Below are 139,342 nucleotides of genomic sequence, written 5' to 3'. Positions count from 1 at the left end.
GCAAATAGCTAATAAAGAAGATGAAATCCTCCTCAAAATCCGAATCGAATTTGCGAATGCTGAAACACAAATATGCGGGGATTCACTGTGCACCAAAATTGGCATGAGAAAATAAATTGATCGCTTGCGACAAACTTAATTCAGTCCTCAAATCTTTTTATACTGAGGAAATGAATTGAAAAGCCGTTGATCTGCGCCGTTCTCCAGAAAATCACCTACAAAAAACTCTATTCATTTCATTTGATTTTTTTGCATGTGAAAATGATTATGATAATGAACTTTTTGATTTTTAATAACCTGTGATATAACAGGATGGTTGCAATAATAATATAAATAATGTAGCATATTTTTAATTTTTTTATGAAAGAATGATAGTCTTGCACTGTCCGAAAAAACAAACAATTTCTATTGCGCAATTGCCGTTACGACTTTAATATTCATGTGTTGGATGCGAGCCCTTAAGGGGCATGGCCTAGTGAGCGACATCACGAGCAGACGTCGGCTTGCTCACTTCGTGTGCCTGTGAGTGCCGGCCGCCTCTCGTGTTGTGATCAAGAGCAGCTCCTCAAATTGCATTTGTATGTTTGACCGTTGGTCGTCTTTACTGCACAGCTGAAATTGCATCGGCAACTGTGGCTCTCCTTGCACACATCTCCGGGCATTCGTGCTGTATTTGCACTTGCCCGCCCCCCATATCGCTTAAGCAGCTGCGTATCAGAAGCTCATTAAAAACTTAAAAAAAACAAAAAACGTTTTCAATCACTAAACAAACAAACGAAAGAAGCAAGGCTCATGTATGTACTCAATGTATTTCAGTTTTCTTCGGTAATGGTTAAAACGTAGGACTTAGATAACAAACCGTTTCTCTTCTTTCTACTCCTTTTTGGATGGTCAGAATATGACGTTTCAGTGTGGAATATCCACTGAAAAGTCTTGTTGTGTCTTTGTTTTTGTGCTGCATGCTTGGAACGCAATTGAAAGGAGATGGCCCGCAAACACAGCTACATCGCGAGCTTCTTCACGGACGACGGCCTCTACAACGCCGGCGTGCTCTCCCACAGTCTATGGGACGCCAACGGACGGCGTAGCCTGTTCCAAAGCGGGGAGAAGGCGGCGGGCGAGCTGTCCGACATCGGCCGCAAGTGGCTCGCCGGGCTCCTGACGCACTCGGCCGCCCTCAGCTGCCTCATGTCGCCGGGTCTCGGGTGCCGCAGTCACATGGCCAAGGCCGTCAAGGACCCCAAGCGGATGCTGTACGCAACCTACGGCTGCAACGACAACAGCAGCTCCTTCAACGTCAAGTCCCACGGCGGACGCGAGACCCACATCGACAACAAGCTGGGCTCGGCCATGGCGAACCCGTACGTGGTTCTGGCCGCCACCGCCGCCGCCGGATTGGATGGCATCCGGCGCAACCTGAGCATCGAGGGCGGCATACACAAGGCGCCCAGTCAGCAGAAGGAATTTGCCATTCCCGTCAAGCTGGACGATGCCCTGGAGGCGCTGGGCGAGGACCACGTCATCCGCAGTGCTCTGGGCGAGCCCTTTGTCCAGTACTTCATCGCCATGAAGAAGTTTGAGATTGAGACCCAGGAACTGGATGACGAGAGGAACAAGTGCTTGGAATACTTTATCTAAAATGTTGCCACCGTTTTCCACAATCAAATCAAAGCACAAAATGTTTTCCAACGGATACATCATTGCTAGCATGTAACATGTAACAAATAAAGGTGACGTGATACACTGATGTGGAAAACGCCTCCCTTGATGTGTTCTATTGACAGAAGAAAAGCAAGAAGCAGAAATGACGTCTATTTGCGCCACAATGGTGTCCATGCGTCAATTCCGGCCTCGACAAGTCAAGATGGCGGTAAACAAACTCGGCGCTCATTGAAATTCGGGTGGTTGTCTTTTGATTTCTTTTGGATTTCAAAATGAGATGAAATGTTGTTTGACTACTCTAACAATCTGCCTGCAGACGCAAAAGTGACAGAAATCGGACGTAATTAGTCTAATGTTGGACGAATGTCCTTACTAACAGCCAAGCGGCATTTGGGGGAACGATGCAACGAAATTAGTGAGATGTGGAGTATGGGAGCCCGCAAATATATCATTGACACACCCAAGTCATTTTTTTTACGCCATCAACATCAGCGATAGGCAGTTACGCCTTCTCGGATGACCGAACATAATCAAGATTTATTTTGATTATATTTATGGTAATAATTATACAATTTTATGATCTACTGTGAGGACCTGCTACAGAAAAGGCTTCGCCTAGTCCTCCGCTCCTCCAGCAGAATTTGGTCCACATCCATCCATACATACATGGGACTGTAGCAAAAGTCACTGGTAAGAACGCAGCCAATCAAGAGGCCCAGTGCGCATACAAGTCAATGTACACCTTTGGAGATTCTCGCCACACATTTGACACATTTGTTACATTATTACAAGAGGGCCTTGCTTATTTATTTTAAAAAAATGGTCGGAAAACAAAAAGATGGACTTGGTTGTTTAATTTCACACTTAATGGGCGGGCAGGGACACAAATACAAGATGTTAAAAAGTCACTTTTAAAGCATCTGTCCCTTTTAAGCGACAAAATTCTCCTTCTTCGGGTGTTCTACTTGTTCTTCCCAATGAGATTCCCAACACGCTGCATGAATCGTCCCAGTCTGTTGTCGGCGCCGCTTTGTGTTCGATGCGTCGGATTATCTGAGGGCTGCCCTCCATCTCTTCGCTTGGCTTTGTGCAGAGGGACACTAGAATGGAGCAAGTACTCGTAGCGACTGTAGGCCTTTTCCCGCCGGCTCTCGTGTTCTTCCCGATTTTCACCCGAGCCTTGCTCCGGACCTGCCGCAGCCAGGTTCGGTTTTCGTTTGCTGGAGCGCTGAGACGATAATCGGTGGAAGGCGAATGAAGACTTTGGCTTTTCTTTCTCGACCGCGGACCTGTTGATGGAGTTCTGACTGGTTTTGTGCTCGCTGGCAGAGGTTTTTCCAACGGGAGACGCCCGGGAGTTAGAGCCGACGGAGTTCTGCGATCTCAGTGAGGCCCTCCTCTGGAGAGATTTCTCCTCCTTCTTGAAAGCCTTCTTTTCCTCTGAGCTTTTCACCCTGGTGGAATTCTTCCGCTGAAGCGGCAAATCCTCCCGATGATGATTTTTCACCTCGGAGGCAGTTAAGATCTTTGGAAGAGTTTCCTTGTCATGACAAGGCGACTTCTTGACTTCTTGAGATCCTGAATTTTTCCCAGTCAAGTGCATTTTGGAAGTTTTGTCTTCATTTCTGTTGTTTCTGCCTTTGAGAATCGAATCAGCACCATTGACAGGATGACTGCAACCTTCTTTCTCCTCGGGGATTTCAATTAGAGACTCCATGGTTCTGGGGCGCTGGAGCCCACCGTTGTATTTGAGGGATGAGTCTTTGAGCTTGTCTTCCAGTTGGGCGGCCGAAGTGTTCCTGGCAAGCGGCTCATACCATTCATACGCAGGGGTGGCCTTTTGCTCGGGACCTGTTTGGATGTCAAAGTATGAGGCGGAGTGGTTGCTGTCATCTGCCTGATTTGAATCAACGTCTTTGTGGTTGAAGTCTTGCGGCCGGCCGGCCTCCTCCGCAACATGCTGCCTCACATCAAGGCCTCTCAACGAAGACTTGAACTTGGGCCGGTCCAGACTTTGGTACATGGAACGCAGAGACTCTTGGCTCTGCCTGAGATTGTTGTACTCCTGGAAACTGAGTCTTTTCTGTCGGATCTCGTCCAAGCGGGATTTGATGTCCCTGGATCTGTTGCCGATCCCCTGCGGCTGCTGGTCGTTCAGGCCTGTGCGGCTGCTGTATGGCGACGTCAGTGGGGACAAGGCGTCGCAAGAGCCTTCAAAGTGCACCTGGCTGTTCAGGTAGGTGTCCATCTTCCACTTGTGGAGGGAGGTCTCAGAGTTGAAAGGGATCAGATTCTGGTCAGGACCATAGCGACTTTGGTGTCGGACATGCTGGTAAGTCATCCTGTTGGGCATCAGCAGGCTCGAAGCGGCCCTGTCCGGAACGACAGGCACTCCTATGTCTTTTGTCCCCATCCTCAGCCGAGTCATGGGGTTTAACTTCTGCAGGTCGCCACCAAAACTGTGGCCCCGTGTCATGATGTCGGAAAAGTGGGACAGATGCAGGCGGTCCTGCATGCTGAGGCCCCTGTTCATCATGGCGGCTGCGTCCACGAGCTCGTCCTGAGCCAAACCCCTCATGCCGCGAGTCCGTCGCGATCTCCCGTGAAGTTGATGCAGTGAAAGTTGGCTGGGGTTTGGACTGCGCAAGAACGCCGCGTCTCTCAGGTAGTCCACGCGCGACCGCTCTTTGTACAGCGCTTCGGGGATGCTCGAGCGAGCGTAAAGGCGGCGGAACTCTTCGTCGTAGGAGCTCACAAGCTGACCGGTGACCACGAGGACCATGCTCACGTTAATCTTCTCAAAGGACCACGTGTAGCTGGAAGAAAGGAATGCACTGGTTACCATGTTTTGCTTGCTTGCAACTGCAACTGTTATCAAACGCGCTAAACAAATAAAGTTATATTGGATTGAGCAACGTTGAACCCCCACCAATTGACCATTTTTTTTCCTGTGGAATTGACCGTTGCTATATGCGAAGGCTGCCGTTTTATTGTTGTTGTTGTTAACCTACAAAACTATTAGCATGTTAGTAATTGAGCCATTCTCATGCGAAAGGGTGATCAGCCGTCCACCTTTTTCGACTCTGTCCTCGACGTGTGGGGGTGTTTCATAAATTGATGAAAATGTGCAGTTTTCATTGTTCTTCACCGGACCAGTTGGCATGTGTTGGACATGAATGCCGCTTTGCACAGAAAATGATGGTAGCTGACAGTGTTTCTTGAGACGGAATTCCAGAGAACCTGTCTAGTGGCTGCCTGTGCTGTGCTCAGCAACAGAGGGTGCCAAAATGCCAAAGCACGAGTGCACAAGTGTTGCTTTACTCCCTCAGAAAACATTAAAATTGACATTTTACCAGCACATCCTGAAAAGTTGGGAGCATTTGCTAGCATAATGGTCGCAGTGCCGAACTCTAACTTGATAATCGCGCTCTCGCCTGCTCTCATGAATTTTTTTTATCCAGTCCCGTCCCAATCAGTGATAAAAAGTTAATTTGACGGCCATCCCACGGGATTCCCCAAAAATGTCAGCCTCTATTCTTCAGCACAGGGCAAAATCAATCCTCCTCAGCCGTTTTCAGGTTCCCATCTCGACACGTGTCAGCATTAAAAAACATGTTCTTTTTCAAAAAGTGACATTCTTATCTTGCTGCCTTTGTGTTTGGTTGCTGTGATGCTCAATGTTTGCAAATCGACTGTTGCGTTGGATCAATTCTCACCTGTAGGTTCCGTATAAAACACTGCAGCAATCCACCAGGATGAAGCGTTGCTCCAAACCGCCATGAAACTTGACGCCGGACTGGCAGCGATACTGCTGACCTCTCACCGTCCGGACGCGAATATTCTGATGGCGACAATGACGATAGATGAATATCTCAATTTGAATTTTTTATTTTATTGAACTTTTTTTTAATCACGAGGACCGTGAAGACACAGCGGGTCACATTTATTGATGCGTGACTACTTTTAGCTCCAGCACGTTCGATGCTGTTGACTTTTTTTCAAGTGCAATTCTCGATGAAGAGAGAACGAGTGTAAAAGAGGACATTGAGGGGAGGCGTGTCTCCATGACGGTGGAGCTTGTTGGATCTTGGTGGCGGTCGTTCCACCAAGACTAAACATGCTGCCTGATGTTTTACTGAAGTCGTGTTTGTTCTGCCGTAGTCGATGCTGCTTGACAGGAAAATCCAGACGTGCCGCAAAGAACGCGGAGCGTTCGTCGTCACCTTTTTCACTGTCAAACCCAAACGGCTGTGTTGTGGTATGGAAGAGATGCGATCGCATGAGCAATGGCGTCACATTCGCTGCATTTGGAGACTAAATGGAATTCACAATGTGCCACGACTTGTGCTTTGGGGCGTATTTGTCTGCTGTATGTTTTTAAGATGGACATTTTGACCATTTTCCAAACAGGCAAACTAGTCCTCAAGATTTTTTGCAACGACTACTAAATAGCAAGGCTCAATTATGAAGAATTACATTTTGGAGATCAACTGCAAAAATCTTGAGTTCAGGTCATTGTGTGTGGGTCGAGCCCGGCGGTGAAGTTTTTGCATCTGAAAATGTCCTTTTGATCCGGTTGCAATTAGCGTCTATCGTGAGTAGAGCCACAAAAAAGTCTCAAGAACCCATGCCAGAAAAGAGATGAGAAATCTTCAATTTTGGTTCCATTTGAAGGGTTTGGCAAACGTCTCATAACTCACCTTGCAATCTTTTTAAAGATGTCGCCTCAGAAATCATTTTCACTTGGCAACGAGAACATTTTTACACGTCTATTGTGAGTAGATCCTCAAAACCTCACAATGGATTCAGCCAAGTATTACTCAAGTCGGCTACGGAACGCACATGTGTGTCAGGATGCCGCCTGTCAATCAAGTTGGATTTGAGTTGTCACCTTGAGCTCCTGAATGTTGATGCCTGCCCTGTGCGACATGGCGTGGAAGCTGCCAAAGTGGCCCTCGTCCAGCAGGATGTAGACCACCACCCCCCGCAGCGTGGCGCTCAGAACCTCCTTGAAAATGTCCACGTCCGTGAAGATGTCCATCGCTATGGCAACCATCTTCAAGCACAGTGTGAACACGTGGAAAACAAACAAAAATAAATAAAGCCAAAGCATTGAATTCACAATATCTGTGGATCATTAAAAAAATCCAATACATATATCAGTGGCGGGCGGTCAAGGCCTTCAAGGCCTTCTCTGCTGGCCTCACATAATCAAGAAAAAAAAGGATCCTATTCTTCACATTGATGTCATATTATATCCTAGTGTTGAATTTTTAGGTTAGAGTTTTAATCCAATCAGAATTCCGCTAGCTCGTGTTGCCGGGCAGATTTCACAAGACCAGTAGCACGCACTATTATTTCCAAGGCGTGTCTTCCGTCAAAGTCAATCGGCTTTCAGATTTGATAGACATTTGCGATAGCCAATCAGATCACGAGTAGATGACGGTAAGGCCTTCTCGCTGGCCTTCCGTTGAAAGTGATGAACGCGTCTTGTGATTGGATACGCACTCACAAGGGGGCAGCGCTATGCGAAATCAACACACCCGAAAGACGTAACTGGCGACCGTTCGAAAATCGAAAATATATTCTTGCTTTTTTTTTTTTTTTTTAAACCACAATGGCCGAATGATGGAAAAGCGGGGATTTAATTGCTGATACACTTGAGATGCCATTTTCAAGTCGGACCTTTCAAGAGAAGCTAGGTCGTCCAACACTCACTCAGTACGGTGTAAGTGTGTTTCTGGATATTATTTGTCCAGCCGTAGTGTCATACATGATGCTAATATGAGGGGGACTGATTCAAGTCGGACTAAGTAGGACTTCACTGAAGGCCGACGTGTGAAATGCACGGCCACAGCATATAATGTATAAAAACAATTTCATGTTGAATCAACAGTTTATTTATTTGCACTTAGAGTACCCAAGGTAGAAAAGCGCTATACAAGCGACAGCCCAAATGGTGAATATTGTTAAAAAGTGGAAATGTACGTTTGACAAACTATTGCAATTGAAATGCTCCTAGTTCAAATTGAACTTTGTTTTCTGAACTGCTGTATTTATTACACACGACCATGCGAATTTTGTCACGGTGAGATGAAACCACAGAAAGAGCTCACCTGCTTGGCGTCCTGGATCTGCTTGCGAACCACCTCCTTGATGGTGGGCGTGTTGGCCCGGGGCGGGTGGAAGAGTAAGCTGATGCTCGTGTCCTGGTCCTCCAGAGCCACCTCGGGCCAGCCCAGGTCCAGGTCGGGCACTTCCTCGTCCGATTCCAGCGGGAAGTAGGTGGACGGGCCCAGCTCGCCCCGGGGGCGCCGACCCTCCGGGTCGTCGTCATCCTCTACCAAGGGGGCCTCGGCGTTCTCCAAGATGAAGCGGATCTCCTTCTCGGACAGGAAGTGGTTGATCTGCTCGGCCTGGAGGAAGTCGAGGTAGGCATCCTTGCCTCCGCAGAGCAAAGCGTAGATGGCCAGACGGTAGGACTCCTTGTAGTGAGGATGGATGTAAGGAGGCGGTTCGGCATCCTTCAGAGCTGACAAGCTCGACGCCACAGACTCCTTGGACGCCATCGCATTTGAAAGGCCGCTCTACCAAGTCTCCAACTTTCTCAGTCTCAAAGGCTACTCCTCTGCGTCCAAAAGTTTACTTGACCAAATCTGAAAGTCCACTCTACTCAAGCTACGATTTTCCAAGTCGACAAAGCCAAGATAAAAAGTGCACTTCAGAACGACTACATTTGTCAATGTCCATCTTGCAACACTTCAAGTTCCGTCTACTAAGACCACATGTCCACTGTAGCAAGTCCATTTTACCACATCCATCAAGACTTAAAGCCCACTCTACCAAGTCGACAATCTTTCTGTCTGCTCCACCAGGTCTATAATCTTCAAAGTCTCCTCCTCCAAGCGCAGTAGTCCACTCAACTTGAGTTTGCAAGTCTATTCTACCGCGTCCATAATGTTAGAAGTCCAAAAGTCTACTCTGCAAAGTCTATCAGGTTTGCAAGTCCACTCGAGCAGGTCGACAATGTAGCAGGTCCGCGAGAGCACTCTACAAAGTCTGCAAATCCAATCTATGAAGTCTATGAGTCTAGTCGACCAAGTCTATAAGTCCACTCTACCAAGTCTGATTGTGCACTCTTAAAGTCATATCGAGTCTGTAAGTCCACTCTACACTCTAGCAGGTGTACATGGTTACTCCCCCTCGTTCGGAAGTCGGCAAGATCACTCTTCTTAGTGTCCAGGTCAACAAGTCTTCCATGCCAAAATCCATAAGTCCACTCGACAAGTTCTAGGATCTACCAAGTGTACCCCTCGAGTCTATCATATAAACTTGAAGTCTGCAAGACTACAATGTCCATCGTGTCTGCAAGTTTACCCCCGAAAAAGTTTGAATTGTTGCTGTCGACAAGTTCCGGATATCAAGATGAAAAGTCAACTCCTTAAGTCCTGACTTCTAGCAAGTCTGCTTGTGCACGCTATAAAGTATGCAGGTCTACTCAACCAGGTTTACATCCATCGTCCGTGTGGATACAAGTTTACTCATGCCAAGACAAAAGTCGCCTGACGACAATAAAATGTAGTCTTATTTTTCAATGGAAACGCTATTTCTAAAAAAAAAAAAAAAGCATTTATCAGACACTTATAGTTTGTGAAGTTACAAGTTTCAAGATTTGTTTCATTCTAACTTCCATTTTTCAAGACAACAGGTCTATAAGTCCACTTTAGCAAATCTACACCACCAAATCTATTGCTCTTAAAATTCACTTTTTGAAGAGAAGTCCAATCTACAAAGTCACGTCATCCAAAGACACAAGTCCACTCGACCAAGTCCACAAGTCCACTCCTCCAAGTCGAGGCGTCGACACTCCCAATTGGACTCTCCAAGTCCCTCGTTTGAAGTTGAAGATGATGAAGTTGCATTCGCATGCATGTCACCCACATGAACGGCTTCCGCGATGGCGGCACCCAAGTAGTTTCCCCTTCATTTTTCGTCTTTTCTCCTCGTCTCTTGAATTTTTTTCCCCTTTCAACGTCAGCTTAAAACAGCAGCTAATACGTTGAGCAAAGACGCAAGAACCGGTCGATCCAGTGTGAGTAAACAACGCGGGGCGAGTCTTTTCCTGGAGCACAAACACACACTACTACTTGCCAGAACTTACCGACGGGGCTCTTCAGAGCTGGGGGGGGGGGGGGGGGGACTGGTAGAGTGCTGATGTCAAGTCCTGCAAGGCTTCTTGCAAGTAAGGTTTTGGATCACAACCTGTTGTACCTGCTATCCCCCGAACACCCCCCCCCCCCACACACACACACAGTAACAAGCCTCGCCCACGGCTTTACCGGGAGCAGGTTTGTTCAGATGGCCTGCGGGCCTTACAGACGACACCACAAAACAAAAACCAAGACCAGGTCCATAGATCACAGCCATGGTTTATTGAGGGAGGAAAGCAGAAAGGGAATATTTCTCTCCACTCAACCCCAAAATTGAAAAGCAGCAGGACACTACAAAGTGCCACACATGACATGGGAACATTTTTTTTAAATTGGAGCCATAACGTCGACAGTGTATTTTGCTCATTTGTGTAGACAAAAGGCAAAATTGCGGCCATAAAAATGCAACCCTGCGACCACAATTTAGTAATGTATGAGCAAGATAGCTGTAACGTGTGCAAAATACACTTATCCGTGGCTAGGAAATACTACATGGTGTCTTCAAAATACTCAATTGTGGCCCCTAAATTCCTAAAACATACACAAAATATCTATTTGTGGCCCCTAACTTCTACATTATGCCAACAAAATAATCTATTGTGGCCACAAAATGGGGGTTAATGTGTGCAGAAAATTTGCAAATCAGTGGCCACAACAAAGTATATTGTGCAGACAAAAGGATAAATTGTGGCTGCAAAATAAAAGAATTGTCACCATAAAATACTAAAATGTAGGCGGTCTGCAATTTGCCAAGTTCACTCTACCGGGGCTCCAATCCAATAAGTCCGCTAGTCCAGTCATCGAGTCTACAATCTTCCAAGTCCAAAAGAGTCCACTCTACCAAGTCTACAACATTGCAAGTTGACTACGCTGAGTCTACAATCCACTGTAGAAGAGCTCGAATTGTCCAAGTCTAGTCCTCAAAGCACTCCCGGGGAAATTTCATGCCATCAAAAAAGTATTATGTGCACACAAAATACTAATTTGTGCTCACAAAGTAGTATAATGGCCGGACAAAATGTGAAATTGTGGCCTCAAAATATTACACTGCGACCACAAAAATGTACGTTCAGCCACTAGGCATCTCAGCCAACACCACAAAAACCAAGACCAAGACCATAAATCAGCGCCATTGTTCATTGAGGGAATATATTGCTTCAAATAAAAAAGAAAAACAGCCGGAAACTGTGGAGGCCAAGACATGACGACAGAAGTTTTTGTCCACAACATACTGTTGATGAAAATTTGTGGCTATGTAGCTAGGCTTGGTTGGTTAATTTGAAACTTGATGGGTGAGGAGACACTCCAGAAACAAGAACAAAAAGATCATTCGTATACCTGAGCTGCGTTTAATGCTGACGACACCAGATGATCTTAAAAAAAAATTGGCTTGTCATATTCCGTTCCAAAACAAGAAGCGACAATAGCCACGCTTAGACCACCCCACCTGAGCATTCTGCAAGTGCGCAACACAGCGGAAGGTGCAGATTTTCAATGTATCAAGTCGAAATTCCAAATATATTGCAGACACCATAAAAGTGAATTTTTTTTCCTCTTTATTTTTCACGGTGACCAATTTCATGCGCATGCTAAGAAAAAAACCTCACCACCAGAGACTTCCAGAATCAGGGCGGGGTTGGGGGGCGCACCTTGATGCTGGAGGTCAGGGAACCTTGGGGGCCAGATACAGGGATATTTCTATTTCCAAGGGCGGTGGAGAATTGAAGCCTCGCGATTTGCGCAGTGTGGTTGGGAATTTTGCCGTGAGTGGGAGATTTGAAAAGTGGAGTGGGGGGGCATATGGGCCAGTTTGGGCCTGGAATGGGACATGTTCAGGATGGCTGACTTCATGAGAGGGGTAAGGAACTTTTGGTGTCAGGGTACGTTTTGGGAATTTGGGGGGGGGGGCAGACTTGGGAGCATTCCCAAGGAAGTCAGAAACTTGAATCCAAGATTTGAGGGTGGAGTGGGAGATTACAGGGCCAAGGGAAGAACTTCAGGGCGGTGTTGGGCCACAACCGACCGCCTGAGAGTGACCAGAAACTTGATGAATCTGAGCAGAGTGGGTGGTTTGACGCTTGGGAGTTGAATACTTGATTATTTAGTCAGGCTATGCGTCACGGACTTTGGGGCTGCTGTTGGAGACATTCCTATGGAAGTTAGAAGCTTCAAACCTGGATATTTGGCGGTTGAGAGATTTCAAGCCAGGAGCAGGGAGATTTTAGGGTCGAGGTGGGCCACCAACTACTTCCTGGGTGGGGTCGGAGACTTCATAAATCTGGGCGGAGTGGGCGACTTGACACTCGGGGTCGGGGACTTAGGTCTCGGGGTAGGAGTGGGGGACTTTCCAAATGGGGTTGGAGACTTAAAGGCCGGAGATTTTGGGGTCGGAGGGGGAGACTTCGGAGCTGGGGTGGGAGACTTTGGGGCCGGGGTTGGAGATTTGGGGGCAGGGGTGGGAGATTTTGGGCCGGAGGTGGGAGATTTGGGAGCAGGGGTGGGAGACTTGGGGACTGGGGTTGGAGATTTGGGAGCCGGTGTTGAGGCTTTGGGGGCTGGGGTCGGGGATTTGGGGGTGGAGGCGGGTGTGGGGCTCTTCATGGACATGGATGGGGTCTGAGCCTTAGACGAGGCGGGGGTGGGTGTCTTGGAAGGCGGTATGACAGCGGGCGTGGCCATCTTGGTCTGGCTCATCTTAGATTCTGGGATTTTCGCTCCGTGCCGATACACGCTGACGGTGATTTCTACAAACTCGCCGCCGTACTTGTTGCGCACGTTGATGCTATACTTGCCGGAGTCTTCGGGTGTGACCTGGTTGATGACCAGACTGGAGAACTTTCCACCATCAAAAGTGATCTTGGTGTGCTCGTTGGAGGCCACCTCCTGCTCATTTTTAAACCAGGTGACCTCAGGGGTGGGATCGCCCCACACAGTGCAAGTCAGGCTCAGGGACTGGAGGAGGCAAAAGGGGAAAGCAATGAATGTTTGTCTAAATGCGGAGACCAACGCACGCTTGGAATCAAAGACGAGGTGCACGTTGACAAAAGCTGACGATTATAAAGTCCTGTCCATGTTATACACTCTAGACAGTAGTCGCATACTATTCATGGTTTATACTGGTGTACATTTGTATTGGCTGTACATGATGCAATGGCATTTGTTTTCTTTAAACCCGATCCCCAATTTAGTCACATTTTTTTAAGCGGTGGGCGGTCAAGGCCTTCTTTGCTGGCCTAACATAATCAAGAAATGATGATCATATTCTTCTCATTGATGTCATTCTTATAACCTCGTGTTGTATTTTTAGGTGGTAGTTTTTATCCAATCAGAATTCAGCTAGCTTTCAAAATACAAGTAGCACCCACTATTCGTCCAATCGTCTTGTGATTGGACACTCGCTCGTGAGGGAGCAGCGCTGTGCGGAATCGACACACCCAAAAGTCGTAACTGGCGACCGTTCGAAAATCTAAAATATATTCTTTGCTTTTTTTTTAAACCACAATGGCCGATGGAGGGTAAAGTGTGGATTTAATTGCAAATACACTTGCGAGGCCACGGACATTTCAAGAGAAGCTCGGTCGTCCAACACTCACTGAGTACTGTGTCTTTCTGTATATTATTTGTCCAGCCGTGGTGTCATAAACGATCGTAGTATGAGGGGGATTTATCCAAGTCAGACTAAGTACAACTTCACTGAAGGCCGAGGTGCGTGAAAAGTGCACGGCCCGACACTGATTTTTTTTTATTTATTCATGGCAACAATAAGGGAGTGTTGATTATTTCAATTTTCACTTTTCACGGCATACATTTAGGGTGTTTACTGTACACAATGTACAAGGTATATACCGCTCAAAGTATTCAATGTTTATGGTATACTGTTAACCAGGGCCGAATGCTTTTAGGAAAAAAAATTGTATTGCGATTTCGATTTGATTGGCAATTTTCTTCACAATGTACAACGACTTTGACAAACATGACAGATTACGCCATTAAAAGACTATCATAACCAACGTGTAGTTTGGGAGTGTGTGAACGTGCCTATTTGATTCCAAGCGCAGTGTTTTCAGTGTACCTTATCCTCCATGATGGTGACCACGTCGGGCAGGCCGCCCAGCACTCGGCCGCGGTCTGAGGAGACAAACAAACCAAAGGGTCGCGCTTACGTTGAATGACTGGACGCCAGCGCAGACATCAGGCCCGAAAAAAACTCACTTTTCTCCGCATAGGCAGCAGCCCTGTGAGAAAAGAACGAGTCAAGTTTGATGAAGAAGTCGAAGCAGCGAGAACAAAGCGTCAATATTGACGTTGACAAACGACTCACTTTAGTCTCAGGTACTCCTCGTAGGCGTCCGTGTAAGCTGCCGAACGACAAACAACATTTCAACGTCTTGTTCAAAGCTTCCATGAAGTCGCGAGACACACAAGTTGCTGCATCGAAACAAAATGGCTAACTTGCAGTTCTTTTTCAGGTTTAGGTCCTTCAGACATTTTCATGCATCTGATGATAGACAAGCCGAGCCAATTTCGGGGTCATCTGTGAAACTCATTTCAGAGGCTGATTTTTTTTCTAACGGGTTGTGACCAAGAAAAAAAATAGCTTATTGAAACCAAAATAGCCGCTTCCTATTCAATGTCAGGCATGAGTAATTGAGACAATTTTGTGTTTTGCTCAACACAAAAATCCAGTTTTGTGCTGATCATCAATTGCTTTACCCTAACCCTAAACGCTAACCATAACCCTAACCCTATGCAAATTTTCGGTGCTTCGCTCTGCTTCCCATCGCTCCAGACACATCATCCGCGACGCCACGCACGCAATTGCGCCTGCTCGTGCACTCCAGTGAGTTCAATTCAATTGCGCCACCAGAAACGCTCGCAATGAATTTGGTCTCACGGCTCAGCAGGACCTTATCCCAGCTGACTTGGGCTGTGATGCTGTGCACACCCTTTACTGGTTACCAGTCAATCGCAGGTCGCACAAAAACACCATTCACAAACCCTAAACTCGTGTGCATTGAGAAAATAAACTCAAGCATGCAAACTCAACACACAGAAGTGACGCTGTGAGTTAAACGTATTTTCCATGACTCCACCGCTCTGACGGCTCTTGTTATCAATCCGTTTTACAATTTTACAGAGGGTGACTCGTTGTTAAATAGCTGCTGCACGATTCTTATTTTCGGCATTTTTCTCCAAACCTATGACATCATAAGGACACATTCAAATGTGGTCACCAAAGACGTTACCTTGTCCGGAAAGGTCGAAGGTCCTGGCGTAGGTCTTGACGCCGTCCGAGATCTCGATGGTGTACAGACCCTTGTCCTTGTCTAATGGGTCGCAGATCTGCATCCAGGCCATTTCGGCCGTGCCGCCGATCCTCATCTTCTCCGATGAGGCGATCTTGCTCTCCCTGCAGGGAGCGACAACGCACAAGAAAATTGTCAAGCATCATTCGCGTCTTTGGTGCTTGGCCAATTGGCAGGTTGAGCCGCTAACGTGGCTAACGCTAAAGTATCCGGTACACAAAAACAATTGACGAGCAACGTCAACGACAAAAAGATGTGACACAGTGAACAAATTCATAAATGAAAGAGCAAATATCATCAACTATCAATTTTTTTTTTTTTAAAAGACAAAGTACAAAAATGACAAGAACAAGCCAAACACCGTGACGAACTACCAAAAAAAAACGTGACAAACACCAGAGGTGGGGGGGGGGCGACTGACGTTTACAATTCATTTCACCACAAAAATTGACGAACGACGGACGGGTACTCTGGGTGCTCACGGATGCCGAAAGATGGATGACAAAATTTAAGTAAAATGCCAACCTCTGACAAACACAAAATCAAGAAACAAACATCGTGAACAGCGACAAAAATATCACAAACAACTACAAAACAAGTCACCGGCACCTTTAACAACAAAACAAAACAAGGGACCAACACCATGAACAACGACATAACAAGTGACCGGCACCTTTAACAGCTACATATGAAAAAAAAAAAAATAACACAACGAACAAAACGCATTAAACAATTTCCTAAACAAGTGGCCGACACGTTGAAAAACGACTTTCAGAAGTGACAAGCACCGTCCGTGTCCAACTACAAAAACAACGCTAACATCACAAACTACAAAAATAATTGACACACGTGAACAACTAAATCAATAAGTGATTAACACCTTCACCAACGACACAATCAATTGACAATCACAAAAAGTCGTTCATCATCAAATCATGACAGGAACACTCTGGAGACAATGTGGCGTGTTTGCGTTCACATCAGCCAACTTTTCAAAGTCAGTCAATATTTGAGAACACAAAAAACAGTACTTGTGTTTCCACACGGTCTTCATCTCCTCCGTGTAGTAGTTCATGTAGCACTGCAGACGGATGCCCTCTGGAGTACACTGGAGCACCAGCTCGGAGGCCGATTCGCCTGAAAAGCAAAATCAGGCGTCCTGGATAGTGTACACGCCACGCGCGCGATAATATACTGCCGCTACACCTCGCTGATGGCAGCAATGCACGACGGCAAATTTCAAATTTGGCCGTCAGACCCGAGCGACAAACGAGCTAAGTGCAAGCTAAGATGAAGAATTTCAAACCGGACCAAAGGCAAAAAAAGAGAGATGAAACGCGATATAACTGCACACATTGGATTTTTACATTTTTTTTTTATTTGCTGGACTGTGATGGGTTTTCCATCCAGCCGAGATGGCCCGTTTTTCACTAACAAGCCCAGTTTATATTTTTTTGATCAGGAAACTGAAATGAGTTTTCATTTTCTATTTTATCATTTTGCAGAAATTGTGAAATAAGTGACGACTTAAAAAACGGCGACTTTTAAAGAGGAAGATGGCCACGCCCCCCTCCCATGTCTGGGTCGCAGTCACAAAAGGGAGCGGGGACAAACTTTCCATTGGAAATCGCTGTACTCTCATTGCTTATAATGTCTAAAAACGTCATCCGTCGTCGCATTGTTGGCCGGTGAGGGAAGGAGATAAAGATCCAAGCCCGCCTCGTGTCCGCTTCCATCGAGTTGACGCGACTTTAGCTTAGCTAAATGTCCGAAATATAACCCGTCGGGGTTGGTGTGTGCATTCTTGCTCTTGTCCGCTTCAACCTGAGTAAGTGGAGAATCGATCGATTTTGTGAGCTCGCGTTTGACGTCAATAAATGCAAACTATTGTGCAGAACGCTTTACTACTTTCACAGGTTGAAGTGGACAAGAGCAGTCATGAGCATTTCGCATTTCCGTTCAGGTTTATTTGCACAATTCAAATGAGGATGGTGGAGGCAAACCCACCTTATAACGTGTTTTTCAGGAAATCCAATCGAGTTCATTCAGAATTCGTTGATAGCAACACAAGAAGCAAACGCGGGTCCCTGCTACGGGAAATACTGGACACGCCGGTGCTTAACAGTGTTAATTCTTTTATCAATGATCTAGACGGTGTGGACCCACCAGCGATCCTGGCGAGGGCATTGATGATGTCATCAAAGACTGCAAGGGAAGAAGGCAAATTTGTGTCATACGCCAAGCAGGAACAGGAACAAGAACAATGTGCCGAAGTGGAACACAAACAGGAAGTACCTTGTCCCGAGATGTCATAAGTGGACGTGTCCTTTCCGCGCTCGTCTCCAATCACAGCCTTGTACACGCCCTGATCCTTCCTGGAGAACTGCAACAATCAATCCATCAATCTGTCAGTTTGTCAGTCTGTCAAGACACAGCAGACGTGATTGACGTGGCAAGCAGTCGCTCACCAGCGGAATGGGAATAGCACAGGCTCCCGACATGACGTTGGGCGGAGTTTCCGGAACCATCTCCACGTCTTCTTTGTAGCAGTGGAAGCTGCTCTCCTTTTTCACGTTGGCCACCTGGCAAGAGACACGCCCACACATGTGTTGACCACAACGCCAGTCAAAGCCACAAACGCAACAAAGGCAAGCGGGACCTTGCAGGCCAGCATCACGGTGCAGTCCTCCGTCACGGTGAAAGCCAGATACTCGGAGAAATGTGCTCCTAGAAGTGGGGAAACAACAAAAAGTGACCGATTACCCAACATCAAACTGAAGACAGTGAGGAACGGCAAACACGATGAGATGAGAAGCATCATGAACAACAGCAGGACAAAGTGAAAAACAGAACCAACAAGCAAACAGGGAAAAAAAACACGACAAACGAGAAAAATAAGTGAAAAATACCACAAATCAATACAAACAAATACAACAAACACCACGCTACAAAAGTGACATCATAAACTACAAAAACAAGTGACAACCACGGCCTGACCGATTCATTGGTCGGCCCATTTCATCGAACATTATTTGCAATTTCTAAAGGCAGAAAAAATTGGTCACGTTTTGGCAGATTGTTTTGGTTGTTTTAAACCTTACAGCTTTATACTATGATAATGGCAATGGCAAAAAAAATAAATGACTAAAAACGGTTCATTTATGCAGATTTTCCTCTCTGTTTTTCAACAAAAAGAAATATATTCAAGGACAAAGTCAGCCAAATATTTTTATAGTTTTAAGCATTAAGGGACCAAAAAAAAAAAAAAGTCCTTTTATTCATTATATATTTTTAAAAATAAGAATCTAATAAATGCGAGTCATCTGTTAAAAATAAATACAAATAATAATACAATACTAAAAAAGTGGGAGACTCCAACCCAAATCCTACACCACCAACAGCAAGAAAACAAAGTGACAAACTCTCCGAACAACAACAAAGCAAAGAGCGCTACTCTAGGAGTTTACCTTGCTTCCTGACGTGCTCTCGCCTCTGGAACTCGGCTTCCTTCAGCACAGTCAGGAAGACTGGACGCACAAAGACAAAAAACAAGTGTCGCGCTAACCTTAGCATCTGTGCTAACACTACCACGCCGAGCGTTTACGGCTTGAAGTTTACCATCTCCGACCAGGACCAGGGAACTCTGCGTTTTGGCCTTGCCGTCGTGGATTTGCACCGTGTAGGTGCCCTCGCTATCTCGGGTGAAATTTTCCACCATCATCTGGATGATGCCCGTGGACACGTCGTGGCTTATTTTGTGGCCCTGTGACAAATGCAGACAGATGCTTGCGCTTTACAATTTGTCTGCTGTCGATTCACTTGCCTTTTGAGGGTCTGAACGTGCCAGAAAACTATCCTGGTCTCAGTTTATCTATTTTAGGGGCCCCTGACAAGAAAAAAATCAAATAAAATAATTGGAATTTTGGTTTAAAGAAGCTACTTTGGATTCAATTGTACACTCAAGGAACGTTCGAATAAAAAAATTTAAAAATGTAGCGCCCAGCACCAATTGATTTCACAGCTCGATGCAAAATTGGGTGCAAAAATGTGAAATTCAACAGTCACACATTTTGATTTGAAGCATTTGGAAAGTCAAAAAAAAAATCTTTTTTTTTTTTTGTTCAACGCATAATTGAGTGGATATTTCTTTCATTTAAAGTTTCAAAAGCTCTCAAGGACCGATCGATGCCCGTAATGGAACAGGAAGTCAGCCATTTTGGGAGAATTCCATGACCCTTCAAAAAATAATTCCCCCCACAAATTTGGTCTGATTGAATTTGAAAAATTCATTTTCCTCATCAACATGAATGATTCCCATCATCCTTATTTGCGTCCCACTTACGTCACCGCTGGTCACCTGCTGGTCGTTGACGACGAACCTGTACGTCACGGCGGGCGAAAGCTTGATGGCCTGCACCCAGAAGCGCACTTGGCCTTTCTCCAAGACTTCGTAGTTGAGGCCGTACTTGAGTGGGACGACTGCATGGAGAAGGCAAAGTTGTGTAATAGACACGTCTTAACTGCCAAGTTTCAAGTGACACCCAAGTTAACCGAAACTAGTGAAATAACTCAAGTTAAAATTGAAAAAATATTTCCTAAAATAAAAAACGAAAATGCTTTTAAAACAATGAAAACTAACTGAAACTACATTTTAATCATCCAATCTGGCTCAACCACAACATTTATTGGCACTGACACTCAACATCTGTACTTGCAAGTCAAACCGTGCACAAGTTTTAGTCCTAAAAATGGATCGTCTCCATCAAGCGGTGGGACTGGCGTGCCCCAGCTCCGGTGAGCGGAGGAAACGTGATACTCACCGGGGTTCCTGATGGCATGGCTGAGCTCTAGCATGGAGTTGAGCGCTGCGGAGCAAAGACAACCCACGTGAAGGGAAAGACTTTTGATTGGTCAGCGGATGACGGCCGTGCCATCTATGGCGTACCGTCCTCGGTGAGCGTGTGGCTGGCAGAAACGCCGCCAGTGTCGGTGACCAGCACGGAGTAACGGCCCAGATCGTCTTTGTCGGGGTTCAGGAAACTCAGTCTGGAACTAAAACACGCCAACAGGACATTCAATTTCACCCTTGTAACACTCACTCATCACTCTCAGACACAATGCCCATGCGTCATATTCTTGGCACATATACTGTATATGATCAGTGGTAAACAATTTAAATGCATAGACTGGAGAATATTCCTCGCATAGTTCACATACGGGCGGCATGGTGGATGACTGCTTAGCACGATGGCCTCACAGTGCAGAAGTCGTGGGTTCGATCCCGACTACAACCTTCCTGTGTGGAGTTTGCATGTCCTCCCCGTGCCCGCGTGGGTTTCCTTCGGGTACCCCGGTTTCCTCCCACGTTCCAAAAACATGCACGGCAGGTCGATTGGACACTCTAAATTGTCCCTAGGTATGAGTGTGAGTGCGGATGGTTGTTTGTCTTTGTATGCCCTGCAATTGGCTGGCAACCAGTTCAGGGTGTCCCCCGCCTACTGCCCAAAGACAGCTGGGGTATACCCAGAAAAAACCCACGCACGTACAGGTAGACCATGCAAACCCCACACAGGAAGGCCGGAGCCAGAATCGAACCTCTGCACGGTGAGGCCATCGCGTTAACTGGTCGGCCACCGTGACGCCCATGGTGCATAATGTTCAAGGTATGAAAAGTTGACTATATACTGTGTGATCAGCGCAATCCTTCATGCTCTCAAATGCAGCAGGAATGAAGTCCATTTGGAAAAATGACGAGCTTACGTGCGTCCTTTGGTGGTGACGGTGACGCGAGGGCATTCGCCAATGGGCTTGTAGTTTTTGGACCACACGAAGGCTGAGGTCTGGCTGATGTCGCTGGCTTCCAGAGACAGGAAGATGTCACCCGTTTCCTCATCCACACCGGCCACGATCTCCTTAGTGTCTGGTGACATCAGAAAGCTCCGTAAAGGAAGAACTGCTCAGCAGACCCCCCCCAAAAATGGTCTACATTACCTGGAGGAGGTCTGGCACAGACAGCCTCAGTCACCAAGGAGGGTGTCCCGATGCCGTGAGCGTTGACAGTGCGAACCCGGAACACGTACCACTCGCCCTCCTCCAGACCGCTTATCTGCAGGACAAAGGGCAGCTGGTTGGTCTCATTTGTCCAACATTTTTGAACAGTTTGATTCAGATAAGTATCCCACACTATGGCAGGTGGCATCCCAACGGTAGGGTACATAAAAGAATCAGAATCAGAATCAGAAATCCCTTTATTGTCATTGTACTCAAGTGTGCAACGAGATTAGAGAGCTTCCCTCTCCAGTGCAATACAACAATAATTCAGATAGATATATAAATTAGATAAATAAGAGAATAGTTAGTGCAATGGCAACTTCACCAGGAAGACTCAGATTTGTTTCCCAGCCATCTGTGAGACCAATCTCCTTTTACGTGTCCTCGGTCTTATCTAAGGCCTTTTCCTGGTTGGAGGTTCCCAGAGTCGCTTCTCAGGGAGGCATCTGCAAATGATAGCTGAACCATCTCAGCTCCTCATTACGTCCTGTCTTGAGCAAAGTCCTCAACTTAGCTTTGAGACACCCTATACCTCTCGGAGATGCCAGAACCACCTCAGTGAGTTCCTCACCTATTTGCCCTTTTGGTCACGACCAAAAGCTGAGGGTCATGGTGGTAATGTTGACTGACCAGTAAATCGCTGTATCCCAAGGGCACATGACCCCCGAGGCAATTGTATTTCTTTTGATCACTAGCCAGAGCTTGTGAGTCTAGGAATATAGACTGAAATAGAAATGGACTGGTAAATCACTGCATCTCTGAGGCACTAGACAGATACCCAAAAGGAACTTGTTCCTTTCAGTTACTGCCCAAAGCTTGTGAGGGTTGAACTGGAGACTGACTTGTCAATCACGGTATATCTGATCCATGGAATTTTCTTGTCTTCACCTTTCATCTTGTCATTATGGCAAGCTCCCACGGATGAGGATAGGAACAGACTGACGGGTAAACCCAGGGATGAGACACAAAAGTCTGATACAGCGACGACATCATTCTTCTCGTGCTTTATCAAGAGACGCCACCTCAATGGCTCAGGCCTCAGATTTTGAGGCTTCTTCACACTGAGGTTCAAACCTTCCTGGCAGATGTTGACGATCCAATTTGGATGAATCTCAGAGACCCTCCCCATCATCCGCAGCCAAAAACAATCAGATCTTCAGGTGACCAGACTGGACTGAGACCTCCACACTCTGGCTGGTCTCTCTCACCTGCATGTAGCGTTGAGTGACGGCGTTTTCATTCAGGGCGACAAAATCACAGGAGCCCTTCTTGGCCATGTCCACAAAGTACCCAGAGACAGCGCTTGCCCCTGTGTAGACCGGAGCTTTCCAAACCAGGACTAGGGAATGACTACGGACCTCGCTAAAGGTCAGGTCATAGGCTGGACCTGCGGCAGAGGAAAAGAAACAGCGTGATGACGAGCAAACCACATTACAAATTTGCATTAGCGCTAGCAATCGCATGAGAGGCGATGGAAACAACAACGTTTAGACTTCCCCAAAATCGACTTACCTGGCTGCTCCATGGTCCAAGCTTCACACTTCATCGGCAGACTGGGAGCCGAGGGCACGCCCACGCCTGCCATGTTGGCTGCTTGAACTTTGAACTCATAGAAGGTCCCTTCAGTCAGATTATCCACCTAGCAAATGACAAAATTTATATACGGTCGTCGTTTGAACAGAAGATCGCTGACGCCATATGTAGGTATGCAATTTCACCAATTGCACATGGTAAATTCTTGCTCAATATTTTTGAGGACCCATCAAGCTCAAGCTCGGAGACCCCAGCTTGAAAACTAAAGGCACAAACGCCTCATCTGTTGCAAAAAAAAACGCAGGACATCCGATACTACCCGTGGGTTCCAGACACTCACCGTGCACACTGGGTCCACGATGCCGCCCACATTGACCTCTTTCCAGACCAGAGTGTCGACGTCCCTTCTGTCCACGTAGTAGGCACTGATCTTGGAGCCGCCGCAGCTCTTGGGGCTGCTCCAGGACACCGTCATGGACGAGCCGTCAGAGTTCAGCAGGCTGATACCGTACGGCGCGCTGGGGGTGGCTGCCAGAAAGGTGACGGTCAGTGGTGGGAAGCGGCAACACACGACGCCTTCAGTGCGGACTTGTCTTAATCCAGCTGATTATAGCACGACTATCATCTCGCATTTATAGAAAAAACAAAGCACCGGTACTATACGAAAATACAGCGGAACACCACGCAACTGTTCCACGAACATTGTCAAGAGAAGCCTGATGTCCATATTGATCAAAAACGCAACAAAAAAAGGAAATAATACGTGAAATTGTATCGCGATATAACCTAAGTATCCATTTTGGCCAACTTTTCTATTCCCTAAATTTGAAAAGAGATCTGTAGTTTCTACCCATTATTTTTTCAAAATAAGATTACTTTTTAAGGCTGCAAAGATGATGAGACAAAACAACATGAAAAAAGAGGTAGGAATAAAGTACCGTATTTTCCAGACGATAAGCCGCTATTTCTTTCCTCGATTTTGAACCATGCGGCTAATACGTGGGTGCAGCTTTTCTGTGGATTTTTCTTTCACCAGTAGGGGCGCTTATAGTTCAGAAAATACGCTAAAAGAATCGCGATTTTTTTTTCTTCTCTTGGGTCTGTTCTGTTTTAATTAGCAAAGTTGTTGCCGTGTTAAAAGTTGTTCCCTAACCACGCTTGTGTCTCAAAGCACTTGAATCTCAAATTGCCTTCCCAATGCAAAAGGATAAAATTGCCTTCATTCCTTCAAGCCTCCGCCCCACAAAAAACGGTGGGTGAGTAGTGCATCAGTGTTGTATTAAAACTAGACAAGTCTTCAAGTGTGACTTGTGAGGACAACAATAAATCACGTGAAGCAGTAGGTCACGTGCAAATGAAGGTGAGGGTGGGGTGGCGGTGAGGCACAACCATTTAATACATACCGTACTCAAACCCCCCACCTGGCAGAACAATAGAATAGCAGATAACGTGAAAGTAGCAAACGACAAGCAAGCAGTTTGTTGTCAAAGCTTGTGGTCGATGCTCACCCAGCGCCGGCTCCACCGCGATGGGTCCAGATTCTTGAGACTCTTCGCTCAGGCCGAAGACGTTGACGGCTTGCACCCGAAAAACGTAGGTCTCCCCTGGCGTTAGCCCATGCACCGCAAACCTGGAACGATGCAAAACGTCGCGTGTAAAAGAAGCTCAAAGTGACCCGAGACTAGACTGAAGAAAGCTGAAGAGTTCCAAGGGAGAGGTTTGCTAACCGGCTAACTTCACACGGGTCGTTGCACAGACGTGTTTGTCGCGTTGCAGTTTTCCATGATTAAAAAAGTAGCATGAGCAGAGTTGCTAGTGGAGAGGCTTGCTCATCGGCTAATTTAGCATAAATGACGATGCCGTGTTTATTTTGGTCACCGGAGAGACAAACTGCCAACACTGCAGCTAATTCGGTATCCAAGTAAATATGATTTGTCGTAGGGACGTATTCTAGGGACGAGGAACTCGGGATCCTCGGGCAGTGCTTCTCAAGTTGTAGGGCAGGCCCTCCTGGGGGGGTGGGGAGGCACATTGCGATGCTGAGCGAGGCAAATGTCTTTTTTCTGCCGAACTACAATAAAGCGTAATTGCACATCCACTCCAGCAGTTGGCGGTGGCGCTCTCCTTGCTCATTGTGCGCAGCGAGTATTAACTCAAATGTGGAGGTTTGTTTTGCAACTAAAATGCAATTATTGATAGTATAGGCGGAGAGTGGGTGGTGGTGGGGGCGTGAGAATTGTTTTCTTCTTGCTAAGGGGGCGCAAAAGAAAATAATTGAGAAGCACTGAGCAAAGGGACATACAACCACAATGTGGAAGAGCGTTTGAGCCAAGAAAACAGCCACAATAATAAAGGACCTGTTGAGTTTGAATGGTTTGTGGTTGCAGGCGAACCAGTCCTTGCAGCCCACCGCACGAGCGTCAATGTAGTATCCCATCAGGCCTTGCTGTCCGTGCTTGGGCGCGTCCCACTGGACGAAGACGGACGACTTGGTGTTCCTGGAAGCGACCGGTTGCCCAGGAGCGGAGGCCACGCCTGTTTGTTGGGAGAGACGGGCAGAAGCCATTAGCAACGGCGCGGCTAACAAGGCATAGATGTTAAACGTTGCGTCCTGTCGGCCGTTTTCAGTGAAGCGTGCTTCATTCGCACTGCGTGAGTTGACTTTCACCACCAACAATAACGACAACACTTTTCTCGCCTCTTGTTGACTTCAAACGAAATCAACACCAAATTAAGACATATTTGGGTCCTTGACACTGATTCTTGCTGTGTGTTATGAGAGATATAGCTGACCAATTCTGTATAAATCTGTAGCTTTGTCCTAATTTGTAGGCCGCATGACGTAACTTCTTGTGCACCTCGTCGGCCCGCTGGGGCCCAAATTCCTTCAAATCTGGTCTTTGTTTCCCCGGAGACGGGCAACGAGTGAAGAAGGCTGCCTGGAAGCAACTTTTGTCTGACTTCACTACTCCGCTCTTCTTCTACGCTCGGCATGACCAAACTGGCGTCGCAAGCTACATGAGGAGGAGGTTTTGAAGGCCACAGCGGCAAGGGAGAACGCGGCACATGAATTTTGGACACAGCAAGTGACACTGATGTTGGGGGCTGATTTTTCTCATTTTTTTTTTTATTTAAACTTTTCAGGGCTTAGGGGGCGGTACTGAGTGACTTTTAGGGGTGTTGTGTTGTGGGACGCATACAACGCAGTACATTTTCATCAGGAACCCAAAAAAAATAAGAAAAATCTGGGTCCAAATTTGTTTCTGGTACGAAAATTCCCAACTTGGGCAAACGAGTATAATCAACAGCGATAATCAACATAGATAGACAAGAAAATATGAACGTGAATCGTAACATTCTTTGTACACTTGGGGTGGTTAAACATGTGCCAGGACAGATTGACCCATACTAAATAAAAATTCAAACTGAATATTTTGATAAGAGTCACCGGCTCTGGTGACTTCAACATGACCCGGGTCAAACAATCAAACAACCCAAATCCCCGTTGTCATCGCTTAGATCGCATCATTAACCTCAGCAGTGAGCTTTTAACTCCTTGTGGGTCAATTTGAGCCGCACTTGAAGATTCTTAACGTGCAGGGTGCTCAGAGGAGGACACACGTGAAACGTGTAGCAAACGTGTCCTGGTACGTACCAACAGGCGGCGAGCAACCTGCAACACAGCGTTTCACATCGTCACGTACATAAACGAGGATAATAGAGCGCGTACGGGCCACGGCTGCATTGCCTTACCGTCCCGGTCAGCCTTCCTCACCGGTCGGGAGGGCGCCGAGGCCCGGCTGACGCCGCACGCGTTGAACGCAAACACTCGGAAGAGGTAAGCGGCCCCGTCGGGCAAATGGAAGACAGCCAAATGGGGCGAGCGAAGCTCCACGCCCGTAGTGACGCGCTGCCACGCCTCACCGGCAGCGGCAGCAGCTAAACACTGAAGGACACCACACACACGAGCGACACGGCGACCGTGCCTTCAGAAGAAGACTTTTGACTTTTTTTAAATTTTGGATGGAATTTCAATTTGATTTTGGCTGACCAACTTTTTGTGAACAAAGCGCTTTTCATTTCATTCCTTTGTTTGCACTTGACTGATCTTTTTGTGAACAAAAGACTTGGCTCTTGTGCTTGGAACTGATTGACACTTGGAACTCAAATTTCCCCATTGTGGGACGAATAAAGGACATCTTTATCTTTATCTTTGACGAAGGACCGAGCTTTGCATTTTCGATGTACTTGAGCCACTTTTGTAAACAAAAGCATGATTTTGGATTTGTGACTGAGTGAATTTGTTAACTCAAGATTTTGTCTTGGGTCGTTCGTTTGTGACGGACTGACTTTTTCTGAGGAAAATATTTGAATTTGAATCTTGTGTATTTTGGCTCAACTGACTTTTTGTAAACAAAACACTTTGATTTGTATCGTCCCCGTGCCAGACTGACTTTTTGTGAACACGGCACCGTAATTTGGATCTTCTGTTTGTGCCGTTTTGCAAAGCGTTTTATTTGGATCTTCTGTTTTTGACCGACCAACTTCTTGTGAGCAACGGACAGAATCACAGCATCAGAATAGCACGAGAGAAGCAAGACGTACCGCTGTATCTTGAATGCAACCACGTGTCACACACGCAAAGAAGCTGATGCTTGACACACACACACACACACACCCCCACACACACACACACCTTCTCCACGGCGTAGCAGAGTGGCGCTGGTCCGCGCCGGCTGGGCGGCGTCCAGCTGAGCACCACGTGCGTTTCGTAAATCTCGGATGCGTGCACGTCGCTGGGCGGGCCAGGAATGGTCGCCTGGCCTAAGAACGTTCGGCGGATTCATTAGGATTTGGGATGGTGCGCTCAGTGTGGGAGGACTTTGAGTCAGGTTTAAGGTGGCTTCAGGAGGACTTAAGATTGTTACAAGTGGTCTTAGGGTGCAGGATGTAATCTTGTCTTTCAGTTTGTTTTCAGGTGGGTTAGAAGGGTTTTAAGTCTGAATCAAGAAAAGATCAAGGCTTGTTTTAGGGTGTTTCAAGGTGCGTTTAAGGTTGGTTTTGTCTGGGGGGGGTTAAGAGGGTGGGTTTGAGGTCAGCTAGAAGGTTGTTTGAAGGTGGACTCATAGAGCTTTGAGACTTGGATGAAGGCAGTGCTTCTCAAATAGTGGTGAGGGAAAGTAGATTTGGTGGCTTCATTTTTCAAACCTTTCCACATGACTAGGTTGTTCATTTCTAAACGGTAGAAATTCACACACTTAACCGAAAAAATATGTTTGCATTTTTTTAATTCCCGGTAACCAATTTAGTAGGCAATATTGACGATTTGGCGTTTAAATCGTAAAACTGTGGCTAATTTCTAACGGGAATGAGTGAAGTATTTCTTTACAAGTTGCGAGCGTAGGGCTAGCGTGCTAACTCTTAGCGCGCCTCCACGATAACAAGCACAAACACATTTCTTAATAAATGTTATTTCAAATGAATGAATACAATCCAAAACATCGAATCACTTTTGAAAGTGAGCGCGCTAAAACCGACATGTCGTGCGCACTCGATGATGTCGCAAAATGTCCCACCGACAAGACGGTGCCCACCGCGGACCATGGTGGGCACGACGGACGCACTCTGCAACTAGAGAGCGTCGGTCCTGATGACAAGTTTGTTTCAAAGTGGTTTAGAGTTAGTTTTGGGTGGGTTCAAGCGAGATTTAAAGTGGCTTTAAATTCGGTTTCAGTGGCCTAAAATCACGTTAATGTTGTTGTCAGGTTGTTTTAGGGTCAATAATAAGGTGGTCGAAGGTTGCATTTTTTTTTCAGAGCTCCACACAGCCAGTAGCTACCAGAATTCTGTCGTACCTTGCAGCTCATGATTCCTGGTGACAACATGGTACTTGCCCTGCCTCTCAATTACTAAGGCAAGGGAAAAAAAGACAAAAAGAAACAGAAATGCGTGAAGCGGACCCTGGATTTCCTTTTTACCTTCAGCGCTACCTTCCAGCCCGGCGCTCTCGGCGGCGTCCAGAGCCGCGACTCGGTCGGAGGGCCGCGAGGCCCTGCTGACGCCCGCGCTGTTCACGGCGCGCACCCGGAAGCGGTACGAGTGGCCCGCCTTCAGGTTGTGGACCGGGTACTTGCACACGTTCACTGGGGCGTCGTTGCACTGCACCCACGAGTCGCTGCCGGCCTCACACCTGAAAATAAATCAATCAAATCTAATTGATAGATAAATGAGCACCGCAGAAGGGCCAAATTTGTCGATTCAAAGAGGGGGTTAAAAATGTGGTTTAACTACCAATACCATATGCTCCAATTTGTCTCATTTTATTATTGGGAATGAATTTAAGCGTTATTAACCAATTGTTTTGTTGAACTTTAAAAATATCTTTTATTCTAGCAATAAAATAGTAATGTGTCGTTTCAACGTATTTTATTTTAATATTAAAATGATCACTACATGTTTTTGTTTCATCAATTAAAATCAATTTCATTATAGTTAATTGACCTGCTGCTGATTAAATAAAAACATTTTATTATAATAGTGGTATTTTGTGAAATGATTTTAATACTATTTTAATTACAAGTAAAACTAATTATCTAACATGTATTTCAAATCGTTTTTTACAAATATTGTGGTATTTTATGTCAAACTCTTTATTAAATAATAACCCAAACAATGATTGTAATCTTTCAAAAGTATTGTTTATTATTTGTCTAACTTTAAATGATCAACTATTTATCAATTATTTAATTAAATTGAAAATAAATATTCCACTAATATTGCGAATTGCATGATAGAAAAAAGGAATACAAAATAAATTTTTGAATGTTATCTTCAAATGAATTTAATACTAGTTCAGTAATTTTCTTAAAGGAAAAAATTTATTTTAACAAGTAAATAATTCATGCTAACATTTCAACTGAATTATTTCAAATCAATTTAATTTTAAGTAATCATTATTAAAGATATAAATACGTATAAAAGTGTATATTTCTCAAATATTGAAGTTTTTGCGTTATTAACAATAAAACCAAAAAACCGCAACAAGATTAATTGAAAAAAACGACAAAAATGAGGAAACACATCTCAACGGTCTCAACTGTCTAAATACTGCAGTGACTGTTGACAATGTGTGCAAACAACGCTCGATGGGCCCGCCGCGCGACATGCGCCACACGCTAACGAGCCGCGTCACGTGAACAAACCCACCTGTCCACAAAGTAGCCCTTGATGGCCGCCTCGTTAACGGTGTTGGGTGGTTTCCAGGCAACCAGGATGTAGTCCGAGTTGATGTCGTAAGCCTTGACGCTCATGGGGGCTCCGGGGGCCCCGGCCACTGGGGGGGTGGCGTCTGGGGGCGGGTGGTGTGGAATTTCAATTGCGATTTATCATTTGATTTGTAATTTTATTCACAACGTACAGTGTCATTTCCAAACCTCATTTACCTGAGACGAAGAGGTAGGCGCAGTGCTCAGAGGTGCCGTCTTTGGTGTAGACGCGGATGGTGTAGAGGCCCTCGTCGTCTTTAGCCAACTGGGGCAACACCAGGCGGGCCACACTGCCCACCACTGACATGCCCACCAGGGGGCCGGGCTGTAAAAGTTTATCTGGAACACAAGTGTAATTGCAGGCTAAAATGTAATCACGTCACCTGAAATGATGTGTCGCCGTCGTATAGCACCGTTTCCGATTATTGTGGAACAATTGGAGCAGAAGGTGCCTCACCATCTCTGTACCACTCGATGAAGGGTGGCAGGTTGGGCAGGTCGGGGACGACCACCAGTGAGCACAGCAGGCCGGCCGACTCGCCCTCCACGCCGAAGGTGACCGGGAAACAATGCACCAGGCTCACCTCCAGTTTACTGAAGTGGCTCCCACTCAGACGGGGGACTGCAATTTTGGAAAAAAACACTGTGGAATCATCAGAGCTGGGCACCTGACCCTTTTTTGCCGGTCAGTTCCCTGGAATAATCGTCCATTGTTCCGATGTACTCGTCGAGCAATGTGAAATGATGGGAGCGGAATAAATTGAGGACTATTTATAAGACATCATTTTAGAACTTTGTGGAATAATTGTAAAAATGACCGCAGATTGTTGCAGATTCATCTGAGAACATGATGGACTCATTGGAGAAGCTTGTCAATCATTATTTATTTGTGTGTCCTCTCACCTAGACCGATCTGGCTGGACCATCCTCCTCCACTTGCGCCTGCGTAGACACAAAAGTTGTCACCACGCCGTCGCTACACAGCTAAGGAGATTCATTTGGGGGACACAAAATGCGGAAGGCGGACTTACTCCTAACAGCCACCGTGGCCGCGCTGGTGGCTGTGCCGTGCGGGTTGGTGGCCACGGCGCTGTAATCCGCAGTGTCACTCACTGCACACCTGAAAATCAGATCAGCGTCAAACAACGTGAGCCACCGTGCAAGAATCGTAAGCATCGTGTCATGGCCGCAGGCCACGGTCATCGCCAGACAAAATGACGGTCGACGGTTGCGGAATAATGGCACAACATTGTGGGATAATGGAGGAATAAAGTTTGTGGAATAAATGCAAGAGTAACAAGGTAGTGCAGTGAGGCAGCAACACATGAACAAAAAATACTTTCATCGACGGGGGGTGCGGAAGGACCTTTCTTGAAACGTGCGCCGCCTCTATGCCAGCAGGATGCACGAGCATGAATCTTTTATTGATCGATTTCATTGGTTCAACCGAGATGGCGGCCCCGTGGGCCCTTGCACACCCCTGCGTGGCAATTTTGTAATCTTATTGACGCTTTTGAGATGAGAGAGGAATTATGAAGCCATAGAATCTCTCAAAAAGGATAATAAAAAAAAAAAAACGCACAAGTGATCCATTTCCTCCACTTTTACTATTGGATGGATGTTGAACTGTCGAGACTACGGGAGTTCCACAAAACATATTGGTGTGTTTCTACATGTTTGCGTTTTTGCTGTTGTACCTGCTAATGATCAAACTGTGGACTCCGTACTTGCTCTCAATCTTGTACTTTCCCGGAGCACTCAAAGGGTCCACCGGGACGCCTCCCTTGTACCTGCACACAAGCACAACACTTTTGAGGTACAACCTGCCGTACTGTGGTATATTAGTAGTACATTGTGCAATAATAGTTGAATGCTTTGGACTAATTGTAGGGCACTCTGGAATGATTATCACACATTTCAGAAGAGTAAAATTGCGGGGTCATTGTAAAACTAGCAATGGAACACGTCGCAGAAAGTTGCGTCACTAATAATGTTTTTGTCATTGTCATAATCGAGCACTGGGAATTATGGAACAACGTTGTGTAATTGTAACTGTAGAATGTCGCAAAATCAGAGGTGGGTGCTCAAGGCCTTCTCTGCTGGCCTAACAAAATCAAGAAATCATGATCATATTCTTCTTAGTGATGTTGTTAGGTTGAATTTATATTTGATCCCATATTTTACTCTATTAGTATTGCAAAAGAATTGTTCCACAGCGTGACCATATGGATGAGAAGACTTTAAGAGAAGCGGATGCCTGAAGACTGGATTCAATAGCTGCAACATTAAAGGAGGTGTGCCCGAGACACACCTCTGAAACAAAAGGACTGTGACTGGTGACTGCCTTGTCAATCAGTTAACGACTGCCAGTGATGTCTGTTTTGCCTCTCGTGTCTGAAATGTTTACATGTTCCTGCTGGTGCTCCCCGCTTCATTCTTTAGTGCAAATACGTTGTATTGTTAGGGACTTCCCTAATAAAATAGAGGGCTCGGCAGAGTGTGCTCCAGAACAAAGTTGGAGATGTAACTGAGCACACCTCCGTTCGTTCTCCTCGCGAGTAAAAGATCAACTCTTGTCTTCCTTCCATTCATTTTGCCTATGTTCAGTGATTGAACCTGACAGATGTCATATTATATCTTAGTGTTGATTTTTTTTTTAGGGTTTTCATCCAATCAGAATTCAGGTAGCTCATGTTGCTAGGCAGATTTCATAATACCAGTAGCACACGCTATCCTTTCCGAGGCCTTCCGATACAATCGTGTGGGCGTCTCCTCGGTGTGTCAATGGGCTTTCACAGTTGATAGACAGTTGCGATAGCCAATCATATTGCGAGTTGGTTGCAGTGAGCCTTCTCGCTGGCCTTACGTTGAAGGGGACGAACACGGCTTCTGATTGGATCCTCACTCGTGAGGGGAAAGCGCTATGCCGGAATCAACGCACCAGAAAGTCGTCACTGGCGACCGTTGGAAAATCCAAAATACATTCTTTGCTTTTTTAAACCACAATGGCCGAAAGAGGGAAAAGTGTGGATTTCATTGCAGATACGCTTGCGAGGCCATTTTCAAGACGGACCTCTCAACACTCATTTAGTACTGCGTCAGTGTGTTTCTGTATATTATTTGTCCAGACGTGGTGTCATAAATGATGGTATTATGAGGAGGATTCATTTCAAGTAGGGCAAAGAAGGACTTCACTGAAGGCCCAGGTGTGAAATGCACAACACGCCACTCCGCAATACTCGAAGATCGCCGTGGCATTATGGGCAACACGGAAATAATTGTACAAATTGTGGCAGAAGCATAACCTTTGGGAATCATCATAGAACACTGGAATAAAATGTGGAATAATTGTTGAAGGATGTGGAATAATTGTTCCACATGGTGGAATAAGCATAGAGAATGATGGTAGACTTGTAGAAGGAAGTGGAATACTAGAATAATGATGAATTTTGTGGCAACTTAGCAGGATAATTGTTGGGCATTGTGAACTAACGGTAGAAAGTTGTGTGAAGGCAGTGCAAAGACAGACGTGAAGAGGATCAAAGATTTTTAGTGACCATTTGACGACGGGCATGGGGGTCCCCAGCACGGTGCAGAAGAGTTTGACGGGCATCTTCTCCCACACGGTGTGAGGCCGCAGGGCCACGATGAAATCGGGCATGCGCGGGATTTCCTCCAGCAAATCCACTTTCCTGTACATCTTCTCTTTCACCTGACGGCACAAGACGGACGTTTTGACAAAACAAGATCATGATCTTGCTTTGCTTTTCGGACACGATGGGACTCTCCTTGCCTCTTTCTCGACGGCCAGACGATCGACTTGAACCTTGGTGGCGATCCTCATCCTTTGGAGTTCCTCCTGGATGGCAGCCAAGCCCTTTTCCACTTTTTTGCTTACTCGCTGGTACTCCTCAGTCTCTCCTGTCTCCTCGCTGGTCCTGCGGCACGCAACGACATTTTTACAGACAATAATGTACACAAAATTCCCGTCATATCCCATCATCATTGGGAGGGAATTATTATGTTTGTGGGGGACTCCAGTCACATGACGTGACTCCAGTCAGACCAAAGTTGCCAGTTTGAGGACTTGGAACTTCCTTGACTGACTTGGTGTTCATGAGGATGCGACTTAACAAGACTTGCCTGTTTACATTTGAAAAAGTGCCAGATGGCACATCTTGACTTGGGACTCGCTTAACGCCAGTCATGACTTGATTTGCTTGAAACGTGAAGGTTAAGTTTTGAGACTCTGCAGCATACGGTAGCAAACGAGCAGAACGCCGGGATCGTGAATTTGGGTCAGCGCCGCTTGGCGTTCTATTTCGCCTCAGAAAGCACGACTTGACATGTCTCATCCTCACCTCTGCCGGAACACCGGGATGGTGTACGCTAGTTCCGCCATCGCCTCTGCGGCCGCAGCCTGCACCTGCCTCGCCGACTTGAAACTCGACTTCCTGCTGATCAAGGAAATTAAAAAAAAAAAAAAAAAGTCAGCCAGAGTCTTTTTGTCTCGCAACTTGGAAACCTCTGTGATTTTGTTCCTTTCAAGCAACTTTCCACCAACCAAACAAATTGTCAACTGCTTTAACATGTTCATCATTTTTGGTGAGTGGCAAGTCAAGATGCGCTTGACATTTGGTGCTCAAGTTGCTGGCAGTCACATGATGGTCATCTTCTAGTGGGGGGTCACGCAGATGTGTAGATTTCCTCTCAGACCTCTTCCCGAGTGGATCCAGTCAAAAAAAAAAAAAAAAAAAGAAAAATAGCCGAGACACAGAATCCACTGCGCATCGTAGAGCATTGCAGAATAATAATGCCGTCGCTGTTTTGGGGAACGACTGGAGACCACTGACTTATGATTACAGCTGGTTGCAAATAACTACGCTTTTCTGTAGTACGTGCAGAACATTAGGGAAGCATTGTTGCAAAATAAATTTGGCACACAAAAATAATGGCACAACTTTGTGGTCGTTCGATAGAATATTTGTTGAACATTACAGGGCAGCCAGAGAATGCTGTGGCATTATCGTTGAATGTTGTGGTGAAAAGATATTATAGACTCAGGTAGAGTGACGATAAAACATTGCGGATTAGGTGCAGAACGCAGCAGAATGTATCTAAAACATTGCGGAATGAGAGCAGATTGTTGTCGAACAGAAGGTGCTGCGCATCAGTGGGTGTGAGCACATTGGAAAGGCCCCGTTTTGCATCGCTGTCTCTGCGGCGTGTCATGCAAAGCCGCCGCTGCGAGTTGGCTGGCATCAAAACGACAACTAAAAACTTCAGCCGGCAGCTTTTTGGCAACAATTCACGTCAAAGCCGGCCTGCCCGAGCGCCACACCACGATGAGCAAGAGCGGCACGGAGCGCTTAAGCGAAGGCAGAATGCTCAGCATGAAGGTTCATGCCCTGAGACGTTGTGGAACCTCCAAATTTGTTTCGCCGCAGGAAAAGTACGACTCTGAGAAAAAAAAGAGCGCGCATCCAGAAAGGAAAAGCCAAATTGAAAGAAACTCATTTTGATCTTGCCTTAGTTGTCCCTGATTAGAATCAAAGAAGAACGAGTTAAAAGTGTTCTCCGCAATAATACGTGTCCCCAAATGTTTAAACACGGCGTTCTGAGATTATTAGTCCATTCGTGGGATAAGAATTGAGCGTACGAATCCTCGCAATATCAATTTTGCCGTCGACTGAACTTGAAAAACGTCACGTGAGAAAACAAGTGAGCCAGAAATTCAAATGAGAATGTTTTCCGAATATGAGCTTCAACCAAAATGTTGAGACGATCTTCCTTTTGGATGTTTTGATTGTAGAGCGCTTTGAGCTGCATTTTAAGTCCAAAAATTGGTTATGACCGATTTTCCGGGTGCGCAAAGAGCAGCTGTGATGGCGTTTTCCGCTGTCAGCCAGAGACAAAATGGCCGCCCCCGCGGATCTTTGCGCTTAATTCATATTCCAGAAGTGCAATATTGATCAGAAAAGCCATGTTTAGACGAGTGGAGGCACATGCAAAATATTATTGTGAAGAAAATATTCAAATTAACATCCCGGTTAGAGAAAGGTTGGCGATCGGATTGGCACGATATTTTTATTTCGTATTGATTTGCTGGATTCATTTCAATATAGAGAAAAACGGAATTGTAGCTGTCAATTTCCTTTTTCCATCACTCCAACAGATTGCGTTTGACCTTGGAGGTTCTACAATGTGAGAAGCATGTGAACGCGCGAGCCAAGCAGCAAGAGGCAGCGTCCTGGCGTACCTTTGCATCGTCTGCCGAGAGACGACGCGCTTGGTGCTGTACTGATAAGCGAGATCACTTTTCACTTGGTTGTGGCGCTTCCGCTTATACCAGGGAATGACATTGGAAGCCATGACGGGAACGCTGGAAGGGAGGAGGAAACCTTGAGTGTGTGTGTGTGTGTGAGACCAAGGAGGAAGGGACGGAAGGGACATTCCTGACAGATTTAGAAGATGACCATGGTTTATGCTCCAAGTATCGGTGGCAGGTATCGGCATTCTTTGAAATTAGGCGAGCGTCTTGCGTATCTTTCGCTTTTACAGGACAGCTGCAAGACTTCAGGTCATGCCGGGCAGCACGGAGCTCGACTGGAAGAGTCGTTGCGGTAGGCTGAAAAGGTAACTTCCTGGGCCGCTGCTGGTATACTTGCAGTTAAAACCAATATTTGCAGACAATATTCATTTGCAAGAAAAGGCGAAAATACATTTTAAACTCTAAAACTTTCTTTAAATGGCATAATGTTTAGTAAACAACTTTTCAGATTTGCAGCTTGTTGACGTTTTCTTTTTTTTTTTCCTTTAACAACTTTGTTTTAGAAAGCGCATGGAGCTCCCGAGCTCGGAAAGTTCAATGAAAACTTAAAATCTTTTTCTTTCTTTAATTAAAATGCTGCCAAAGATGTTTTAGTTCATAACATTTTGCCGACATTACTACCGAACTGAAATGTTTTTGTTTTTGACACTTTTACTTAGCAATGTGAAATTTGGTAGACCCACAAAAAAATCTCCCGCTATGATTTGAAGAGGCCATTTTAGGGTCGTTGTTGCAAACGTTTCATAGCTTCACTTCAATTTCCCCACAAGTTTAATAGCAACTTAATATTTTGGACATTTTCACTGAGCAACTTGAAATTTGGTAGACATGTATTACACGAGTAGACCGGCAAAAAAAAAGAAAAAAATCCTCAAGGAACCATGCCTGAAAAGACACAAAGTCTCCCACTTTGATTTGAAGAGGCCATTTTGGAGAAATATTCCTCATTTTTCAAAGGCTTTTCCAAAACAAATCCCGTCAAGAGATTGTCGAACCACTCATCCTCGCCATCGCTCCATTTTCTACTTCCACGCAAGGTCAAAACATGACCGAGCGCTTCACTGAAATATGGTTGCCATATCTATCATTAGGAGATCCCAAAAATGCCGATGACCGTATTCTGGAGAGCACACTTGACAACCCTTGAAATGTTTGGCCTGAGGACCTCACAGCGCTCTGCTATGAATAGCTTGCAGCCGTCAGCCGTGATTGGATAAGAGGAAGAGGGACTAAAAATGAGTCATGAGCACGGCAAAGTCCTTCAATGCAACGCCATGAAACACTCTAATCCTTATTGTTATCCTGTGGATTGAATTTATCATCGAGTGGCAAGCAGACACGCTTCTGTTATGTTAAGCGGAGATGAAATACTTGCCACTGATCCCGGCTTTGCGGAGGACTGTTAAATTGGGCTTAAAATAAGGGGTGTGTGCATGTGTGGACGACAAATGAAAGAGTGGAGAATATTTTGAAAAAAAAAAAATGGAATGGTTTGTCAATGTGATCAGCGATGTTTTCAAACAATAATTCTATGACAAAAAAATGCAAATACCAAAAATTCTTTCAAATGTAAGTGTGAAAAAAAAGAGGGGGGGGGGGGCTCCATTTGACCCAAGGCAGTTTTAGCTTTATGAAACATACAAGAACTATGGTTAGGGCTATTTAAGGAGTCAACAAAAACGAAATGAAGTGACACGTACATTTCTATTTCTAATCATATCAATTGCTGGGGGTGGAGGATTCGAAAAGGTTTTTGGGGAGGTGTCGAAAAAGATGTTTTGGCTGCGTGAATTGTAGAAGAAATACGTTTAAGGCTATTTAGTCAAAATCATAAACATGTTTTTTGGGGCGGGGGTCAATTTGACTTAAGGCTGTTTTAGTGGTTTGAAACATAACAGATTGGGGACCAAGGGTTATTTCTCCACCCCCCCCCCCCCCCCCTCAAAAAAAAAAAGTAACTGAAACATGGACTTCTATTTGGAATAATTTTGGAGTAGTTTAAATGGCTGGCGTTTAGGATAGGAAACTGACGTCAATTGTGGGGGGGTCAATGTGACCCGAGGCTGTCTTAGGTGTAAAAAAAAAAAAACAGAGAATACATCTCTATTTAAGCAGTGCAAAACAAATTAAGCGACACACAGACTTGCATTGAAAATCATATTTTGGAGAGTATTTTTTTTTTTTTCAAAGATTAGAAATTGTGAGTACATTTCAAGTTAAAAGGAAGATTGACCCGAGGCTGTTTTAGCTTTCCAAACTATCCAATCCGTCACCAAGAGGACATGAACTTGTATTTCTAATCCTTTTGCGGGTTGTTGGAATTGCAATGTCAAGAGGAGGGTTAGCGGTCCATTTGGACAATCCCAAGCTGACACAAAAGTGAGCACTTACCCCCAAGAGATTAAAGAGAGCAAAGCAACGGTGGCGTTGGCGGCGCTGGAGCGGGCGGACGTGGCTTGCGAAGCACTTTGCTGATGGGAAGAAAAACATTAGCCACATTAGCCCCTCGCCGGCCGGCCGGGGGCATGCCGATCCCCTTCCACCCCATGTATGGACGCGCCTGCGACTATATTTAGCATTTAACTACAAATTGGGCACAATTTCCAATTGGACCAGCTTCTCATCATCGACATCATCTGCTAACGCTTCTATTCATCCATTTCCCCCCAATATGACATTTTTTGCTTTGTTTTTATGTTCTTCTCATAATTTGACTTTCTAGTAATTGTTACCTTACTGTTAATGGCACATGTTGTAAGCAATCCGTTTGGACAGTTGACTGACGTTTATGTTTATTGACCTACAAATGAAAAGATTATTTATTTGCAAGAAGGTAGCAAAAGTTGGAGGAAATCTTTTTAGGTTGCGGGAGGGAAGGGGGGGGGGGGCGTCTGTCCTCCTTGGCTGCACACTTGTGGACAGCAGTCAGTTATTTTTAAACTCCTGAATCACACGGACACTCCTCAAGTCTTACTGTACAAGCACCAAGGAGAAACTTAGCTCTCAAGTTCAAACAGCAAAGTGGGAGAAAAAAAATGGCCACTTTATATAATTTCGTTTGGGCATTTTTCCAAAGGTTGAGCTTGTGACAACAATTTTTGAAAATTCAGCCAGTTTCACTTCGCAATGTGAAACTTGTTAGGCATGTCTGTCATGAGGAGTCCCACAGAAAAGTCAAAGGGGGCCCCATTTTCAGATCCAGTGCAAGTAACTGTGCGCATGGCTGGAGTTTTGGTAGCTCGTGCAGGTAGAGGAGGGCGTTTGCGCCATTGTGGGAGGGAACGCAGCTGACCTGGATGCCATCCTAGGGAAGTGGCTCCCCTCATTTCCTTGAAATTCAATGCAGAGTGGTGTGATGAATTAAATAATACGGCATGTATAAACACGAGATGGGCAAGGTGAAAAAAAATCGCAAAAAAGGAACTGCAAGAAGACGTCCGATGACGTTAATTTGACCACTGTGGATTGGGAACTTGGAGACCACCGGTGACTGCCAATTGTACGTCCATGTGTGACAACTCGAAAGCCCACCCACAGCTGTCTCACGGGCGCTTTTAAAAATATTTTGGAGATAATCATCATAATTTGTTCAAGTAATTGATTTGGACAATGATTCAAAGGCATTATCCTACGCTCTTGTCATACGACGACGTCCACCACACACGTCCGTGGAACTCAGCCACCGAAATTGTGTTTTACCACCTGCGCCACAACTTAGAACTGCTTTTAGCTGGTCTAAATTCTAGTCTACTTTCTGCCACCAAATGACGAGGTACAACAGGGACTTGTTTTAAAAAATAACAAATAAAAAAAAAACATCAGTCTGCCAATTTTTGGGCAATTTTGCAAGTCTAATTATTCATCTTAAAGAAATGAGTGAAAATTGAACCCCGGAAGCCGGTTTTACTTAACAGCGTGAGATTTGGTATAGGCATGTTGATAATACAATGCAACACAACTTTATTTACATAGAGCATTTTGCAAGAGCGGCAGCTATAAATAAACACTTGATAGATCATTATGCATCGATCAACAACAACAAAAAAAAAGTCTCAATAGGCCATCCCCTAAATATAGACATGAAATCTGATATTTTGGGTCATTTTGGCCATCTTGGCAGCCCATGAAGCCAATTTTACTTTGCAAAGATGAAATTTGGTAGGCATGTCTATCATTAGAAGACCCACAAAAAAAAGACTCAAAAAGCTGTGCGCACAAAGGCAACCTAGGTCATGATTTTTACTTTTGGTGGCCATATAGGGTCATTATGGTAGTTTATTATTTTTTACAAATGTACAAAAAGTCTCAGGATGCTATTTTTCAACATTTTCGACCAATTCTATGATGTCCTTTGCTATCACTCCAGTCCACTCATAAACATCAGCCGTTTTAGCTCAAGTTGCAGCGTAGCAGTACAAGTTGAATAAACTCTGTAGTGCAACACTCCCCCCTGGTGGCCAACCTCTGGACACGAAACTTTGCGAGGAGAGAAGAATGGAGCGCCTGCATTGCCAAGTGAGGAGAACAGTAAATACCAAAACAAGAAGATTTTTCTTTGGATTATTTTGTTAAACGTACTAGAAATGGCAAAGAGACACAAAACATCACAAAAACCTTTCCGCTCCTGTTATTCAACAAGTGAGCAGTTTGACTTGATTTTAATTGCAATCATAAATTCGGTTGCACTGAAAGTGTGACTTACTAAAATTGACCGAAAGTTGCTGTTTGAGAGTTGAGGGAGTTCCTGTGCGTGTGCGTGTGCGTGTGCGGGGTCAGTCGGTGGTGAGAATGAAAGCGATTACTGGAGCATGTTAATGTGCCGAGCAGTGAGTCGCAAAAGCTCAAATATGCTCTTTTAGACAGCGTGAAGCAAGTTTTACACGGGCACTCAATGAATGCATACGGCACGTTTTAAATTGATGAATGCGCCAGCGATCAATGGCGAGACATCTGCGGCCTGCTAACTGTAAAAACGGAAATACGGACTTTATAAAGTCAAATCGTTTTACTTGACGAGGTTGACCTTCCATCAGAGGTTGTGATCTTCCAGGATGTAGCGGTGCAAATTCCAAAAAGAAAAGTGCCATATGTGCCCACAGGGTGACTAGCACCACAGACCACTGTGAGTTAACTCATTTATTGCCATCAACAACTTTTTTTTTTCACAAAGGTTGCATTACGCCATCTCGGTCTCCCCTACTCATCACCTGTAGTGAGCGTCCAAAAAAGATGGAACCCTTCGTCTTGTCATTGCTCTTCACATTCACTTCAACATATACAGGCAAACATCTATTTGTAGAAATAAGGATGGAGATATTCTGGACGCTGATACCATGGACTTTGCTGCTGCAAAACTGGAATTTTCCCATTGGAGGACCAACAAAGGCTGCTTTTATCGATTCTATTCACAGATGAGTCTAAAGAGGTCTTTGGGGGAAGGTCACCCTCAAGCAGCCATGACAGCCGACAGCAGCGTGGAGGCTCGCTGACAGCCATCACCCCCCCCCCCCCCCCCCCTCTTCCTCTATCACTTTGAAGCAGGTCGTGTCGATGATGCCAAGCTACCAGCAGGCAGTGGCGTGGAACTCGCTAAAAGTGAATCCGTGTCCTTCCTTTACGATGCAGGTTGGGATCAGAGAGCGTGCAGCTGGGTGTGTTTGCACTTTTCTTTCTTTATTTGAAGGAGTGGCGTGTTTGCTCACCATATCAAGTTGACACATTGCTCATTGTCTGCAGCGTTTTCCATTCATGACTAGAGGCCACATTTTACAGAAAAAAAGGAGGATAAAAAATATGATGTCCTGCCCGCTTTCCATCTCTCCCTGCTGCAACACATTTGATTCAAATGATCTGATAATCAGCAAGGTGTGCAGAAGCTAGGTGACCATCCTGATCATTTGAATCAGTTGTATTGTAGCACGAAGAGATGGAAAACAGGCAGGACAGCGGCCCTCGAGGAATAGGAATGAAGACCCCTGTGTTAAACTGTTCCGGGTTTCTACACAGTCCATCAACCTGTCACAATCTACCCTGTGGCAGGAAGCGTGATGATGACATCACATGACACGACACGGCGGCGACCCTGCTCATCTGCACGTCCGCCCCTGGTTGTCGTGGCAACGTGAGGGACGTGCCGACTATGAAGGGATGGGGGTAGGGATATGAGCTTATCATTGAGATACAGCTTCCTGCTTCAGTGGGAGAGGGGCCCTGCTCAAACCCCTCCTTTACTACTCATTGGTTTCTTCCTTTCCTGCTTCCCCGTCCTTCTTTGCTGCTCAGCCAATCAGGATGCCGCAAGGGGGCAGGACACCATTACACGGCTGAGCTGCTGCTGCGTGGGGGTTATGGGGCATTTTCTAAATAAAATAAATAATAATGTTTAAATAAAAATATGCAAAGAAATAACTACTTTTTAGATGAAAATGAGGTTTTATATATATATATATATATATATATATTTGAAGTCATTTAAAAAATGTTTCTACTTTGGAATAAAATCCATATATCCAAGAATTCCTCTGTTTGAAAAAAAATCTAGAAAACAAATTATTCGCAAATTTGGCAAAAACAAATCCCAAAACAATATTTCTTCTGATTGAATATTTGGGATTTTTACAAGAAGAAAATACGTTTTAAAACTAATATTTTTCCCAGAAAACTACTGCGTTAGTTTACATAAAATAAATATATCTCCAAAAATAAGACATCTTAATATTAGGGAATTTCAAAATGTTTTTGTTGAGAAAAAAAGTGTTTTGACCAACAGTAAGTAAATTAAAAAAAAATATTCTCAATATGGATGAATCTAACCCCCCCAAAAATCTCATAAATCTATTTTAGAAAAAACTCAGTAAAATTTTGATTTTTACTATTTAGAATAAAAGATTCCAGGAAACTTTCTAGAAAAATACTGCATTATTCCACAAGACAAACATATTTTTCTAAAAAATGAGCCTATTTCTAGAATAGATTTATTGACTATAAAACCATTCCCACCCCCCAAGAAAAAAAACCTCTTCGCCCTTTATTTACACTTACCCCGATAATCTAGAAAACGACCTTTCGTCGGGGGCAAAAAAAAAACCAACAAAAAAAACAACTAAAAACCCATTTTATTTCCCTGGCTCTTCTTCCTCCTCGCCAGCATGTCCTTGTTGCTCAGCCAATCAGAACAGCGGATGGGGGCAGGGCAAGGCGGCCGATCTGCTCCACGTCCGGGGTAGGGTCGGTGGGGGCAGACGCACACTCCAACACCTCCCTCCCCGCGCTAGTCGCAGACTTGCAGTCACCCGCGCTGCTGCTCACTTTTTCCTTTTCCCTTGTCAGCCTCGCCCACCAGTGGGAACGAAAACAAAAAACAAAACAAAAAAACGGGACGCCAGGACACGAGGGTGGACAAGCAAGCAGGCGGCCGAGCAGCTTCTTCTCGACAACTCCGGCAGGATGATCGCGGCTCAGCTCCTGGCCTACTACTTCACCGAGTTGAAGGATGATCAACTCAAAAAGGTAAAAGCAACTTAGGGGTGACTGCAAAACGCCCAGTTGTCTTCACTATGGCGGCCATGTTTCTTGGCGGGTGGGAGGATGCACAGGAAGAAGAGGAGAAGGAGAAAGAGGAGGATGGATGGATGGACACGGTTGAGACGGTGGGAGGTTAGCGGCGTGCCCTTGACACGGTCGCCTCCATGATGGCTTACACTTAGAAAGGTGTCAAGCCTGCGAGGCTTCACAATTGTTGCACGCGAGCGCGCTCAAACCTTGCGGTGATGTGACCTTGCTCAAATTAGCTGCCGGGCGCTAGCTGCTGTGCTAGTGAGCGATGACAGACCGGCGTCGTAGATGGAGGGGGGAGGTGTGACGTCACAGTGCAGTAGACGCACGTGCGCGGAAGGCCACTGGGAAGACAATACAACTGTATTTCTATCGCGCAGTTCGCAACAGCTGGAGCTGTAACAAACACTTCACATGTGGTGAAATATTAATTAGCAGGAAATTAGGAAACACATATACAATAGATACCAGAAGAACAGCGACAGTCTCATGTTGAGTCAAAAGCCAAAGAATAAAAATGTGTCTTCAAACGACTTTGCTAACATTCAATGGGAGGTCATTCCATAGAGAAGGACCGGCAACAGACATGGGTAGTGGGTTCGCTTACGCTTCCTTCAAACCAGCGGTCCTCCATATCCAGAATTTACATGTCGTTTTCCTCGAAGGAATGTCCCATCTTCTTGAGATTGAATGATTCAATGGATTTTGTTTGTATCTCGGTTTCGTTGTCACCATTTCCGGTTTGGTTCTGAACACTTGGAAAAATCAATTATGCCTTGAATAGTGTTGTACAAAGTGCTACGATGAACACAAAATATTCTCACAGAGGTATTAATTAAGACCCGAGCAGCCATCGCTGCTCTCGTTATCTTACTATTATTTTTTATTAATCGGAAATATATATATTTTGTCTATCCATGCCAGTGGCATATAGTGAATGCTCTTCCACTGGATGGCGCAAGGTACAATAAACCTGTGTCAACACCAGAGTTGGGAGTAAGTTACATAGTATAGTACGTGCAAGTCTCATGTCGTAGCCTTCAAGTTTCAGGCAAGTCAAAATTATTGTGATAAACTACAAAAACACTAATACATTAAGCCAGTCAACATCACCACATATTTCATTACTTTGTTCAAGCAAGTCAAAAGTCAAGTAAAAATGTTTTTTTAAAAGTACACTTTGTGTTTAGGAATGACTTTAATCGCAACGTCCTCTGCTAATGGGATAGGTCACGCTGTCATGTGACTTTATCAACTGGCAGGCGTGCAATGATAATGAGCGTTTAATAATAGCAGCACCCGCAAAAGTTCACTGAATCCAGAATTCATCTCTTGATGTTAATGTGTGACTAATTAAGAGGCTCAGTCGCTCTGCTCATGAGCCCACTCAACATATGGAATTGTTTTATAATTTAACAATGCAGAACAAGTATTAGTGGAGGTCCTCTTTCTTGTTAAGATTGCCATTTTTTCCTGGGTGTGTGTGTGCGGGGGGTGATTGTTGGGGTTAACGAAAAATTTTATTGTTGTGAAATTATAACCCCCAATTTACATTATTTCTCCAAATGTATTTTTACAATTTCATTCATTAAAATTTTCCAGAAAGTCATTTAAAAATCTGATTTCATTTTAATAAGATGAGCAATAACCCCCCACTTAATGTGGCCTTAAAATGCTGTCATTTACACACGTAATTATTTTGTCCAATTGTTGTTGCAAGTTGTACCCAGGTTTACGTTACATTAAGAGGAACACCTTGTCAGTGCTGCCCCCGTGTGGTCACGATCGGTAAGTGACCAAGTTCCGGCATTGGTTTTGTATCTGCAGATCGACAAGTACCTCTACTCGATGCGTTTCTCAGACGAGACACTCAAAGACATCATGAACCGCTTCCGCCGGGAGATGGAGGACGGCCTCGGCCATGGCACAAACCCCACCGCCACAGTCAAGATGTTGCCCACCTTCGTCAGGTCCATCCCAGACGGTTCAGGTATCATGGAAAAACAAATTGTCAGTTCATTTAGTCATGGCCAGGAGGTTTAGATTCTGTGGTCAAGATTAGATGCCACAGAATTCATTGCTTCCAATCAAAATGGCTGACTTCCATCTCAAATTTGAACATGCGTCAGTCACAGAGACGTTTCTCTGCGTGCTGTTAAGATCGACATGCTGACAACCTTTTTTTGTTTTTTGGCTACATTCCATTCCACCGAAAATATTGAACACATTTAATAGTTGGGGTTGTTGGCCTTGATGTATTTCAGACCCAGAAAACAGAATATTGAGCCAAATGCAATATGAACACACCTCTCAACAGATGATGCCCAAGTCTAGACCTCAAGAGCCCCTATCCAGCCTGTCGATATCTCGCTACTTCAACAACACACCTGACTGAAACCATCAGCTCATCATCCATTTTTGTAGAAGCCTGATAGCGAACCTGATCATTTAAATCAGGTGTGTTGGAGGAGAGGAACATGTAAAACAGGTTGGAGAGGAGGGCACATATTTTCTTCTGCAAACACACGACTTCGTGCATGTGTCATTCAACGTTGCGTTATGGGCATTTATTTCACGGTTGCATTCCGTTCACATTTAAGCGCCTTTTCTTTCTTCCTTCTTTTGTAATGTGAACGACGAGCCGCGAGGGCTGCCACAAACGATTATTTTGCTCGTCGACTCATCACCAACAGTTGTCGTGATTAGTCGACTAACCTTGGCAGCGCTAACGACAACATAATCAAGTTAGCTTAGCGTCGAGCATACCCGAGTAGCGAAAGCACTAAAGTATGTGCGACTGCTTGATGGGGCTGCGCCGTTGATGCGATTGGTCGTTAGACCCCAAACCAATATCGTGCGCGGCTTCTATACTGTCTACCGCATGTACGGTGCACACTTGACAGAGTTGAGTGCTTTGCAATGAGTCGGGCTGGCCAAAGAACAAAATATGTTAAGTTATCGGCACATTCCCGCAAGCAGATGGGACGCCGGCTATCGCAAACGTGACTCTGCACCTGCACTGTGTTGAAACAAACGGTCTCCATGAGGTCTCAAGGTCAATTTGGGCAATTATTAGGAATTTAGATAGAAAACCCCAATTTAAAGGGACACTTGATTGGGCTGAACATTGGCACTTCTATAATAGGTTTGCATATCAAAATTACATCAGAACTAAAATGCCCCCCTAAAAGTGGAGTGATTTAAGGGCCTTTATTGTGTTGAGATTTACGCCGCCTTTTGGAGCTCGGCTTGTTATTTGTACAGCAGGGAAGCAAGTGAGGTAACATTGCTCACTTTGTCAGTTTTGTTGCCTAAAACGGCGACCAATCGCCACCAAAATGCAAATGCACATGACTACTCTTGTCCACTTCAACCTGTGAAAGTAGAAAAGAAAGGAGAAAAAAAAAATCTCAGATTTAAACTCTGTGCTTCTTGTATTGATCGATCCTGTTGTAGTAGCTTTTGATTTTTCACTGGTTCCCAATGAATGCAAAGCTATGACAAGACCTAGTTTAAAGTTAATGCACGATAACCCGGAAATATTTATCTTGTCATAAACACATCTACATGTATACATAGCTTTCATATCAGACAAAATGTTTGCAGGCAGACGGCAAACAAACGCACCACCGGTACTCGTTTCCTCGTACTGGCAAGCCTGATGCCGATGTTTAAAAATAGTCTCAAGTCAGGTCGCGGTGGCTTGAGGGGACACGCAAAGGGCAGAGTTGACAAACATTTAACAGACACCACGGCTGACCAAAGCAAGTCAGGAAAGAAGGGAACGTCGTTTGACTTGCTCTCTTGGTCTCCTGCAATGGACAGACTTTGATTGCTTGTTTTAGTTGACGAGATGTTTCAAAAGTGTGTATTAAAACTTCAGCAGATCTTAAAAAAAAGTTGACTTTGAAATTTGAAATGTGTTTTGTCGTTTTGACAGAAAAGGGGGATTTCATTGCTCTGGACCTTGGGGGATCAAATTTTCGGATCCTGCGGGTCAAGGTGACACAGGATAAAAAGCAACCGGTTCAAATGGAGAGCCAGGTCTACGAGACCCCCGATGACATCATTCACGGGAGTGGGACTCAGGTAAACCCAAAGGTTGAGTCACAACAGAACTGACAGAACTTTGCCTTGGTTGCGCTGAATCCCGCACTGCTCCACTGTTCTGTGGTGTTCCACAGGGTTCAATTCTGGGGCCTCTGCTATTTTCATTGTACTTTGCATAGAGCGGTGGTTGTCCTCAAGTGCTTTATAAATACAGTTGAGTTGAGATGGAACACAAAGCCGGTCGTGCCGACCACCAAACCAACAGGGAGGCAGACACTGAGGTACTCAACAGAAAGAAACGCGAGCCGAATCCTCATCCAAAGAAGAAAACGAGTTCTGAGTCAGGTGATGTCAGATGCCGCGATGGCCTGGTGAACTCGTGGGCAACAGCTGGCAGTTGCATCGTAACACGATCGCAAAATAATGGGCGGCAGCCGGGGGCTCGTGCGATTGGCCAGGCGGCAACCAGCAGCGACAGATGCACGTTCATAAAATGGCAGCTGTGCCTAAAATGTAACGCGATATGCAAGCCGGTTAACAAACAACACGCTTTGTCTCACAGCAGAGTCACATATCGTAACTTTAGGTAAAGATTTCAGCGCCCGTTTGCTGTTGAAGTTACGCTAAATAGGGTAGGAAGGAGTTCAGAAGACTTTGTGACAAGACGCTAGGACCAGCTGAATGTTTACGAAATAAGAAAAGTGGCAAAAACAATGAACCAGTCATGTTTCGGTGTTTTCCCCATGTTGTGTCTGCAGCTTTTCGACCACGTGGCAGAATGTCTCGGCGACTTCATGGAGAAACAAAAGATTAAGGATAAAAAGCTTCCCGTCGGATTCACCTTCTCATTTCCCTGCGCCCAAAGCAAACTGGATGAGGTAAATGTTATTGCCAGACAACACTGCATAACCCGGTTGTAAAAAAAAAAAAAAAGGAAAAAAAAATCAAATTTGTAAGGATTTTTTTGGGGAGCCAAAAATTGAGCTGCCATTAAGCTACAGATAGTCCCAAATAATAATAATAACAAAGTGCGAGGTAGCATTACACAAACAACTGAGCCATGTCAAACCTCATTCACAGGCCGTCTTAGTGACATGGACAAAGAAGTTTAAGGCCAGTGGCGTGGAAGGCATGGACGTTGTAAAACTCCTCAATAAGGCCATCAAGAAACGGGGGGTAGGTTCCGCTGAGCCAAAACCGGCGAGAGGCCGACAAGTTTTTAATCAGCTCAACTTTTTTGTCCATTTGTCAGGACTATGAGGCAGACATCATGGCGGTGGTGAACGATACGGTGGGAACCATGATGACGTGCGGCTTTGACGATCAGCGCTGCGAAGTGGGCATCATCATCGGTAAGTCGGGGGTGGTGTTCACCTGACTAAATCTAGCGAAGAAATGACCTCAAAGAGTAGCTTGCACTACAATATCACAACATTTTGTCAACAATAACAATGCAGCCATTATGTGATTAAAAAAAACCTCTTAAAACTATTATTTTAAAAAAATTCTAAGTAACAATTAGCTTCCTTAATAATGTAGTAGTGCATAGTAGCGGAGAAGCCAAATATTAATGACATGAAATGTTGTTTCAATACATGATGATGAAAGCTGCTTTAAATTGTTTAAAAAAAAAATATAAAAAAGTTTCACTCAAGTTACCACAAATTAACAAATAATAAACTAAAAATGGTAATAAACTGCAAAGTCTGTTTGTTATTGTCACAAATTAGCTGACAAAATAGTTTGCAAAAGCTGCAATCAATGTTGGTAGCTTGCTGTTAGCTGGCTTAGTTGTTAGTTGTTAATTAACATTGTCGACGTTCATAGTTTCTGCACATTTTTTGTGGGGGGGCGGGGTGGGCTTTAGCTTTTGGATTAGGATTTTCACTTAAGGAATCATTTTTTTTAAAAAATGCACATTTTTCAGGGTTTTCCAAATGTAAGTTTGTCTGTCTGTCCGAATGGGTTCAGAATGAATAATTACAGGTTTGAGGGAAGTGTTTTAATTAAAAAGATCAACTCATGACGTGTACTACTGCACAGTCGGACGGAATCAATATCGTACGTTGGCATATCACTACCGCTAAAAAGTACTTTGACCACAACCTGACATCATGAGCACAACAGTTCTGTCGCTCGACTGACCACGCCCACAACTTGCCCAACGCCAGGAACAGGAACCAATGCCTGCTACATGGAGGAAATGCGTCACATCGACCAGGTGGAGGGCGACGAGGGTCGGATGTGCATCAACACCGAGTGGGGCGCCTTTGGGGACGACGGCTCCTTGGAGGACCTCCGCACGGAGTTTGACCGCGAGATCGACAGGGGGTCCATCAACCCAGGAAAGCAGCTGTGAGTGTCGACATTTCCTTTCTCTGGAAAGACGCTTTTTATGTTGATGTCTTATCACTTCCACAATTCGGGAAGTATATAAGGCAACAATGTGCAAAAGGAGGCAACTGGACTTTCTCCTTGAATCCAAGAGACTTTGTGAAGTTCCCTTATTCATATCGCCACTGGATGTTGGGGAGCTCCACACCTACGATTTAGGGCTGAACAAGCCTTTTGGATTTGTAAAAGGTGAAACATCTTGAGAGTCCAGAAGTCTCCATTCCATCTTTCACAAAAATGCCTCGTTTGAAATGCCAGCTGTGTTTTGTTTGTTTCCACTCAGTTTTGAGAAGATGGCCAGTGGCATGTACATGGGGGAGCTGGTACGACTCATTCTGGTCAAGATGGCCAAAGAAGGTCTCCTATTTGAAGGACGCATCACACCCGAGCTCCTGACCAAAGGAAAGATTGAGACCAAGCATGTTTCTGCCATTGAAAAGTGAGTGGTGCGCGGTTTGACACAAAAACAAACGCAAAGCTGACGAGAATTTTGCATTAACCTCCAAGATTTTCTTCACACTTTGAGGAACTGCTGGAAATGCAAGAAAAAGACCAAAACACAAAACACATTTTGTTTGAAACCTCCGAATGAGAGAGAGATATAGCCAAGCAAACGTTCATCTAATTCAACATGCAGCAAATCTCAATTTAAGACGTTTACATGGAATGATCCCGTGCCTGATACCTCTTCCACCAGGACTAAAGAAGGGCTGAAAAAGTGCATGGAAATCTTAACAAGGCTGGGGGTGGAGCCCTCCGATGAAGACTGCCTTGCCGTGCAGCACGTGTGCACCATAGTGTCCTTCCGCTCGGCCAATCTGATCGCCGCCACCCTGGGGGGCATCCTCTCTCGCTTGAAAGAGAACAAGGGCGTGGCTCGCCTTCGCACCACCGTCGGCATCGACGGCTCTCTCTACAAGATGCATCCTCAGTAAGCACATGAGCTCTCGCCAAATGTCGGTATCAGAATAATGTTAAGTAGGGCTGCTCGAATACCAAAAGAAAAATTCATCACGATTATTTCAGTAAGAATTGATATCACCATTCGCGAGCAGGTTTGATTTCCAAATCTTTACGTCGCAGCACCCAACCTGGCAGTGATTGATGAACCACAATGCCGACTTCTTTGTAGACGTGCTCAACAGCTCCTTGCGGCCTTCCAAAAAAGACAAACAAAACTAAGAGTCTGTATCTGTGGCCAGGTATGCCCGCCGTCTGCACAAGATGGTGCGCCGTTTGGTGCCAGACTCGGATGTTCGCTTCTTGCTGTCGGAGAGCGGGAGTGGCAAGGGCGCCGCCATGGTGACGGCGGTTGCCTACCGCCTGACGGAGCAGGCGCGGCAGATCCAGCAGACCTTGGCCGAGTTCCGGCTGGGCAAAGCTCAACTGCTGGAGGTGAAGAAGCGCATGCGAGTGGAGATTGAAAGGGGCCTCAAGAAGGACACGCACCAGGAGGCAACAGTCAAAATGTTGCCCACATACGTCCGAAGTACACCGGATGGAACAGGTAAATAATGTCCAAGAAAATGCCTATTTAGTTCTTGAAGGAGACGTTGAGCATTTTCAAAGAATACAATCCAACTTTAATTCCATAGCGCATTTCACAACAGCTGAAGCCGTAACAAAGCGCTTTCCATATGGTGGAATATAAATTAGCAGGAAATTAGAACATAAATTTGAAATTAGATCGGCAAATCAGTCTTTCATCTTAGGCAGCTGGCCAAAGTGAAGCCCTTTCTTTCTCAACATTTAGAAAACGGTAATCCATGCCTTTGTTACATCTCGGCTAGATTACTGTCAGGCACTTTACTTTGGAGTCAGCCAGTCCTCCCTCAAGCATCTCCAGTTGGTCCAAAATGCTGCTGCTCGTCTTTTAACTGGAGCTCGGAAGAAGGAACACATAAGCCCAATCGTGGGCTTCTCTTCACGGGCTCCCAGTGCACGTTAGAGTTCACTTTAAGATACTTCTGTTTGTCTTCAAATCTTTCAATGGCCTCGCTCACTGTGCCGGGGGGGGGGGGCATCGTCAACAGGCTTGAAAGTAGAAGGGCTACCGGGACCGAACACCATAACTTCTGTCTTCTTTTTGTTGAAATTAAGTGACATCCAGATTTTGATTTCCTCGAGACAGGACAGAAGTGCTTTCGGTCAGTGGCTTGAAAATGGCTCTGGATAGTCATCTAGCCAAGCCTTGAGTGGAGAAGCTCCATGTGAGGGGGCGGGATTGTAAAGAATTTGAATTGTGATGATAATTTGGCAATTCAGGAGGCTCCCTCACAGATTTTTTTAGAAATGGACTAAGTTGCTCAATTTCCAAACTTGACGGGCTGGTTGGCACTCCAGAGACAAGATACGAGACATTCAGAAGTCATAATGTATCCTCTTGAAATTCCAAGCGGCCTCAGTGAAAATGTCCTGCGTGATGATGGAAACATTTCTTTTCCTTCCAGAAAACGGAGACTTTCTCGCTCTGGACCTTGGTGGGACAAACTTCCGTGTGCTTCTGGTAAAGATTCGCAGTGGGAAGAGGCGGTCGGTGGAGATGCACAACAAAATCTACGCCATTCCTATCGAGGTTATGCAGGGAACAGGAGAGGAGGTAACATTAAGCACCGTCTCTGTGCACCAGGAATTGGAATTATTCCAAAACGTTTCTCATTTGACAGCTCTTTTTCTGATCGTTTCCTAGCTCTTTGACCACATTGTGCACTGCATCTCCGACTTCCTGGACTATATGGGGATGAAGAGTGCTCGTTTGCCTCTGGGCTTCACATTCTCCTTCCCTTGTCATCAGACCAGCCTGGATGCAGTGAGTTTGCCACAAAACACTGAGCGAAATCAACAAGTTCACCAAATTAGTTGAACCGATTTGTTTGCGTTGAGCTAATAATGCTTTGCGTTTGGCAGGGGATACTTGTGACCTGGACCAAAGGTTTCAAAGCCACCGACTGTGAGGGTGAGGATGTGGTGGAGCTTCTGAGAGAGGCCATCAAGAGGAAAGAGGTAATTAAAAAAAAAAACATTCCGTCTCCTTCATTCAGTAGGATCAAATAAGGATTATTGTATGCTCGAACCGAGCTCTCTAACCGGACGTTAGCCCCTCTCGCACTGCCTGCCAAAGCCAGCTTCAACTCACGTCAAATGGTACCACCACCAATTCTATGTGTGCAATGTTCTTTTAAATGGCCACCTGAAATCAAAACCCGACAGTCCAGTATGTGTATGTCACGTCTTCATTCCCAGAATTCCTTGGACTGAACTAAGACGAGCCACTTCCTGTTCACTCTTTGTTAACGTATGTCATCACTTGTCGTGCTCTAATAGGACTTTTACCCTTTTAGATGGAGGAACCAGTAAGTATTCAGTGACTGTTAGTGCTTAAGTGCCAGGTAACACAGAACCAGGGCAGCGATGATTGTGGCTACTGTTATGCAAGCATGCCTTAACACTGACACGTCGTCCGATGTACGAGTCTGCAGCGTGGGGGCCTTTCAAACGGGAAATCAAATGAGTTGGCCCCTCTCATGGGGTATTTGGTGCTTTGTGTGGTGTGCAAGCATTGCGCTGTGTCCAGATGGTCTTATCTGGTTGAAAGTGTGATCTGTGGAACCGCCAGCTAAAACTTTGGGAAGACGTTTTTGATCAGCAGATTTTTATTGTCCTGTAACGAAGACCCACAAACACTAAAGCTAACGCATGCTTGTTAGGTTGATGTTTAAAGAAACAATGATCGTGGTGGTTCACATGTCCAACCAGCATATTTTACTTTGATCTATGTCCTCTCTCAGGAGTTTGAGTTGGATGTGGTCGCAATCGTCAACGACACCGTGGGCACCATGATGACCTGTGCATATGAGGAACCCACCTGTGAGGTGGGCCTGATTGCCGGTAAGATTCACCTGATTGGGGAAAAATGTCGTGAAACATTGAACATTGCATTTTAGGATCATCCTGAGTGCAATTTCCCAAACTTATTGTGAGGAGTGTATCTGATTTCAAATGTCAGGACTTAAAGTTTAAGATCCTCAGGAAAAAAGTCATAAAAAAATCCACTTAAGTACAATAATAAATGACTTCCCTTTCCACACTGCACTCGCCCAGCGCGAAAAGGGCCGCGCTGCCCAACAAACAAACGACGGCCCCGGATTGGCCTGCACGTCCATATTTGAAAGTGCTGAAGTAGCTGCCTGCTAGAAAGTAAACGCCCGAATGCCGAGACGTGTCACTGGTTTAGAAGTAAACCGCATCTCCAAGATGTAGCTTCACTCTTGAGAAAAGAAATCCACATCAATGCTCATTACAAGAAGTCAAGAGATCAACAGAGAGCATAATGAGGACAACCTTTAGCGAGTGGCTCGGTTGGAATTTGCCGTGTTGAAACTCACCGCATTGTCGACGTGACGTCAGATAAGCGCCTCCAATAGGAGAGAGGGGCTGGCGGACTCATCTAGCGCCATGTTCGCTGACTCACACAGGTAATTAAAACAAATACAATAGAGGAAACATTGCTAAATGCCGTGGCTCAATTTCCAATCGTACCGTGACATATTTTCAAAGACGCGGCAATTATTAGAAATCTACCAGGTTGCTTGAAAATGGAGCCAACATGTGACTCAAGACCACATACCCAATGAATGGATTTGACAACGGTGCGCCGCATCTTGCTCAATGCGGTGTGAAAAGGGTTTATGAAGAGGTTTGGTCTCCCCTCAGGGACAGGCAGCAACGCTTGTTATATGGAGGAGATGAGGAACATCGAGATTGTGGAAGGGAATGAAGGTCGGATGTGTGTCAACATGGAATGGGGAGCGTTTGGAGACAACGGCTGCCTGGATGATATCAGAACCCAGTATGACCAGGCGGTGGATGAGAACTCCCTTAACGAAGGAAAACAAAGGTCATGATACTTTTTGGCATCCTTGAGTATGTTGAAGTCAACGATTCCTAACAAATGTTGTTCTTCAGATACGAGAAGATGTGCAGTGGCATGTACCTGGGAGAAATCGTCAGGCAGATTCTGATTGATCTCACCAAACGTGGATTCCTTTTCCGGGGACAAATCTCTGAAACACTAAAGACTAGAGGCATCTTCGAGACAAAGTTCCTGTCTCAGATCGAAAGGTGAGTCATTTGTCAGAGTTTGCAATGCTTTCAGTCTTTAAAGGCAATTACTTTTACTCAGACATTGTGGATTTGGGATTTATCCTCAAGACCAGACAAGACCAAATCTTCACATCATCATAGAAGCCTCATCCTGATCTTGGTCGCTGCTCTTTAATGTCTCGGTATAGACTTGGTACAGGTTCCCTAATGTCCTGGGTCTTACTTGGTATCAGCTGCTAAAGGTTTTATCTACTGTGTCTTTAATACCATGGTCTTGACTTGAGTTTAACTGCACACAGACTTGGACAATTTGGTACTGGCTCCTGAATGTTTGGGTCTTGACTTGGTCTCAGCTCCACAAAGTTTTGTTCTGAATTTGGTCTCTCTCAACTGCAAAGTTTTGCTCTTGATTTATGTCGTAACCCCTCATAGTCTTGGTTCCTTAATGCTTGGTCTCGGCTTTGTGTCAATTCCTTAAAGCAAGGGTCCTCAATCTTGTTACTCGAGGGAGGGTGCCCTGTCTGTTTTCCATCTTTTGGTCCTGCTCATTTGAATCAGGACTGTTGCTGCAAGGAGAGATGGAAATCAGGCAGGAGACCGCCCCCCCCCCGAGGAACAGGTTTAAAGGCCCCTGCCTCAAAGTTTTGGCTTGTACTGTTTTTCAGTTACTTAAAGTCTTACAGTCAACGCAACTGTATTTATAAAGCACTTTAAGACAACCACCGCTGTATGCAAAATGCTGTACATGGAGCAAAAGTAAGTCATACAATAAAAAAAAATTATAATGAAGTCAGTAAAAAGCGCAAAAGTAGTAAAACCAAAAACCAAGTTTCATGCTGAGTCAAAAGCGAAACAATAAAATTTAGTTTCGCAGACCTAAGGCACCGCACAGGTGCGTATGGGTGGAGGAGCTCAGAGAGGTAGGTGGAGCGGGTCCATTTAAAGATTTGAAAACAAATAATAGAACCTTAAAAACAACTATAAAATGTACAGGAAGCCAGTGAAGGGACACCAGAGTCGGATTTATATGCTCCCTCTTACGAGTGCCGGTCAAGAGGCGAGCAGCAGCATTTTGGACCAACTGGAGATGCTTGATGGAGGATTGGTTGACTCCAAAATAAAGTGTATTGGAGGAATCCAGCCGAAATGTGATGAATGCATGAATTAAAGTCTAGATATTGACTTGGTCTTAATCCCTGAAAGTATAGTTCTTGCCTTGGGCCCAGCCCCTTAAAGCCATGACAGTTCCATGGATAATTAAAGCCTTTTTTGCGTTTCAATCTGGGGATCAAAGATGGTACCTTTGAGTCTCCAACTGGTACGGATGGAAGAAAAAGAGTTTAGGTTACTGCAACATCAGACTAAGCCTTAAACCGTCACCTCTGGCAACAGCTGTGAGGGGTCCGGTGACTCCCTTGACTTGTCGACCCCCTTTCTCCACAGCGATCGTCTGGCTCTGCTGCAGGTCAGGGCCATCCTGCAGCAACTGGGTCTGGACAGCACCTGTGACGACAGTATCATCGTCAAGGAGGTTTGTGGTACCGTTTCCCGCCGCGCTGCCCAGATCTGCGGGGCTGGCATGGCAGCAGTTGTGGACAAGATCCGCGAGAACCGGAGACTGGACCACCTGAATGTGACCGTGGGCGTGGACGGAACGCTCTACAAGCTGCACCCACAGTAAGGCCACCTCATAGCTGTACTATGGTTGACTCTTTTTGCCACCAGAAAATTTGCACCCTGGGCGACCGCAGCTGGCTTTTTCCCAGCTGTGTGAATGATACCGATCCGAAATTAGGGTTTAAAGTGGGCCCACAAATTGGCGGGATTAAAAACATAGTTTCAGAGCATCCGTCCAATTGTCCGCGGCACAGGGCAGCTCTTGGCGTAAAGGCAGTGTGAAAGTTTCTATACAGATGCTCCTTTTCAGAAGTTGTCAAATTCAGTGATGGCTTCAACCCCACTTTATGGATCAGGGCCTTTTACACTGAACATTGATGACGTTGGCGCCATTGTATGGTGTGACGTATTCAATTGCCACAAGTGCCGGAGAAGTGAGTTCACGCCCCTTTTCACACTGGGAAAAAACCTGGGTCACACAAGAAACGCGCTGATTTTACAAATCCTCCTGGTTTCCCAAAAGAGATTTGGTGTAAACTGTATATTTGCTGGTCAACTCGCGATTCCGTATCAATAACTTTCACACAGGACATCGACCTCAGCTTCAGACCAGGACCTTAGCTTTGCAAGATAAGAGTTTGTAAAAATCAATATTCCAGCCCAGCTGCTTACCCCGAACAACAGTTCTACGTGCCACCTCTGCTCATCTCTCACCTCCTCACCCTGTTTGTCTTTCCCTCTGCTCTTTGCAGCTTTTCGCGGATCTTCCAGCAAACAGTGAAAGAGCTCTCCCCCAAATGCGACGTTAACTTCCTGCTGTCTGAGGACGGCAGCGGAAAGGGGGCTGCTCTCATCACGGCTGTGGGCTGCCGTCAGAGGGAGCAGGAAGCTCAGCAACACTGAGGCCCTTCCAGAAAATACGACACAAACTTGCCGCTGCTCCATGGTCACCGTTCACCCCGTAAGCCACCCCCCCGACAGCCGTGACTCCCGCTTTGGGGGCCTACCCATCCGCCACCCGACCACCACCACCCCACAGCCAAGGCAGCACACAACAAGCAGGCTAAGCTCTGCATATTTATTGTTCTGCTCCAGCAGCTTTCTTGTATTTGTCTGTTCTCCTCAGTAGCTCGTCATTGTCTTAACTCCGTAGGTGTGTAATATTTGTGTATTGCTCATTTTATTTTTATATGGAGGCAAATCTATTACTATTTATATAGCTGAGGCCACTTTGGGATCCGGTAGGATTTTACACCACAGAGACAAGAAAATGCCTGCACTTTTTATAAATACACACACACACTCACACATGAGCCTGACGAGCCAAGGCGTTGCCAATGTACCTTCCGAAACGCCGGGCAACAAGGGCTCGCTGCCGAGTCATGGCTGCCCCATTCCTTCCCATGACATTTCATGCTAAGTTGCTGACCAGAGATTGGGGACTCAAGTCACTGCGACTTGGACCTGAATTGACTTTCGTCTCCGTTTTGACTTGGGGCGAGGGACACATAATACTCGACTTGGACTTGTGAGGTCAAAACCCGGGACAAGACGCGGCATGAGCTGTGTTGGGTATCATTCACTCGTTCCCTACTTCCTTATCACTACAGTATATAGGAGGCTGTCTAGGGCGGGTATTTTTAAACTGAACAACGTCAGCCAATCGTAGATAAGGTTCGCCGAGAACCACATGAAACTAAAGGGTTCAAAATTCGTGGTGTGTTATACGTAGGTTGACGTGGCCATTCTAACCAGACTGGGCATTTGAACAAAATGGCATTTTTGAGAACTCTTGTCATGTGAGCACCACCACGCCAGATTTGATCTCTTACTGGCACAATGCATCGCAGGATGTATTGATTTTCTAGTGAGCATCCGTTGTACACTACTTTTGAGTTTGTACCATGGAAATTTCCTAGGACGTCCACTTGTATGCCTTCTTGGTCTCATGATATCAAAAATCTATTGAAATACCAATTGCAATTGAACCAGGAAATTAATGAACTGAATCAATCACCTGTTGTAAATTCAGCACCTTGTTAGACAACAGCAAGTTGTGCCAAAAGCACTGAAACGTTCAAGAGCTGGATGTTTGTTCACAAGTTTTTAAAAGGATAAATAAAGGCCACCATCGTTTTCGATTCATCCAAGAAGGTCAACGAACGCTAAATAATCCCTAATTTTTAAGATAAGATAAGATAAGATGTCCTTTATTAGTCCCACAATGGGGAAATTTGAGAATTTAAGGCAAGACTACATTGATGAAGTCACTTTCCTTGGACTTGACTTGAGAAAAATTGTAAATTGACTTGCCCAAGACAGAATGACTTAGGACTGATTGGTTAAGACTTGCACATGTGTGACTTGAGCCAGTCTCTGCTCTTGACTGCTGATGTGCGCCTGTCTGTGTCGGTCACATGTCCATGTAGCAGGCGGCAGCAAATGTTAGCCTTAGTTTAGAACTTCTTTGTGAACTACTATGCTTTGTAGTCGTGATGAATTCCACATCAACTCTGACCAGAAGGGGTGGAGAGCTACTACTACTGCTGCTGCTGCTGCTGTGAGCGCTTTATTGTGTATATTGTGTCAAGAGCGTGTATGTGTGTGTCCGGACTGTACGCTTTCAATGTCTAAAAGCTGTGTGGAGACTGCATGCCTTTCACGCAGACAAAAGGGGGAAGCACGAGATGTGATGTGTTTTGTTTCACGCTGGAAAAGAAGACTGTGACAAACCAGTTCATGAGTAAATTCTATTTTGTTGTGAAACGACGTCTGCGGTCTCTTTCTTAAAGCCTTAAGTCCAGGTAGCAATGTTTTGGTTACAGACGGAGTAAGTTCACATGTCATGCAAATATGGTACATAATGAGTACTGAGAGCAGCAAACTTTTAATGCTGAGCAGGGCATTTCACCCTTTTTTGACGGTCTGTCCGCTGCCTTCCGGCCGCGATCTTGCGGCCTCGTTAATAAAAATTGTCAGACTAGTGGTCCCCAACTGTGGGGTTGAGGACCAGGCCACTTAGGACCGTGCCTCGGCGGGCAAATATTTTGTTTTGAAAAGTGACCGTCTTCTCTCGAGACGCATGTCAAGATGCTAATGGTCTCAGTCGCATTACGCTAATATTAAACCCACAAGCTAGCAAAATGAGTAAAAGAAAATATATAAAAAACAGGCCACGTACGAAGCTGACTCGGCTCAATATGCAGCGAGCGGCTCTTCATGAAGCATTATGGTGATTTATACATGTTCACACACTTGTGCTTTGAGACACATTTCAGTGGGAAGTTGCGCTAATTACATAAAAATGTGTCTACATGTCCTCAGAATACCTCAATTTTTGTGTTTCTCGTTCAGGAAAATTATAGTTTTGTGGTGTTCGTTGCGTTGCATGACATACAATGTAAATATGGTACATTTAACACTAAATTTGAGGTAAATAAGGTACATAGCCTACCTTGAATATGATAGACAGATAGATAGATGAGTTGATATTCATGTCATAATGCAAAGAGAGTACAGGTGGTAATATGATGTAAATATGCTAAATTAGAGGTGTATAAAAAGTAAATATGTAAATCCATCACTCACTCAAGCTATTCCAGTTGTGTGCTGAGTGTCATTCCTTGCTGGTTTGTTTATGGACTCCCGAACCACCTGTTAAGGCAAAAAATAATAATGAGATATTTTCTGCGCTTTGTTGTCTGACAGTTCAAATCCAGTAGTAAATCTGTTCTTGACCAGTCATACCCGTTCAACTCATTTCGATTAGAATATATCGAAACAATAGCCTTTGTCTTTACGTTGCCGCGTGAGACTGCGTGGGCGTTTGAAGGCGCTCCTGAACGCAACGCACTCTAGAAGGTAGCGCAGTCCTACTTCTTCCAGACGTCTTTTTTTCTTCTTCCCCCTTACTGTAGTTTAAACATCACGTCCTCGCTGTGCCGTGCGTGTGGGCGTGCACGTGTTTGTTTCCAGCCCTCGCCACCACCATCAAGCAGGCAGGCAGCACTCAACTGCGGGCTTTTTTTTTTTTGCTGCATCCATCCCGCTGAAGCAACAAAAAGAAAATAAAGCCACAGGAGTTCCGAAGTATCAGCGCAAGTCTTGGTATGAAATCGACATTGAACATCGTGCGTGCATGCTAATCGCGTGTGTACTTGGCAATGACGTTAACTAAACCTTGCACAAAATAGGAAAGAGCTCGTTAGCTCGACATGCTAAGGTGGCTAGCTAGACGCTTAGCATGTAGCTAGGTTAAGGGTGGGTGGGGGGTTCGAATGAGATCGGGTAGCCGCTTAAATGATCACATTTATCAGACACCCGCGTATATTTATCGAAACTTGTTGGTCTAGTCAACTGGAAATGGCCATTTTCGCGCGGTTTCCGTGCGGCTAACGTTAACAGCTAACGCTGAGCTAACCTGGGCGACGTCACTCGGGTTTTGACTTCACATTCACGCTACCTGCTCCATGACGTCACTCTTACGGTCAAACTGCTGCCATCGTTTTCAAGTGGGACATTTTGTACCGACTGAGTTGCCATTCTTCTGGCTACAACGTGCCGTTCCGTTTCTTCTTGTTGCGCCTCGGCTCCCCCACGCCAGCCACACTTGTTTAGCCAACGCGGGATTGCCTTGTTGACCATTAAAACGAGCCGAGCTGTCATCGCTGAATGCTCACAGGTGCTCGCGCACGTGAGCATTAGTTGCCCACTTAGCTCGCTCGAGTTTGAGTGTATTGCACTAGTTAACGAGTTTGTAGCGTCTCAATTGTGTATTGTTGGTCCCCAAAGCAAAAAAATTTAATATCTTTAATCCGAGAGGGAACATATCGAGTCTAAGTACGTTAAACAATGTACCAGTGTTATGCCAAAATTGTTGACAGCCAACGTACTACCGTGAACTTTCAGATTGGTTTGTTTACATTCATACAGGTAGAACTTAAAAAACGGACGTGCTGACAATTGAAATAACCTAAGAATATATGCATAGATATAGGGAGTATGTATATGCATAGCTATAAGCAGGGAGGGCCACTACCACTACCCCTTCCCCTTTGGGTGCCCTAAACTGAAAAGTCAGATGGTGCCCCCCACATCAACCCGATATGGCAATTTTTCGGAGGCCAAAATTTTGTGTACGTGTGCGTGTGTGTGGGTGTGGGTGTGTGTGTGTGTGACTGCTGCGCTGAGTTGTCCAGAAATGTCTTGGCCTATTTTTTTGTGGAATTGTTCACTATTTGCTAAACTTCTCTTGTCATCCTGCTGCCATTGCTTGCATTACAAGTAAAAATCATCATATATATTTTTAAGGGAAACATCAATTACTGATGGCTTCTCACTATTTGTGGGGCATAACAATAGTCTCCTAATATCCTGCTTACAAAAAATGAAAGGTGATTTTTGTCTTCACATACAGTAAAAAGCAGCAGTTCTGACCACTTCGCTTCAGAGGGCAGCAAGAGCAGCAGCCCGCCTCACTCAGCGGCATCCGCCCTCATGAGTCCTTGAGTTGGGACCCAGCCCCACCGTGGCCCATGCACTGTACTCGTTTCCCTCCCCGTGCTCCTCGTCCCTCAAGCTGACGCAGAACCCCAGGCATCTACCTCCCATCCCCCTGCCCCACCCCCACCCGGTCCCCAGCGACTCGCCGCCGCCCACCATGGCGCCCGGCACCGAGACGGTCCACTACATCCACCTGCACAACTCAAGCCAGTCAGTGCTGGAGGCCCTGCGCACCCAACGGCGCGAGGGCCTCTTCTGCGACGTGACGGTGCGCATCCATGACGCCTCATTGCGGGCACACGCCTGCGTCCTGGCGGCTGGCAGCCCCTTCTTCCAGGACAAACTGCTCTTGGGCCACTCGGAGATCTCCGTGCCGCCTCTGGTGCCTGCCGAAACAGTCAAGCAGTTGGTGGACTTCATGTACAGCGGCTCGCTGGTGGTGCTCCAGTCGCAGGCGCTCTGCATCCTCACCGCCGCCAGCATCCTGCAAATCAAGACGGTCATTGACGAGTGCACTCAGATTATCTCGCAGAGGAAGGCGGCCAGTGCAGCCGCTGCGGCGGCAGCTGCGGCCGCGGCAGCCGGTGGAGGAATGCTGGGCGGCGTCCTCCCCAAACAAGAGGAACGCGGCGGGGGGAAAGGAAGGGAGAGCGGTGGTAGCTGTTCCGGCGGCGGCAGCGGAGGATACCCCAACTTCCCCAACTTCATGGTGGAGTGCGGCGCCAGTAACATGGGCGGTGAGAGCGGGCCCGGCCCTAGGGTTCCTACGCAAGTATGGAAAGTATGGAATTCATTTTGTTTTTTGTTTTGTTTTGTTTTATTTCCAATTCTGCAAAACATAAACAATTGCATGGTCCAATTTAACGCGCAATGTGAGTCGGTCACAAGTGAGACAGTGCGGTGAGAGGTATGTGCAGCTCCCATTAGGTCAGTTCTACCAATATCTGTTAACAGAAAGCTAACAGTGTAGGAATTAAGATGATAAGTGCTGGCTTTTCTCTTAACCTTGTAACCATGGGCATACTGAATTTCGTTTTATATTTCTTTTGTAACTATTGCATGTTCGTGTTTTATTTACATACATACCCATTTATTTCATATACTTTAAGAAAACGGGCATCCAGTAGCTCAAAAACCTGACAAGATAGGGAAGAACTGACTGTGTGTGTCTGTCCAGTAAATTTCAATGATGCACAAATTTTCCCTATCGCCCGCGAATGGCCGGTTGTCCACTCTACTTTTTTAAAAAATAAGCAAGGCCAAGTGTTCAAAAGACAAACGACTACCTAGTGAGGACTCTGACCTGAACCGAAAGCGCTTCGTTTCGTTTTGCTCTATTCTGATTTCAAGCTTTTTAACGTTCTCACTGAGAACTTTAAACCCGTCAAAGGTTCTTATCTTTTTAAAATGTTACATTTATTGCATTAAGATAACAAATACATGTATTTATTTTAAATGGTATGGCAGCAACATGTACGGATTTTTGATTATTCTTCCAAATGTGTAGGAACCCTGCGGCCCCATGGAGCAGGCCAACAATCTGATGGCGCTGGGGGACATGGGAACGGCGAGCCTGTGCGGAGGCGGCGAGGCTCTGGGCGGTGGCCTCATGAAGCAGAGCCCCAGCTGCACGCAGGACGTTCGCTACAAGCTGCGCGATTTGCTGGCACAGACGGCGGACAACGGGGGTGCCGTTCAAGCCGGCAGCCTGTCGGTGAGCTGCAGCTCGGGCGTTGGCAGCGTGGACAGCGTGGGCAGGGATAGTCTGCGTGGCAACGCCACTGACCTGTCCGACGACCTGGTGGGCATGGAGCACTTCAGTGAGGAGGAGGACTTGGACGGCAGGGAGCGCGGCAGAGACGGAGACCGAGACAGGGGGGCCAGCCACAGCCGCAAGCAGAGGCAGCCGCTCAGACTGCAGGTAAGTGCCGGTCAGTGGCCACACACAATAACATTTACAGCACTTCAGTTTTTTACGAAATCTTTTAACAACAATCTAAATACATCCAAACCCAAGTTGAGAATGCGAGCAAGAGCAATGGATAGGCACAAATATATGTAATACCATGTCTTAAAATCAGCAATAAAGTGGCACCACAAAATTCAATAGTGACATAGTGAGGGTTTACTGTAATGCCATAATGGAATAGAATGTGAAGAATTTTAGCCAGCCGGGCGTCATGATGTCATGCTTTGATGCCCTTTGACATTGTGCTACACCTGGTATGCCCGCTTTGGCCACCAGTGGGCAGTATGATATATACTTCCATCCATCCATAATCCAATTATCCACTATACATGTATATAAAAAAAAAAGACAGCCTCAATGTCAGTAGGCTTCAGTAAGATTGGTCGCTTTTTAAGCTGCATGAAAAATATCTGCCTGAGATTGTTGTGATGTGGTCTCTGCATGTGTTGCTTCGCCATCCTAGAGGTTCATAACAACCACAATATCAATGCTCTTTTCCTTAGCCTGTCTGTGGCATTTTCATTTGTGATTTAGCATTTAACTAGCTCAAGTTCAAACACAAATCTGAAATGACCAATGCCACGAGGGGATGTTGTAGGCCTCACAAACCAACTGCCCGAGTTCCTGATGACACAAGGCCGTGACGTGATCATGAAGTTTTAATTTTGTACTTACTTACTTAATAATATTTTAGAGTTTGAGTGCCAGAGTTGAATCATTAACTCTACTGTTACTAATCTTGTTTGAGCTTTTTTTTAACCACACAACTCTCTGTACTTAAGTACATAGTGTGAGTTGTGTGGGTGTGAGTGTAGGGATGGTACGGGGTTTACGGGGAAGGGTTGCCATGGTTACAGCTTTCAGGCATGCAGAGCTGCATCGCTTGGCTTTTCTTTGCTTTTGCCTCCTCGCACTGCATTGGCGCACATGACTGACATGTTGGTGCATAGTGCGCCTCTCTCACTGAAAGCTATGGACGTCTCCATGCTCACTGTAGGTTATTAATAGACGCTGCTGCTTTTTTTTTTTTCTTTTTTGTAATGTCATTTACATGTTCTGTTCCAGGTTCTGGGAGGCGGAGGTGAGGGCGTGGTGGTCAAAGACGAAGGTGTGCAGGACGCCGACGGGACGGCCTTCGCCCTGGAGGACGGTCGGCGGGATGGAGAGCAGGGCGGACCACAGGGAGCCATGGCGGGCTTTGGACAGGTGAGATTAAACGGGGAAAGTATCGAATGGATGCCGGCAGCTTAGTAGGGTTCATTTTGATTGTGAGGCGTGTTCATGCAACAGACTGCATGAGGAGAATGCAGCTTGTGCAAACAATACAGTGCATTATGGAAAAGCTGGAATAGACAGTGACTCACACCGTGCTTAAGCTTCCATGCCTCCACCCCAAATCCAAACAAATGTTAGTTGGCTTCCTTCATATGACCAGTGGCCATGCACTGCTCTTGTGGTGTGGAATTGAAATAAATGCATTTATGCAATAAAACCACTGTCGTGAGGATACGCAGTGAAGAAATGGATGGAGAGATAGAGATGCTTCAAAAAAAATCAAAGAGCAAAAGTTCCAGCGAGGAGGCCGAGTGGCCGCATTGGACGTATCATTTTTGGACAAGTGGTGTACGCGTAGCCCAGAACGGCCTTGGTGGAAAAAGGGAAGTCAAGCGAACGCTTATGGCTGCAATTGTAATATGTCGTCGGACAAATCGGAATACAAAATCTCAGAAATACAGTCAGAGCTATTGCGTTTCAAAGAAGACGATGTGTTGTCGGTGTTAACGTCGCTTACAGTCAAAAACTGATGCCAATCCTCATCCAAATAAGTTTGCGCATCTACTCGTTCCCATTTCAGTCTCTGTAAATATCCCGCTTGGTGCTTTTATTCCTGTGCATCCTCACCATGATCAGCAAAGAAGCCATATGCTGCGTCCGAACTGCCTACATCTACATCATCAGCTGCACTGCTCCTTCTGATGAGCAGACGCAGCACAAAAATGACCCGCTGATCCTCCCGAGACCGCCGCTAAGCAGGGCCGCCTTTTACCGACACGCTTACCCGGGCTTGAGCCCCGGGGCCTATGAAAGTCTCGGATGTATGGGGAATTAAAAAAAATATATATTGATTTTTCTGTCCATCATGTTATATTTTTGCCATGAGTTGACCAACCTGCAGGCGATTCGGTGCTGCAGCCGAAGCAGCCAGGGCCGATTGAATTATTTCATATTATTCTGCCACTTGTTCACTTGCTGCTGCAGTATTTGAAGAAGACCTATTGGACAGCATTAAATTTGTCTATTTGTCAGTCAGCTGTGTCATTAGGGCATCCTCAAACCTTCACACACCCGTACGATATACTATGACAATTTTCTGCCAATCCCGAAGTGAACGCGCGTTCTCCTACCTTCGCCAATAGTCGGGAATGTTCGCCCAAAAGCGGCATCTTGGCTTTAAGGTTAGGGAGGAGGGCTAGCCCCCGGGGCCAATAAGTAGGTAAAGGCGACCCTGCCGCTAAGGCTTTTGGAGGAGTCGTTACACGCTGGTTGAATCTGGAACATGTGTCGCGTGGTCCACATGAGAAGACGTGTCATAGGCTGCAGCTGCAGCAAACGCCATCATTAGTGGCAGGTTCCAACCAATGAAATCCGTCAAGTCCAACCCCCGCCCGGCTCCTGCCCCATGAGCCGTAAAACAAGAATACCTTTAAAAGCTCACGAAGCCGCCGGGAGGCAAACACTTTGACGCTTTGAAAGAAGAACCCGTGTGACCAGGAGGCCTTCGCCCTCTCGTCAAACACTCCTTCATCTCCATCTTCACACGCTTTGTACCTGCGATGCCAAGGTCAGGCAAAGTTTGGCGCTTGGGGCACAGATGGCTCGCTCCCTTCCTTAATCCGACCCTCTAATAAGCGAACTGAAAATGAGAGCTACAACTCAAACAGCTACAAGTTTGACACTGTTTCACAATACTAATATGGACTTTGGCTTCTCTCCAACCCAGAAAAGCTGTCCGGTATATGAACCAGTTTATTGATAGTTCCACTTTTTTTTTTTTTAACTAGCCTCACGGGCCATGTCAAATATCATTTGTAGTTCACGCCATGGGCCACTAAAAAAATAGTGGCTGCAGTTTGGACATCCCTTGGTTAAAAGTATCAAATATATGGTATAATTGAGAAATAACTTCTCCAAGGCTTCGGGGTGGATTATTATTATTTTTTTTTTGTCTTAAGTTGTGAAAATTTGACTCATTCTGGAGCAGATGAAAAAGTCCTTGCATGTGCTGGAAATATCTTGGAAAATATTGTCAAGAAAAGATCGGGAGCCCTCGTCAGGAATCCTGAAATTTTTGCTATTCGCCGGTGGGCACATGTTTTGTCCGTATTTAGGATGACACTTTTGTCATTGCTCTGGTTATGATGTGCGTGGTCCAGTGGTTTTGCCTCAATAAAAATTGACTTGTTCTACAGTTCCCACATCTCTGCACATCGCTTTTGTTCTTAAATTTGGGCTCCAGTACACTCTTCTTGTATTCCTCAGACGTCTTCTCACTCTCTACAATTCCTATTATTGAATAACCTGACAAAAAACTCCACAGCCACAGCTCCCAGATCACACTGTGCGACTCCTTTAAAACGAGCGCGACAGTTGCATGAATTTATTGTGCTCGTTTTGAAGGCGCCGTGCGTGATTGTTTAAAGCAGAGGGGGACTCATTGGACCGCAGGGAGTAGCCACGACTGACAAGTTAATTGCTGCCGGCATTAAAAGCAGCCTCAGATCCTAAAAAGTGCACAGGAAGGCACCCGGCGATGTGGCCCGACCAGTCCGACGGCGGCGTTCTTTCCGCCGAATGCGCGCAACTTTTTGTGGCTTTCGTAAGAGACGTTCAAAACAAATAGCAACATTCCCGAGTGATGTGCAGTGAAAAGCAAAAGCAGTTCTTGAGATTTAAGGACGTAACGCCACGACTCAGATGAGGGCTGCACTCATGGAGGTAAGTGTCCAACGATTCTCAGGCTCGCTTCCCATCCGGGATGGCTAAAAGGTTACAAATATGCTCCGTGTTTCATTCCGACCGTCTGCGTGGCGTCTTCCAGGACTTCTATGATGAGCAGGGGGTCTTCACCGAGAGTTTCTGGCCGCAGAGCGAGCCTCCTCAAGCCATGGCCTTTAATCCCAGCAGAGGACGGGTCAACAAGCCTCTGACTCCGCCCCCAACCTCGCAGTCCATTAACAACCAGGTATGTGTGTGTTTTCTCACTTTCGGGACTTTGGACTAATGTGTTGTGCTTGAGGAAATCAACTGACTTTAAACACCGTGCCACTTAGCGCTCTCAGAAAAAAATTGCATTTTTTTTTTCTGATTTATCTTTGTTTAACGATAAACAATTTAGGGTTGCACAAGAACATCGGTATTGCAATAATTTATCATTTTCTCATGGAACTGTATTCTTTTATTTGAATATGACCAGTCAGATGCTCACTTAAATGCACATTACCACCCAAATAGCTGGACAATATCATTATTATTATTCTTTTGCTCCATGGAAAAAAAATAGAATACTTTCATGAGAAAATAAAAAACTTAACTTCTTTCGATACATGTTACCCTCTCGCAATAATGTCAAATTTTGCAATTATAATCATCCATATTGCATATCCCTTGCACTGTCATATTGCATGTTATAAAAACATACAGATATGACCTGATTATAAATAAACATTATTTGACACTTTTTGCTTCAGTTCATTGGACTTTGCGCCGCTTCTTCTGGTCTACTCATCTCAGCCACCTGGGGGCAAAACACATTGAAATACGGCGCCTACAACCGGTCTAAATTCCTTAGTAAGCCGCGTGCAATTAGTCTTCCTTCTACGAGGATAAATAACATCCTTCATTTTTTTCGATTGACAATAGTCGTTGAATGGTTTAGAAAGAAATATTTTGAGCGGATGCGCAACTCTAAATTTCATCAGATGCTCCGTGTGCAGCTTCTTTTCCAATACCCAGTGAGCCAATCGCAGCCGCCGCCGTTTTACATGGGAGGGATGGACACCATGGCGGGGACAGACGGCAGCCAACAGGCTCCGCCCCCGGCCCCCATGACTCCGGTGCCGCCCCCCACACCCAACACGGCCGCCGCCGCCGCCGCCGCCTGCTCTTCGGGCCCCTCGCCTTCCTCCCAAGGATCCGAGACCTCCTTCGACTGCACGCACTGTGGCAAATCGTTACGTTCCAGGAAGAACTACAGCAAGCACATGTTCATCCACTCCGGTAAGTTGACATCAACGCGATGTGCAGAAGCAATTTTTTTGTTTTTCATGTAATACTGTTTGCAAGAAGAATAGAACTCTTTTTAAACTTGGAAATAGCGCAATTTCTATTTAACCTATGTGCGATACATTTGAATTGAAACAAACTACAGTTATTTATCTTTGTGTGTTTAAGGGTGGTGTTGATTTTCAAACTTTTTTCATCGAGTTACTTGACTTTATTTCTGTAAAATGATCTCTCTCAAAATAATACAACTTTATTACCCTCAGAATTTGACATCATTTTGAGTTTTTTACTCTTAATGATATGACGTTATCATCTTGGAATTTATAGGTTCCCTGTAACGTTGCAGCTGTATTTGTGTAATACTCATAAATGTTTGCATATAGTATATTTTCTCTCTTATACTGCAAAAAAATACATTTTTGGCTTTATTCTCAAATTGTAATGATGAAGACAAATTTCTTTCCCTGATTTTGGGGATTTTTTTATAACCACTACTGCTGTAAAAGTTAAGCTTCAATTTCAGTTTCAATTTATTATTATTATTATTTGTTTTAACCGTATATATTTTTTGGCTTTCATTTGAGTTTTTTTTTGTTTGTTTGTTTGTTGTTGTTGGGGGTTGCTTTATTATTGGGAGACTTTTTGTGCCTTTGTAATATTACAACTTAACGAATATATTCTTTCTCAGTTTTTATAAACCTTTAGGCCTTTATTTTAATGTTTGTCAGCATAGAACGTGGAGAGACAAGATTTTTTCATGGGGCGAGGCACTTGGTTTAAAAAGTTTGAGAACTGCCGTTAGCGTCTGTCGTGTACATACGCGATGTTCCCATCATGATTGTGCACTTGTCGTGACATGGCGTTCCTGCCGCGTTCCGGCCTGATGTCTACTAAGCCAAGCGTCTCAGTCACTAAAATGATTCCCTGGGCACATACCTGCCCGCAGGTCAGAAACCTCATCAGTGCTCCATCTGCTGGCGCTCCTTCTCCCTGCGCGACTACCTCCTCAAGCACATGGTGGTGCACACGGGCGTGCGGGCCTTCCAGTGCTCCATGTGCGGCAAGCGTTTCACGCAGAAGAGCTCGCTCAATGTGCACATGCGCACGCACCGCGCCGAGCGCACTTTCCAGTGCAACGTGTGCCACCGGGCCTTCACCCACCGCACCTTGCTGGAGCGCCACGCTCTGCAGCACGCCCCCCAGGCCACGCCGGGGCGCGGCGCCGACATGACCTCGCCCGCCAAGCACAGCCCCCCCGCCATGGGGGGGCCCTCAGGTATGGCCGGGCCGGCGGGCATGGTGGGCAGCATGGCCAACATGCCGGGACACGGCGCCGTGTCCAACTAGGTCGCGCCACGCCGGGCCCTCCCTCGAGCCGGCTGACAGCAGAGGTGGGAGTCGCGGGTCACAATACTTGACTCTTGACGGGCTGGAGACTTGGGAATCATGAAACATGACTTCAACTTGTTTGTTTAAACACTCATCAACTATTTCCCACCTTACATATTTTAAAAATTCTAAAGACACGCCGCTAATCAACGATGCCACAAATACTGGATACATTGTTGACAGTGCACTTCCATTTTTCATCAGCTCACGCATGTTTGACTGTTAAATTTTCATTTTTTTTTCTCCTTTTGAATATCTTTAATTGCTGGCAAACGATTTTTCAGTAACAGTAAAAATGAGTGAACTTGCAAATTAGTTCACTGTGTCCGCCCCTTAATGTTCTACTTGAATATGGGATTACTCGATCAGTAACAGACCATACGGAGACTGTTTCTGGACCGTGATACAAAAATTGTGAATTCTAAACAGCGGCTACCTGGTCCAAGCACAGCTTCTGATTGCAAAGTGGCTCATGTTGCCGCGCGCCGCTCGATGGTACGACTCGACTTGACTCCAATTCAGCGGCGACTCGCCTGATTCTTACCACAGTAATTTGGGACGTGAGACTGACTCATAGTACGACTCGCACATCTGTGACTGACTCCCACCTCCGCCCAACAGTCTGAAAACTTCCAACGGGGCTCCAGCAGCGGCTCTTTTGGAAACCAATGCACAACTCGCAGAACCGTATTTCCTCATCCTCACGCTATTGAGCCCACGCGGCCACCAACCTCACAGTATTAACCTACACTTGAACGGTTCCAAAAAAAAAAAAAGGCCTCTGCGGGAATGCCGTCTGGGGCCAGCTTGGGGGGGGCATTGAGGGTGGGCGTGTGTTATCGGGTTGGCCTGGGGGTACGTGGTGCTTCCTTGGGATTCATGAGAAAGCTCCTGAGAAGATTTTTAGACGAGATTTGAAAGGTTTCATTCACAATCACCTCATTTGTTCTCAAAACGTGACAGTTGGTTCAGCGCCACCACTGCTTCCGACTTGTTGGAATGACCCAAAACCTGAAGTGAGGGGTCCCTTTCAGCTGCTCAAAACTGAAATGACTCGATAGTAGCTGAAAAAGTAGCTGCGTCACTTTTTGCTTGACTTGAATGTCCCTAAGTTAGCTGGCTGAATGTTATCTTAGCGTTGTTCGTTTCTGAGAAGGACTTTTCCCCCCCGGGTTGCTACTAAATTGGAAGCACTTACACAAGACGGATTGTTGTTTTTTGACTTTCGCCACAGCGAGTAACTCGCATAAAATGTTTGGCACAATTTTTACGCCGGATGCTCTTCCTGACGCAATCCACCCACAGGGTGAAAAACATGAAGGGTCTTGCCAAGGGACCCGACTGGATGCGACCTTTCACCCTGACCGGGGCCCAGAGTCTCCCGTGTCTGAAGTCAGCTGTGCTTCCCACTGAGCCACCGAAGACTCGATGGATGGATGGCACGAAATTGTAAAACATTTCACGTTATTGTCAATGACGGCAAAGCTTGATGAGCTGTTTATGTTTGATTTGGTTGAATTTTTTTGAAAAATCAGCCCTCAAAGGCACTTTCAGTTAATACCATGAAAGTTGCTAGATATGTCGACCATGACCAGACCCACAAAAACGTATCAAGAAGCCACGCCTAGAAAGAAAGTGCCATTTTAGGATTCCTAATAAACAGTGGACGCACTTCCCGGAATTTTCTTTTTTTTCTACTTGACTGCTACCAAATTTAAAGCACTTAGACGACGCGAAATCAGAAACAATTAGACTTTTCATTTTTTGCGTGTTGGCAGAGCATAGCAGTGAATTTTGAATCGCTTTCATCCTGTTGACAATGTCAATTAGGTATTTATTTTTTCAGCGCCTGAAGCCAGTTTGACACAACGACATGAAATCTGGTAGACTTGTCTTTCATGACGGCACCCACCAAAAGCTCAAAAAAAGCTCTTTCCACTGGTCCTTCCAAGCCAGACTCTTCCTGGAGATTTTGTGTCATGACGACCAAGTCTAAAGCTCTGATTGGAGACAAATGGAAAGATGCGAAACGGCCACATTTTGGAGTTTTTGTCACTGCGTGTTAGCAGAGTGTGCCACCCAAGTTTGAGGCAAGTTCATTGTGTTGAAAATGTACATTTGGTTTTGGTTTGCATTTTTGGAAAATTCAGCCCCAAGACCATTTTGACTTTTAGTTTCTTTTCTGTTTATAGTTGTCCTGTTTTTTTAGGGGTCTTCTTGAGCAGGTAAACGACAGCAAATTTTGCTTGAACTCCGTTAAAAAAGAGTGTTCTCTTTAGTTGTAAAATCATCCATTTTGTGGACATTTCAGGACCCCAAATTCTCCCGAGACTCAAAAGAGTTGACTGTGAATGAAACCCAGCGTGGAGAAAGAAAGTCGGAGGCGTGAAATGAAATTCACCTTCATCCATCAAGACACTTTGGTCACAGTTCCTACGGGCATCTACCGGCTGCCCCCCATGATCAAATACCTCGAAATAGAATGGACTCCAAATAAGAAATGTTTGGGAAACATTTCAAGCTTATATTACACATGCACACTCACCCCCACACACGCACGCACGCACACACAAACACACACAAGGCGACAATTACCTCGGCGGTCCAAAGACGGGCTTTTTTCGTGTCATATTTGAAGCTACAACAGTTAAAGCTTAAAAGATGGACCCGTTTACATTTAAAATGTTTCATACTTCAGTGTAAAAAAAAAAAAAAATGCGGTAAAAGCGCTGATCTTTGTTGCTCCTGTGATCCAGAAGTTTAGAAAAATGCTTTTAAAGTGAAAGAGCCATTGAGAGGAAGTGAAAGTCTGTGGGAAAACATTGACAAATCAATGATTTCTATCAGGATTTTTAATATATATATATATATGTATGTATGTATATATTAAAAAACCTGATAGAAATCATTGATTTGTCAATGTTTTCCCACAGACTTTCACTTCCTCTCAATGGCTCTTTCACTTTTTGTATATATATATACGTATATATGTATATATATATATATATATATATATATGTGTGTATGTATATATATATGTATGTATATATATATGTATATATATATATATATATATATATATATATACACGTGTGTATAAATGAATGAATGTTTGGTTGGTTGGTTGTGTTTCGAGGCTGGTCAGTGTTTATTGCTCTTCTCGTGGCACAATTTTTTTTTTAAGTCAAACTAAAAATGAATCATGAAATAGTACAATCACCCCTCAAAGAGTTTTTGACAAAGTCAAAAAAATGGTGATAACGTGAAGTTATCACATTAATATTTATTGCAATTTGATCTCTATGCACACTTAAGTTTGCACATCCTGTTTCTTAGAGCTAGATGTTGTCGTCCCCCTTTAAGCATTTGGACTCTTTTTGTTGCCCCCCACCCCTACAGCGAACCTCCTCACCCGACTTGAATTCCAAAATTGTTTTCGGAAACCAAGAGCTTGTGGAGACTTTACTCAAAAGATTAGACATGAGATGTCCCCGTGGTGAAATGTGGCAAAGACACAGCAGTGTGCACGTGCTGTCAAGTAATAAGCTAAAATGTCCTCTTTGAACGCCAAACCTCTTGTGCTTTGTTTTAATTTTTTTCGGGGTTGTTGTTGTTGTTATTGTTGTTGTTGTTGTTGTTGCTATTGTTGTTTGTGTTCTCTCTCTGGACATATTTACCTCATTTTTCCTGCTGCCAACAAAACACGCAGGCGGCGTTCTGCTCAGTTGACTTAACAGTGTTTTGAATTTTTTTCTGTTTTGTTCAAATTTAATTTTTCCTCTGCAGCAGAAGTGGTTGTGGTGCATTCAAGGACGCGTGTACAGTACTGTAACATGTTGGCGCTTTGTGACGTACTGTGTGATGCCTTTTCATTTCTCTTTTGGGATGTTTTCTACAAGAAATCCTCTCTGAGCAGTGGCGGTTTTATAAACTTGTCATCCAAAAAAAAAAAAAAAAACAAGCAAGCTGATCTTTTCTGTACGACAAAGGCTAAGAGGCATGATTTTAACCTTTTTCTGACAACTTGTAGATGTTGTAGTCGATGACTTTAATTGAATTTGAAAACTGATTGAGTGATTCTGAGGATTTTTTTTCTCCAATTAAACGTCTTCTATGACTGATTTTCATCTCCATTATTTTGTGTTTGTGTGTGACTTGAACCAAAACGACATCGTTGCTCAAAAACCTACTGAAGCGTATCGCTTCCTCAACTCACTTTGTATATAAAAAACTCCAAATCCTGGATCCGCAAACCCGGACCTCTGGTGGTGGTTTTACTGAACTCTGTTCGGGTGTCAGGTGCCAAGATGTGTTCGACATCCAATATGTTGGCATTTCCTCATTTTGACAATCTGAAATTCACCCCCTAATCTTTATCTTTTACTGAAAAGCTGTGCTGATCTCAAATTCAAAGCGGCAGGGATCTGTTAGTCAGCACAAATACTTTACAAAGTGGAGTTTTACAGACATGCTGTTGAAAAACATATGTGGCGTATATCGACATTAGTCTTTTGTGAGATAAAAAGTTTGTTCATTTGGGGGATTTTTATTTATTTATTTTTTCAAAACACAGAGGGCAATTGTCACACTGTAACACTACTATTGTCAAAATTTATGCTGGAATGTCTGTATTATTTTTAGACTATTGAAGACCTTAAAAAATTGAAGTGGCGTAAATGCGCTAGATACATACCGAGGGGCCTTTTTGCTGCCTCGCACATGCTCCACTTGAGTGAAGCGAGCAATCACTGACTAGAATTCCGTGGTAACAGCAATTTCTGGCAACTTTTTCCTGAAGTCCCTCCACAGATACGGCGGAAGTATTCAAACCCAGGACGATTCAGTTCCGTTATGCTTTTCATCGTTTGATTTCAACTCCATGCGACACAAATGCAAAGCACTTCTCGGAGACAGATGGTGTAAAAGTAAGAAATGACGTTTTTCTTGTATATGTCATTTTCAGACATTTGAGGCTCTTCCGAGCACTTTGCGAGCCAAAAAAATGACTACAATCCCCCTCAACTTTCTCTTTTTTTTGTTGTTTTGCCCAACTTGAGAGGCTGGACCATTGTTGGTGTCAAATGGCGTGGCGGGAGGCACATTGTCTTGCAATGAATAGACACCCCCGCCCCCCCAAATAGTCAACCAACCCCCCGCAACACACACACACACACACACAGTTTTCTGTTGCCAGGGAGACACTTTCAAGTCGAGGTGGCGGCCAACAGAGCGTCCATTCAAATGGCCACCACAGGGCTGTGTGGGCGCCAAGACAACAGATGGAGGCCACACCAGCGAGGACGTTCAGCATCTTTTTATTATTTGGAAAAATAGTCTTGGCTAATTCCTTCATTGACAAAGAGCAGAATATAATGTACAGCACCGTCCCTCTTAAATAACTTCTTTCCCCCCCATTGACCTGAAGTGCCTTGCAAATATCATCCATCGAAAGGAAGCAACTTAAATAATCCTGACAAACGAGCATAGATATACAATACAAAATAAGAATAACACAAAATGCTTAAATTAACTTAAATTAAATCATAACTTTTTCAAAAATGTTATTTTACAAAAAAGACAATCTGTGTGAGAAAGCATTCAGAGGACAAATAGGACAACAAAATGTTTGATCATGGGCGGATTAGAGGGCAAAAAACTTCAAAGTTCAGAGAGCAACCACTTTTTTAAATGTATTCATTATTATTATTATTATTCTTTTTTTTTTTTTTTTACGAAGGAGGCCAGTATGGCCAAACATCCGCCATTTGATGCGGTTCCTGGGTTTGAGAAAAAGGCCTGGGTGCAAACATTGCAAAACAAAAATAAACAAAAAAAAAAAACAAACACTATCTTGGCACCTTTTTTTTTTTCCAAATCATTTCTCATACCGTCCATTTACTATTTCTCTTTATTTGTACCCTCCCGATGCCTGACAAAGAGGCAGAACAGAAAGCTAAGCGGCCGTTTACGTTTAACCGTAAACTTGACATTTTTTTGTTCCCCTTACACGACCCCGCCAGTTCCTATTTCCAGTCGAGAACCAGCTCAGTCTGAATATCAGTCAAAGGTCTCAGCAGCAGCAAGCGAAGAGCAGCATCTCATCCAGGAGCATAAAAACTCTCCCATACAGCAAAATGAGCGAGCCCGTCGCCGGCCCCTTTACACCTGCAACACATACCACTGTTAGAAAACGGAGTTTTGACTCCAGGCAACACAGATGTAAAGCAGTTGTCAGAAGCATCTGGGATGGGATGGCAGTTAACAGCTGTCGGTGGGCTCCGTGCAACACATATGAAGCAAATGTACTGAAAAATAGTTTGCAACTTATATGTTTATTTATAGATCAAATTTCATTCACTACCACCCCAGTGGGGGAAAAAAATTGGATCTTTGACGTCTTTTGCCGTCAATGGTAGTAAATGAGTTAAAAGTGGTTTCTTAAGATGGAACCCAGAAAAAACAAAGAAACAAATACTATGAAAACAGCCGGGGCACCGAAAATGAACCCTGCGGAGCGCCATACGACGGTGGCGCAGAGCCAACTCAAAAAGTTCTGCCGGGCAAATAGGATCTAAATCACTCAAGAGCGCCACCACTAATGTCCACCTGATGTTGCAAACGAGCCAACACAATACTGCGGTGCACCGTTTTGAACTCTGCTGTCAAATCCGGCAAAACAAGACACACATGGAGACATTTTCCCTTCCTTTCAACCTTTGAAAGCACGCACTTTGTTGCATAAGCACTGTTTCTGACCGCTGTTTCATATTTGTGTTGCACGGAGTTCAATCACACCTGCGAACCGCAATACCAGGCCAGGACCAGAATCGTCCTGATCTTGAACGAGTTGTCGTGTTCAGCCGTATAAGCACTGTAGCTTCACGTCAGCGTTACATTGAGTTCACCTTCACTGTGAACGACTGTACCAGTCCGGGAGCGCTGGACTGCGTGCCACAATTCTTCTTATCGCTTAGTTTCAACTCCATGCATCACAGATGGAAAGCCGTTCTCAGAAACGGCCTTACATACAGTATGTATATATAAAAAAAAAAAAGTGTTACAATTTAGCTGTCCTGTCAATTACTGTACTAGTCTCTAGTTTCCCACAACCGCTTCACGTGTGTGTCGCATGGAGCCAAAGCTAAAGCTCCTTCAAGAGGGTCACAACTACTCACCTCAGTTGCAATTATACATTCGTCCTTCTCCTCCGACATGACAAACACAGATTTGTACTTGTTGTCCGCACATGCGGACGTTTCTGGGCTATTTGATTCCGACACATCGCTGTGGGGAAAGAGAAAAGGAAAAAGTTTAGCTTTAGCCGGGACTCTGTCAACGTCAACTTCATTCAGTCCCTACACAAGTACCGAATTTGAAATGAGAACTTTCCGTGCCAAAATCGTACGTACGATATTACCTGGCTAGGGTCGCCTGGAAATTACGTGCTTACATAATGGCATATGAATTCTAATAATCTGTCCGTAATCTCTTTTCCAATTGAGAATTCTCGTAATTATAGTCTGGAAAAGGTAGAGAATTTTAGCACTTCAAATGATTAGGAACCTCCAGGAACATGGTTAAGATTGACTGTTCCTACATAGGGTTGGAAAAGTACTACATTTGATTTTTTATTATTGTGATTTCCAGATCTGGAAAACCTTTGACAAATCGAAACTGGTATGTGGAATTGTTTTTTTTCAAGAGCCATAAAAGTCGAATGCAGGCAATTGGACGCTTGCCGGTGCTGACAGAAATGTCATCTTTCATCGAAAAGGCTTCTTTAAAGGCCTCTACACACCAATCCGCCGTCGGATTGTTTGGCGTAGCACGCCAAGTCGTAAAGTCGGAGTCCTTGTTGGGACGGACGACGGTGAAGTTCAAGCTATTCCTCAACAACTAAATCAACTTCTCTTGTATGGACGTTATGTCTGACTGGACCGAAAAGCGCAAAGACGAAGTAATTGCTCTCGTTCACGAAAGACCGCCGTTATTCAACATCACCGTGAAAGGCTATGCATTGACTAGCGCCCCCGATGGCATGGACGGGTACTACAGCTCACGCATGCCCAGAAGCTCCGCAGCAATTGGCATCTCCGCTTGCTTTTGCTGTGTATTCTTCTGTCATTTTCATGGCCAACGTGCCAACTTTGAGGACGACGCGGCAGTCAGTCACAACGGCAGACGTCGGTTGGTGTGTGGAGGCCTTAAGGCTTCTTTATTCTCGTATAATGCCGCTCGCAGTTTGCCTTGATACTCGTGTGCAAAGCACACGCGTCGGTTTGAAAATATGTTTCACTCCAAGTCGGAGGCTGCCGCTACGGCTGATATTTGTGAGGACACCACAGAGTGGAATTTCCTCAGTCCTTTCTGGCTAATTCCGGTCGGCATTCTTACTCTGCCAAACAAACTCAGCGTTTGGGATTGGTGGCTGTCCTACCATTTTAAGCGTTTGCTGTGTTTCTCCTCAATCTCAAGGGAGTCCAGGTATTGGCACTTGTCCTCACAGGCTGCCTCCGACACGGCGTCTTTGGCCGCCTGCTCGTAGTTGACCTCGCGCACCAGGTTGTAATCTGCGGGCGGTGGTCTGCTCTTGTAGCTCTGCCGTCCCGGCGACGCCCCCTCGTCAGGGTTTCCCCCGCTGCACAAGTCCATCTTTTTGTTGATGTTTTTCACGCCCGTCGTCGGCACGACCACGCTGTCCCGCTCGCCGCGTGTGCAGTTATTGGTCAGATTGTTAATAGTTTCGCCCTCGCCGCCCACGTCCCCCGGACCATCACGTTGGACTTTGGAGCGGAAGAATCCAACGAGCACAGCGCACCCCGCCAGAAGGAGGAGCACCAGAGACACCCCGGATCCAACTGCCATCCAGGGCACCTCGGAGCCTCGGATGGCGGCATGCTCAGGTAGCAAGAACTGGCAGTTGCGTCCGCCGTAACCCGGCACACAGGCGCAGACGTAGCGATTGTTCCTTTCGTGGCAGGTGGCGCCGTTGTGGCACGGGTTGTGTTCACAGCGGCTGATGGGCGAGCTGCAGTTGCGCCCCGTGTAACCTGGCGGGCACGTGCAAATGTAGCCGTGCGGGCCATCCTGGCACGTGCCGCCGTTCTGGCAGGGGGACGAGGAGCACTCGTTACCGGTGTGGTCGCAGTTCATGCCCGTGAAGCCGTCCGGGCACTGGCACAGGTACGAGTTGACCAGATCCACGCAACGAGCACCTGAGAACACAAACAGAAGGGTCAAGGCCAGTTCCGAAAAGGGAGCCCAAGTCTTGAGTCTTAAGGGCCCATCTCACTGGTGGGGACACTGCCGCGATTGATGAGTCGCAGCGACTTTGGAGAGCAGCTCTTAATAAGGAGACAGCTTGCAGAAACCAATTTTCCCAGAAGTCACCCACCACATCTCCGTCATGTGAGAGACGTTGCGGCCAGTGTTGGCTCGGTCACATGGTCTCTCCGTTATTTACTCTACGTCTGCCCAAAATCTCCTTGGCGTCCTTGGTCTTCAGCAGGTCTGAGAGACCTTCTGGACACATTCCTCTCGTCGAGGAGAGAATTAGCCTCTCGTTCATTGAAAATTTGCTCGCGAGTTGAAGCATACTCGATAAAAATCAAATGTTTGAATTTTCAGCGACTCCGTGGTAACTCAGCAGGTCTCCGAGACGTCTCCAAAAGGTCTCGTAGATGTCACAGAGACTTTGCGGGGATGTGTCCCTCGTCGTGGACGTCCTTAGTCTCTGTGACGTCTTTGAAACCCGCTGGAGATGTGAAAATGGGGGGAGGACGTGTGAGTGGGATGCCCTCACCGTTGGAGCAGGGTGCGGAGGTGCAGTGGTCAATCTTCTTCTCGCAGGTGAAGCCGGCGTACCCGGTGGGGCACTGGCAGAAGTAGCCGCCGTCGGGGTTGTCGCTGCAGCGGCCGCCGTTGGAGCACGGCGCGTCGGCGCACGTCATGGCGCTCAGCTCGCAATTGTTGCCATAGAAACCGTGAGGGCAGTCGCACCTGTAGGTGTTCTCCAAGTCCTGACAGGGACGGCAAGGAGGCCGTGTCATGAGTGGCTGGCGACACTCCGGTGTGTGTGTGTCCGTGTCCAAATCTGCTTCTTTCTGTTTGTTTGTGTGCGTGTTTTTTTGCCCGCTTGTTTGGATTAGGGTTTTTTGAATGCGTGTGTGCATGCACGTGTATTGGATGTGTTTTTGTGCGCTTGTGTCTGTGTGTCTTTCTTTTTGCCTGTTGTGTTTGAGTATGCATGCGTGTGTTTGCTTGTGCATGTATTTTTGTACGTGCATGTTTAATTTCAACATGTTTGTCGCTTGGTGTGTGTTTCTTTGCACGTGTGTTTTATGTTATTTCTGTGTGTCTTTAAGTGTGTTTTTGTTTCTGTTTTTCTGTGTGTTTGTTTGCATGTGTGTTTTTCATGCTCATTAGATTCATTGGTTTTGATTTTTTTTCTGCAAAATATCCGCAAAAAAAAAAAAAATCCTATTGGGTGGGCGTACATTATTACAAGCATTGCATTTCTTTGTGTGCAAATATGTCTGTGCGTGTGTGTTTCTCTTGCGAACGTGACTTACGGTGCAGCTCCCCCCGTTGCGGCAGGGGTTCCCGGCACATTCGTTGACTTGGATCTCGCAGCTGGCGCCGGTGAAGCCGGGCCTGCAGGAACAGGTGTAGCTGCCCTGGCCCGTGTTGCTACAAGTGGCCCCATTCATGCACGGCTTGTGGTGCGTGCAGTAGTTCAGGTCTGGACACATGACACGCACACATGTGGATTAGCCCCATGGAATACTTGCGCACACTGCTCCCACTGGACTGCAGTTTTCAATTATTTGCGGCCCTGACAACTGGCTTGCCCACCCCCTCAAAGACCACAGCTGTAACATGAGCAAGCAAGCGTCAAGTTGATCTTTCAGGGGCATGAGAGTTTTGTTTCATGACTTTCTTCCAGCTGTTAAACAGGCGTGACAGATTGCAGATACACCCTGTAGGTTGCAGTACCAACAGCAAACTGTGGGGGCAGCTTAGCACTACTTTAGGCAGGGGGCTCCAACTCAAATACGCAGTGGGTCGAAAAGTAAAACTTTTATAATAGGGGGTTTTCATTAATGTAATACAATGTTTGGTTTTTAAATGAATGTTACTATTATCATAATGAATGCAAAATGGTACGGTAGTCATTTGGTATGGCCTCGTGGGCCAAATATAATTACACTGTGGGCACACCTATGACTGTGCTTAAACAACTCGCAGAAACTGACTTTGTGGTGCAGTACCTAAAGAAAACCGGGGCGGGTTCAGTTTGAAAAGGTTTCATCAAGTTTTTGAGCAGAAGCCAAAACAAGCTGTGAGTCAATTTGATCATTTTTGATTCCCTGCTCAATAACGGCTCCGCCGCGTTCAGATACAAATGCTGCAGTACCACCAGGAAACTTTGTGGGGCAGTATTGACATTCAAAGTTACTCACTGATTCTATTTCATTTCATGTATTTTTTCGTAGGTAGTAGGAGCCTAAACGAGCTTTGGACGATCTCTGTGTGAGTCTCTTTTATACTTGGCAGTATCGACACTTTAAGCTAATTCCTGTTTACGTTTCATCTGTTTTTTTGTTTTTTTTTTATCGTGAGGATATGCAGTACAGATGACAGATGGATTGTTGTTACAAAACACCTCAACAATCCTACATGTATAGATGCAGTACCACTAAAAATCCATAGGGAGAAGTGTTGATACTCAAAACTCAAAAAAGACATTTTTTTAAATTTTTCATGGTTACTCTCGTTGAGTTTTGTTTCGCTTTGCGACTTTTTTTAAGGCTTTCAAAATGGCCTTTCTTCTTCCTAATATTGCAAATCTCATTTGTAGGATGTCAGCCTTTCCACAGGTATGTCGCCCACCTTGATTGCAGAAGAGGCCCCCCCAGCCCTCCTGACAGTTGCACTGCCACGGCTGCTGGCACGTGCCATGGAGGCAGCCCGGGTATCGGATGCACTCATCGCAGTAGCGACCCTTGAAGCCCACCCGGCACCTGTGGACCAATCAGAGGACGCCGATGGTAAGTTTGCGTGACGCTACCTGTTAGCCCGGCCCCACTGAGGCAGAACCTACTTGCACTCGCCGGGCTTCTCGCAAAAGCCGTGCTCGTCGTCGCAGCCCGGCAGGCAGATCGCTAAGAAAAAAAAAGGAAAAGCCATTATTAAAACTAAGTTAACCTTCTTTAAAGAATGGGAGGCATTGGGGATGAGGAGGGGCAAGGGGCAAAGTCCCCACATGCAAATAGCGACAAGCCAACTTTTTTCTGCTTCTCTCTTTGCGTGTGTCTTTGTGTTATTTGTTAGTGAGTGTTTATGTTTGTGTGTGCTTTTATTCTCTTGTGTCTGTTAACACGTGTGTGTATTTGTGTATGTTTGAGTGAGTTTCTATTTTTTTGTGGCATTATTTGAGTGTTTTTGTGTTTGTTTGTGCATGTCAAGGTACGTGTATTTGCGTGTAGTTTTATTTGTTTGGGAGTGTGTGTTTGTGCACACGCTTTAATTTCGTGTGAGCGTGTTTGTGGTGTGTTACTGTTAAACATGCGAGCGTGTTTGTGCGTGCATTTGTTTCTCTTCGTGTCAATGTATTTGTGTGAGTCTGTTTTTGTCTTGTTCCTTCCTTGTTTTTGTACGTGTGAGCACACGGTGCCCCCACCCCTCGCCCTCCTTGACCCCCACTCACCCAGCCACTCTCTTTATTTCTTCTTAGCTGCAGTTCCAAACTCTTTTATTCACCCCCCCCCCCCCCCACACACACACGCACACGCGCGCTGGTGGTCCGAGATAGATAAGAGTGGACAGCTGGCGAGTGTGTTGCCAGCGTGCGACAGCTGCCCCATTGTCTGAGGGCTGCCGGCAGCTGCCCACTTCAAACAATGACGACACCCCCGCCCCTCCGATTTCTAACCAACCCTCCCAAACCAGCCAATCACGAGGCATGCATGTCAATTTATGGCACACGTGACATTATTCACCCGAAAACTTTCCTTGGAATAAATCAAGTGTGCGCACGCCTGTCACATTGGAGGGGGGGGGGGGGGTCGAAGGCGCTGTTTACTCCCACAAAAGTTCCCTTCTAATGGCACATCCGGCTACCAATAATAACTTTTGAAGCCCTTTTTCATCATTTAAAATGGCCACTCATTTGTGATAATAGGTCTTTGGCAACTTTCCTAATCTGATTTTTGGGGATATTTCAATTTGTCACCATGTTATGATTTAATAGAAACACAAATTTCTTACAATCAACTTTTGCAGACGACCATGTCCGCTGTCAGCAATATGAAACTCCAACATTGAAGTCTCGACAGTAAAAAAAAAAAAAAATAATAAAAAAATTGGTCAACTCAAAATTTCAAGGCAACAAACCAATACATGAAAATATCTTGTATTGTCCCCCAACTTAAAAGTTTAAGTAAAAACAACTCAGCAAATTGTTTTGAAGCGAACAACTTGCTTGATTTTTTTGTGCTAAATAATATTGTTGCCATAAACACCAGGAATGTAGATTTCCAACTTCCATTGTTGTCTTAGGTCAAAAATACAAGTTTTGATTTGAAAATATCTCAGATGCATTCTGACGCAACAGCCTTTTAGGGGACTTTTTTTTTTTTAGGGTGAGTGCGTGTATGGATGTATATGTACTCACGCTCGGTGCAGTATTGTCCCTTCCACCCGGCGTCGCACACAATCTCGCCGCGCTCTCCGCACGTAAAATGTCCGAAGGCGTCGTCCCGAGGCCGGCAGAAGACGGAGCAACCGTCGCCGTAGTAGTGCTCGTCGCATACGAAGCGGTACGCGTACTTAAGCTCCGTGCGGCCCGCCGAGTGCAGGTCCTGCGACCAGTCCTCGCCCACCGTCAAGTGGCGCTGGGTGCTCATGGTGCTGATCACACGCTCCGGGTTCTCTGGGGGAGCGGAAAGTGGGAAACGGCTTTTGCGATTTCATTTGTGGATGTTTAGTCATTCTTAAACAGCAAGCAATGGTGGTACGTGGGCTCCCTCTAGGGGTACATGAAAAAATCACTGCCCAAGCAGTTGCTTCACCTTTTTTGTTTTGTTTTGTTTTGTTTTTTTTTTTTTATATTATTTTGGTACCATTTTCATATCTTTAAGTCAAACAGAAATAAAAAGTAAACATCCTGATCACCTTAATGTGAGGGCGGGGGTGGATCTTACCTGTGGACAAGTCGTCTTTGGAGTCGGTGTGCAGTGCCTCAATGATAAGCGAGAAGGTCCCCTATAGGAAGACAAGCGGCTCGGTGAGTGAAGTGGCCCCCACGCAGAATCGGACAGCAAGACCTAGAGGGGCAACATGCAAAGAACCCCAGCAAGCAACCCATCCCCCCACCAGCTCCTTCCACCCACTTGCCAGCCAAGTTCAGCTGGATAAGAAGGACATTTGGAACGAAATAAGGGGAAAAGTGGGAATTCAGATTGTTTCCGAAGGCAACACTAGACCGACCACCAGATGGATGGATTCATCAATTATTTAAGGGCATTTAGGACAAATGAAGCTGTTGTTTTCTTGTCAATACAACAATTTTGGACTGTTTACGAAGAACAAATCGGTCTGTTTGATGGCTGGATGATAAAGTGGTCATTTCAGGACATTTGGAGCCTTTTTTTGGGGGGGGGATTTCTTAATGTTTGCAAAGGCAACAACAAGAGAGGAAAAGAAAAGAGAGAGGGGGTGTGAGCGAGAGAAGAGAGAAAAGGAGGGAAATGAGATAGAGGAGAGAAAATAGAGAGAGGGAAAAGAAAGAAAGCAAAGACTGGGTGAGAGAACGAGAGAGAGGAGAAATGCAAGGAGAAAAAAGCCTGAATGAGAAGAGAGAAAAGACAAAAGAAAGAGAGAGAATATATAAGTAGAATAAGAAAATGCATTTGAGGGAGTTGGAACGAAATCAATTGATCAGGTGTTTTGTAGGTAAAACGATGATTTCCGATTGTTTCTGAAGGCAACACCAGACTACGCTATGGATGGATGGATGGGTCGGTAGGTTTACCTCCCAAGGAGCTTGGCGACATTGGACGGGTGAGCGCCCCTTCCACCTACGTGTTTACGTCACGCCACACATGTGCCCAACAAGCTTTCCTTGCACCCCCCCCCCCCTCCTACCTCCCCTCCTCCCGCTTACCGGCCAAGTGAAGCCGAAGTTGATCCTGATCGGGTTGCTGAAGGAGCTCTCGGGGATGGCGTCGGGTACCTGGAAGGAGTTGGCGCCCAGTACGGGCGTGACGGCGCCACCGTACGTGCACGGCGGCTCGGGCGACACGTTGGGCTGGTAGTGCTTCAGGCACACCCGGAAGAAAGTCTGACAGGCGCACTGCTGCGCGGACGACGACGAGAGGGACACCCCGCCGCCCCCTCCTCCTCGGCCGCAGCAATTCCTGTTGCCCTGCGCGCCCTTCTTGTTGAGGAACTCCTGCAGGCGCAACTCGAAAACGCCCGAGGAGAAGCCCTGTGGCGCCACCGAAAAAAAGCGCAGCCACTTTACCCAACTGCCAAGTTTACGTTGGAGCAAATCCAAGTGCGACTTACCTGACACAGCAACATGGACAGCACCGCGACGCCCAGCAGGATCTTCAATAAATACATGATAAATAAATACAAATAAATAAAGAGGGATCTTAAACGGGCCCGTCTGGAAGACGCATGGAGCGGCTCATAAAGCGCCACCGCGCATGCGCGTCACCAAGGAGGAGGAGGGGGGTGGGGTCGTACAGCGAGACGGTTAATCCGCAAACTTTCCGAGATGAAAGATTGAAAACTGTAAGATTTTTTTTTTTTTTTCAAAATCCTGAATATTTAGTTTAAAGAAAAAAAAAGTTCCAGTGGTGTTATAATCCCAGACAAAGGTGGCCTTCTCCTTCCCGAATTGTGGACAAGTCCAACATGTTTCCCTTTCTTGTCTGTCCTCGTCTCCTTCTTCGTCTTCTTTTCTTCGCGGCTGTCCGGCGCAGGCCGCCTGCAGCCGGTTATATACATGCTATGCTAATAACATGCAAATGAGACCTCCTGCCGTATCTCACCCCCCAAAAACTCACCCCCGCCTAACTGGCCCCCGTGCGCGCGCCCCTCCACACCAAGAAGCCTCGTCGCACCAGAGGAAATCTGAAACTTTACTCTCTCCCTTCCTCTCTCGCATTTGGTCGTTTCCAGATAGTTGGCACGTGATGCATTTGTTTCATTTTGCTACCTTCAAACTTCTCATCTTATTCGGTCGCTGCATGATCAAAGTGTCAAAATAGGAAACTTTCAATATTTTTTTCGTTGAGTGTTAATGAGATCTACCGTGACCATTGATTTATATTTTCTTTTTCTTTTGTTGCCTTCAAAGTTTTCCTCATCCCCCAGCGGCAACATGACGATAAATGATTATCGGGGCGCTTTTGAGGGGCTTGTGGTGTTTATGAGCGCTTCCAAACTTAATGAAAAATGTGGAACTTTTTAAGCACTTGTGGTGTTGATGAGATCTTTCAAACTTCCCACGGAGGCGGCATATCGTTTCCTTTTGTTGCCTTCAAAATTTACTTTGCCCCCCTTCAACAGAAGCATGGCTATATGATGAAAGATGAAGAATTCCAAACCATGTGGCATGCTTGAGAAGCTTATGGTGTTGGTGAGAGCTTCCCAATTTACCAGACAGCCGACAGATGATCTTTTGTTTCATTTTGTTGCCTTTAAACTTCTCTTTGTCCTCCGACAGCTGCAACGTGGCGAAATGCTGAAAAAGCTCAAATAATGGTGGGAAAATGTTTTTTTTTCTACTTTTGAGGGCGCTTGTGGTGTTGACGCTTGCTTCCAAACTTTTTGGGGACGTTGTCTTGTTCAGATCATTCCAATGTCCTAAATTGTTGAAACATGACTATTTTTTCCCTGTTTCCTTTTGTTGCCTTCAAAGCTCTTATTTCTCCAGCAACAGCATGGCTGCATAATGACATTAATAGAATATGGAACTTTTTTTTTTGGGGGGGGGGGGGTAATTTATTAGGAGTTTGTGTGTTGACGAGCTCTTCCAAAATTACAAATAGTGGTCCCACAATCCTTTTTTGTTTCATTTTGAACCCTTCAAACTTCTCCTCATCCCTTTTCCAGCAACAACATGGCCGCAAGATGAATGATGAAATAATACTAATAGCTTCTTTCTTAAGTTTGAGCTTTGAGTTTCCTTTTGTTACCTTCTTCTTCCTCCAACAACGGCATGGATGCATGTTGGATGAAATAATAATTATTATTTATTTTTTTTGACGGGGTCAGGAGCGGATTGGGGTGGACCTTAAGTCTACTTGAAAAGGACTGGTTGACATGTGACTCTGTTTTATTGGTTTCCTTCTGTTGCCTTCAAACTTCCCAAAAGAGTAAGTTTATTCCACATGATCTTGACATATTTGCCTACTTGTTTTTTCACCCCATTCATCTTCTTCTCACTCCTCCGCATCTTCCTCATCTTCCTCTTCTTCTTGGTCTTCTTCCTATTTGGTCCAAAATAGTCGTGAGCTAAACCAACATGCATGCGCGTATACTGTGTGTGTGAGAGTGTGCGTGTGTGTGTGCGCGCGCGTGTGGCTCGCGTGGCCAACATGAGGGGAACTTGTGCCATTGTGTGTGCGCAAGCCAGGGAGGAGACACCCCCGGTCCCCTACTTCGACCCCCCCAACCACCCCTCACCCCTCAGCTGTATGCAAATTCAGCTCGCACCTGCTCTTCTCTCAACAACAGCATGCGCGGGCCCGACGCAGGCTGGCTGGCGCGCGTGAGCCAACCCCTCGCCCCCCAAACTATCCCGTAACACACACACACACGTGCCCGCCCTCCACTGCCCCCCCCCCCCACACACACACACAGTCCTCGCACATGCACACATCTGGCGCGTGCACGTGGGGGAGGGAACAGGGACGCTTATTACGGCCCGGCCGGCTGGGTTTTTAGCGTCACTCGTGACGTCGGACCCCAGCTTGTTTGTATGTTTTTGGTGACGTCAAGAAGTTGGATCGTCCTCATTCGGGTAGTGGATCGGAGAAAACGGCCCAAGTTGGCTTGTTTATATTTCTATTCTTCAACCCGTGTGCGTGTTTGCGTGTGCGTGCGTGTGAGCGAGAGCGAGACAGAGAGACTCAATGCGAGTGTCTCTTTGTGTGCGAGTGTGTGCGTGCGTGTGCGTGTCTATTTGGCGTGGGTGTGTGCGCGCGTGTCCGCATGTCGTGAAAGTGTGCGTGTTTGTGTGCGCGTGAGTGAGTGACCGATCGCGTGCGCGTATAATAGTGTGTTTTTGAGAATGTTTGTGCACGCGTGGAATAGCGAGCGCGTGAAAACGCGTGAGTTCGTGTGAAAGTGTTGAGTTCGTGTACGTGTGAGCGTGGAAGTGTAGGCGCGTGCATGTTTTAGTTTGTTTATCCATACGTGTACGTTAGTGTGCGCGCGTGCGCGAGCAACCATTCATGTGCTTTCATTGGCATTGATTGAGCATGCAGCACGCGCGTGTGTGTGTTTGAGGAGCGGGGGGGGGGGCACTAAAGGGTGTGTAGTGAAGGACCACGACACGCCTTCAGACGCGGACAGACTTGCACGGCATCTGCCACTAACCCCCCAAACACATCGACCCCCACCCAAACCCAAACCCGCGCTTCCTCCAACTACATTTATGCCCCCCCCCACACCGCTCCCACCAGCTCCTACTGGGTGCCCTAATGTGGTCTCTATGCCCCAATGTCCGACGGGCTCCCGCGACTGCAAGCATGTTAAGGAGCTGTAACGGTATGGGCCCTCAGGGCCCATATGGTGAGGGAGTTTTTGGGGGGGTCGGGTGGAGGGGGTGCCAGAGGGGTACCAGAAGAGGAGACACCACATGGTCACTCGTGGGAACGTAAACACTGCTCCCATCACACGATATCGATCATATGATGTCAGATGAGGAGGGGATGGGCTAAGTGTGCGTGTCTGTGCGTGCGCGCGCTCGTGCACGTGCGCGGCTGATTCATTTGCAGGGAATGTCAATTCACGTGCGTGATGATGCCACGCTGGTTGTGTTTGACAAGTAATGCCACGCTTCGTACTGACGCCCATGATTAGATTTTTTTCCCCGTGGGCCAACACATCCGGGACATCCTCGAGAGTCCCGCTCATTTGCATATTCATGAAGGAGCTTCAGGACGAGGTGGGGTGGGGGCATTTGGAATGGGGGTACGTGGTCTGTGCTAATATTTTGCAGATGACAGCCTGACATCGTAAAGATGTCAGTCATGTGATTTCGTTCATTTTTTGTTTTGTTCCGAGTTCTTGAATGTTTTTCTGTCGTTTGTTCACTTGTTGGGCTTTCATCTCCACCTGTTCTCATCAGCCGTGTTCCTTGTGTCAACCAATCAGCTCACTCCATCCACTCACGTCTTGTCCAGGAGCGCCTCGTGGTCTCGTCATTTTGCTTGTATTTCATTTGGAATGGATTTCATGAAACGGATTTCATAAAACAAACGTACGATCAAAGTGGCTGCGAATCATATTTGAAGGAAGACTTCTGGCTCACTTAATTGATGACGTTGTGAATTGAGGAAGTCCCGCCCCCCCCCTTGTCTGTGTTTACTCTCCGTCTCTATCCTAACCACGAGCATCTGCCTTGCCTTGAACAGATGCACACACCTGCCCCCCTCCCACTAGACCCCCCCCCTCACCTCCCCAAAAGCCTTTCAAGCTTCCATGGGAGCCTGGCGCGCCCACAATAGGGGGGATGCAGTAACCAAATACGGCCTATCCCCTCAGGACAGGACAGGCGGGCGCTGTGTGGAGGGTGGTCATGCCCCAAACAATCTGCTGTAGCGCTGCTCATTTTAGATGTGGTGGGGTGGGCGGTGCCAGGTGGGACGGCGTTGAGGCGGGCGGGCGTGCTGAGGTGCCCTCCGCATTGAAGTGCAGCCTGTTTTAAACAAACGTGTTTGCTCGCGTTTTTCTTGCCTGCGCTGCTTCCAGGACGCTGATGCGGAGCTTCCATTTCTTTATTTTTGTCCAATTCGATTTTTGTCTCTCGGTGTTGCCACGTCAATTTAATTTGATCACGGCCTTCATCGTGACTCAAGCGGGTTTATGGAAGGCAAGATTTTTCTCTGGAAAAACATGGAGAACATCATCTCCAAACAAACGCTACTTTGATGTTTTTTTTCCTTTTCTGCAAACAAATACTCAATCAAGTGACCATGTTTGCATTTGAAATCGGGCAGTTATGGTTTTTGGTTTAATGATCTTGTCCGGTGTGCATTTCCCCCCCATAATGCCATGCGGTATGCCCATGTGCAAGTCCATTCTTAGTGGGATTTTGCTAAACAAATGTTACGACTTTAGTATTTCGCCTTTGCGTACTTGCAAGCAGATTTGCCGGTCCAAAATGTTGACGCCACATCAGCTCCATGCTTCCGTAACAAAACCAAAAAGCTTTCTGCATATTTAGAGAAAGTCGTCTCTTTATTATTTCCAGAGCAAGCAATGAGATTGTTTTTTTTATTTAACTAATCAGATTTCCAGTTGATTTTAGCAAGCCGGCCCATGATGACATCCGCATATGTCCGGTTTCGGATAGCTTAGCTTGATGAGCAAAACGGAAAAAAGTTGAGTTTGCTTCATTGCGACGTGATCGTGTTCGCCCAGGTAACAAAAGCTCTGCCCGCCACTGGAAACAAGTGGCTATTAGGAGGCCGATCGGGGGCGGCAGGTGCTCCCTGGACCGGCTGGATGAACGGGAGGGGGTTGGCGTTGCTCGGGGTTGGGGTGTGGGGGGTATCGTCGGAAGACCAGGTTACACATGAAAAGCCGTCTTTTTGTTTCCCAAAAGAGGTGCGACAGCCCATCGCTGGGGCAGCGGTGCTTCATGGTGCCATAATAGCCCTCTGTTCCTATCTCTCAGCTGCCACTGCGGGACAGAGGATCCACACGCACCTGTTGTGCCCCCCCCTTCACACACCGCCACCCCCCCGCCTCATTGTGTCCAGCCCGTCTTAGCGTTCTACACCTCAGGAATGCTCCTCGTCCCCCGAGAGAGCTTATCCACAGTGGCAAGGGGGGGGGGGGGTGCACATAGGAAGGAGCTTGGGGGTGTCGCTTCAAAGTGTGTGTGTGTGTGTGTTGTTGGTCTCTCCGGGGGCCGGTCCATCCAGATCCAGAGAGCCCTGTCCTAAATCACTGGCCCCTGGGGGAAGGCTCTCCATTGTGGCGAGATGGCCCCCGCAAGCTGGGCCGCCAGCTGCCACTGATGCAGCGTCATGTGAACACCCACCACCCCCTCACACACGCACACACACACCACCTTGAGCCCCACCACAATGTTCCACAGCATTAAAGTCTCTACACACCAATTTGGACAATTCTCACGTCGGCACGTCGGACCGGAAAATGTCAATTCAAAAAAAAAAAAAAAAAATGTCAATACTGAATACTGCTATCATTTTTACCCGGTGTCCACCCTTGTGATGTACGCATGAGTGAAAATAGCTTCAATTTTCACCACTTATCCGCTTTAGTCACTTCCGGTTCTCGTTGGCTGCACCGATTCGCTATCTTACAGCCAATCACAGTGATCATTTGTCCCGCTCGCTCGACCCGATTGTACATCGGTCGAACACGTTTGATGATGGCAAACTCTGATGAAGGTTACCATGGCGACCCCACGCCAAGGGGGGGGGAGCTCACGTTCTCATGGTGGCGGTGGCTCGGACAGCGGGCGCGGGCGCTGGGAGGGGGGCGGGGCGGCGGATATCAATGGGGGCGAGCGAGACGACACCCGTGGCACACGCCTGTTGACCGAGCCACAAAGCAAAAGTGTGTGACACCCCCAAAAGACCCCAACCCGCGCACACACACTGCTGCTGCCATTGTCCTCCCAAGACACAAGGCCAATCCCCCCCAACACACACACACACACACACACACGCACAAAATCGGCTTTCCCAATCAGCTTATCCCGCACGGCTTTCCCACCCGCCACCACGAAGGCAAATTTCTTTGGATTGTGCCATTTATACGTGAGCAAAATCGGGAGTGTTTTACAGAACACGATTATATTATTGAGATAGAGGATTCAAGGACCAAAATGGGAAAATAAATCTTGTAAAAATAAAGAGCATATTCTCTCAGGACTAGAATCTTCTTTCTAGACAAGAATCTTCACTCTGTCTTAGAATCCTTTACTTTGGACTCGAACCGTCTCTCTAAACGTGAACCTTCTCTGGACTAGAACTTTCCCTTGGGACTAGAAGAAGGACTAAAACTTCTCTCGGGACTAGATCCTTATCTGGAGGACGGACACCTTGCTTCATAACTGGAAACCTTCACTCGGGACGAGACATCTGACTTTTTTACTATAATTGTCGGTCAGGACTATAATTTTCTCCCCGAACTGGAATTATTTTCTCAGGACTCCAGGATTCTTCTCTTGGGCCGAGAGTGTTCTCTTCTTTGAAATCTGTTCTTTGATTAACTTGGGAGCTGCCGTAGAGATTTCCAGACTGATTTTGAAGTTTTTGGATCTGTGCAAATCCAAAGCCAGCATCGGGCCCACACGATGTGGCAAACTGGAAATGTTGTAAGGCGGAGCAGGTGGGCGGAGCACGACAGGGGGTCGCGCTCCCAGTTGTGGTTGGTGGGGGCGGCGAGCGGACTTTGGGTTCTTTCGGGACGGATGGCTGGCTGGCTGGCTGGTGCGGGGGTACGGCGGCTGGCGGGGTCAGGCCCGCGTGTCCTGGGAAAGTTGCGCTCTCCATTTGAATGCGCACATGTTGCGGCCTTCTGGAGGCTGCGTCAATGCACACGCTGACAGATGGCCGCGGGGCCATAACTATGGAGGACCACCACCGCCACATCCCCCCAGAGAGAGAGAGGGAAGCGTCGCTCAGCTGATCCCATCAAAAAGAGACGTGAGGAAGAGGGAGGAGGATAGTGTGTGTGTGTGTGTGTGTGTTGCACGTGTGTGTGTGTATACCTCTAAATTGAGTTCATGTATTTGCCTAATCTTCACACATTCAGTCGAGGCGAGCAAGGAGGGCGTGCACATGACTTTTGAGAGCGTGAGTGTCCACGTGTGTTTTTCATGTGTGCGAAAGTGAGAGAGAATATGTGTGTGTGTGTGTGTGCATTTCTTGTTTGTGTGTTTTTGTGCACATGAGCGTGCGTTTGTGTGTGCAGGAGTGCAAATGTGTGTGGCTGTGTATGTGCTTGAGTGTTTGATTGACAGATTGCAAGTGTGTTTGTGCCTGAGCGAGCCTCCAAAGGTGACTTTTTTTTTTTTTTACACGCACACACAAACACACATTTACATCGGCAAGTGTTTTGTTTTGTGCATATTTGGTCTTATTTAGCCTTTTTGTGCAATCCTTTTTAATTGCGTCATTATTTGTATCTCTTGGAAATATGCCATTATTCTTGCAGGGAGAAAAAAACGTACTCAGATCACAGGTACATTTAATAAAAATGATTTTTTTTTTTTTTGCTGCGGGTCAGAGTGATCGCATAGTGGAGTCTTCGCCGCTCTCGAAATTTGCTGGCCAAACAAGATTTCGCTGCGTTAAAATAACACTTTTCTGATCTTTACACGGGCACTTATATAATAAATGTGCATGTATACATGACATCAGTTCTAAATGTTCCCCCTTAAAAGACTCTGTCGTGATTTAAGAGCTTTTTTTGTGATGAGATTTACAACAACGCCCCCTTTTGGAGCTCAGCTTGTTATTTTTTTCGTCTGAGCTCTCTACGTCTCAGCAGGGAGGCAAGCGAGGTAATATTGCTCGAATCGTCATTTCTGTTGTCTAAAACGGCGACCCATCGCCACCAAAATATGAATGCACATTACTATTCTTGTCTCGTGGCGTCTTGAAGTGTCCACACACTGACACACTGTTGATCCTGTGTCACTGACTACTGACACCTAGTGGACGTAAAAAATCCCTGCAGGCAACCCTTTCCCTTGAACAGTCAACTGCGGCCCGCACGTGTTGGAACCTCGTTATTATTGATGACTTTCAGAGTTGACTGTCCCATCTCCACCATGTGCAAATGATTCCCTCATAGTCTTAGAAGTCAATCATGGAAAGGCCAATTGTTACTTTATTTATTTGTTTTCAGCGGTTGAAGTGGGCCAAAGTAGAGATGTTCACATATATTTAGGGGCCGGTTGCCCCCGTTATTTTGACATTCGTGACGTGGATACAATAACTTTGAATATACAAATTGTGATCGATCCCTCCGTGACTCACTCCAAGACATGATGGGAGGGGAGGGGGCGTGGCCACATTGCTCATGACCAGAGGGCAATTTCAACTCCTTTGTTTTTGTATTGATCCCCCCCCCCCAAAAAAAATGATAAAATAGAAAATACAAGCTAATATTTTCCCACAAATTAAAAAAAGGATCCATAAATTGAGCTTGTTCTTGAAAAATGGACCATTCCGGCTAGATGATCCCTTTAACAGTCAGATACATTCCGCACACATGCGCACAAAAAATGTCAAGCCTCGTAAAATCGGGTTTGGGTCGGGGGGAATGCAACAGCCAAAGTTGCTCGCACGGGCCTTGGTTATACCGCCTGTGCAGATGCATATGCACGGTCATCTTTCATCTTTCATCTTTCTCAGCAAATGTTGAATGGACACTTGTTAACCGCAAGAGGGCGCCACATCCTTGCTACAACAATTGACCCATTGACTTGAGCGTGGACGCACGCCGACAGGAACAACCACATCGATAGTTTTGTGGATAATTGACAATCCAGATTTCTTGATATAACATCTACCTATATGGGATACATTTTTGATACCTATAGCAAAGAGATAGATAGCAACTGATAGATGCTGATATATTTAGGCAATCGCAACGATGTACACAGAAACATAAAAAAACACAACATAAAGCCAGCTGATAAAATATGTTGTGTTTTTTTCCGACCCAAAGATTGAATGATGATCTTGGTGTCTTCGAGGCGGGAGGGCCCCCCAAGGTGGGCAGATCGGCTCCAGACGGCAGTGTATGTAATATTTACATTGCTGACCTTTGTTGTAAATAACAAAAGTGATTCTGAAAGTTTTGTGCCAAGAGTGGTGCGCCAGTGCGCCAGCTCCCTCTCGTGATATGCAAATAAAACTGTTCATCTAGCTTCGAACGTCAATGAGTTTACGTTGAATCTTTAAGAATGTTGGTTTTTGTTATTTTTATTTTTACACTCAAAATATATATTTAGGTGAAATCTTTATTTTTTCTTTTAGTTGTAGAATTTATTTTATTTGAATATTTGAGGAAGGTTTTATTATTATTATTATTATAATTTCTCTTTGTACAGTGTTCATTTTCAGATGTTACAGGAATAACATTTCATTTACTTTTGAGGAATAAAATCTCTGTTTCGTGTTTGAACATAAACATATCATCTGAACTCTACTGATACATCTCCCCTTCCATAGTAACGAGATCTACATGAGAATTCTATTGCTTTGGCAAAAGCTTTGCATTGCTTTGCTGAGCGCGTGTCCGCCCTGCAATAAGCTCCTTAGCGCCGGTGCACGCGCACAGCAGAGTGCCAATCAGGAGAAAGCTGAACACGCGCACGCGCACGCACACGCACACGCACAGCCACTTTGGCGCCTTAACACCTGTGGAGAGCACACGTGGAGGATGCTCGCACTCTGACTCTCCTGACTCTTCTCCGTCGTCGTCTTAGTCTTTTTCTCCTCATTCTCCAGCGATGCTTCCCGGGGACGCGAGCAGCCCCGAGCCTCGCCGCGTGTCGCTGCCGGTGTCCCCGCCGAGCCAGCGCCACTTGCCGCTGCACTTGGGCGTGAAGCGGCGCCGTTCGGGCCCCGCGCCGGATCGTCGCGTCAACTGCGTCCTAGTGGGAGACGGCGCGGTGGGCAAGAGCAGCCTGGTCATCAGCTACACCACCAACGGCTACCCCGCCAGATACGTGCCGACCGCCTTCGACAATTTCACGGGTAAGAGCTGATGCCCAGTCGCGCTTCGAGGATGTGAACTGTCAATGTTCAGAGCTTCAGACCCGCTCAGCCTAACACCCCATTTAGTCAGATGATTAAGAGATTTACCTGCTCATAACCATCAAATATTGTGCCCCCACTACATCCTTAAAGCCCATATCCCACTTTGGGTCAAACATTTCTGACTGTTGGCGAAGGTAGGATTAGGCGCGTTCCTGTCAGGATTCGTTCAAATGTTCACCAAACTGTCGTCAGACGTTTGCCGGGTACTTTTGAGTGTCGCAAGGACATTTTGAACCTATTCAAAAAAAACGGTTGGCCAACATTTTTGCAAACATTTGCGACGTTGAACGAACTGTGAGTTGAACGCGACATCCGGTGCCTTGGAACCCACTCGCAGTTGTTGGCCGCTCGATGGGGTCGGCTGCTTAACTGAGATGCTCAACTCGTTTTTAACTTTGACAAACAAGATCAGTATATTTTTGGCTTCATGACGCTTTTCAATAATCATATTGCTTTATTCCACAATTATTACCATGATTCATTTCTGACCAGCCCACTATTAGCCGGATTGATTGATTGCAAGTGGCGTTAAAACGGCTTTTGGGGAAGAATTGTTCACTATTATTGTGACGTGAGCTGTTGTGCTCGCAACGTCAAAACAAAATATAGTCCAAACTACAGCTTTTATATGGGAAAACATCCAAGTCGGGTCATTCGTATTGCGTACTGCGCTAAAATATACGTCATAAAACCACAAAATAAACCCACTTTTTGTGCAATAAGGACTAAATTTGGTTGATAAATTACATGAGAGGTCAAAAGAGTATGACATTTCACATACCTGGAAGCACAATGCTAGCCTAGCCGTCCGTTGCCGATTCTGTGCTAGCCTAGCTTGAGCTAGCATTTCTTCTGTCTCCTCAGTTGTGGTGGTGGTGGACGGGATGCCAATCAGGCTGCAGCTGTGCGACACGGCAGGACAGGTAAAGGCGCCTACGCAGGTGCGCTTTCTCACCTGTCTTCTTCCTTAATAATGTGAGTTCTCCTGTCGTCCATGTATGCGCCGTCACAACAGAAATGGGGAGTTGATGATGGATCCGTCAATGTAAGTTATCAGCCAGCCGTTGTCGCGGAGAGTAACGAGTGAGTCACTTTTAGCTCCCCAACTTCTGGTCAAGATTTTTTTGTCTTTTAAATTCAGTCCATGAAGCGAGTTTTGCTAAACATTATAACATTTGGTGGTCGCAGCTATCATGAGTAGACTTACAAAAAAAATCTCAAGAAACCATGTCAGCTAAGACAGAAAAAAGGGCTGGTATTTTTATTTGCCACTTTCCATCTTGCAGGATTTTTTTATATTTAATTCCGCCCCTACGGTATTCTACGGTCCATGGAATAGGTGTCAAACTCTGGCCCGCGGGCCAAATTTGGCTCGCAGTGTAATTATATTTAGCCTGCGAGGCTATACCAAATGACTATGATACCATTTTACATTCAAAATGATCATAGTCATTTTACAAACTAAAACATTGTATTGCATTAATAAATTGACAATTATAACAAAACAGAAAAGGGCTTGTGCAATCAAATCAAAAATCTTTTTGGTTTGAATCGGCCATTACAGGTTGATGTTGGTCTCTGCCCACTCGCATTGAGTCTGCTGCGCGTGACTTTCAGCCATTGAAATCCGAGACATGATTGACGGTCGTGATTGTCTATTAATGCCGGATGAACCGATCCTGATCCAGTTTGGTCCCTCTCAGGATGAGCTCGAGCGTCTACGACCACTCTGCTACCGAAACGCCGACGTCTTCCTGCTGTGCTACAGCGTGGTCCGACCCGCTTCCTTCCGCAATCTGAGCCAGCACTGGGTGCCGCAGATCCGCCGGCACTGTCCCGGTGCGCCGCTTGTTCTGGTGGGCACGCAGCTGGATCTGCGCGAAGACGTCCAAGTGCTGGTCAGACTGGCCCAGAACCAGGAGCATCCGGTGGGCTCGGAAGAGGGCAGGCAGCTGGCTCAGCAGCTCGGCGCCGCCGGCTTCGCCGAGTGCTCGGCGCTGACGCAGAAGAACCTCAAGGAGGCCTTTGATTCGGCCATCCTGGCGAGCATCCAACAGATGCAAGATGGCGGCGATCTTATCGGCGGTGATGTTAGCGGTGGCAGTGTGCGGCCACAGAGAATTAACCTCAAGAGAAAAACTCCTGACAAGATCAAGAAGCTCTCTGAGGCTTGGTGGCGGAAGATCCGATGTCTGGTGGGGGGACAGAATTGTGATCATCTGACTGTGTGATCAGGTCAACAGACCGCAGGACACATCCTAGAACTTTAGACGGTGTCGCTATTGTGGTTAGTTGCTAATTCCTGAGAGGCCCAGGGTGGTATTTGGTGGTGGAAGGTAATTGATCACCGTTTTTGGACCTTATAAGCAATGAAAACACAATCATTTCCAATGGAGAGTTTGTAATCGGTCCCTTAGATGACTCCGACTGAAATATGGAGAGAGCGGAGGGAGGCGTGGCCTTATTCCTCATAAATCGTCACTTATTTCCCAATTTCTTCAAAATGAATAGACAAAATAATAAAATGGCAACTCATTTCCGTTTCCTGATCAAAAAATACCCAAAGTGAGCTTTTGTTAGCGAATAATGGGCCATCTTGGTTTTTGTCCGTCTTTAAGGGAGGATGAGTCCTTATTCTCAAAAGAAGATCCATGAGTTACCAAAGCTCTCGAAAGAAGAAGCACAGCTGAGATTTTGGATCCTAGATTTGGCAAGCACACAGTTTCTGGTGATACCGGTTCGGCAAGTAAAGCGGAGCACCCATCTGGAAACGTCTGCTTTATGTTCTTTGAACTGAGGGACTGCTCCAGAATGGCTACGTACTTATTGTGTTTTCCATGCATGACTTTCTTCTTTGTCTTATTTCTATCGTACAAATAAAGTATGAAATGAAGTCTTTCCCTGAAGTTGGCCGAGGCGCCATTATGCTAAAATGTTGAAGCGGTTCCGATCACCAGCGGGCAACTGACTCAACGTCATCTGGAGATGAGCTCAAGATTGTCCGAGTCTAATTGGAGCCGACGGGACCACCTGGGCTGGATTACGCCGCCATATGGCACCTGATTGCTCCTCTCGCTCCGCCGTCTTGTCTTTATCCCCCGCTCGCCTGAATGGGAACAAGACAGCGACTCTGTTGGTGTGTCACCGTGTCAGCGGTGTAGCGTGCGGTCCACTTTTGTAGCCACAGATCTCATTTATGAGGGAACACTTGGCACTTTTGCGACTTTGAGCTGCCAGGAGAACTTTAAACTCAGGCCACATGGAGCCGAGGTTGACCTCCATTTTTATATTGGTACCTAAACAGAACATCCAAACTTTACGACTCCATTTTGACTTGACTTTCACCTGATGCTCGGCAAAATATTCAGCGTCAGTTGAGGCCAGGGGCAAAATTGGTTCCGATTAAGTACAAATAAGTCCAGAGAAACCAAAATGTTGCTTTTCAAAAAAGTCAAAAAAGCAAAAATTTTTGGACAAGCATCGATCATACAGGTAAAGGTACACGAAAATCAATAATGTTAAATAAATGAGGATTTAAAAACCAGATTAAATTAAAAAATCCCCAAATAATGGTCAGATAAATGAAACACTAAACAGTGAAATGACAAAACACATATCAGGTTACAATAATAAAATATTTTTAAGTGAAAGAAATGGTACTGAGATGACCAAAACGCCGTCTTGGTTTTGATAGTTTCGCTGGACTTATTTGTATTTAATCGGAACCAATTTTGCCCCTGGCCTCAACTGACGCTGCATATTTTGCCGAGCATCAGGTGATCGTGCAAACCTCAACTCATTTTCTGCACCAAAGTTGGTCATTGCCAGAAAGTGACGTCACAGCGTCACAAAACAATCACGGCACTTATAGGACGCCCAATCCGATTGTTGCGATCTCACCGGAATGAAGAGAAATGAAACGTACACCGAAAGGTGGGAAGTTTTATTCGGCAAAGTTAAGATGTCCTTTGGAGGGTTTCCTTTTGTTGACGTTTGTGTGTCAGCTCTGAAGTGTAGATATTCTCGTAGTCACCATGGCGACGCTGCTGAGGAGACAGGAAAATATCCCCCCCCAAAATAATTTTTTTGTGGGCTGTGTTTTTGAAATTTGGGAGTAACCAAAAAAGTGGTCGCTTCGCTTTTAACTCATATTGGGTCATTTTTTTGGGAGTGTGCGGGTGTGTGTGTGTGCGTGTCACCTCCTTGGGCTGCCGGAACTCGTTTGGTTGAATTCTTGCGGAGGCGGACGTCTTTTTCCTGCACACATTTGTCGTGATGACATCAACATGGAACGGAGTGACTAAGACGCAAATTTTGAGGAGCGAGAGTCTGGATTTGTGCTCGTACCTCATACAGAAAGCCAGCAGGACCGCCAGCATCAGGAGGACAAGCATCGCACTCAACCTGATGATGTTGTTTCGTGATGTTGCTACAAATTGCAAAGGTAGCAGTCAATCACACACACACAACACAGAAAATGTTTGGAATTCGGCTTTGGGGTGAAATTTCAGAAGGAACCAAAACTGTGCAGTAACCTTCACAGGTGAACGGAATTGAATCAGCCAGCTGAACTCCTTTTACAATGACAATTACAATTTACGATGACCGCACAAGTTTGACTTAGCTCTGCTGGCTCAATGCTAACACATAATGAAAAATATCATTGACTGTTGGATCATGAATATTTTAAAAACAATCAGTGCAACAGCACATGTAGACAGTCAATACTCACTGGCATTTATTCTTTGTCCTCTGCAAAGAACTACAAATCTTTCTGCAACTTACTGAGTCACTTACAGTAGTTGTGGAACTCTTCTTTGTGTGTCTGCATGTTTAACTTGGCCACGTTACACACACCAGAAGGAGCCACGTCATGATGCACAAAGTAATTCTTGACATTCAGATTGATGATCTTTGTATAATGTGTTTTTCGAAAGTATATTACTGGATATTGCTTCTCCCGACGAGTGTTGCGAGCGCGCCGCAGTCTATCCCAGCCGTTTTTCGGCAGTCGACGGGATACACCCTGGGCCGGTTCGTGTAACTTTCTTGACTGAAAAACATATTTAAAGCATTTTTGTCTGGTTTGTCGTGAGGCTGGAAAAGATTTCCATTCATTTTGACTGAGAAAGATGACTTGAGATGAAATTGGTTTGAGTTCCGCATTCTATTTGGTCACAAAACAAATTCAACTTGTATCTCCAACTTGTATGTCCACACCCAACTGAACTTAAAGTTCTTCCCTAAAGCCTCGAACGTTGCCGCTTATTTTGTAGCACACCGAAAAATAACATCTTCAGAAAAATAAATCCCACCGAAACAAATTCGGTCGTAATCTTACTTGTTTTATGTTTTTGGAACACCGATTTTCGAATGTCCACAAAAACTGTAACGTCAGACGGACGTGAAAGGCGCATGAAAGTCATGCCAATTTCTCCGGAAGCACAAACTTTTTGTCTAATTTTGACATCATTGAAAGTGCTGAAAATGCTTGAGAAGAAATTTCTAAACATTCTTGAACGCTCAAAATGTCCGAGAAGAGAGAAAGTCCGCTATTCCCTTCCTCCGGCAGTGTTTTTTTTTTTTTTTGCCTATCGGGGGTCATCTGTTTTTTGGTTTATTTATTTATTTTTTGAGGACAATACGATGTGAAAACAGGTGTGCTTTGGTACATAGTGCAAATCAATTTCCGCCTACGTACGGGTTTTGTAAACTGTCGTTGAATCTCTTCCGTCTTTGAAGAAGAGTTTGAGAAGATGATGTAATCACGTAACTGGCGCTTCAGAGAACAGATGACGTTAAAGGTTGCTTGTTCTGAGGGAAGCTCGCGTGTCATGAGGACCACACAGAACACGTACGCTCGTCATCATTTCCGCCAGGAATAGGGCGGACAGGAACTTTTTGGCGTTTCCGCGTCGCTGCTTACCGTTCACGTCGACGCTGGCCCGGCTGTAGCCTCGACTGTTTGTGGCCAAACATTCGTAAGCGGCGACGTCCTCCAGCCTGACGCTGAAGTTCTGACCCGACGCCACAGGCCCGGGCGTGTCGGCCTTGAACCAGGTGTAGTTTGCCGCCGGGTTAGCGTCGCTGCTACAGGTCAGAGTCAGCCAGCGGGCCCCATCCGTCTTTGAGGGCACAACCACAGACGTCTGCAGACGTCTTGGGGGATCTGAACAACAAAATGAGACCCACTCTGGGAATAAACGAGATGAACATGATTCTTGTGATGACTGTCTTTTCCGGACTATAATAAGCCGCTACTTTTTCTCCTCGATTTTCAAGCATGCGGCTCACACAACGGTGCAGCTTTTCTGTGCATTTTTCTTTCACCGGTAGGGGGCGCTCTATAGTTCAGAAACTACGTTAAATAAATCTCAAGTTTTTCTTTCTCTTGGGTCTGTTCTGTTTTAATGAGCAAAGTTGTTGCCTGTTGATGTACATTTATGTGCATTCCTAGTCGAAACTCGTTCTGTACGTGCAGTAAACCACTCATTTTTTTTCTACATAGAAAACTGCGGCTTATAGTCTGCTGCTGCTTGTATGTGTTTTTTTTTTTCAAGGAGGAGCTGCTGCGGCTTATATTCAGGTGCGCTTTATAAAGCGGAAATTACGTTACACGAAACCGCCATAATGACTTTGGGACTCCCTTTGGACCGGAATTTGGACTTTTGGCTCCATACTAGACATCTATATGAACTTTGAGTCTTAAACAGGACCTCCATAATAACGTTGGGATGAGGTCTGCTATTTGAAAATGGACTCCGTATTGACTTGGGTATGTCAACTTTTTGGACATTGGTACTTACACCGGACGTCTATGAAAAGCGGTGAAGAGTTGACATGCCCATATTGATTCTGGGCCTTGCAGAAGAAGCTTCCAGCATCTTGCGAGCTGATGGAGATGAAATGGTAATGTCTTTCCGGTCCCTGGAGCACAATGAGGTTGTCCTTGTACCACGTGTAGCTAGCGGTTGGGTTAGCATCACTGCTGCAAGTCAGAGCCACCGATTGGCCCTGGTCGGTGACGATTGATGGACTCACCCGCAAGGATGAGAACTTTGGAGCATCTGAAGAACACGACATTGCTCGTTTGATGACAAATCTTGAAAAACAACAACATGACGTTGGGGCACTTTTAATTCAAAGTACCACTTCACTCACATTTCACATCAATGGCAACAGGTTGTGACGACTTCTTCCCCAGCTCATTCTCCACCGTACAGAAATACTCGGCTGAGTCTGTCGACTTGATGGAACTGAAGACCAGCTCAGGTCCATTTCTCATGATTTGGAGCCGTGAGGGTCTGATCTTTTTGTACCAGCGGTGTTCAGCTAAAGTGCTGTCGCTGCTGCACTTCGCAACCAACGGAGCACCTTCCAGAATGTCACCAGAATCGCTCAGCGACACCAGCGGTGCTCTCAGAGCATCTGGAGGAAGATTTTAGAACATTAAGATCAAGATATAATTCTATTTAATTCTTTCTTTTCAAACTTACACAGGCGAGGAGAGATGCTGAGTGGATATCCTTCTAGCTCACAGGTGACGTAGTCTCCAGGACTGAAACTGATTTCCTGATGTGTGTTCATGTGGAAAGGGGAGCAGCGAGCCGGCGGGTCTCCATTCAGCGACCAGCAGAAAGACAAATCAGCTGATGGTCTGCAGCTCGTCTCACATGACAACTGAGCGACCATGTGGGAGTGCTCCACTTTGACACTGTTCACCCGCACCTTCACAGCTGCAGGCAAGAGAAGCAAACAGGTTGCTCCGGGAATTTCATGCGCCATAGGGCGCAAGTCTGGAGATTGACTTGGCTAGTCGAAAACCTAAGCTGGACTTTGAAACTAACAATAGGTTTTTGTCTTCTGGAACTAAACGGCCTTCTAAACTGGATCTCCATATTTACATTGATACCAAAAATGGACCTCCATCTTGACTTTGGGAGCGGAACAAATGATTGATTTGAGGACTAGAAAATTCTTACAAGGTTCTATGTAGGTTAAAAGCGCTGATTTGACTTCTGATATTTGGCATTTTGGTCCAGGTACAACATAAAGAAGGCGTCAGCTTTTATTTGAAAGCGTGCCGGCAAAAGTACTGGCCCATGTGACCGATATCTGTGTCCCATAATGTTGAGGATTCAAACAAGAAAATGCCTCCAATTTGGATTTTGCCTGCGAAGACTCAATTTTGAAGAGTAAGCTGTGTAAGCAAAGTGAAGACCGAAGACCAGATCAAATCTGAACCGCTGATGTATTGTCTCAGTCGTCTTCAGTCCATTCCAAATAAACAAACATCATGTTTGGAAATAGCATTTTGCTGCGTTTATACCTGAGACTGTCAAATTGGTTCCTGGTAAACTATTCATCCATTCAAAATCTTGCGTGGTGAACTTGAAGCGATACTCGGAGGAATCACTCTCCATCACGTTTGTGATTCTCAGAGTGGAATGTCCGTCAAATTCGAGAGGGAACTCCACACGAGCTTTATACCGGTCTTCCAACCGGAGGTCCTGAGGCACTGACGGATCTATCCACAAGTGTTTATGGTCTGGACTGAACCAGAATTTGGACTTGACCTCATTGTAGCTGCTGTAAGTGCAATTGATGTCCACTGAGGAGCCTTTGAGGGCGCAGATGTTCCTGGTGTTGTATTGCACCTTGTTACAAGAGCGGGACACACCTGAAAGATGGAACAAGCACTTGGTCATTCGCATTACCATGAAGCTAAGTGCTACTAGCGAGACCAACAGGACTCAACTCACACATTGGAGGAGATACGAGCTGCTGGTGTCCTTTTATTGCACAAGAGAAGCTGTTTTTCGAGTAAGATGCTGGTGTATAAATTTTGGAGTGTTCATTTTGGATTTCATCTTCATTCTCATACCAGATGTATGACGTAGACGGCCCCAGACTGCACTTGCTGACACAACTCAGAGATTTTGCATAAGGTCTATACCACTGTACGCTGAGGTCTGGATTTGTGAGGAAGAAACAGAGATCTCATGTTCAGGCCCATTTTCAAACTACTTTTCTTCATTCAAAATAGCGGAAAAAGACAAGTTTGATTTTAGCGGCAATGCGAGGTCTATGAATATTTAACGTCTCTGGCATTAGAAGAGAATCCGTACCAGTGACGGTGAGATTGACTCCAGGCATGACAGTGTAGCTCCCTCCTCTCGTTGGGTTTGTTCCGAATCTGAACTTGTACACGCCCGAGTCACTCTCGCTCAGCTCTGTGATGGACAAACTGCACCAGTTGCCATGACAGTCATCGTGCAGACGACCGGCGTACTGTGGGTTCGACCTCAGATCTTCAGGCTGATGCTCGTGCTCTTTGGTGAACCACAATGTGTCCTCAACAATCGTGCCTTGACTGTTTGTTGTTGGTGGGTATGTGAAGACGCAGTGGAGGTCCACTGTTGCTCCTGTCAGGGCGCAAACCTTAATCCAAGGGTAGGTTCCTCCCCAGGGTCTCCCCTGCATACCCTGGACCACTAGAACACACAACACCACAAACGTAGTCGACAGACGCCCAAGGAAACATACGGAAGATGCCTGGGTAGATTCTCAGCTGTCCAGGTGAGGGTAATAAAATAAAGACGTTCCTTGTGTTTTCAATTCCAAATTTTCGGTCTAGCGACTCTGGTGTGTATGTGGCCCGGGTGTGGTCCTTTGAGGGTCGTCTGTGTTTGCAGGCGTGGCTGGCAATTGAGCAGAACTGACGAAACCTTTTGGATTTAAGATGAAACGTCTGCTAAGAAGAGTCGTGTCGCCTCCGTTCAACCTTTGCAGACCACAAAAGAGATGATGCAATGCCAACCACATTTGCTGTGTAAGCAGGATCAAATTGCGATATAGCTCTGCGGCAGCTGAGCTCTTGATTACCATCGCCGAACGGATGTTTGAACGTGCAGGAAGTGACTCGCCGTGGTGAAGGTCGGGTCGGGCTGGGGAGCGTGTGTAAGAATTGCCAACATAAACTCTTTGGTACCTGGTAAAAAAAGGATCTGAAGTCATCGGTTCAGGTCCGGTTCTCACAACCCTAATGCAAGGCCAGGAGCGTCAGGAAAACCTTCGCCATTGGACGGAAATATTTGAAACAGTTCAATATTTAATTCCGAGCTAAATGAAGCTGTGTCCGATTTCCACGATGTTGCCAACCACGGGATCATGGCCGGGAGCAGGATCCACAAGTTTCGGAACGACTGTATTTTGGTCTTTCCGAGCAACTCGGATTCCATCGATCGTTCGTCGTGCGCGTCAACCAAGTCAAAGATTGCATCGTTCAGACAAAGAACTCCAAAAAAATGGCTCAATACGCAATGCGTGCAGCGTGAGGTCTGAATTAAATTGCAAACCAGCAAGCCGCCCGACAACAGGTGCGCTATTCTCTGTGGAAAACGATCAAGTCATCGGACGTCCTCGGAATTCAAATGTTTGCGCAAATCTTCCCACTTGGAGCAAGGAACTCAATAAACATTTCAATAGCCAATTTTTCCAGCTCCTGAGCGCAACAAGGTGTCCCTTCGGCACCCCTGAGTTAAATACAGCTAGAAACAATGTCACCAAAACGTTTTCAGACTTTCACTGAATTTGAAAAAAAGCCTTCAAAATCTACTTGGGCTGCCAGAAGCTTTGTCGGAATTCAGCAATTGACCAATCCCGAAGCGCAAACATGCTTTGGATTTTTGACGATTGCGAAGTGAACTTGGACTTCTTTACTCGCTGCTAAGCCAGTTAAGTCCGACTTGGTGAACAGATTTGAAGATCACAAAGTTTGTCGTTTTGTTCACTTCTCTTTCTTTCCCTGTATGACCGAAGATAAGAAGTAAGCAACCTTCATGAAAAATGTCATTGCTTGTTTTGGGGGTTAGAGACGGCTTCTCTCTTGAAAGATGGCCAAAGCAGAAAAGACAACTTGAATGAAACGAAAACGTCGACTTGTCGTACCTTGTACGCCGAAGAGCAAAATGAAAAGTCCTCTCTCTGCGGTCCCAATCATACTTGCTGCTCGCTTCTCGCCAGCTCAGTGGGGGTTGTCAACCAGTCGTAGTCAACGTGCAGACCTTCCTCGTTCCCTTTTCTACACTTCAAGCTCGCACGTCACAAGCCTATACCTCAATGTTGGGCAAACTTTTCTTTTTAAAAATCAACACGTAGGCTTAGTCATTTGGAGATCAGTATGGGGGGAAAAAAAAGATACAAAATTTCAAACCCGTTTGTAAAATAGCTCATTTTATCATTAAAATATTTCCTTTTATTCCATTGAATGAGAATCACCTTAAAATCAATCATCCATAAATCACATGCTCCCGTATATAATTGTGTCCTTAAAAAAACACTTTTTTACTCAACTTGTGTATAATACGGTGCCCCGATTTGCGTGCTTCCTTTATAAGTCAGAGTGAATAATACCAATGAATCAAGATTCAAAACATACAGCATAAAGTGTAAATGCTCTTCAGTCCAGGTTCAAAACGATCCCATTGTTTAAGGCAGGGGTGTCAAACTCATTTTTCTCGCCATAGTTTTGGTTTCGCTCGGTGGGCCATTATGACAGTGAACCCACATTATTATTATTACATATACACAACAAACTGATGGATAACTAGTTTTTTAAATCAGAATCCAGCCAAATGTTGTTTGCTTAATGACCATTAATAGTTTGATTGGTAACCAAGAAAAAGTCTGCCATATTTGAATGTTTTTAAAATTGACGTCAATTTGCAATTTTGGGATTTCAGCAAGAAACACAAAGTCGTGCACGATTTGCCTTCGCGGGCCACAAAATCATGTGGTGGGCCGGATCTGGCCCCCGGGCCTTGAGTTTGACTCCTGTGGTTTCAGGTGCTAGGTGGTAAACTCCGGTCCTCGAGGGTCACTATCCGGCATGTTTTAGATGTTCTCAACATACTTGTGGGCTAAATGCTCAAAAAATAGCATTTTATTTTTTCCCAATAATGCCACAAGGTACTGACTTTCACATCTGCTTATACCCTGTGGAATGATGGGGAAAAAAATGCCACACGGATTCAATAAAACCAAAAAAATGACCGATACGCAATTTTTACTTCATTTCATTTTCAAATGCATTTGTATAATTTTTTTCTTGCCCACATGAACATGCACAAGTCAATGCATTCCCAGTGTCATTATGGGAAAAATAATGTTTATAGCATTTAGGTAACAAGTCCATTCTAATATACTTGCAAATAAGTTCAGATGTATTTGCAAATATGTTCAAAAGAGTTTGCCAGTCCAAAAATGTGAACTCAACACGCTTGTGAAGTTTGGTGCGCTTGTATTCAACGTTCAACACATTCACGACCACTGACAAATATAGAAGCCAAAATGTCCATCCTTTTTATCTGGACTGCATTATGGAAAAAGAAAATTCACACGTTTGTTGAGTCCAATTTTTATTCAACTTGAATGAAGATAAAATTTTATACAATACAATAAAATATTCATTCATGCCGTTTTTTTGTTTAACTTTAATAGACCGAGCACGGTGTCCATGTCAAACTGTGCGTCACGTTACACAAACGTCCATTCATCCAAGCTCTAAATGTGTTTTAGGAGAAAAAAAAAAAACATGACTGATGATGAATGCACACGGCACAACTTATAGTGTGGGCCTACAATTTTTATGAATAAGGCCAGAAGGCCGAAGTCGGAACCGGCCCAGCTCTGCAGCCAAACTGTGAAAAAAGTGCGACTTATCATCCGTAAAATGAAAAAAAATGTGAGGAGTAGAAGTAAAGCATAGTCTGGAAAAATAACTTCTCCACAAAAGAATAGATAGCCCAAATTTCTACTTACGAAGTTACTTGCCATCTCTGGCGCAAAGATAACGGATGACGGAAAGTATCGCTACTTCAGTGCTTTCTCACAGATCCATTGCGATTTGACGCTACATTTCGAGTCGTTCAAACCAATGAAATTCATCATCGTATAAATGTCACCGCAGTCTTCTCCTCCAAATGCTCCATCAGGCTGTCCAAGGGCCCATTCTAACCTACGGGGAGAATTCAAAAAAAAAAAAAAGAAAATTGCCATGAGGGGTTGAGAATAAATGAAAGCCAATAATGCACATATGAAATGCAAATATTATACAACATTTGCTCAATTGTCTGGAAAATGTGTTGCAACCTTCAATCTTATAATTCTACTCTCACAAGATCAGGCCTTTCAATGCATTGCACGTCCTAAGAGAGAGAATTGTTTGTGAGGTAGACAAATATGAAGAGGAAGATGAAAAACAGCCTGCTTAAAAAAAAAAAAAAAGCCGGATAGAGTCATTTTTTGTTTGGAAACTTGTCGAAGAAGCTGAATCTAGCAACGCAACAAAGTGAAGTCTCAATTTAAAGGAGCAAAAAGAATCACAAATGCCTTTATTGTCATTGTACTCAAGTGTGCCACGAGATTAGAGAGCTCCCCTCTCCAGTGCAATACAACGAGAATTCGATTCAATATATAAATGAGATAAATAAGAGAATAAATAGCGAGATGGAAAATAATACAAAATAGGCAACAAAAGCAATAGAAACTGGATTTAACGGACGGACAATCGTGTCCAGACCACTCAGAACGCCTCAGAACCCGAACGTGCCTCTGTTGTCCGAGATAGGAGCGGAATCACAGATGTGCTCGTGTCGGAGCGGGATGACCTCTGCCAAACCCTCCAAACAGTACAGCAGTGAGCTGCCTCCTTCGCCCCCGCAAACTGTGAGAGAATTTCACCCTGGAGCAACAGTAAATTGCTTTTGATTCAAGTCACACCTGTTTTGGTGAACCGGCGTCCCATTCACCCAGATCCAAATTCCTTCCCGGTCCCTGTCGGTCATTCCAATCCATGCAGCCTTGGTGAACCCGGTGAGGAAAGCCTGCCACAAAAACGGAGCACATGATGCTCATTGGCGCGGTGAAAAGATGCGCCGATACCACGGACAGACAGAACAGAGGGGAAATCAAAGCTTTAACTCACTTTGGTTTGACCAAACACTTACGCCCACGATAAGCCGATCATTTGAATCGAGCTCATGATGGTGATCGGGCGCGTGGTCAAGTGCGCAGCTTCTTGTGTCATCCTCATGCTACAGCGAATGTTGCGCCCGCTATAAAAGTTTGGAAGCGGACCAAGATGTTGCAAATCTTGGGTCCGTTCCAGCGACGTTACTAAAACTAAACTAAAGGACGTCAGAGTGAAATCAACCTCGAGTCGCGTGCGAGGAATGGAACGCACTCGCCAAAAACTGCCATTTTGACACTTGTCAAAATACCTGTTCCTGTCTGCTATCGATGATAACCAGGTCGGCATCTCTTTGCAGACAGTCCTCACGGCTCCTGTCCCAATTTCTCCTCTCGGAGGAAATGTAGTAACAATGGAAGTTAAACCGCAGCCAGCCCTGCGGACAGTTCTCTTCTTTCTTGCCTGCGCACACACAAGTTGACTCGAGATTAGATGGGGATTGGTTGAGGTTCAAAAAGTTGCGCGTATATCAAATGTTTGTCACAAGCCTTCCGGCCCACGGCAAAACATACGCCAACAAGAAAACGGCCACAATCCTGCTCATTACAATAGAATGGATTATTTTTGAAAAACTTCTAATCATTAATCTAGTTTTTTTTGTTTTTTTTCAGTTTCAGGGTGCATACCAAATTTTGAGTTTGTTGATCAATTTAACAATTTAAAATTATACATACGAGTGAAGCAAAACAAAAAAAAAATTGTGAATAAACATAAAAACAAAAGAAAAACCAATACAAGTGTTTATTTTCGTTTCCTTAATTTTTCTAATTTTCCTCATCTGATTTCACAATTTATCAAATTAAACACGAAATTTTATCATCTGGTTGAGTTTAAAATAGCACAAAAAATGTACAAAACGCACAATAATTTGCTCTCCCACACTGCGCAGAAGCTGCTCGAAATTTACAGAAAGTTGCTTGAACAAGTCTGTACAAAAAAAAATCTAAAACAAGAACAAAAATTTTGCAATAGCGTGTTTCTGTAAGCGCTGTTAATTTGCGGAATCATTTCCAAACAGACCTGAAAAGGTGGGAATCACATGCAGAGTTCAAAAAGAAGTAAATAATAATATATATATATATTATCATCACAATATCCCTCCTTCGAATAATAGCAGTATGAATTATTTATCCAATAAAAATAAAAAACAGACAGCTCCGCCAGTGATTTGGCAACCTTGACACAATTTGGCCACAACGAGAACCTCAGAAATTGCGTAACGCAGCAGTAAGGTCATATCTTTACTCCCTCCAAAAAACATATTTGTGCAAAAGCTTGTGTTACAGAATGACCGATAACTGAGCTAGAAAGATATTTGTAAAAAAATGGAATCAACCTTGATGAGGCAGCTCTCTGTGACTTAGTCTGAGTGCGATGTTGAGAATTGCTTGAAAGACACACAGCAGTCCAAAGCCCACCAGAAGCACGGAGACATGTCGCGATTCTGTCAAGACAAAATTTTTTTGTAAAAAGACTAAATTAAACTATTCAAAAGTGATATGAAGCAGTCTCGAAAGGAACAAACGATTTTACGTACTTGGCCGAGTCTTTTCTGTTGTATCTTGGTGTGCATTTTTTGGAAACGGCTCATATTCACCAACTTCAACGCTGACTTGAGGACCACGAGACGTAAACGTCGCAGCCATGTCTGAGTACATGCAGTGAGATATGTCGCTTCTGGTGTTGTGTACAAGGAAATATTCCACCATATCCTTCCTGTCACAAGCCATATGAAACTCTTTGTTCCATTTCATTAAAAAAAAAGAAATTGCTGCATGTACCGGTATTTGTAAATGTCATGCTGCGAAAATATTTATGGCGCAATTCAATCACTAGCTCACTATTCTTTTATTTGCTCTTAATTTCTATGGACCAAGTCATTCTATTTAATTCATTGGATAACATCATCTAAGGAACCAATATCTGATTTAATATCCTCACTCACTTTGTTTATTAATGACAAAAAGGAAATTGTCAGTCGACCGTACCGCACAATTTAGAGTTTTGTGGAATTTGGACAACCCGCCCACCTTCCTTTCAGATTGTTTGAATTCATTTCTCTCCAATCATGAAAATGACGGGCTCGTGTTGCTCAGTGCTTTTGCAGAGCATTCATTTGTACTTCCGTTTTGAAGAACACCGTTGACGCAAATGTCACGCTAACGTGGCGAGAAGCAAACTTGAAAACACGAGCACAAAATTTCAACAGCCTGATACAAACGTCTAAGAGGAAAAAGAAAAGTCAAAAAATAAAGTATTCCCCCGAAATGGCCAAACATTTTTTTTTCTCTTTTGTGAACTTGAACAAATAAAGAACAAAGTATTGTAAAGCAAACAAATGATCTTCTTGTCATTTATAGCTTTATTGCTGTAAACGTGAAGGAACCAATAAATGTAAATCATGTCATCAGCCCAAAGAATCATGCCAAATACTGCAAACAGCACCGGCCCACAAATATAAAAACAAAACATATTGGCAGGCTCTGTACACACTTACATATTTCCACACACAACTAATCACAACAATGCAGTGTTTTGGATTTCATTGTGGAGGAGGAGGAGGAGGAGGAGGAGGAAGAGGAGGAGGAGGAGGAAGGAGATGAGGAGGGGGAAGGAGATGAGGAGGGAGATGAGGAGGGGGATGTAGTTTGGAGAATGGGACAGAATTTGGTAGCCAGAGTGGAGAGGTGTATGATGGACTAAAGAATGGTGGTGGGGGGAAAGGAGGGAAGAAGATTGGGGGAGGATAAAGGCCGGGAGGGGGATACCCGGGGGGCACGTCTGTGCGCGCGGGCGGCTGGCTGGAGTGACGAAAAGGTGCTTGGTTATTCTTGACATTGCAATGCTTGAATGAAGCCGCCGGACGTCCCCGTGTGGCACAGTGAGGCTGCAGAGTGTTCACCGGAAGACTTTCTACAACGGCATCAAAGCCATGAAAGAAACGCCGACATTCTTACGAGGACAATGTGGAGTTTTCATCGTCAGATATTACCTGTGCTGTTGTGCTCCTTTTTTGTGTTTTTCACTCTCTTCTTGGCTTGCTGCTCCTTCTCATCATCACTGTAGTCTAAAGCCTGGAGAGGAGAACAATTTGTTGGAAGATATGCAAGTGACGAGCTGTGCAATTCATCGAAATTCGAGTGCGATTATTACACTCAACGATTAGAAAATTGGCGTAAAAACACACAAACGACATTTGAACAGATTGTTGTTTCTTACAAAAAAATGATTGAATAATTACTAATAATATTATGTGTGTGTGCGCGCGCAGTGTTAAAGTGCCTTCTTGACCATTTCCGAGCTCCAACAAAATTCAGAGTCTGTGAGCACACCCACAAGCTGGACACCTTTTCCATACACTCCTTGTGAAAGGTAAAAAAAAACGAAAATTTGTTCCTCGCCCTGAAATCGCCCAAATTCTTTGGACTTCCCCAAGTTGTGAATCCACACGCGAGCGCACCCAACTCTCGACCTCATCCCTGCATGCCGTCACATCGCCAACAGAGACGAGACTGGTCTCGCAGGCAAATTTAGTTGTGGCATTTTTAACAATGGAAGCAAATATTCAAGCAGCAAAATGTACCTCTACTGGTGGTTCTTGATCATTTTTCCAGGATGCATCTGAGCCCTTTAAACTGCAGGGTGGACAAAAAAATAAATAAATCAACGCAACAAATGGATACATTGTATTAACATTCACTGTGCATCAGATGCTTGCGAGTCTTTGTACTCACAGTTTTAGTTGTTGTAGGAGGATGTATCCAGTATACTCTTTCATATCTGGTGCGTAATAAACAATCAGTCCAAGTGTCAGTCCCTTACTACTTAGATCGTCAGGAGAGTTAAAACGCAAGATATACAGAGGTCTGGATACAGGGCCAAAGACTTCAAAAACCTTGAACGCACAGAAAAGGCAATTCCAATGGACTCGCCGATGACGCAAGTGTTTTGTTGCACTTCATTTTGCATAAAAGCGTCCAACCTTGCCCAAAGCGAGTCGATCAGATCGAAAGATGATGCTGTCGTCGTTCAAAGCGGGTGAGTCTTGCAGAGACTGGATTATGACTGCACAGAGAGAGAGTAAATTTCATGACTTAATTGAGCAAATAGACAACAAGGAAGGAAGTGTGCGTTTCTGTATCGATTTACCGAGTTGTTGTATGATGCTCGATACTGTTCCTACTGGCATTAGTCCGACATCGTCTGGTAGTGACACAGTCAGCTCCTCCACCGCAGGCAAATCCTGTACAAAAAGAGGAGTTCGGGGATTGTATATTTACGTCTAATATCTAAATGATTTTGAGATTTAGGGATTATTAAAGCGTTAATTCCGATTTTCATGGAAATTCTCTTGACTTTGCCAGCGTAGGAACACAACTCTTTTGTAAATTGAGGACTTTCTATAAAATCATAATAATAAATAAAATTAAAATGAATGCGTTGGCTCAAAGGATGGGGAATGCTGCGCTACGTCACTTACAGTATTGCTTAGTACTTCACTCGTGTAACTCAAACCAGCACACCAAAATGACTGACCTCAAGTAAAATTTCATCTTTTGTTTTAAAGGGAGCTGCTTGGCTGAATCCATCGTCGTCAGCAGCGTTTTCAAACACGGTGACGGATGAAAAAGAGGAGGAAGAAGAGGAGCTGTCGCTAAGAACAGAAAAGAACCGTCATGAACAATAATTTTCTTTCCATGCTCCAGTGTTCTCTTACCTGTCGGAATCTTCCGACGCTTCACTTCGAAAGCCTTCCGCGTTACGCTCACAGACCGAAGAGGGGATTGCTGCAGCTGACAGCGTCTGTGCGGATCCATGTGCCTCTGGATTCTCTTCTGTATCCGCACTGTTGGATGTAACCAGAGTTCCCAGTTGAAAGGCCTCGTGTGTCCCTGGGGGGGATGGATCCAGCTGTTCATTCTTTTTCAGAAGCATTTCCTCCATCTGAAAGAGTTACAACTGTTTCCAATTTATCACATTCAGAGTCCCACCTCTGCCATTAAATCTTCATGGAAGATAGATGGATTATGCCTCGCTTTATAAAGTATATGTGCTACATCCTGAAACTTTAATGTTTTTTTTTTTTTACTTTTTAGAAAAGTTAATTGGTGTTCAAGGTAACCATTGTTGACTATTTTAAGGCACCTTTTTTGCACAGTGCACAATGGTTGTAAGTGTTGTAAATGTTACCCTACACCTCCAAACAATGCAAAAAGCTAAAATAAGAGAACAAAACATAATAGATATCGTATTATCATAGCGATATCCGACATGAATATCGATTTATGACATTTTGTCGATTTCTTTCAGTTCTTGCGGTCAACGACAGGAATGGCGTGTTGGCAACAAATGATCACAAAGTTGTGACATTCAGAAAATGAATGCAGTGAAAAAAGCACATTTTTCAATTTGCATTATCTAGCAATGCATCACTCAGTTGAAAACGTTAGCAAAGCTCTGGAAAGGTTTTTGTCAATTTTGTGTCACAATGGCTGACAATAAAACGAGAAGCACTTTCCACAGTCAGCAACCCTTACTTTAAAAAATTTTTTTTGTTTTTGTTTTAGGTAATATTGTTTTAGTGCAGGGGATGAACCAGAAAGTCATTTTACCCATCGTTTTTACACACGCGTCTGTGCCTTGACTGAAGTACAGCGTGATCAATTTTATTCTATAAATCGTTCCGAAATGTTTACAGTTTTCTAAAATAATAAATAAAAAATGATCGCCATACCTTTCAGCGTGGAATTTTATTTTTCTTCTACTTCTTAATGGTTGGCGCTGTCAATAAACGGGCTGTGTCCAAATTCATATGCAGAGTTCTCCGAAGACTAGATGTTTTTGACCCCTTTACGTCACTTCCGGTGCGACACACTTACACGTGGTATCCAATTTGAAATTAATATTGCACAAATTCGACATGCGGTCCACGGAGCCTGCTTGAGGAGGAGACTTTGAATGCGTCGAAGAACCCAGCCTAAAAATTGTTTTTCTACAATTATGAATTGAATGATTGAATGAATTATATGCGGTACCAGAAGTGACGTCACGCAGAAAAAAACCCCGCTCCCTTCTTCCGAGGAGGCATATTGTCTATTTGGACACAGCCACAATCTGAGACTCGTGCGCGATGTGAGTCGCGCATGAGCAGAAGGTCGGCGGAATTATCTGACTACGGCAACTGTACTAAGACAAAACACTTGGTGACGCCGCTGCATTATATGTGGTACGCATTCGCTTAACCTTCATAAAGTGTTTTCTAATGCCATATGCAATACTCACGTGTCATCGTGCTGCAACCACAGGTAATTTTTTCCCAACTTTTAATTTCCGTGGAACTAACCGCAGTAGGCTACTATCTACCCATCCGTATATATATTTTGAATCAACATCCAGCCAAATTAAACAAAACACTACTCACTGAAGCATGTACGGCACAAAAGCAAGCACACAAACAACATTTTAGTGTATGTACAATTAAAAAAAAAACATTCTAAGGTCTTTATATCTTCATGACAGAAAAAAGTTCATTTCTTCTTGATATTTTCTCAGAAAATCATTACAAGAATAGATATATTTTTGGAACCTTTATTAATAAAAACCAGAATGCAATAATATTTTACATTAAACATGATAATTACAAACTGAGCACACAAGCAACAGACACCGAACTTTGCACTATAACAACAGAAACAACAAAAGAGAGTTGTATCCGGAAATTAAAATAACAAGCCATTTATAATTTTAACCATCTCAAACATAAACTTGATCATGATTAATATCACCGGCCCACCAATTGCCAAGTTTGATCCTAAAAAAATGTACACGGACCTGGTTGCTTGAAGAGACATGGTGCGCCCTCTTCTGTGCGTTCTGGATAGTGCAGTCCATGTGAAAATTCCTACAGAAAGCAAGTCTGCGTGGAATTAATTCTAGTATGAGTAAAGGTCAGAAATCAAAGGCGAAACATTATGGTGCAATTTATTATTTTGTTGTGCTCAGATGGCTGTCAATACACAAGCACGTGAACGCATGCGGGGTGACACGCGCGCACACATTTGGATGCAGACACGCACCACTATCAAGTAAACTGCAATTGTCAACGGGTATTTTTGCTGGGTGATTTGTTGTGATTTGCATAGACGGACATTCGACCCCAGCGACGGAAACGTTCGTCGGAGGCCGGATGATGCGAAGTTTTTTTTTTAAAGGACGGACTAAGCAGAAGAAGCGCGTTTCCCTGATGGGGGGGGATACTGCTGAAAGGTAAGGATGGGAGCGCACACACTCACGCCCCCCCACACACACACATACACGTACACGTACACGTACTAACACGTGTTCAGGTGTCATTGTCCGGAAATGTAATGCATAATTCAGTTTTGCCGTACATAGCTAATCACTGAACAAAGGCCCATAACTGCTTCGACGCGTCAGGATAATTTAGCTTTTATTTTGGAAGCAGAATGATCGCTTCCGGTCAAACTGACGCCTGTACTCACCAGCAACAACCCGCAGGCGTGCATTGACACGACTTAAGTGTTTCCACATGACCGATTTTTAACTCTTAGTGGGATACGTGTATGCAGCGCGGTTCTTCTTTGGAACAAAACCTGGACGCTAAGAGAGACAAAGAAAAAGAAGAAGAAGAAGGCTGCGATTCATATTTGCCAAATGAGAGATTTGTATGAAGCGCGCACAGAGCGAAGTTTGTTTGAATGTCCTTTTTTAAATGCTCAACGGACTTCATCAAAATGCACCTTGTGGGAATAACCTTTTTAATAGCCCAGCTGCTCTATAGCAACTTTGCCAGCGACTTGAGCGACAGCGACTATTACGAATATGACGAGCGGATGCAGGAGGACGAGTCTGTAAGTTGGACAAAAACAAAGTACCTGCATGCATGCACACATCACCTGTTCAACTTGGCTATTTATTTGGTTCTAACGGGGCCATCTAAGTCCCAATTCTCCCCTCACTTGTTTTATTTTGATCTTTGTTAGTGGGTTCTATAATCATTTTCACGTGGGTTTTAATGTTAAATATGGAGTTTTAAAAAAGCTGCAGTAAATGGATAGCGGCATATATCGAATTAATATGACTAATTTGACCCACTGTAACAGCAATCAAAGGGGAAGTGTAATTTAATATACTGGTGCTGAATTTTGATTTCTTGTTTCATGAATAATGCCAATAAGTACAGTGTTGCGTTTTAACCTGTCGAAAAGATGAGTGTTCTTTTTTTTTTGTCTTTTTGAGGGGATTATAGCTGGTTCTTAGAAAAGGAAAAAAAAGAAAATGACTGAATTTCATTTTTTTCTTTTACTCTTGGTGTATAACCTCTAAAATAGACACCTAATATTGTATGCATTTTTACTTTTTTTTTTTTTTTTTTTTACATTTTTTGGCTGATGTTTGATATTATTTGGAGCTTCTGCAGAAGTGTACCGAGTCAAACATATAAGGAAGCATGCAGTGTGTTGCCATTTATTATTTGCATACAGACAATGAAACTAATCCTTTTACTAATCACAATTATTTATGTGTCACGTTTGCTACCTGTTTAAAGAACTCGTCCTGTAATATAATGTCAGTGAAAAAAGTGAGTTGAAAGAAAGGGAGCTATTAGGTTGTTCCAAGTGGACGGATTAAGAACAAGTGTTTTGAAATCAGCCTGAGAAAAGAGCCAATGAAGACTGTCACGGAAGTCAAGTATAAGTTCCTTGGAAATACGACCTTGAGAGGATTTAGCAAAGAAGTCAATCTCCGCCATTTAATGATAATCATTTGACTTTTTGTTTGCCCCTTGCCCTGAAAGCACTTCATTATTTTAAGGACTTTAAGCGGAACTACCTTAGAAACAGCTTTTGTATCACAAGTTTGAAAATGTTGTTTTTTCGTTTGTGTTAGTCAAACAATAATTAATCTTAGCAGTCATTTAACAGTTAATCACCATGTCTGTTCCAGTTTTTTTCAGTCGCTTCGGTTCATTTCTCAGATTAGAATTGAAATTTGCAAAAAAAAAAGTATTTGCATTTGTCCACCCCAAAAAAAATCATACAAATTTGTCCCCCCCCAAAAAAACATACAAATATCAAAACATCAAGGTTCCCCTCCAAAGGTTTTTGTGAGAGAATGTTGCCACTTTACGAGGCAAATGCAAACAGGCAACCTTCCAACGGCATTTTTTTGATGCTGAATCGGCTTAAACATTTTTTTTTCAGGAAAGCAGATGCCACTGACGTTTATATAATCCAATACAACACAGCTTTATTTATAGAGCGCATTTCTCAACAGATGGAGTTGTAACAAAGCGCTTTGCACTTTTGTTCCTGATACTCACTGACTAATCGAAAGCTAAAAAAATAATTTGAACTGCTTTGTTCCATCAACATTTCTTAATGACTCATTTTGGAATTTTAATTGTAGTTAGTTTTTATTTCGTTTGGAGTTTTTTTTTAAATGTAACAAATTTTAAGTTTTCAGTTTTTTATTTTATTAGTTTTGTTTTTTTCAAAAACAGTTCTAGTTTTTTTTTTACGTGTTTCACACATGTGCAAGATTAAAAAAAAAAACACAAAAAAGGCCATTATTGTGCAGTGAAAATTCAACAAAAATATCATTTCAAAACATTTTGACAATGAAAGATTCTTGCGACTTTATTGCACGTACTCAAACGGGTAGGCTTACATCGCTTCCTCCAACGATTGCGATGTAGCCAAGTTAATAGTCACCACACTTTGTACGGTCAAGATGTGACATCAAAACCAAAACCAGCACCCTGTATTAAATGAACAGCATCCTAGCAAACAATAAAATAAGCAAAACAAAGAGCAAAGAAATGCAATCACAAGTGCTGCAAAGCATGCTGGGCATAATTCAGCCTCCCAGCGACGCTACGATACTTTCATGTACTTGCAATGTGATGACTGTGTTACATTTTGTTTTTGTATCCTGAATATAACAAGTCTGCAAGATCCGATTAAATGACGAACGAGCAAATTCAGTAAACGCTTCAATGTGTGAACGGCAAATACTGCAAAGTCAATATTTAACGCTAGTCTCCACCAATATGCAACACACGACGTTTCTAATGCGCACGAAAGCAGCCCAAAAATATCAAAGTTATATCTAAAATATCAGATCACACTTTGCCTTTGTGCCGTTGCAAGCGCCAAACCGTTTGCTTGGTATTTTCTCAAGGAAGGTCTCGTTGTCTTCTTGTTTCAGGACTCTTCGCCAGAGCCAGACACGGAACGGAGCTTGCGCTCGGCTTCCAATGTTGATGAATTGATGAGTCTTATCTACCCTTTCTACTGGGCCGCCCTGAAGTGTCGATCTAAATTCCCATTTGCTCCGGTGTCCAAACTGTCTCGCCACCTGGAGCCAATAATTGAAGCTGACAAGACAAACGTTGCAGCCGCCTATCTCAACTTGGATGTTCTGAAAAGTAGGGATTGTTTCTGCTGTCTGTATTTTCCTCTTTCTCTCGTTTCACTCTTACTTTACTTATTGAGTCAATTCTCTTCCATTTTCATTAAAAGTATGTGACGACCATTTTGGGGACAGAGAGAGAGAGGGGGGGGGGGGGGGCTACACCGACCGATGGGGGATCAAGACGGGGGTGACCGACGTCACAAAAGCAGAAATTCATGCAGTTTAGTTTTCATGAAATCACTGACCCAATTAACCCCAGATTTTTTTATTTGCGGTTTGGCTCAGGTTCTATCCCCGTTAGATTTTGTAAAAATGACTCGTTGAGCTTGGCAACCGGTTGCGGTGTTGGTGGGATGCGTACAACCATAACACTGCCCAACCCGATCACATCGAATTGTATCTCCTTTGCTCAAATGAAATGCAACTTAAGTTGCTTATTTTGGCTCTCAATTGCTTCTTCACACAGCTGTGCGTTGCCTGCTCTCTCTCTGGTAGTGAGAGAGAGGGATTACATCCATTTTGGTGACCAGGCTTCCAGACACGACTGAACTGGTCAGAAATGAAAAAAGGCGTCAGCCACAATGTGCTTCCTTTCTCGATTATCGAGCATCGGCGTCGTGCTGCAATGAAAGGGAAGTTTGCATCCGAAGTATTTGTGGTTGAACTATTTTAGGACTCTGTTTCTAACACCAGGTAGCCATGACCCTTCTTACCCGCATGGTGGATGACCGGATCATGCGCTCTAGACCGGCGTGGAAAAGCGCAAGACGAGGCTCTTTCAAGTGCAAAGCAATGCGCCAAACAAATAAGTATAGAAATAAACAACTCGGCCACCACTTAAATGAATTGTCAACCGTTTGGTTCGTCGCCATTGTCGCGATGAGTCGATGAATCGTAGCTGCCCTTGTTACCTCATGTACAGGACAAAACTACGCAACAAGCTACACCGACGGGGGCACCGTGACGGGGAGGAAACGGATGAGAATCACAAAGACATTTGACGTTTGAGTGGGGGCGGCCACATATTGATGAACCTTGGATGCTCTGTGTGCAGGCATAGAATCCGAGTGGAGAAAGACTCGGTGCATCCCCAGGGAAGTGTGTGTGGACGTGGGCAGGGAGTTTGGGGCCCCCACCAACATCTTCTATAAACCACCATGTGTGTCCGTCTACAGATGTGGAGGATGTTGCCACTCTGAAGACAAACAGTGCAGGAATATTTCCACTGGTTACCTCAGCAAAACTGTAAGCACATGCCTTTTCATCAATGTTCTTGTGATATAGTTATTGTGTCGTCTCAATGTCAGCATATAATCATTCGAATCCGAGCTGAAGCGAATAATTGACATCCCGGCCATCACGCGCTTTGTCCGCATTTGTGCTGATTGCAGTCCTTCTGCTCGCTGTGTGTTGCTGTAAACATTGTGCTTATTTTCTTTTGTAAATGTTATTGTATTATGTATACGTATATTATATATCATTCAAACAGAACAAATTATATATAAAAAAAAAAGCGCAGGTAAGCATTCCCCAAAAAAGGTGGTGGTGGATGGGATTAATGGGGGGGGGGGGCTGAAAAAAAAATCCTCAACCTATTAGAAAATATTTTGAAAAAAAAATATATATATATAACTAGTTAAAAAATATATTCAATGTTTCAGATAACTGAGGTGAGACATTTTAATGTCTAAAATGTGTTTGATTTTGCAGCTTTTTGAAATCTCAGTACCAATTGCCCAAGGCACCAAGCCAGTGACTATTAGTGTGGCCAATCACACGCAGTGCTCTTGTTTGTCCAAACTTGACATTTACAAACAAGTCCACAGCATCATCAGGAGATCCTTGCCTGCGTAAGTAATCAACTCCCATTTCGTTTCATGCCGTCATGTACTGCAAAAGGCAAACATTAAAAAACTTTCGAGTGCTTTCCATCTCATTTCTCGGTCGTCACAATGCTTATTGTGTTTGTTCTAAAAAAAAAAAAAAAAAAGCCTGTGCGTTTCCCTCGAATTGTCCGGCTCCCATTTGGAAAGAATATTTTCGGATTTTAAATAGTAGGCCTAACATTTCAATCTGATATGCGATGAGTCCGTCTTTTCGGGTTCATTTTGTGCTGCGTTTTATTGATTTATTGATCACAATGCGACATTGGGTTAACGAGCGTGCCGCGGCGCAATATATTTCGTTTCATCCGAATGAACGTTGTACTTTTGCCTCTCACAACGGATGTGAATTTTGTTCCAGGTGTGTCACAGCCAATCAGACGTGCGCCCCAAATCAAACTTGGAGCAGCAGAAAGTGTCGATGTGTCAGCGTAACCCGCAAATTGTCTGTTGGAAGGTCAACCCAACTTGGTGAGCATTTTCTTGCTTGTCGAAAGTCTGCACGTATCGTGTGCTCTGAGAAGTGTTTGTCTTTCCAAATGGTTCCATCAAAGAAAATAGGAGGAAATAAAGGTTATGCAAAACTCAGATGGTCATCCAAAGAATCCAAGTCTTTTTTTTTTTTTTTTTTCAATTTATCCAAAACATTTTTTTGTAGATCTTGGGCTGTTCCATAAGCGTTCCAATTTTCACAAATCGACGTGAAACGTGCAAGCGGGATCGCTTCGTTAAAGTTTTGTCGGGGATGCTATCGAGACAATATTTCTGACAAAAGTTGAACTCTTCTTGTTTCTCCGCCGCTTCCCTCTACAGACACATTCTCAGCAAATGTGTGTGGCCCACTTAAGGAACTGGATGAGGAAACCTGCCAGTGTGTGTGTCACCCGCTCGATCCGATTCAACGCTGCGGCACCAACCGCCACTTTGACGGCAATACTTGCCAGTGTGTCTGCAATAGCGCACCTTACAACGCATGCCCGCAAAACCACGTCTTCAGTACGGATACGTGTCAGTGCACATGTAGCAAGACTTGTCCAATGCACCGGCCTCTCAATCAAATAAAGTGCTCCTGCGAATGTCATGAGTCACCCAATAAGTGTTTTCTAAGAGGACGGAGGTTTCATCATCCGACTTGCAGGTAAGACACAATGCTCGTTATTGGCTTTATTACCGTCATCGTACTCCAGATTATCTTCCGTTTATTTGAGGTCGGGTCACGGTCGCAGGGAAGCCCAGACTTCCCTCCCCCCATTCTGAGCTGTTTCGCTCTTGGTTGTCCAGTGGAACGCCTCACCCGGAAGGCGTCCAGGTGGCATCCTGATGAGATGCCCGAGCCACCTCATCTGGCTCCTCTCAATGTGGAGGGGCAGCGACCCGACTCTTAGCCAATGACCCGCAGCTCATGACCATATCAGCTCCCTCTTCACCACGGCGGACGATACGGATTCCGAAGACTGCACCGATCCGTCAGTCGATCTCACGCTCCATCCTCCCCTCACTTGTGAATAAGAAGAACTCCACTTTTCATCCCTGGACCTGGAGATGGTACTCCACTCTCTTCCAACTGACGAACATGATCTGAGATTTGGATGTGCTGATTCTCTTCCCAAGTGCTTCACACTCACTCGAATGAGAGTCGAAGATGTCGGCTTGAAGACGGGACAGAAAAAGCATAAAAAAAAAGACACCCTCAACACCTCGCCTAAGCCTCCAAATCTGCTCCATAAAAGTTCTGAACAGAATCAGTGACAAAGGGCGGTCCAAGTAGAGTCTAACTCTCACTGGAAACGCATCCGACTTAATACCGACAATGGGAACCAAACTCTGACACCGGTCGTACCGAGATCCAACAGTTCGTACTCTCGGAGAACCCGCCACAAGATCCCTCGGGGTACGCGGTTGGACGCTTTCTCCAATTCCACAAAGACTGGTTGAGCGAACTCCCATGCACCGTTTGAGTCGCCTGCCAAGGGGGTCGAGCGGCTCCACTGTTACACGGCCATGATGAATAGCTCACTGCTCCTCCTCAATCTCAGATTCAACTTTCTGATGCATTTCATTTCCAGCGCCCCTGAATAGACGTTGCCAAGGAGGCTGAGGAATGTGATCCCCCTCCGAAAAAGGGGAACCACCTCTCGGGTCGGCCAATCCAGAGGCACTGTCCCCGACGTCCATGCGATGTTGCGGAGGCGTGTCAACCAGGACGTCACCACAACATTCAGAGCCTTTAGGAACTCTTGGCGGATCTGATACACCCCCCCCCCCCGGGGTCTTGGCACCAAGGAGCTTTTTAACGACCCCAGTGACCTCAAGCCCCGAGAAAGAAAAGCCCACTTGAGAGTGCCCAGACTTTGCTTCCCCGTGGGAAGGCTGTCGGTGGAATTGAGGAGGTCTTCGAAGTATTCTCTTCGCCAATTCACAACATCCTGTGATGAGGTCAGCAGAAACCCGTCCTCACTCTTTCCAGTTGCTGACGCTGCACTGTTTTGCTCCTCCTCAGACGGCAGATAAGGGACCAGAATGTCTTCAAAGCCATCCAGAAGTTATTCTCTATGGCCTCACCGAACCCTTCCCAAGCCCGAGTGTGTTTAGTTTAGCGTTGTTGTTTTTTTTTTGTTTTTATTACTGGTGAACAGTTCCTCTCTCGGGGCAGACAAACAGACGGTCTTTTTTTTTTTCTGCCTTTCTTTTAATAATATCACCCGCATATGTCTCCAACAAACCGGTTCATAAGATTTGCTTTCAAAACCGCTTTTATCTCACATTGTCGCGGTCAGAGTGTTAAGAAAAATCGTAGTCATTAAGAATCTCAACATTTCAGTCTGACTGCATAACAAATCTTAACTTGATGACGCATGTAATAGTCCTCATCTTTCCATTTTTTTGTTGTTGTTGCAGTTGTCTCAGGCCTCCTTGTGTGGTCAGGAGACGCAAGTGTGAACCAGGATTTTCCTTCCGCGAAGAAGTGTGCCGTTGTGTACCATCCCACTGGAGACGACTAGACTAACGGCTAAAAGCTTGAAGTCGTCGGTGCGTTTATCGCCGACAGACCGTTGGGGTGTCAATCATCCGCCTGGTCTTTCGCCTTCTTCAAAGCGTCACCCGTTGGTGTCTTGTGACTCGTCTTCATCAGCTGATGTTTGACGAAGGCGAGACCCCCCAGGTCAATTCTGACGGGTAGGTCACGCCCTCGGCTGTCCGTTCGCCCCCTACAGGTGGTAGAGCGCATGTACGCTCTCTCTCGTCCCTGCTTTAGTCCAGTGCTTCCCAATTATTTACTGTGACGCACCCCCGAGCAAGATCAGAACAAAAAGCAACGACTTCAAGTCGAGATAAGAGACAGAATGCACCCCCAGTGCTTCCCAATTATTTACTGTGACGCACCCCCTAGCAAGATCAGAACAAAAAGCAACGACTTCAAGTCGAGATAAGAGACAGAATGAATTTTATTCCCTCACTAAAAGGCCGTTCATGAGCTTTGAAAGTCAACGGAAATTGTCAACCCTGCCCTACAAACCTGTTTGCCCTGACCGGATGTCAGAATGGACTGCGTCGGCGGCTGTTCACGTTGTTGGAAGTGAAGCGTTTTAGTTTTTGGAATGATACACGATCTCGTTTGTCTCCAATGCTGAAAATGTCCTGACCTCACTAGTATTTTGTTACGACAACTGTTTTAAGATATTGTCAAAAAAAGTTGATGACCAATGTGACTGGGCGGGCGCACAGTGGCAGAGCGGTTCGCACTTCTGCCCCCCCCACCCCATCCAAAAATATGAATGTTACATTATTTGAAGACTTTGAATGTGGACGATTGCCTTGTGAGTGGCCACAAAGGCCTCTTGACCAAAGCCAACCGGGAGAGACTCTAGCCGTCCTGTGACAAATAACGCCATGCCTGCTTCACGGATGCCTTTGTGTCGGAATATTCGTGCAAGATCATGCTTCACTAATTTATTGATTGTCATTTTGAAATCTTGATATATTGTCAAATTAATCGATGCCACGGATGCCCTGTGAGCAGTATCGTGTTGAAATATTTGGATTGGAAAAAAATGTGCTTCATTGTTGATGGAATTTGTTTTCACTGTTGTACATTAACGCAATAAAATATCTCTTGAATTTGAGCTTGTTTTCCTCTCAAAAGAAAGACTGTTCGGTGAGGCATTTTTGTGTCTTGCGTTGTTCTGAAGGTTGTTCCACGACAAGCTCATGTGGCGAAAGGGCGACAAGGTGAGATGAATTGTCGACAGCGATGTCTCGACAAAAGTCGTTTCGTTGCTTTTGCTCTTCGTTCAGCGGATGAAAGGCGTCGTCGTTGTTGGAGGCTCAACCTTTGTAGTGTGTCGAGAAAAAAAAGCAATTGGAAAGAAGAATGTGACTCTTTATATATGTTGCATGGAAGCACAGTACATGTGACTTAGCCTCAGGTGATCGACCAACAGCTTGAATGGATTGAAATTTTGTTTTGCTTGTAAATTCTTCATTTCATGATTTGAATTTGTCAAAAATAATGTTAATATCAAGCTAAATATAATGTTAGTAAAGACTGATCAGATTACCCGGTTATCGTTTCGTGTGGATCTCAACTTTATACTATATATATATATATATATATATATATATATATATATATATATATATAATATATAATATATAATATATAAAACACAGCAACTAGATGTGTTAGCAAGAGAATTTGTACAGTGTAATGTTTTTTCGTTTCCAGGAAATTAGGGCTGGAATGTTTGGAAGTTCAGTGAATCCACACACACACACTTGAAGACTATAAGAGGGAAGGAAGTGAACAGAATTCCCCAGGTCTGCTGATAGGAAGATAAGATGTCGGTGAGCACAATTGTGGCAAAGATAGATAAGTCAAGTAAAAGCCATGAAAAGAGTTCACAGCATATATTACAGTTAAATCCGGTATTAACAATCCCGTTCCTTCCTGCAATTCAAACCCAGTTTGATTTATTTGTGTGTGTGTGAGCGTGTGTGTCCACACACACATTTGTGCACATGCGTGTGCGTCTGCACACAGATGAGGTTGTGGTGAAAATTTTGAGCACCACAAATTGTTGAGAACTGGGAGCAAATGGGTTGCGTGGCGCCATCTTTCCTCAGAAAAGTACTGATTTCAATGTTATTTGTAGTGAGCAAGTTGTTGGAAAAAATGTCAAATAGATTTATTAGGATATATTTTTTCAACTTTTAACAAAACAAATATTGCGTTAAGAGTGACATCATTTTTGTAGAAGCCGGTTTCATTTTTTTGTTTGGTCAAATTCCATTACATAAGATTTACCATAATAATTTCTTTCTGCACAGTCGACGACCGATTAGCACGCCCGCCTCACGGTGCCGAGGTTGCGGGATCGATTCCGGCTCCGGCCTTCCTTTGTGGAGTTTGAATTTTCTGCCCGCGCCTGCGTGGCTTTTCTCCGGGTATTTCTTCCCAAATTCCAAGAAACTTGCATGGTAGGTTGATTGGACACTCGAAATTGTTCAAAGGTCTGATTTGGCGTATTAATGGTTGTTCATCTTTGTGTGCCCTGTGATTGGCTGGCAGCCTGGGATAGGCTCCAGCATGCCCGAAACCCTTGTGAGGATGAGCGGCTCAGATGATGGATAGAATTATTTCTTTCATCAACAGAGCGATGCCAGCAATTTTGTCCACTTGTGTGAAACGTTGTACAGTAAAAAGAAGTGTCATGCTGCCATCTAGTGCACGATTTGATTTGAATCACTCTCGGCCCCCAAATGGTCAGAGCGATGATCGCTTAAAATAAGACAAAGGCACAAAGTTATTTGCATCCAAAACAAAATGCTGAAAAACCTACGCATCGTATCTGTCTTACCAGCGTTGCGTTTCTCCTCATTATGAAACCGTTTTTATGTCCCATCCTTTTCTTTCCTGCATTTCAGTACATTTGTCCTGCCTTGTCGCCATTCCATCCAGCGCAAAACATGATCAAGAGTAGAATCAGTTAGTTAATAGTTTCCTCATTTTGCCTCAACCATACACTCACTTTCATACCTTCGCGACGGTTTGGGGACGTCAACTCTGGTAAAAAAACGTTTGACATTTTTTGCCGATGTTTCTTTTATCATCGTTGACCGACTATCCCAAAGTGATTTAAGTTAATTTTTCTAACCTATCTTTTGCCCATGACCTCACGTATTGCACATTGTAGCTAGCTAGGCTAACTGACGAGACCACTGTTATCAATCTTTCTTGTTCCGTAGGATTTGCTCTTCGGTTTTGCTTCTGCTTTCACAAATCACGGCATCAATCTTTGTTGAAATGTGCGCCCTGATAAATGGTCAGTCAAAAGCATTCCTATACAAATTTACTCATAAATCCAATGCAAAGTCTCTCTCAAACGCAATCTCCCAAATACACACAAAAAGTCCACATGCACATACACCTGAAGCCTGTATTTGTCCTCATAAAATGTCAGACGGGCCGCAAAATGAACTCAAATCACATTCATCCTTTACTAATGGCCAATAAATCCTGGATTAGGAAGCCCGCAAGCGGTCTCTTTCTCTCCCAATTTGCGCAGGCACACCCGCATGGCAAGCGTGCACACGAATGTAAATAGTCCAACACAAGTTCATGTTTCATAGCTTGTGACAATGGCTCCATTTGGGAGTCACATGGAAAAGTTTGAAGGGCTGGTGATTGTTTTTCGAAGTTTCACGATCACAGCACGAATGGCCAAATAGACGTTTAATTCACAAAGACGTGTTGAAATTCATCAAACACCGAGTGAAAGCGGTTCAACAACCACTTGGAAAAAAAACAAGCAAAAAAACCCCACAAAATTGACTTGTTTTCATTTTGACATGTGAAGAACGCACTTTGTTTTATTTTTTATATTCAGTTTTACAAACAAGGTTTTGGCCCGAAATAAATAAATAAATAAAAAAACAAATACATATTTTTATTTTATTTTATTTTTTAAAGTGCTTGTGTTGAATGATGTATAGCAGTCTGGAGAAGCGACAAAAAACAAGTCCCGTACTCGTGTTCCGCAGTTGACTTGAGGTGCGTTGAATGACCAATCACATAGTAGGACATCTCAAATATCCATAAAAATCCTTACTCAGTGTACCAAACAGCAATCACCAGGACGTGAGCGAATTGCAGGTGTGGGGTGGTTTGTGGAAACGTTTTATAATTAATTTATTTGACGCAGCAAAATCCAAACATTCTCCAGGCAGGTCTTCTGCGTGTGAGTTGCTTGCTTCATTATGCAGAAGTTTCTGCTTGTCTGCTTTTCAAATGTTCTTGTTCTCGGTCTCATCCTTTCTTTTTGAAGTATTTCTGTTTGCTTCACTTCATATTTATGCTCTCGCTTTCCTTTTCCTTTCTCTTGTCCTTGCGTTTCCATCCTTGACATACAACACATAGACGATACGCTTCGCTTGTACCTGTCTGAACTGCATATTCAGCGTGATATTTACCATATTTACTCATCTCAAAATCTTCAAAAAATTCTCTCCTTTGATTTAATTGTTTCCGCATTGCCGAACGGTGTGTGTCTGCAGTGGCTGGTACAATGATGATCAAAGTATTTGGTGGGGGTGACAGCTGTCACCTCGCTGATCCGCCAGAGAATGAGTGAAAAACTGCAAAGGCAGACTTTCTGTTAGTGGATAAAAAAAATGGAAGTAATGGCGCGCATGCAGACGCCCCCACATGCACACAAACATTTCCGTTTCTGATCGTCATACACGCAAAAGCACTCAAAAGAAACATTTTGTGCAGTCCGATGATGAAAAGAAAAATCCCCTCAGGCACGCTGGTCCCGCCCATACGCCCGGCAAAAGTGCTTGTGTTTTCTGTAATTAGCTGTAGTGGTACCTTTGTGAGCCATTGACAATTCCTCCGTTCATTTTGATCGAAGCCTCACAAGACTGAAGTTGCCTGCTGCGTTTATTAAAATTCAAACAGCCCTTACTCATTAAGTCATCGCACACACTGCCACACAAAGCCTTCCAGAAAAGGCACATGAAGGCGCAAGAACGTTTTTAGTCCGATGACGGTGGAGCAAGAAGTCCACCCAACATCCTTCTTTCTCTTCGGTTTTATATTGTAAATCCTCATGAAATATTTTCACCCCGTCGTTGCTCATATACTGTAAATAGGACAGATGAGATGAACAGTGAGGACTGGAAGTGGTGCAAGAAAATTAATTATTTCTTCTTTGAAGTTGACTTATCATCAAACCAGGTTGCAGGATACGACTATTTTAAAAAAGAAACTGTTTAGAAGGTTGCCTACTTGACAACAATTACAACATTTAAACAGATGGAGAGAAAACAAACAAACAAAACCGTTTAAAAGTAAAGAAAATAACTAAAAGTAGTTTCCTAGTGATTTCAAATTGTTAGGAGGACTCGAATCAAAGGTTTGTGAAAAGAGCAACATTTTTAACGTGGATTTTAACGTATTTATACTCAGGGATGACTCTGCTTCCATTGGCAGTTTATTCCATTTGTCGACAGCATAACGGCAAAATGCAGCTTCACCGTGTTTACGTGAACTCGGAGCTCCACTAACTGACCTGAGTCTGCAGACCTCAGAGCCCTCCTGGGTTTAAGTCCAATCAGTATTTCTGGAATGTATTCGGGACCCGAAGCGTTCAGTGATGCATAGAAAAGAAACGGAATTTTCAAATCTTTTCTACAGCTAAATGGGAGCCAGTGTAAGCCTTCAGGACTGCAGTAAAATGTTCCGATCTCTTTGTTGTGGCCAGAACCCGAGCTGCCGCGTTCTGAATGGGCTGCAGCTGTTTGATGCTCTTTGGAGGGAGTCTAGTAAGAAGACCGTTACAATAATCATAAAAAAAAGGATACTGCAGATAAAAGCATGGTCTGGATATGTTTTGTTTTCTAGTGATTGATTTGATAAGATTGCTGAAAGTCATGTCTGAGTCTATCAACGCCTCGCAAAATCCGACTTGTTTTTTAATTTCTAACGAGAGTGACTCCAGGTGTTTTCTAACAGCAATCCTCTTTTCGTTATTACCGAAAACAATTACCTCAGTTTCCTTTTGGTTTAGCTGAAGGAAATTTTGGTTCATGCCGTTGTTGATTTGCGGTCGACTCTCACGCAATCCGTTGATTGAACTGATGTCATTCGGGGACATTGACAGAAATCGCTGCATAAATGTGATAGCCAACATTGGTATTCTGAAGCATTTGACACAAAGGCAACATTTACAGACTGAACAGGAGGACTGACCCTTAATTTGCCACTAAAATCATACATAAATAAATCAAGAATGCTTAAAGCAACACTGAAATTCCGCCAACAACATAGCAACTGTGCTGTATATAAAACATAGAAATGCATGAAAAGAGTCAAATACATTTGAAAGATTGATTTTTTTTTAAAAATTGAATTCTGTATATCGTCACTTTTTTGAATCACTGTCTACAACAGGCATCACCAAATGGCGGACCTCGGTCCAGATCCGGTTCGGACCGGACTCATGACCAAGCTACGATAAATGTAAACGAACAGATTTTTTTTCAGGGCGCATTCGCAAACGTGCTTGCTGCTATTACGGCAAAAGGCGTCACTGATTTGAGCCAATCAAATCTTTTGGTTCCCGCAGCAGACAGGAAGCGAGTGCAGCTGAAAGCGTGACTTGCTCGCTCCAAAGTTAGCAAGGTCGATGCGTGTTGTTTTAAAAATGAAAGGACGGAGAAATGGATGTTTATTCTGGCTTCAGCCGGTTTCAAAGGAATGTGCATCATATGCTTCGAAACCGTCGCACCGACGCGACGAAACAAGGCACTGCTCTTTTGCGCAAAGTTATCCGCTGAAGTCTGAGGTGAGAGCGCGCAAAAACAGCCAACTTCGAGATTTTTACATTTTCGTTGACAGCCGAGCGGCATGCAGACGAATGTGGATTTGGGGGAAATGTTAAAAAAAAAAAAAACGTTCAGTTGCGAAGGAGCGCTTAAATGCGGTTGCACGCACATTATTTAAGGAAAACACAAAGAGCAGGTGTGTGAAATAATTAGCCAAATTCCAATGCCACTGACTCCGTCACAAAGTCATTTTTCACCTTAAGAGAAGTTAAAAAAATATTTTTAAAAAAATGGTGTTGTCAAAGCTCAGTTTCAATTTGTTTTCCATTAGGACAGCCATTTTTATTGTTTGTTTACTGAACATGTTGACTTGTTTCACTTGGAAAATCAAGCCTTCCCCTTTTTTAGGCGGACTTGGATTTAAGAAAAAAAGGGAAAAGACGATAACGTCAATGCTCAGCACTTGATTTATTTCTGCAGGAGATATTTGACTTTTTTTTGGAGAAGTGTCGCCCTTAAATTCTTTAACCTGGAGCCTCTTACATTTTCTTGAACGTGAAATGAGCATCTTATTTATTTGACTGGGACGAGTGTTTAATGTGGACGTTGCTAAATATTTACTTTATAAGTGTGCTCCATTCAAAATGTGAACATAGGCTAGACAATAAGGGAAGTTGGACTTTGGTTCGGACCTTTTAATTGGTAGAAATTTTAGTAGTGGACCTGTGTGACTTTTGATTGAATACCACTAGTCTACAACATTGGCTCAGTTTTGGTCATACACTTCTGAGAATGTACTTCAGTAGATGGCGCTAAAGAGCCGCAATTTGAAAACATCTCTGCTGCATCACATCTGGAAAACAAAAGCGTGTCATCGGATTGAATTGTCAAGCAACGCAGCACACAAGATGCACATTGCAGAATTTAGCTATGAAGAAAAATATCATCCACTTGACATCCGCACAATCTGGGCAGTCACCTAGAAGAAAAGTCTTTTCTAGATTTGGTTGAATCCATCACTCCAGACAGCCCGAGCACGACCCTTCACTTATTGCCCGTCCATCAGAGCAAGGGGAATTCTTGAATTCATTTCAAATTTGCCTCTTTTTTTTTGCCCTCTTTGCTGACTACATCTGTTTTTCTATTTCAATTGTTTCTCAAGTCTTGATTTCAAATAATAATAATAAAGCACATGGTTTGATCTCTAAACGCCCAAGTTTGAACTCTTTACTCTATTTCCTGTTATTTGTGTCTTCCAAACCGTCTTCGGAGTCCTTAACTTTCTTTTCCTACACCCTCATCTCTCTTACAGCAATTTATATATTTTTTTAAATCATTTCCTCTTTCCGCACAATTTTCGATACACTTACCATAACTTACGAGTTCACCTTGCATGCCAAAAATATTTTCTCCATCATTTATACATTTGACATGGATTCATCACAATTGAGAAATGTAAATAATTTTCAAGATTTTAATGATATGAAATGTTTCATTCTCAGGTATTCTTTAGTCGACGCGTTTGGACTGATGCATCTGTTCGGGAGCATTTGCAGGAGTGTGTGGACGGACGAGTAACCCGGGGTGAGGGATTACGAAGGAGCCAATGTAGAAAAGGTTAGTAGGCTCCCCGGGAGGTCTCGATCACACCCACCGATGTGAGCGTGAAAAGAAGAAAGAGAGAAGCGCAGCGAGAGACCACATTATTAGACGCTTGCAAACTCGGTGTTATTTTCACAAAGCGACAATTAACAAGCGTCAACTGACCGATCGCCGCAAAATCCAAGAAACAGACAAAGATAAGAAAATCGAATGATTTAGGAACTTGGTCAAATTGTTCAATTTCGCGTCTTTTCTCATTTATTTATTTATTTTTTTGCCTTGTAGCGTTCGATTGGATGACGGCTGTTTTAGAAAATGGTGGCGACACAAAATGGCGGCGAGAAGGATTACAGCAGAACATCCAGGAAGCACGCCTTTAATTGACAGCAGGTATGATGTTATGCGACACCTTTGTAATATTCCACAGGTGAGTATTTGCACGTGCGGCGCGGCACGAACATTGTGTCAAACATCGTAAACTAAAATTCTGCAATTGCCCGAGCTTTGTGCAATTTCGTCGCGGGCCGAGCCGACATGCTAACCTCGACTTTGTCTTTATTATTGAAAGTGTATTTAGCGTCTTGTCTTGTTTCAATGAATTGTTACGTGCGCAGATATGGCGTGTATTGGATTCATTTGGAAATTAGGAAAAGTTTAATATTATTGACACGAGGGCCGTATTATGAATGTGGATGAGTCATGACTTATAAAACAAGCAATATGGACAGTACATAACATTTTATTTGTTTGTCTTTATTTGTATCAGGGACATTACATTTTCACAACTATTTCTGTAAATATGCCACAATTAGTCAAAAGGCAATTTTTTAACTTTCTGCAGTCACCCGAAAAGAAAAAAAGAAACATTTAGTGAAAGTACTATTAAGCTGAAAAAAAAAAAAAAACAACAACACATTTATTAAAAGTTACGAATGACAGAGCAACAATTAGCCCGAAAAACCCGAGAAGGCGAGATGCTCGTATTGCTGCCAAAGAAGGTCTTGTTGGTGTTGACATTCCTGATTATTAAGTTGAAGTTGAAATTGAAATGGAATAAATGTATTTCCATGTGTGACGGTGATGAGGGGTCAGATTCCGCTCAATGGCAGCTCGACCAGAAAAAAAACCAAATGCACTTTTTTTCAAGAGAACAATTCAATCTCTCCTTGCTGCACCTCTGCGGTCAGCTGATGGAACGTTAACACGTTGACGAGAGGAGGGCATGATAAACTATGAATGTTTTGATAGACGAGAGAGATTTTCCTCGGTGAGTAATCTGTGTTTTCATAATATTGGGCCATGATGCCAGCTATTTGTTTTCTTTTCTAGAATTCTGACAGTTTGGTCAACAGCACATCTATAACCCAAACAGTCCATGTACGTTTTTGCTGCTCGTGTGGACATCCGATGTGTCTAAAATCACCAAGGTTAAATTGAATTTGCTAACCGACCCTTTTCGGATGTGCTTTCGATGATCATTTCGAGTCAATTAAGACCCCCGGATCATTCGGATCTCAAACGATTCGGAGTCTTTCCCCTGAAACTAAAACATTTGGCTCAACATGAATTTTCGTGCGCCACTTAGAGACGTCGAGCATTGCCACCGTTGCGTCGAGCCAAATCTTCTTCTTGGCCCCCCCACCCTCACCGTGCAGGAAATAAGAATATTGGAGGCTGACAAGAATCTAGCCGAGATGTCACAAAGTGTGGGCTGCCAAAGGTGGGCTACACCCTGAACTGGTCGCCAGCCAATCGCAGCATGGCCAGGTCATCCCAAATATTTCATGCCGTCCTGTCACCATCAGGAATACATGAAGTTGCCCCAAAGTGTGTGTGTGTGTGTGTGTGTACACATTAATTGTAAGGGAGCCAGTGGGAAGATTGTGCATCCCAAAGCCAAAGGCCATTTGCCTTCACACATTGAATTCCCTTTCCATTAGCGGTCCCATGACTTTAAATTAGCAGGAAGTGGACAATTAGAGGCAGTGCGGATGCCTCTAATTAAAATGAATGGAAGAAAAATAAAAAATACACACACAAAGCCAAGTAATTACTCCAAGTGTTAAAGGATTTGTCTCCTGCCACTTTTATCGTTTTACTGTTCTTGCGCATGAAAATGAAAAAGAAAAAAGCAACTGGCGGGACCAATGAGCACGCTTCACCTGATTAGTAGAAACGGGAAGTTGTCAAGTGAAGGCTGAGTAATTCCCAGTGATTTCTTTTTTTAATTGACATGGATTTGCTTTGATTGAAATGAAATATAAATGGCGTCTTAAGTCGCTTATCGCAGCCTTGTGACAAGCTGGGCCAAAAGGTTTTCAGTTACAAAGAACAAAATGCTGCTCACCCACGCGCAAATAATTTATCAAGCATTATGTCGGATGCAGTTGAAGGTTCAAGTCGACCGTTTTGCATCTTGGGACATGAGCAAAAAATCAATTCAGCCTGGGTATTAAATAAAACCGTCCCTATGATTTAATGTTGGAGCGATACTGTGAAATATGAAAACAAATGTTATTTGACTTTTAATTAAATACTACTTTTAATTATGTACTCTCTTAAACTGTACTTCATTATCTTATATACTTACAAAGAACAAAGCCAGCAGGCCGCGAAAGCAACATGTAGGTTCAACGCTGGAGAAAGAACGGAGCTACGCTCCTCAAGAAAGGCCCGGATCGCTATTAGCGGTGGTGGAATTGAACGTGCCAGCAAATGCTAACGGCGAGGTACTCAACATAAGTTACAGAAGATGTCAAGGAGTTTTTCGTTTTCAAAATGTTGACACCATTTTCCCGCTTTTTTTCAACAAATGAATATCGGCTTCCAATATCGGTTATCGGCCTCCATGACTGCAAATAATCGCTATCGGCCCTAAAAAAAAAAAAAAAAAATTTGAAGTAGTAGCTTTCCCCACGCACGTGAACATTTTTGCTCGTCAATATTCAACTTGTTCCTATTTAGGCTTGCTGGTTTATCGGGACAAATCACATTTTACTGAACCTCCGAGAGAAGGATCATCTTATCGGACATTCTTAAAATATCGTCAAGAATTTAACCTGCTTGGTCGATAATCGGCAAAAGATTGAGAGAAAAAACAAAGCCCGATTGTCTTAATGTGTCTACCAGGTCTTTGGTAGAGCGTAGGGACTAAGTGGAGGTTTTCTTCTTCTGCTCAAGAGCACTTCAACAAAGTGACAGGCGCTCAGGTAGGAACCCCCAACCGTTGGCGTAGACGACGACCACATGAGGCGTGCCGCCCCCCATCAACTTTAGTTGTTGCTGGATTTTCCTCCATTACCTTGCACTCATAAACCTGGAGGATGATTAACGACAACCTTGCCGGAGCTCTGCTATATAACCAGCTCATCTCTGGACACGTCTAAACAAATGTCGACCCACTAAGTTGATTTAATAAAAGCCCTTTCTATGCGACCGCCGAGACCCGCTCGGTAATTAAAACCACAACTTAGCTCGTAGGTACGTTATGAAGGAATTTCGACTTGATCTGACCACGCCCAGCTGTTGCCGAGGGAGATGAATGTTTAAAAGAAAAAATAAATAAAAAAATCCCGGTTTCTCATCCCTGTGGCGACATAAGCAATTGAGCACATGAATGCGTTTATACGTCCGCGACTGAGAGCTGCGACAGCAACTTGGGCTTAACATTGGCATTTATATCAAAGCTTTGCTTGTAAAAATGACATCAATACTAAAATTCTCCGTCCAAAAACACTGTCGCTATTTAAGTTTGTTTGTTTTTTTTGCAATGAGATGAATTAATTTTTTTAAATTGGCACGCCCCCTTTTGAAGCTTGACTTCTTTTTATTTATTTATTTTTTTTAACGTTCCGCATCACGGTGCTTTTGGTGAAGGCCGCTCCGTGAGTGTTGACTTTGACAAATTCGGAGCACCAAAGCTCCAGCGAGGAGGCCAACTCCACAGCTGACGCGTCACTTTCGGATGAGGGCTGAACGCGTAGTCCGCAGCGGCCTTGGTGAACAAAGTAACCGTCCAGGCAGCTTCAGACCCAACAAGAGACGTTTTGTCCCGAGCCTGACTTTCCTTGTCCCGAGCGGTTGTGGTTTGCGACAGCCGGGGATCCCTCAGAACATCGGAGCGCTTTTATTGCTTCTTGTCAAATGCTCATTCCCTTCTTTTCTCTTAAGTCAGGCATGGAAAGGCGAATTGTTTTGTGATATTTTCAGAGGTTGAAGTCGGTCCAAGCGGTCGGTCCATTTCGGGCCCGGTTGGTCCCGTTATTTTGGCATTATGAGCAACGTATT

General features: G+C 44.8%; 10 protein-coding genes and 1 long non-coding RNA gene across 14 annotated transcripts in view; 5 read left to right on the top strand and 6 right to left on the bottom strand.

Moving 5' to 3' along the window:
* The window catches only part of LOC148332843 (lengsin-like), a 3,828-nt gene extending 2,081 nt beyond the window's left edge, over positions 1-1,747 (top strand). The window contains exon 4 of the mRNA XM_088303098.1: positions 982-1,747. Within this exon, the coding sequence (XP_088159224.1) occupies positions 982-1,638 (657 nt within the window). The 3' untranslated portion in view covers positions 1,639-1,747. The remainder of the gene's footprint in view (positions 1-981) is intronic.
* A 754-nt stretch (positions 1,748-2,501) lies between these two features.
* Positions 2,502-9,824, bottom strand: LOC148332842 (uncharacterized). Its single transcript, XM_088302818.1, has 4 exons — positions 7,779-9,824; positions 6,554-6,718; positions 5,379-5,503; positions 2,502-4,478 (listed from the first exon to the last, which is right to left on the bottom strand). Exons 1-4 carry the CDS (start codon positions 8,229-8,231, stop codon positions 2,624-2,626), a joined length of 2,598 nt encoding a protein of 865 aa, XP_088158944.1. The 5' UTR covers positions 8,232-9,824; the 3' UTR covers positions 2,502-2,623.
* Positions 9,825-11,434: 1,610 nt separating this feature from the next.
* LOC148332841 (myomesin-2-like) lies at positions 11,435-38,789 on the bottom strand. Its single transcript, XM_088302817.1, has 33 exons — positions 38,750-38,789; positions 34,389-34,484; positions 33,821-33,965; positions 33,585-33,739; positions 31,725-31,817; positions 31,059-31,147; positions 30,931-30,969; positions 30,485-30,649; positions 30,205-30,366; positions 29,969-30,110; positions 28,741-28,952; positions 25,120-25,297; positions 24,271-24,392; positions 23,103-23,290; positions 22,742-22,868; positions 22,438-22,616; positions 21,170-21,284; positions 20,939-21,098; positions 20,124-20,230; positions 19,999-20,043; positions 19,521-19,657; positions 18,797-18,941; positions 18,646-18,705; positions 17,838-17,905; positions 17,647-17,760; positions 17,474-17,561; positions 17,345-17,383; positions 16,210-16,315; positions 15,119-15,282; positions 14,194-14,230; positions 14,085-14,107; positions 13,945-14,000; positions 11,435-12,824 (listed from the first exon to the last, which is right to left on the bottom strand). The coding sequence occupies exons 2-33, from the start codon at positions 34,427-34,429 to the stop codon at positions 12,117-12,119; spliced, it is 4,209 nt and encodes a 1,402-aa protein (XP_088158943.1). The 5' UTR covers positions 34,430-34,484; positions 38,750-38,789; the 3' UTR covers positions 11,435-12,116.
* Positions 38,790-43,461: 4,672 nt separating this feature from the next.
* Positions 43,462-61,724, bottom strand: LOC148332839 (uncharacterized). Of its 3 annotated transcripts, XR_015844710.1 has the most exons (5): positions 61,539-61,724; positions 60,824-61,124; positions 60,665-60,730; positions 56,840-56,962; positions 43,462-45,873 (listed from the first exon to the last, which is right to left on the bottom strand). It is a non-coding gene; the product is annotated as an uncharacterized LOC148332839 (long non-coding RNA). The 3 variants fall into 3 exon arrangements; XR_015844712.1 differs by lacking the exon at positions 60,824-61,124; XR_015844711.1 differs by lacking the exon at positions 60,824-61,124 and having other exon boundaries at positions 61,562-61,724.
* On the top strand, positions 43,540-59,258 carry LOC148332840 (hexokinase-1). The gene is made up of 18 exons (XM_088303640.1): positions 43,540-43,867; positions 45,740-45,902; positions 47,853-48,001; positions 48,721-48,840; positions 49,043-49,138; positions 49,215-49,314; positions 50,134-50,317; positions 50,640-50,795; positions 51,054-51,287; positions 51,559-51,863; positions 52,807-52,955; positions 53,046-53,165; positions 53,264-53,359; positions 54,145-54,244; positions 55,070-55,253; positions 55,322-55,477; positions 56,903-57,136; positions 57,829-59,258. Exons 1-18 carry the CDS (start codon positions 43,805-43,807, stop codon positions 57,977-57,979), a joined length of 2,760 nt encoding a protein of 919 aa, XP_088159766.1. The 5' UTR covers positions 43,540-43,804; the 3' UTR covers positions 57,980-59,258.
* On the top strand, positions 60,903-74,027 carry LOC148332838 (uncharacterized). Its single transcript, XM_088303641.1, has 7 exons — positions 60,903-61,183; positions 62,493-63,359; positions 64,086-64,499; positions 65,613-65,753; positions 68,647-68,790; positions 69,542-69,824; positions 70,777-74,027. The coding sequence occupies exons 2-7, from the start codon at positions 62,736-62,738 to the stop codon at positions 71,175-71,177; spliced, it is 2,007 nt and encodes a 668-aa protein (XP_088159767.1). The 5' UTR covers positions 60,903-61,183; positions 62,493-62,735; the 3' UTR covers positions 71,178-74,027.
* Positions 74,028-83,131: 9,104 nt separating this feature from the next.
* On the top strand, positions 83,132-99,504 carry LOC148332837 (rho-related GTP-binding protein RhoU-like). Of its 2 annotated transcripts, none has more exons than XM_088302071.1 (5): positions 83,132-83,269; positions 96,962-97,210; positions 98,138-98,196; positions 98,289-98,318; positions 98,977-99,504. In XM_088302071.1, the coding sequence occupies exons 1-5, from the start codon at positions 83,179-83,181 to the stop codon at positions 99,502-99,504; spliced, it is 957 nt and encodes a 318-aa protein (XP_088158197.1). In that variant the 5' UTR covers positions 83,132-83,178. The 2 variants fall into 2 exon arrangements, with proteins under 2 accessions (XP_088158197.1, XP_088158198.1); XM_088302072.1 differs by lacking the exon at positions 83,132-83,269 and adding an exon at positions 89,224-89,256.
* Positions 99,505-99,568: 64 nt separating this feature from the next.
* LOC148332836 (B-cell receptor CD22-like) lies at positions 99,569-108,308 on the bottom strand. The gene is made up of 13 exons (XM_088303414.1): positions 108,224-108,308; positions 106,402-106,767; positions 106,036-106,245; positions 105,603-105,953; positions 104,770-105,009; positions 104,435-104,701; positions 104,080-104,340; positions 103,200-103,442; positions 102,971-103,087; positions 101,621-101,702; positions 101,473-101,530; positions 99,934-99,974; positions 99,569-99,632 (listed from the first exon to the last, which is right to left on the bottom strand). Exons 1-13 carry the CDS (start codon positions 108,273-108,275, stop codon positions 99,569-99,571), a joined length of 2,352 nt encoding a protein of 783 aa, XP_088159540.1. The 5' UTR covers positions 108,276-108,308.
* Positions 108,309-109,928: 1,620 nt separating this feature from the next.
* On the bottom strand, positions 109,929-112,956 carry LOC148332835 (CD209 antigen-like protein C). Its single transcript, XM_088303637.1, has 5 exons — positions 112,843-112,956; positions 112,642-112,749; positions 111,556-111,707; positions 111,056-111,159; positions 109,929-110,291 (listed from the first exon to the last, which is right to left on the bottom strand). Exons 1-5 carry the CDS (start codon positions 112,949-112,951, stop codon positions 110,147-110,149), a joined length of 618 nt encoding a protein of 205 aa, XP_088159763.1. The 5' UTR covers positions 112,952-112,956; the 3' UTR covers positions 109,929-110,146.
* Positions 112,957-113,649: 693 nt separating this feature from the next.
* On the bottom strand, positions 113,650-117,463 carry LOC148332834 (uncharacterized). Its single transcript, XM_088301639.1, has 9 exons — positions 117,040-117,463; positions 116,023-116,249; positions 115,842-115,959; positions 115,455-115,548; positions 115,288-115,370; positions 115,040-115,200; positions 114,889-114,940; positions 114,298-114,379; positions 113,650-114,218 (listed from the first exon to the last, which is right to left on the bottom strand). The coding sequence occupies exons 2-9, from the start codon at positions 116,247-116,249 to the stop codon at positions 113,848-113,850; spliced, it is 1,188 nt and encodes a 395-aa protein (XP_088157765.1). The 5' UTR covers positions 117,040-117,463; the 3' UTR covers positions 113,650-113,847.
* A 1,493-nt stretch (positions 117,464-118,956) lies between these two features.
* Positions 118,957-126,912, top strand: LOC148332833 (vascular endothelial growth factor C-like). The gene is made up of 7 exons (XM_088301640.1): positions 118,957-119,176; positions 121,536-121,755; positions 122,797-122,987; positions 123,453-123,592; positions 123,987-124,096; positions 124,439-124,763; positions 126,524-126,912. Exons 1-7 carry the CDS (start codon positions 119,024-119,026, stop codon positions 126,630-126,632), a joined length of 1,248 nt encoding a protein of 415 aa, XP_088157766.1. The 5' UTR covers positions 118,957-119,023; the 3' UTR covers positions 126,633-126,912.
* Positions 126,913-139,342: the final 12,430 nt, after the last annotated feature.

This window comes from Idiotropiscis lumnitzeri, chromosome 8 (assembly GCF_059441095.1).
Source record: "Idiotropiscis lumnitzeri isolate Australia: NSW breed Sydney's pygmy pipehorse chromosome 8, RoL_Ilum_1.0, whole genome shotgun sequence".
Lineage (NCBI taxonomy): Eukaryota > Metazoa > Chordata > Actinopteri > Syngnathiformes > Syngnathidae > Idiotropiscis > Idiotropiscis lumnitzeri.
This window is presented reverse-complemented; position numbering and strand designations above follow the sequence as displayed.

Excerpts from the sequence above, each read along its gene's own strand:
- LOC148332837 (XM_088302071.1), top strand. The coding sequence starts at position 83,179 with ATGGAGGCAGCCCGGGTATCGGATGCACTCATCGCAGTAGCGACCCTT. Across the intron at positions 83,270-96,961 it reads CCAATCAGAGGACGCCGATG|CGATGCTTCCCGGGGACGCG; the intron begins GTAAGTTTGCGT and ends CTCATTCTCCAG. Across the intron at positions 97,211-98,137 it reads CGCCTTCGACAATTTCACGG|TTGTGGTGGTGGTGGACGGG; the intron begins GTAAGAGCTGAT and ends CTGTCTCCTCAG.
- LOC148332841 (XM_088302817.1), bottom strand. The coding sequence starts at position 34,429 with ATGGCGGAACTAGCGTACACCATCCCGGTGTTCCGGCAGAG. Across the intron at positions 25,298-28,740 it reads GCTGGAAGGTAGCGCTGAAG|GCGTGGCCTCCGCTCCTGGG; the intron begins GTAAAAAGGAAA and ends CCCAACAAACAG. Across the intron at positions 19,658-19,998 it reads CCATGCCATCAGGAACCCCG|TCGTCCCACTCAAGTACGGC; the intron begins GTGAGTATCACG and ends TTCTCCATGCAG.
- LOC148332836 (XM_088303414.1), bottom strand. The coding sequence starts at position 108,275 with ATGATTGGGACCGCAGAGAGAGGACTTTTCATTTTGCTCTTCGGCGTA. Across the intron at positions 103,088-103,199 it reads GGCCAGCGTCGACGTGAACG|AACAAGCAACCTTTAACGTC; the intron begins GTAAGCAGCGAC and ends AGCTTCCCTCAG. Across the intron at positions 101,703-102,970 it reads ACAGTTTACAAAACCCGTAC|CAACATCACGAAACAACATC; the intron begins GTAGGCGGAAAT and ends TGCAATTTGTAG.
- LOC148332834 (XM_088301639.1), bottom strand. The coding sequence starts at position 116,249 with ATGGAGGAAATGCTTCTGAAAAAGAATGAACAGCTGGATCCATCCCCC. Across the intron at positions 115,371-115,454 it reads GAGCATCATACAACAACTCG|TCATAATCCAGTCTCTGCAA; the intron begins GTAAATCGATAC and ends CTCTCTGTGCAG. Across the intron at positions 114,941-115,039 it reads CTCCTACAACAACTAAAACT|TTTAAAGGGCTCAGATGCAT; the intron begins GTGAGTACAAAG and ends TCCACCCTGCAG.
- LOC148332838 (XM_088303641.1), top strand. The coding sequence starts at position 62,736 with ATGGCGCCCGGCACCGAGACGGTCCACTACATCCACCTGCACAACTCA. Across the intron at positions 63,360-64,085 it reads TTCCTACGCAAGTATGGAAA|GAACCCTGCGGCCCCATGGA; the intron begins GTATGGAATTCA and ends CCAAATGTGTAG. Across the intron at positions 64,500-65,612 it reads GGCAGCCGCTCAGACTGCAG|GTTCTGGGAGGCGGAGGTGA; the intron begins GTAAGTGCCGGT and ends GTTCTGTTCCAG.
- LOC148332835 (XM_088303637.1), bottom strand. The coding sequence starts at position 112,951 with ATGGCTGCGACGTTTACGTCTCGTGGTCCTCAAGTCAGCGTTGAAGTT. Across the intron at positions 111,708-112,641 it reads CAGAGAGCTGCCTCATCAAG|GCAAGAAAGAAGAGAACTGT; the intron begins GTTGATTCCATT and ends GTGTGTGCGCAG. Across the intron at positions 110,292-111,055 it reads ACGCCGGTTCACCAAAACAG|GTTAGAATGGGCCCTTGGAC; the intron begins GTGTGACTTGAA and ends TTCTCCCCGTAG.
- LOC148332833 (XM_088301640.1), top strand. The coding sequence starts at position 119,024 with ATGTCCTTTTTTAAATGCTCAACGGACTTCATCAAAATGCACCTTGTG. Across the intron at positions 119,177-121,535 it reads GGATGCAGGAGGACGAGTCT|GACTCTTCGCCAGAGCCAGA; the intron begins GTAAGTTGGACA and ends TTCTTGTTTCAG. Across the intron at positions 123,593-123,986 it reads ATCAGGAGATCCTTGCCTGC|GTGTGTCACAGCCAATCAGA; the intron begins GTAAGTAATCAA and ends ATTTTGTTCCAG.
- LOC148332842 (XM_088302818.1), bottom strand. The coding sequence starts at position 8,231 with ATGGCGTCCAAGGAGTCTGTGGCGTCGAGCTTGTCAGCTCTGAAGGAT. Across the intron at positions 5,504-6,553 it reads TCAACATTCAGGAGCTCAAG|AATATTCGCGTCCGGACGGT; the intron begins GTGACAACTCAA and ends TGTCGCCATCAG. Across the intron at positions 4,479-5,378 it reads GTTTTATACGGAACCTACAG|CTACACGTGGTCCTTTGAGA; the intron begins GTGAGAATTGAT and ends CCTTTCTTCCAG.
- LOC148332840 (XM_088303640.1), top strand. The coding sequence starts at position 43,805 with ATGATCGCGGCTCAGCTCCTGGCCTACTACTTCACCGAGTTGAAGGAT. Across the intron at positions 53,360-54,144 it reads AGGCCATCAAGAGGAAAGAG|GAGTTTGAGTTGGATGTGGT; the intron begins GTAATTAAAAAA and ends GTCCTCTCTCAG. Across the intron at positions 57,137-57,828 it reads CTCTACAAGCTGCACCCACA|CTTTTCGCGGATCTTCCAGC; the intron begins GTAAGGCCACCT and ends TGCTCTTTGCAG.